Consider the following 112912-nt stretch of genomic DNA (forward strand, 5'->3'; position numbering starts at 1 on the left):
GTCCTGAATCAAGCAAACATAGATTCCTTCCATGCAAGTTAAACTAACATATCATTTAAGAGCATTTGACATTTTAACAACATTTTCGAAGAATTAAACTGGGAAACAATTTAACAGATCTTAGATACCTTCGTATTGCTGATTTCAAAACTGCAATCGTCTTCTCCCTCTGAGCAACAGTTTTTTTTACCATTTTTAAATAAAATTTCAAATCTATTTCTGTCGACATGTGTTTAGTTTAAAAACGCTTTATAAATAAGAAGGTCATACAAACATCGTGACAAACTTCTAGAGGAGTTAGGGCACATCATCAGGATTAAAATAGCATTGGAAACCATGCCTTAATATTTCGTCATACACTGCTAGGGGTGCTTCCCAATTTTGAACAATTTCATCGTGTTCTTCTAATCAGGTTATAATAAGAAGGTACCTTTAGCTGCATACCATGACATTTACGGGCATAGGTTCCTATGCCATTTTAATCCTGGTGAGGTAGATGAGGTCCTTTAGAAACTGGTCTCAGATAGTCTGGTTGGTAGGGCACAGGGCCCGTTCAAATGGTCGTGGGTTCGATCCCCGCCGGCCGAAGATTCCTCGTGTAGTAAATGGCGACTGATGCACGTTAAATCTGTCGAGTCATAAACTCCTCCATGTTCCCATAACAAATCATACCCCTGGGGGTATTGATATAAGAGTTTCCTTGTCTTCTGGATTAAGTTCAAAATTACAAGGCTGCGGAGTTGAACATTAGTTGTCGTAAACCCAAAATTGGGTAGGTTGTTTAATGACGGTTATAAAGTAAAATAAAATAGTCGTGTGACCCCTTATATATAACACGTTTTTACGCTTGTGCACTTCGATAAAAAAAATAGGCAATAAATGTCATTTTTAAAAAAGTATCTATAGCTTTAGAAGCAAAATTAATTTCATTTTTGAAATCCCTACTCCCGAATTAAGCAAGATCAATTATTTGTATAAATGCAACAAAAAAAATTGTTCCCCAGTGTTATTAATATTCAATTTGCTTTCATTAAATAAAAGTTGTAACATAAGGGACAAAGGTATAGCGTGCGCATGAGAAATCGTATAATTTTATCATTTTAGATTCAGTTCATTTAATTTTTTTCATAGAAGTTGCATTTATTCGTGATATGTGCGATTTAGGAGTTTTAAACGCTCGAATTAATATTCAACAACACTTGATAATTGATTTCATTTTACGGAACATTCGTTTATTTTTATTCAAACAATATGTGTGGAAAAAAAGCCCAGTGCTATATTCAAAATTCCATTATTTTTGAAAAGCTTAGGGATTATATAATTTGCATAATAAAATGGAAAATGTTCATTTCCTATTCAAATTTTATTCAATTAACGCGTTACGTGATGTTTTTCTTCAGTTTGTTTTACATTTTGTCTCACATAGCTAATGAGAAATAAAATAGTTACTCAAGATCGTATTATATGCAAATGGGTTTTTCCATTGTTTATTGTAAATTGATTGTATTTAGAAACAGTCTAAGAAACTATTTATGGGTTGTTCTTAAAGTATTTTAGTTTTTTTTAATGAAAATGAAAGGTAATTTTCTTAAACAGTTTTAGAATTTCCATGCTGAAATTACGGTAAAATAACCAGTAGCAGTCTGTTCATCCGATTTGCATAAAGTTTATGGTTAGGAACATTTTTCACCTTTACGATTTTTAAACCGTTTACAACAAGTACGGTAAGAAAAACTGTGAATAGAAAACTCTACTATTTTGTAACCTTTTATAACTGGCATAGTTTCTAAACCATAAAAATAAAACTTTAACGAACGCTTAAACGCGCTGTAGATGCTGCTTCATTTATGCGTGAATAATAGTTTCTTATTTAAATAGTCCAGGGTCACCGACTGAAGAGTGCAAGACACTGAAAACTTTTCATGTAATGAAGAAATTCAAAAATTTGTGTGTTGTCAACTCTGAGATTCGAACCCCTGCTCAACCAGTCATGAGATTGACCGATTAGCCTTCTCAGTATGTACCCAGCTACCAATAAACTAAATAGCTTCAAAAGGTGGGCCTAGCTGGCGCGAATAAAATTCTGATTGTTAAACCATATTAGGTAAAAACAATCAATAAAAGTTTTTTCTCACACTTGACAGTTTGAATATCATCTATTATATGGTTATTTGACTGTTTTGGTTGAAAATGGTAAAATAACAATTAAATAAACAGCTATTTAACCATTTTTAACGAAAAATTTCCTGCAGCGTAGTGAGTGAATAAATATTTTATTCAATAATATATTGCTCATTCTGATCCAATACCTTTTACCATCTTCATAATTCCACGCGCAAAAACTTTTTTTTTTTACTTTAACAGTATTTTTTCTTTTTACGATAGTAAAAAGTCAAACATGCCGAACAATTTTCATTTCATTTTCCATATTTGAAAGGGCACCAACCAAAATCTGGTACATAGAATGAATCGAACTTTTCACAAGCAAACCTTGCTATATAAACTGTCAAAATATGTAATGGTTATGCCACCTAAGTCTGAAGTTGGCTGTGAAAAAAACATAATTAAAAGTACTATTGAAGAAAAAAAATCGAAATTGCGTTAGGAGCAACTCAATAGTTTTAAAACCGCCTTTACTATTAATGTTTGAAAACTTCGGCCATTATTATTACTGCCATTAGATTTTCTATTATTACATCTACATTAGAATTTCTGTAATGATTTCTGGAATGCAAAACACGTAACGTTTTGTTACACTAAACGGTGAAAAGCGCTTCCGATTTCTTAAGGATAAACAGAGCAAGTGTTTAAGAGTACTTGATAGTGGAAAGTACAAGCGCTTTAAGTGCATTTAAAACGGTGAAAATAACAAACGCTTCGGAGTACTTATCATTGAGAAGAACAAGCGTTTCAGAGTCTTTAATAGTTTAAAAGAAAAAACGTTTCAGAGTTTTAACATACTAAAAGACGTTTATATAAAAAATAAGTTTTTTGTAGTACTTAATAGGGTAACGGATAAGCTATTTAGAATCCCCAACTTTGAAAATATGCAAAGTTTTTTTTTATTATGAATGGAGTACTTTAATTAGTGTTAACTCGTTTAAGAAGGTTTAGAATACGTTTACCAGTTAGATTTCCGGAAGTCATTTGACAATCGTGTGACAACACTTCGCCTTCTCGTAGATTCTTTTTCATCTTGACCTGTTTTACTGTTCAGTGCAAGGAAGTTTTTTTTTCCTTTTTTTTATAGAATCTGACCATCTGGTCCATTCCCAGTTGGTCAAGCCATAAAAATCCATCCGGTGACTGCATTAGATGACCAGCCCATTTCATCGTTCGAATTTTGATATAATTGGTTATGTCATGTTCGTTATAAGGACTTTAAAATTCATCGTTCGCTTGTACTTCCTTTCAAATTCTTCAAGCGTTCAAATAATTTTTGATGCTTTTTCATCTCATCTTCTTTAATAGTGATTCATCATTATTTGATAATGTTCCTTTTTTCCCCCAAATATTAATGGGCAATCCTTAATTTAAATATAGTTTTGACTTCTCATTTCTGACAAGCATTCATAAAAATATAGATTGAAGGTGATAATAGCAAAATGCCCTGTATAGTTTTCCTCTCAAATTTTTTTCCTTATTCTATAAAAAAGAAAAGACTGTCAAACATTTAAATCAAAGAAAAAAATTCTTGATTTCTTGAAAGTATTTATTATTTTATTCATGAGAGAATATTTCTAAGCATAAGTAAGCCGATGAATTTCACAGTATAGCTGACAGATTTCTTAACTTGTTTCATTCATGTCTAATGATACAAATATTTAAATTTTCAAATACACAAAGAAAATCAAAATAAGAGTTGTCTTTTTTTTTCATATCTTTGCTATACTGATTCTAAACTAAATGCCGTATTTTTGTAAAAAGAAATCCTATGTTGAAATTACTATTAACAAAAAAATATCATTTAAATTATGTATGATACAAAAAGAATAAGACAAAAATTTATTCCTAATTTCTTTTTTAAAAATTTGCTATTTACGTCATGTTTCTCTCGAAAAAAATATTCTAGCTGACTTTCAAAAGCCTTTTAAAGTCATTTGATTGATGATTGTTGACTAAGATTTGTATCTTGCGTCACTTCTGAAATCCTTCCTCCGGCTACTCTCTTTCTAAACATTTTTCGAAACATTTTTCTTTTACTTTTATCTTTTCGTGAAATATTTTTCTCAAACCCACATTCTCTCGACATACAATGTGAGAAAGGAATATTCTAATAGCTTTAGCTTTGGAATATAGGTAAAAAAAGGGTAAATCTAGTTGCTTCCACTAGTTGTCACAAAATGGCCTAATATTTGGAGAAAAAATATATTTTTATTAAAATTAAACACAGAGTTAAAAATTTTAAGTTTGCTGCATCTAAGTAAATTTTAATATTAATTTCAAACAACAGATAGCTCTGAGGATTGATAAAACTTTATAGCACTTTTCTCTATTTCATATTAAACCACTCCAACTATGTTTGGTCACATAATTTTGCGTATGTTTTATAGTTTTCTCAATAAGAAGTGCCACCAGTTGACAAACTTTGTAACTTATTTTGAAATTTGTTATGAATATTTCTAGTTTTCTAGCAAAAAGAAGCAAAGTGTAGATTTCTATCTCCATCAATGTTTCTTTAATTTTCAAATTGTCAATCAATTATGGTATAAACGCATTTCACAACAGCTTTTTTATCTGATGGCAATATCTATTTATTTATTTATTTATTTATTTACTTACTTATTTATTTATTTATTTATTTATTTATTTATTTATTTATTTGTTTGTTTATTAATTTATTTATTTTCATGTATCAAATAATATTTTGGTTAACTTGATCTGAAAGTATTAATGCAAGAATGTGAAGGAAAAAAATGATTCAGAAAACTTTTTATTTTACGGAAATATGATTGATGTTCAAAGAAATTGCTCAAAAGTAAAAGATTTAATTTATACACAAGGAATTGCTCGAAGAGAGGCTCAAAGAAATTGCTGAAAAGATCTTCCGCCAGCTGCAATGTAAACTTTATAACTACTGCGTAGGGAGTGATGTACATTTGTGAAAACAAGAAATTTAAATGTTTGTAAAGAAAAAAAATACTTTAAAAAAACTACATAAGGGTAAATTTGAAATCAAAATTTGCAATTATTTCCCGTAAAACTGCTTTTCTTCAATAGTGATCTACATGCAGATAAATTTTTAAAGATGAAGAACTTTTTCAGGAGAATTAGACATGAGTAATTTTTTAAGCTCAGTTTGAAATTTCGCCCTGTAAAAATGCTTCACCTCTATAGCGATGCACATGCGGAAAAGTTTTTAAAGATGAAAAACTCTTTCAAGAGAATTAGACATGAGTAATTTTGAAAGTTCAGTTTGAAATTTCGACCTGCAAAACTGCTTCACCTCAATAGCGATGCACCTGCGGAAAAGTTTTTAAAGATGAAAAACTCTTTCAAGAGAATTAGACATGAGTAATTTTAAAAGATCAGTTTGAAATTTCTCCCTGCAAAACTGCTTCACCTCAATAGCGATGCACATGCGGAAAAGTTTTTAAAGATGAAAAACTCTTTCAAGAGAATTAGACATGAGTAATTTTGAAAGCTCAGTTTGAAATTTCGACCTGTAAAACTGCTTCACCTCAATAGCGATGCACAAGCGGAAAAGTTTTTAAAGATGAAAAACTCTTTCAAGAGAATTAGACATGAGTAATTTTGAAAGCTCAGTTCGAAATTTCGCCCTGTAAAACTGCTTCACATCAATAGCGATGCACATGCGGAAAAGCTTTTAAAAATGAAAAACTCTTTTAAGAGAATTAGACTAGAGTAATTTTGAAAGCTCTGTAACCTACTCGATAGAGCTCTACATTTTTTCCGACTCTACAGACGAAACATATTATCTGATTAAACCCTATAACCTAATCGATAGAGCCCTTAATATTATACGATTCTGCAGTCCTAACATATTGTTAGATGGAAAAAAAAATTAATAAAAGAAATTAAAAANTAAAGACGGCATGTATCGAAGGCTTCATAACTCCCGATATGAGTTTCAACTAATAACTCTTAATAATGAATGACTCAGCAGCTGAAAAACTTAAATAATTTTTCATGCAAAGTGAAGAGTTAAAGAGCTTAATGGATGAATAAACTAAATCAAAATCTTCGAGTATTTTCAGACAGGAAAACGAGTTAGATGTAAATTTGGCGACAAACAGTCGACGACTCAAGAAAATCTGCCTTTCCGGCGCAAATAAAACGCCATGAGTGCAAACGCTATTATGTAATCAATTGAAATGATAACGAAGAATTTATAGATTTCACCAATTGGAAGTTTTCGCATTGAAAATAACGGCAGATAAATTCTCTATTTTCTATTGTTAATGTATGAACTTTAAAGTTAATTTACTCAGATTCACTGAAATGTCTCTTATGAAACTTCCATTCTATTAGAGCAAATTCAGCGAACTATGCGTCTGAAATTAAGGTCTTCTTGAACTTTAATTGTTTTATTTAAACTTTCTAGGTTTATACGCACGACGCCAGAAACCATGGTGACAGGGATTACACAATCGCAGTCAGTTTTCACTTTAATGCTTATAACCTCTTCAGTTTTATGGATCAAATGAAAATTAAGAAGGCTGTTTTAGTAGGTCATTGTATGGGTGGAATGACCGCCATCGCTGCTGCTGTAGAAATGGTATGTCTAAATCTTATGTTTGTGACCAAACAATGCTGCCAATTAGGGATAAACTGGGTACTCGGTTAAGATATTTCATACTAGGATCCTATTATGAGTTCTCATTACTCAATGCCAGGTAACACTCTTTTAATCTCGATGCAACCATATTGATTTATGATAAACTTAAAACTATTCATAAAAATAGTCTTTTGAACCATATCTCTTCTTCAATTTGTTTTGTTTCTTAATCTTATTCTTCTGTTTCTTGACCGTTTAAGTTTAGGTACAATTGTTTTTACATTTGTGCAAATTTTTAATAGTGATTAATTTAATTAATAGAAAGGAAAATGCAATAAAGAGCGTTGAAAATAAAATTAGTATCACCAACAGAAATTTATTGAAAACTAACTGAATACCCGTTCTTTGTACGGGGTGAATTAAAAAAAATAATTAAAAAATCATTTTTGAACAATGCTACGAAATCATGCACAAAACTGGAAGGCCAACCGACCCAATAAATGAAGCTAAAATAGTTTAAATTTTGTTTATTTATTATTATTTATTGTCCTTCCTAGTGGTATTAAGTTATTAGATTAACCAAAACACATTTTTTGTAATTCATTGAATCAGAATAGAGATTAACTGTATTCAACATCACTTGTCATCAACGCTCACTGGGCATCAACGCTCGCGGTCAATTCATGATAGTCAAAATGTATCACTATCAAATAATTTTCTCCGGTACAGATCCCTTTCTAAGGGTTATAAAACATTTCCACGGCTGTCGGGATAGCCTGGTTGGTAGGGCGTTGGGCTCATGTTCAAGTAGTCGTGAGTTTGATCCCCGCTGACCGAAGTAAATGGTGACTGTAGCAAATGGTGACTAGTGAACGTTAAACAAAGATCATAAAGTCCTCCATATTCCCCTTACAAATCAATACCTCTGGGAGTACTGAATTGGAAATTAATCGTTCTCCTGTTCAGGTTAAAATTACGATCAGAATATGAATAAATGGATGTATGAATAGGTATGGCTTATAAATGGGCTGTGACATGTGTGTGGCTGAAATCATATTCTTGGCCATAGATGGCACCACTGAAAAACAAGAAAAGCACCCTCTGCTTTAAATTCTGTTAGCTTCACCAAGCAGACTTGCTGGTATTTGACACTTGGCGTAAACAACATTTCCACAGTATCAGTATTAAAACTGCTCAGTACTAGTAATTACCAAATATATTAATATGATACTAAACATCTTTATTGGTTTATTTGGTACTTATTGCATAACAATTCAGCATTAGAGATTTACGCGAAATGCGTTTATTAGTGATAGCAAGCTAAAAACAAATCGAATTCTTATAAGACTTTGATAAGGACTTTGAAGCATGGTCATAGCTCTGTCTGTCCTTTAATATACTATTTATAACATTTATAAGTGGTGGTGAAAAAAGTTATTTTAGTTCTAATTCATTAAAATAGTAATATACTCCATCTTTGCTACTACTGAAAAAAATACCATCTCAAACTACGGAAAAATCTCTTTCTAGAATTCTTATTAAAACTTCATCAACTACAACTTTAGTCAACGTTCGTGAAGAGAGCGTTACTTATCTTCAAAGTTAGTGGTTTCCTTATTTTGATTTGAGGATAAGTACTGTATTAACCTTTTTAGCCATACAGAATAGAGGAAATATTTATAGTAGAAATGTGTGTTAGAAGATTACCTAGAGCCTTATCTGATTCATGAATCTGTGAGAGGAAGTCGTTAAAAATTTTCCTAAGGACGCGAATCTAGAAGATGTTACTGAAACCTCTATGCAAACATGGTATGAAAGATTATCTCAAAATACTATAAATTTTCAAACTTTCATGAATTGTTTTTAAGTGTTATATATTTTTCCATGCTTGGAAATCCCAAAAAATGGCCAACTATTTGGAAAACCGATACCGGAGATAAAGTGATAAAAATATGTGGTCTTGCTGCATTTTGTTTAGGAAACAACGTTGAGGCTCGAAGAGACTGAAATCTAGTGACAAAGTTTAACAACAGATAGCTTCGTTAACTAAGAAATACTATAAAATAAGGTTTAATTAAAACTACCATTTGTCTTATGTATGTCGCAGTCTAAGAACAAAATTAACGGACGTCTGTGTAATTATTTGAATTAGAATGAGTTTACATGCAGCAGAAAACTTTGTTTTATAGTTTTATAGTCAACAGCGCAATTTTTTGACACTAACTTCGTAACTAATTTATGAACTTAGTGAAAGAAAAACAGTTTCGTAAGCAGAATGCGGCAAACCTCGCGAAAAACGCTGAAAGTTACTTAATAAAATAAATGATGATTATTTTATTGAGATAGAAATAATATGATAGAAATAAATGATGATTATTTTCTAATATTTTTAGCTTTATTTTATTCCTTGAAATGTGTTCCATAGAGCCTAATTAGCAATTTTTTTATTTTAGAGGTAGAAAGCATTTTTAATTTTTAAAAAAAATCATTTCAAATTATCATAGCCAGTTTCGTAACTAGGTTCAATAAAACATAATTCAAAGAATGAAATAAATAAAAGAATATTCATTATAAGTTACTTTAATTAAAATTACTTTCGTATAATTCTCCATTAAGTTTAAGGAAACGCCCAATTTAGAAATTGGGGGAAATGCATCACTATATATTTTCGCCAAAAACAACTACAAACAAACAAAACCTAATCTTTTAAGCAAAAACTTATCTTGGTGTAGATTTATAGTACGGTAAAAAAAAATAATATTTCCTATTGATATTTGAAACGCAAGCGATAAATTTGCAATTTTTCATTGTTAAGCAAAACTTTCATTTAATTTTCTCGGGTTTATCTAAATAAATTCCTTTTAAAATTGTCATATGTTTAAAGAAAAAATCAAGCAATTTACATAATTTTCCGAGACATTTCCTATCAGTTTATATAAGAAAATTTCTGGAGTTTTTACTTTTCCATGTCCTCCTTAAAATACATGCCACCTGCATAGAAAAACTTTATTCACATCGAGAAATGCCGTCATGAAATCGAAGTTTGTGTATAAAAAGACATTCGATGGACAGAATGGCGTAAACTTCAGCGCAAAGAGAACATATTACGCTACTGTGTGCTTTAATTAGTTAAAAATAAATATATATTTTTAGAATCCTTATCAAAAATGAAATTAAAAAAAGTGTCTACTTTAAGAGTTGTATAATACTGATAGCATAAGTATTTTCTTAAAAATGACACATTAGTTATTCTAATGCTATTGCTAATTTAAATGTCATTGAAAATAATTGCAGGGGAAATAAAAGCCCATCTTTAAGCCAGAACAATTGGGTATAATATAGCCTACGTCACAGGTTGTGTTGTTCACAGTTTTTATTTAAGAAAATAAAGAAAAAGCGATTTATTTACGTATTTTCGTATGCCGTCAAGAATGGCTCTTTAAATTTGTAGATCGAAATTAGGTGTGATCGTATAAACACTCGAAAATTTAAAATAGAATTAAACTTACATGCTACTAATTTCTTTACAAATCAATAAACACAACATAAATCGAGAAAAACTCGACGAAAAACTCTAGTGGAAATATTTTATTACATTTTCAGTATATGTGGATTCATGGTTACATTGACAAGAAGCTTGCATGAATAAAAATGGCTTTCGGGAGTTTTGAACCATACCAATAAGCGAGTCTCATTACCTAAATAAATTAAATTTCCAACCAGTCAAATTAAAGTTCCTTTACCTTCGGGATAGCCCTGAGTGGTTCCAATAGGTTTTTTTCCTCCCTTCCATGTAACGCAAATACACGTTAGTTCCAGAGAAAAGTTTTTCGTAAAAGCACATTTGTTCATTGTTTTCTTGATCTAAGAGAGATACTTTATCTTTTGGTTGTTCAAAATTACCAAGATACAGTAATAGAATCGTAACATCAAAACTACATTTTCAATTCAACATTGGTTATAAGATTTGATGCTTAAAACTTAAACAATGATAATCAGAACATCTTACCTACAATGTGCCGTTATTTTATCAAATATTTTTAAAATATCCTGCACTTAACAGATCCTACATTTGTGAATGCTTTTGAAAATTTAAACAAATCAAATGAAAAATTAATTAGCTATGATGTCTCCCCGTCATCATTTCATAGCAAAGTTTTACGTTAATCCGAACTGTCTACATCCGAACTGCCATCCAAAACTTAACTTAGACACTTTTTTTTATATTTATTTTCCAATATATTCATTGTGTATTTTTATTTACTATGTAAGTGGACAATAAATTTCCTTAAGACTATCACTTGTAAAAATTTGTTCAATGAAAAATTATGCAATTCTTATAGCATTTCACATAAATTTTATAATATCGGGCAGTGCCTCCCAAGAATTTTGATAACATTGAAAATTCGAGATGCTATCGTAACACTTTAACGCCTACAAAAGTTAATGATAAATTTTATTATTCATCTATAATTGAGTAAAAACTTCACAGCATTTCTCTCAGTTACCTTTATTTTGACATAAATTAAAGAAATTTTAAGTAATTGACTTATATTTAATTCATAGCCTGTGGGTTGAATAGTTGGCTAAAGTAACTTTGATTTAAGTTTAGTTATGGGTCATTCTTACAAAAAGGTGATTTTTTAAGTCCCTGAGTAATAAATATTAGGAAATACAGCAGATTTCTTAATATTTTTCTTTATCATTTTTCGTGAAGCTCTTAACTAACAAATCATATGCATTTCTGCTAAATGTATTTAATATTTCATTCTTATTTTTTAATAAACATGACTTCAAAATCCCCTCCGTGGACGTCCCTACGTCTGTGGCACGAAATAATTTTTAATGCCTGTTAAACAATTTAAATGTTATTTTAATGATTTTTGTAGTTTTACCTAGTTAAATGTTTATGGTAACTTTTTATATTTAGTATTTAAAAAAAAAATTTATTTTTATAAAATAAATGACTAGTAAACTTTGTCCATCAAAAATTATGTCTCCCTCCGTGGACAATTAATATAGTTCTGTAAATATGCATTAAAGGGCAGCATATGCGAAATCCCTATAAGACAGCTGCTGGGAGGGGTAACCATTCCATTTTCTAATGTCAAATATCAGTTACTTTTGTTCTCTTTGGTGTCAGTTTTGGATTGTTGTGTTCAACTGGGGTTTGGCAAAGTTCTCACCGTATACTCCGTGGACATCATAAAGAAGGTAAGAGAAAATTATTTTATTTTTGATAGATGAATTTTAGATTGCAAAAATAGTACATTTAACAAAAAGAACTGCCCCATTTTTGTAACTTTAAAATTAAAAATCAGAAAAATTCAAGAACTAGTTTTTGTCTCCTCCGTGGTCCTCCCCTCCGTGGACATAACAAGTCCACGGAGATGAAGACACAGTCAATGTAAGAGACAATGTGTTAGATAACCATAATACAATTTTAATAATTAAAAAACTATTTTCTTTTAATTGATATTTTTTAAAATGGAACAGATGTGTTAATTTGCTTCTATTTTTAAAGAAAATCAATTAAGTTTACCTTTTTATATCGGAGAAGTAAATATTGGCAATTTTTCTAAATAATTTCTGTGATGTTTAACATTTTTTTTCTCTTCAAATTTTAGGAAAAAAATTGTAAAACCAAAATTTAAGAAAAGAAAGCAATCAAATGTTCAAATGCAAAGGAGAAAGGAACAGAAAAAACTCAGTATGAGGTAAGCTAGACAGAAATTAAAAGAAAACCCTATATTGTTTGAAGAAAGTGAAAAAAAAAAGAGCGAGAAACTTTAAAATTTGTATCAGAAATAGATTTAACAGAAAAATCGTTATTAAATGTACTTAAATTTCTAGAAATTGATGGAGATAGCCGTTTGTGCCCAGGGAAAAAAGAAACAATAACAAGAAGAAAAGAGAAAAAACAAAAACGTTATTTGGATGACAGTATGTTTAACTTGCATAAAATGGTCACAAAAGAGTACCCTCAACACTCAACTTTCATGTGGAGTCTTAATTTTTATTTCAATAGTCTTTACATTTTAATTTATTAATATTCAGTAAGAGTTACTTAAGAAATTGTACACCTAGGTTAAAAATGGATGTTTCCTTTCATAGCAGCATGATTAATCGGAAGTAGCTCTATCTCTAATAATGAAATATTTTATTATTTACTTATTAATGTTAAACTCATATCAGTTGTACCCAATAATTAAAAAATTAGTCTTCATTGACATTTTATATTTTATAACATAAAATGTCTCCTCCGTTGACTATTACATCTCCTCCGTGGACAAGGCAGAATTTAAAATATTTTAAATCTTGTAAAAAATAAAATAGAAAACTTGACCATTATTATAAGGACATATAACAAAAATAAATAAAGGCATTTATGTAATTTTTATCACTTTCTTAATTACTTTAATTTAAGAAATTTTTTTAGTCTATTTATACCTTTTCAGTGAGAATGACCCTTATCATGCTTTAAAAACGCTAAATATTTTAAGATTGGTATAAGATTAGTTTAAGATATAAGATTTTTTAATAAAAAAAATAATCAGCTGAAATTTGTAAGTTAAAAAGTCCTATTTTAATTTCTTAGCCGAGAATTATAAAAGAATAAAAGTAACAAAAAAAATGCAGAAGCCTTAAAAAAATTACATATATTTTGAATAGTAAACATACAATACAACTAAAGCGCAGCGCAACAATACAAACAGTGTTTCGTAAATACCTACATTCATATATAATTTCAGAATCTTAGTAAAAAAATTATAAAATCAAACCACTACTCATTAAGAGCCAACTAATATTTAAGAGAGAGGACACTACAGTTAGTTATCTCTGAGTTACCTTTATCCAGTTCAATTACAATAAATGTGGAATTAAAACCACAATATGCATGTATTTAAAAATATGTTCACATTTTTTTGTTATTTCTATTAATTCTACACACTACTTCATCGTAACATATGAATAATTTAGAAAAATGCATCATTAGTAAAATTATTTGTTTAAACTAATTTTTTTTAAAAATAAATTAAGCTTTTTACTTTCGGTAATAAAACTAATTTTATTAATTATCACATAGCATTGAAAAACGTTAACATGTTCCTTTCTAAACTAATACGAATCCTAAAGCAATGAAAGGATTTTTATTTGACTTGATGCATAATACATTTATTATCGGGAAAAAAAACTGTCTTGTTTTGAAATCTTCTTAAATCATTCCGAGAAATGTAGCAAATTTCGCACGAGTTTCCTGTTTATATTTTCTTTTTTAGATAAAAAAATTCATTCAGAAATACTTTTTTGATTTTATACTAAGAAAAATTAATAGTTTATATTAAGTTTAAAATGAATATCAATTCTTTAAAAATGAATATTAATTATTAAACTACATTTTTCCAGTAAAAAATTAATATAAACTCTGTTTCTGTCACATATTCTAATTAGATATTTTAGTTATTACGTGCTTGATATTCAGTAAAATATAACCATCGTCGATGTTAAAATCAAGAAACCTCCAATTAAGGCTCCTATACTCTAATTTAAGGTTCTACCTCCAATAGCATAATCAGCGTAGTGCATTTAAAATTATCTCCTGAATATTGAAACTTTGAATTCAAGTAAAAAGCTTATTTTAATTGATGCTTGCAAATGACATTTTTCCCGCTATAAAAATCAAATAGTTTCACTGTTTTCCATGAATCTGATTTTGAATTAGGATAAAGAAACTCTTTTTACTCCCTAATCTGCTGGGGAGATTCACATTTCATCTGACTGCTCTAGATGCATGATCGAATATTTAAGGATCGTTTACACTATATGCGATTTACGTACTCTCGTTTGCTATCTAGAAAAAAGAGGAGTTTGATTGGTGAGTTTCGGTGCTATCATATGCAGTGAGAGTAGCCCTTTAAATTTAGGGATCGAATTTAAATGTGATCGTATATACACTCGAAAATTTAAAATAGGATAAAATTTAAATGATGATGCTAATTTTTTTATGAATCCATAAATGGTCCTAACGAAAAAACATTTTTAGGTTCAGTAGTGCTTATTGATTCCTATTTACTAATAAATGTTAAGACAAACTGAACTGATGTCAACGTACGCCACGACTTCGAAATCGAAACATCAACAGGCGGATGTCAACAAAACCATGATTTAGATATTTTCATGTTGTCATTAAATAAAAAAGTATATAACATTTTTTCAAAAGTATATTTGATAAATTCCTATCTTTCTTAGTATAATTGCTATGTCATTTTTCCCCTTCATCAATTTAATTAAAAAAATCTCTTATTGTTTTTTATTTTTTCTGGAATAAATTATTTTACTTTCACAATTACTTCATGGTACCTTCCTAACAGAACATCATATTTCTTATTCTCAGCTGATCTGATTAATATGTTAATGAGATACATTTTTTAAAAATATTTCATTGTTAAATAGAAATTATGTTAGATTGTATTTTTGTTAATTTTTTCGCTTGCCCTTTTAACTGAATTTAATAAGCAAATTTTTGTTGCAGCGTTCAAACTAAAGTTTAATTTTGAACTGTCAAATTCGTTCAAAAATGGGAAACGTTGAAATGCATAAGCTGGAACCTGTAAGAGCTGATGAAAGAGAAGAATTAGACTTGAGCACTCCTGTTGATTACAAAACATTCTGCAAAGTATGATCGAACTTTCTAATAAAATTTATTCTTTATTTGTTGATTCATATTATATTTTACAATAAAATGTCTTTTAATGGAATAATCTGTACCATTTTATGCAAACAAGATTTTATTATCTCTATTTTTTATTTGATAAAGTTAATTATGTGAAACAATTTTATGTTTCTGGTTTTAAAATAAACGAACTGTTCCATGACATCTTTGTAAGTATTACCCTATTAAAGTTTATAGAATATTATAATGGTGTATCCTAAACCTTACTTTTCTTAATTTTTATTTTTAACTTTAAATTTTACTGCCCTTGAAATATGCAAATTGATTATACACATCAGATAACATTATCATAAAAATTGAAATAAGTAACAAATTGATTTTTATTAAGAGTGTAATCTGATCCTATAAAATTAATAAGTTCAAATTTTCATTAAAGAGAAATAATGCATAAGAAAAGTTTGACTTTCTTTGGTCAACTTAGAAGGGAAAAAAATCATGGGCATAGTTTGCAGGATAAATGTGAGTATATGTCCTGCTCAATAATTACAAATTTCTAATAATCCTCCTCTATATTACAGACAAATTTCAAAAAAATTCATGAATCATCATGAATTTAAATTCAAAGTAAAAAAGTGATAAAAATAATTAATCTTTTATATAGATTATGGAAGTTTCTTTTGTATATATGAAATTTGGAGAACTTATGTGACTGTGTAATTTAATTTTGTCCTTCTCAAAAATTAAGTCTGCAACATTCATGGAAAAAATATTCTGTGTTCCCCCAAAATGAAAAATATTAAAAAATATTTTTAAGAGAGAAAGTGTAATGGTATCAGCATACTTAGATCTAGATAATCCAAACTTGTCAACTATTTATAGCTATCATTATTATTTCAAATGAATTAATTTAGCAACAAAAAAAAATAGTGATCATTTGTTACATATTTATGATGTTTTAAAGAAAATATCTTACAAGTTTTTTTTTTCTTTTTTTTTTGTAAAATCTAAGTATATCCTAAAAGAACATGCCTAAACACTTATCCTTTTCAGCACATCAAGGGTGAATATTCACATAAGTGCCTGACTGAAATTCCGTCAGCTATAACAGACTCAATATCATTACATGAGAGAATAAACTTATCATTCAATTGCTTATCAACTTTGCCAGAAGAACTTCCTTTACGAATACCTCACATATCCTTTTTGGACCTTAGCTTTAATAAAATTACTACTTTACCAGATAGTATAGGTTTATTTTTTCATTTAAAAGAACTGCTTTTATCTCATAACCAACTAGAACAAATTCCATTTACTCTCTCCCGATTGGTAAAACTTCAGAAGATCGATTTGTCTCACAACAACCTGATCTCCTTGCCAGAAAATATTGGTGAAATGGAGTCACTCAAAAAACTCAATGTCAGCTGCAATAAACTGACTTGTCTTCCTAAATCTCTCGGTTACAGTGAAACTATTGAAGTTCTTCTTGCTGTGTCTAATGCTTGTGAATCACAACCGCCTCAACATATCTGTGATAGTGGATCTGTTCAAACTATTAGGTTTTTAAAACAACTTGCATCAGGGAAAATCCTATCAAAAGTGGAACGAGAAATTAATGTGTTTCCCAGAGTTAGAGGTAATGTCATTCAAACAGCAGCTGCTAATCCTGATTCTGCTAAAGCTCTATATGTTCAAATACAAACAGCAACTATGAACACTGCAAGTAGAATTAGAACACCTTTGCTTCCACCTTATGATGCTACTCAACTGCATCCTGATGAACTAAAAGATAGAATAATCGGTGAGCATAGCATCACATTTTCTTTTTTTTTTTTTCAATACATTCAAATCAATATTGTGCTGTATTTTAAATTTAATTTCACTTTATAATACTTTTTCATTTGTTTACTTATCAAACTATTATGTACTGTTTAGAACTTTGTAAATATATTCTATTGTCATTTAATTGTTCCCTATGTATATTTTCTAATTTACAACTTTGGGTGCTTGTAAAACAATTCATTTAGAAATGTATTAAAGCGCTGCAATACATTTTATGACTTTTGACAAAACTAAGTTGACTTTAGTTGTGCCTATTAGGATTTGAATTTGCGAGCATAATCCAGATATTCTTTGGAATACATTTCTGGCATTTCATTTCTTCACAAAGTTCCAGCTTGTTTTGCTGAGAAGTGATATAAGAAACAAATTGTAAGTGTAAGAGTGTTAGGGTGTTAACATTGATAAAGAGTTTGTATTTTTAAATTGTTTGTGTTTTTATTTTTTTCCTTGAAAAACTTCCACTTAATTTTTTTTCCCTTCAGCCATATGTAAAACAACAGTCATATATATCTATAGAGCAATGATTGTATTTTTGTACGAAATATTTTCCCCTCTGCCAATTATCAGTTTAAAAACATTTTTTCTCATGATAAATATTCTGAATAATTCATCCAATTTCATATTTTAAACAAATTAAGAAATGAATATTTCTTTAGGAATTTGCTTTGATAATTCCAACCAGATATTGTACAAATAAGGAATTAGATTTAAAAAAATTTTATTTTAACTTCTAATTACATGACTGAAATGTAACTTTGACAGGTTTGCTTTACGGTGCTGTGATTGGAGATGCCCTAGGAATTGCAACAGAATTTTTGTCTTTGGATGAATGCCATTTTTATTACAATGAAGAGACACTAACTTATAACGATATCATTCGAGATGAGCATAGAGTTCATTGGAGTAGAGGGGACTGGACGTCCAATTCTGATCAAATGGTTTGCTTTAGCTTTTATTATTTCTATTGCTTGTGAAATTATTTTCTAACTCTGAAATTAGGTAAATAATAGTTTAGAATTATAACTTTTAATGGGTAAACATTGAGAAAGTTTAGTTACTGGTGCAAAAGACTAGTAACTAATCAGTATGCTGAATAAAAATGCTATAATTTTGTCCAAAACTTTATAAAATGGCCATGTAAATATTGGACTAGTTAGTTGTAATTGAGAAATTTATACTTGTGACAATTTTGACAACAAAACAATTTTGCCCTGTTAACAATTAAAAAGAAAGAAATGTTTAAGTCTTATTAGATTTAAGCATACTGATCATCAGTTTGTTCTAAATTAGATATCTTTAGTTTTGCTTTCTCAAGCATAAAACTTTTCTCATTCAGTGAAATAAAATTTTAAAAATATGCCCTTTTATGTTCTTTTTTATTTTTCAAGAACTAATGAACAGAACTGATTTTTTTTTCCAAATTTTTGGTAGTTAAAATTTTGAAAGTTAAAAATGTGTGCTTTTTTTATTTAAATTCTTTTAAAATTATTGTTAAATTTAATAACAAAGAATAATTTTTCACATAAATTTTTTGTTGTGCAAATTAGTGTTATAAATGAGTGCAACAAGTTTTAGGATTACATTATTAGTTTCAAAGATATAACAGAAAAATATGTTAATATCATTAAGCAAACCACTCTCCATAGCTTTTCTTATTAAACTATTTAAACCATTTGGTTGATTATCATTTTGAAAATCAAAAAACTGAATTTCTCTAAAAAGCATATTTAACGAATATGTTTTTGCAACTTGAATTTCTTCAATGAAGTGATTTTAGTACAAATAAATTTCCCTTTTCTTAGTTCAAAAAAAACATTTACTATGAACAAATTACGCAGAGTAAATTTTATTTAAAGTTTTTACTGTTTTTACTTTCATAAAATATTAAAAGTAACCAACTGAGTGAAAATCATCAATTTCGAAGAAAATTTTCCTTGTCTGTATTTGAAATTTTGTTCTTTAGTTTTCTAAATCTTTTTAAATTGAGAATGAATGTTATGATTTCTAATTATTTAATTCGTATAAAATAAAATGTTTTAGTATTTGTTGGCAATTACATTCTAAACTTTTACTTAAATTAATTACTTTCATAAAATATTAAAAGTAACAAACTGAGTGACAATCAGCAATTTCGAAGAAAATTTTTATTGTCTATATTTGAAATTTGTTCTTTAGTTTTCTAAATCTTTTTAAATTGAGAATGAATGTTATGATTTCTAATTATTTAATTCGTATAAAATAAATTGTTTTAGTATTTGTTGGCAATTGCATTCTTTAAATGCATTTTTAGAAAAATGTTGGCTTTGAGACTATTTCGTTCTGTTAATACACATTATGAAAACAGTTTTGTATAAAATTCTTTTGTACGTAGATTTTGTTTAATACCTAAATATTTTTAATTAAAAGCTAAGGCTTAGGTGGGAATTAATTACTTTTATCATGCTTTAAGTAAGATTTTTTCGAATTTTTCTTTTTAAAAAAAAAAATCTATATTGAACCACGTATTTAGTGCTAATTCGTTGTATTTTTTAAAGATATTAGTTCTATACACAGGTAACAATGTTATTGAAGGAGAAAAATAATTGTTGTGATATTTATGTTTTACAATTTGTTGTAAAGTTATTAACGTAACATTAAAAAAATTGTTTCTTATTATCAAATTTGCCATTATTTTGAAAAATTATTATATGGAACTTTTAAATTTTACTTTTGATCTATCTACCTTGCTTACCAAAAATAAAATTTAATTAAGGTAGTTTTCAAAAGCAATTATGCCGGACGGTATCAACTTCCTTAAGACAACATTTAATTTTAAGTCACATGTATCACAGCAAACTTTTCCATTAAAATATTTTTTAGGGTTAATAAAAAAAATAATCATTATTTTTACAACAAAATCAACATCTGCCCTTACTCAGATGTCAGATGTTCCCTTTGACCCTAAGTATAGAAATCTGACCATTGGATCAAAAGTTATTCAGCATGCTTCTTTACAGAATGAATAGTAGGGAGTTTAACAGCCAACTATTAAATACAATTTCTATTACTTACAATTAGTTTAACATGCTAGGAATATTTTTTTTTTCTGATGCATCTTTGTAGACTTGTTTGAAAAAAAATGTCTTTCCTTAATTTGCTTTAAACTTCTTATATTTCACTACAATATTTAATGTTTACATTTCCTTAATTTGCTTTAAACTTCTTATATTTCACTACAATGTTTAATGTTTACATTTACTTAATTTCAGCTTCTTGTCCTTGATTCCTTGCTGCAATGGGCTGGTGTGGTTGATGAGTTAGAGTTTGCCAAACATCTTATTACCTGGAAGAAAAGTGGAATTCCAGAATTAGAGGGACGAGAAAGTTACATGCATTCAACTACAATCAATCTTGTAAGATAACTTGAATTTCAAAACTTTTGAATTTGATTATTACAAAATGTGGTTACTAAGTTGTAAATTGTTTATTACTATTATGATTTTCATCATTCACTGTTTGACTGCTTGAAGAAAATTGTGTGTGTATTCAAGTGCTTATTGTGGGAAAATTTAGGATCACAAATATTTTTATTTATTTTGAAATTTATTAGGTTTAAGTAATCATTGAAAATGAATTTTTCAGTTAATCAGGGGCAAGTAAATTTAATTATCACATTATCTTATTTTATTTACTTATTTTTAAATTTTTTGTGATGGCCATTTTATTTTGTGTTTAAAAAAATTTTTTGAATGTGGAAAAAAAAATTATCGAATTTACTTCAACCAGCAAATTGAAAAGTATTATGAAATGTTGTATTGAGTTTTAAAGATATCTATTTCTATAAGCTCTTAATAAGATAAGATATTAAAAATAGTTTTCTGGATTTTTGAAAGGTATGAGATTTTTTGTAAATATTAAAATTGAATTCATTTGTTGAGTGTAAAATATTACTTTAAAATTTTTTTTTTTTTTAAGTTCTATGCAAAATCTACCTTAATGGATTTTCATAAAATTGATTGCAACCAATTACATTTCTTGTGGGATAATTCAAATTCTAAAAAATTTAATTATTCTAGCTTTTTGTTTTATTTGTAAATTTATTTTTGTTATTATTCTCAATCTTCATTTTCGGAAATTGTTAAAAAAAAATATCTGTCTTAAAATGTTGCTTTGAGTCATAAAGTGTTTTTTTCCATCTGTCTCTCTCTAAACTTTAAGCAGGGTTTGTTATTATAATTTTTTTTCTTTTTCTGTTTCAAAACAGTTCAGTTATTGTATATTTACCTTTTATAATTATTTATTTTTTAAAAAAATTCTAGATTTTTGTTATAAACAAGATATAGAAAAAACTAGAAAGAATTATAATTGTTGAAAAATAAAGCACTTAGTAAAAGATTATTAATTTTATTCAACACTAGCTATATGTTTTTCCCACCATTAGTAGAATAAGACTACTTATTTTCTCTAACTATTTAAACGATGAATAGAAAAAGTTACAAAGAGTGTGTAGGGTTTTATTTATGCATTCTTACTTCATTGATAACTTCAGGTGTTGCAATCTCCCAAGTATGATGAAAATCCACATCAGGTTGCTGAAGATACTCATAAACATGATGGATTTAACCTTACAAACGGAAATAGTTCAAGTAGTCCCCAAAAATCATCCTTATTCGTTGATAGTGGTTCTCTCTCACGAGCATTAGTACTTGGTAAATATATTCTAACTCTTGTGTTAAAAAAATTTTAATGTAATTTTTAAGTTATATTGATTGTAAATTATATCAAATAAATTTTTTATTCCATTTGATTTCAAAAATTCCCTTGAAATATATTTATAGAATTTGAAAAAATCTTGAATCTTATTTTTAAATGCATCATTGTGGTTAAAACTATTAATGAATTGGTGGTATTATTTTAGTGTGTAAAAAAATTTTTCACAAACAAATTCTTATGTCTATTTTATTTTAATTTTTTAAGTAGTTTTCTTCAAAGAAATACAATCAAAGGCTAAGTCTTTGAAGTTTTAAAATTATTTTGCTGAATAAAAACTAATTTTTGCAGTTGGATAAATTTTTAAAAAGTTTTATTTAATGTTAACATTGATTAAGTTAATCATGCATGCTATAAAAGTTTACTCTTAAATAAAGAGAGAGAAAAATGGCCTTTTGTTACACATTTTTAGTTAACATTACTGAATTATTATTTTATCATTCATAATATTATAATCAATATTATTATTCACTGTCTTTCATCTTATTAATAGGTCAATAAACCGAAATGCAATGAAATAAAATGACAAAAAAACTCATTTTTATTTTATAAATTTTGATTGTGGTAAATATCAAAATTATGAAATTACTTTGTATTGGTTCTTACCATTTCTAACTTCACTAATTCTATATTAATTCAACATTGATACCTTTCTTTTTGTGGTAGAAAATTTTATGTTTGAAAATATCTTTATTATGATAATAATTACTTGTTATTGCTTGTTCATCTGTTACTTGTTATGATGATAAATATTTAATTATTTATTCATATTTTTGAATAATATTCAGAAAAATGTTGAAATAAAGTGAAGATTGTGAAAGTGATGCAACTTATTATTTTAATTAATGTAAAACGTTTAGTTTTATAATTATCTCAAATTAATGCTTCTTTTTATTTTCAGGTATACCTCGTTTTCATGACTTGAGTGAAGTTATTTCAAATTCTGTCAGAATATGTTTAGCTACACACTTTGATGAAAGATGTGTCATGACATGTGTAACTTTAAGTGTGGCAGTTGCTTTAATGTTGCAAGTAAGCGATTTTTAAATGACCTGTTGATGTGAATTCTATGCTTAAGTTTGGCATGTTTCACTTTTTTTAATAAAAGAAATTTCCTTTACATAGTTTTTGAAGAAAAAAAATTACATTTATATTAAATTTATAAAATTTTGTTATCTTAAAATTGTTGAACATTTCTTAATTTCTTATTTAAGTGTATAGGCTTCAATCTATGATATGTTTTAAAAAGAAAAAGCTTTCCTATTTTATTATTTAAAATTGACGATTTTACAAAAAAATTAATTTACATTTTTTCAAAAAAAAATCTTAAGGACAACTTAAAATTTAGTTTCGGACCAATTAAAATTTACATAACAAATACTGTAAAAAAGTCTTTGGCAAAAGTTCCAAAAATATGCTTTTAAAATCATTATTATAGTTTTATCTAGATGTTGTAGGTAAATTTTTATTTATCTGGTTTGTTTTTATAAAGAAGTAGTATGCTATTTTTTTAATTGATAATTTTATGAAAAAATACTTAACCATTTTTCAATAATCGAATTATATATATAATAATAATCTTATGGGTAATTTTTAGAACCAGTTAGCAGAAAAAATACTGTTCATTATTATTATTTTGACAAAAGTTCAGAAAAAAAGCTTGTTATTTTAAAATCACACTTTTATTTAAATGCTATAGATAAATTATTATACATTTTTTAATAGAATTTGACCATTTTAAAAGTATGTTTATAAAGAATATCTTTGCTAGAAAGATATGATATAAATTTTGTAAGGATTTTAGGAAATAATTTTGAGCTTTGTTATTTTAAATTAAAGATTTTATAGAGAAAAAGGATATATTTCTGTCAGGAATAATTTTAGACTAGTATAAATATATTGTATATTTTTTCAAATATTTCTCTGTAATTTTTAACTAAGTACGTTTAAAAAAATTTTTATTAAATGTATTCTATGTATGAAGCTAAGAATCATTCTTACTAAAATCTAAATCGGAAATTTACTTCATTACTATGTAAAGTAAACAAAAGCATTTTTGCTAAAATCAAAATGGTTTATATCTTTTTATCAATTTTACATATTTTATTCCCTTGGATTTATATTTAGTTTTTGTACTGTTTGTACTACATATATAAAACATTTGTATAATAACTTAATATCTATTATCTTAAATTCTTGAATCTTTTCCCCACACTTTTCAATAAATTAAAAATGTTAGAAATTACGCTAAATAAACTCTTTGCTTAAATGTGATAATAAATGAAATTTGAAAATCTACTTTTTTAAAAAAAATTAGATTTTTATGATATCTTTGGCTTAAAACTTAACCAGCCTAAAACTGTACTGATGAAAATTACCTGACACAATTCTTAAAGTGCTTTCAAAGAATTGTTCATTCCGTTTTATATTATAATGTTGTTTATCAAAAAAATTTAATGCATCTTAAACCTAGTGAAAAAGCAACAATTGTTTTTTAAAAAAAAAATTTAAAAAAAACTGTTTTCCCACATTTGTCAACCAAATGTAAGATTATATTTTGAAAACTTTCTACTCTGGAATTTTTCAAACTAACCTCTATTCATAAGAAACATCATGGTAAAAACCAAAGGAACTTATAATAATTAGTAAAATAAAATAACTCAGTAGTTAGAGTTTAAATTTATTTTCTCAGTTCTGTAAGATTAGTTTTAAAATATTTTAATTAATTTATAAATCTTTCAGGGCAAATATTCTTTGGAAGAAGACTCTTCAATGGAAGAGTTGTTAAAGAGGGCAACTCAATATGGTTTAAACTATAGCAAAGATGAAGCTATACAAAAAGAATTCAACTATTATTGTTGTTGTAGTGATTATAAAAAGTGAGTAGTCCTTTTGTTTGTTTCATAATTTGAAAATATGGATATATTTCTGTAATATTACCACCTGTTCACACCAACTATCATCAAAGAATATACATAGGAGAAGAAGGCTGGCTTCCATAGGCATAATGTAAACCAGTCCCCGAAGGTTTAGTACAGGTGTATAAAGGAAAAAAACAATAAAGGGCATACAGTAAAAGTTCTTGAAACAGATTTCTACCCTCCTCTTCACCCAGTCACTACTGGGGTTGGGGAGAAGAAGAAAAGTTTCTCTTTTTATTTATTATTGTTTTGTTCTGCGTTTTTACACTATTTGTTAAATGGTACTGTACTGTTAATAAATCTATTCCTTTGAAAATACATTTATCATCCACGTTGATTACATTTGCTAACTCATTTTGACAAAGAAAGAAAGAATAAAGTGGCAGCGCGAGTGGTAGCATACCCAACGATACATGTAGAGTTGCCCAACAACCGGTTCACAGGTTCCGTACCTTCTGAAAGTCACTTTGCTTTTTATGTGCATGCTCTGGATCTTATTGTATATGATGCTCTGTTAATTCTGCTTATATTGCTCGCTTTATAAGTTGTTTTTCTGCTATAGCATACTGAACTGAGCTCTGTGAAAAAAAAGTTTGTGCCATTTCTAGAAATTCATTAAACTTAAAGATGGGTATTTCAGTGCTAAATGTGTGCCTCAGTGTTGTTTAGTAAACATACGTATACAGTTCTGTGGTAACACAATAGCACACATACATTCTACTTTATTATTGCAATCTGCTCTCGTTTTTAGCAAATTTAAAAATTTTGAAGAATTAAAAGTTTTTATAAACCTAACACTAGGCTTGTAGCGCAACTACCACTACAAATCGCTCATGGACTGCAATAGAGGCACAACTTTAAAAAACACGCGTTTTGGACTGAAAACAGGTGTAAATATGAAAACACATTCTTTTCAGCAACAAAACTAGCACCACTCATAATTCAACTTGAAGGTAATCTTCGTTTAAGAACACTAAAGCATTTCTTATGCATTTTCCTTAGCAATGAATACTTTAAACTCACTTATCTCAAAACATGATTTTTTGTGTTGTGTCACTATTGCAGCCCATGAGCGAAATATTAATTACCAAATCCCTAGTATATAAGACATGTTAACTTGATTCTATCAAAGGTACCTTTTGATGGATGAAGGTTGACATGGTCAATTAATTCCACACATTATGATCTGCGGACGTGATATGAACCTGTCAACATTGATGGATGGTCCACATTCAATAATTGATTTGCTTCTAACTCAAACACTGCTCAAAGAAAAGAAATCCGGTGAAGTAAATAACGTCTCCCAGTCAATAAACAATATTGAAGGGAAAAAAAGTAATGAGCAAAATGCTATAAACAAAACAAAATAAGAAAATATAATATCCAAATTAATACAATAAACAAATAAACAGCATAAATCGACTAGTGATATCCGTTCATCAAATTCTATCACAGATAAAATGTGGTGTAACTACCACTACAAATATTAAGTACCAAATCACTAGTATATAAGACATGTTAACTTGATTCTATCATGAGGTACCTATTGATAGATGAAGGTTGACATAATAGATAAACTCTCCCCTTCAAGCTGTCTAAAATATATTTGTGTTGTACTTAAAGAAAAAATTTCATCACGTGAATCAAATTGCAATTTTTAAGCATTAGTTAGTCTTAGTAGCAACTACGCATTATGTTACTTAAAAATCTTTTTACACTAGAAGGTACTTACATGCCACTATTTATATTTAATTTTTATCTGCGTTTGTCCTTGCAAATTTGCTTAATTTAATTACCATTTGCAGAAGTCATGATTGAGAGTCAGTCCTCATAAGAAAATTTCATATTTATTTACTATAAGTTTTTTATTTGTAGTTTTTTTTTAATATTTTATTCCCCTAAAAGGTATGAACGGTACACAGTAAAATTTTGTACCAGTGTAAATTGATTTACCTGTTAATGTAAACTGGATGCTCAGATTTTATTTTCCTTTTTTTCTTAGTATTGGAATTTCTGAAGTTGGAAAAGCATGTCATCCTTTTAAAGCATGCGCAGCTGCTTTTACAGGTCTTCGGTCTGGGGCAGATTTTAAGTATGTTGAATTAAAATCCTTTTCTATTTTGTTAATTTAATTTTTGTTCAAATGTTTGATAACATTTTAGTTTTCTTACTTTATTATCAAAGTGTTTTGAGAATCTTAAATTTAAAGTGATAAGAGTATATTAATATAATTAAATGAAACTGTATTTTTCCCTATTTTGTATTTTTATAGCATCTGAATTTTACATTGTAAAACTGTACAAATTATTAGTAAGCTGAAAGTTTAGGAACTTTGTTTCTTTTACTCACCTAATGGTCTGAAATATTATGGATGCAATCTTATCAAAAAAAAGTGTCAAACCTTCCGAAAAGAGCTTGATTTACGAAAAAATACTTTGACTAACTTTTGAGATTTATAAATTTTCAGATTATTGTATTGTTAGGGCCTGTTGTGTTGTTTGATTGTTATTTAGAATTATTTGCATTAATTCTAAATAACAATTAAAATAATTTTGACTCAAATAAGTTTTCATCAAAACTATTTACAAAATAAATAAAAAAATATCTTAAATCATTTAGTTTATGCTAAAAGCAGTATTTCTCAAGTGAAGAATGTACTTATTAAAGATATCTAAGAATATCCTCGGCTTGGCTACTATGCACAGTGAAATTCTAAAAACATAATTGTTGTGCATCGATAATGTCTATCCATAATATGTAATTTTATATTTTTTTATGGTATAAATATTGGATTTAAAGTGTATGAATTATGGTTTCATTAAAATTATTTTTATTTGTATTTTAATAAAATTACTTTCTTTATAGGAAACGGGAATTGAAAAGAAAAATTCTTAATGTCTTTTAATTTAAAACCATTAGTTTTAGAAATTATGGTAAGAGGAGAAAGATGTGTATAAAACATACAACACTTTTTCACTTTGAAATCAATTTTATTTAATGATCTGTAAGAAAAAAAATTAAATACTAGATATATTGCTGAAAAAATTTTAAACTCAAAATTTGACATTTTTAAAAAGTCTCTTCATAACTTTTTTCATTACTTAATCATTATTTTATATTATTCATTATATTATATTATTCATTAGTAATAATGTATTATTCATTATTAATAATATATTATTCATTATTTTATATTTATTCATTATTTTATGTCAGTCAAGTTGAAACTGTTAAATAGACTATTTCCAAATTATTTTTTTATTATTTATTTAATGTTTTTTTTACTTATTTTCTTTTTATTATTATTATTTTTTTGTCTATGTGGTAAAAGTAGATTGATACTGATATAAGGGGTTAAAGAAATGGTGATATTGCTCGCTTTTCAATTTGAAACAAAAATAAACCTCTGGTAAAATTTGAAACAATAAAAGCATTTAAGTTGCAAAAAGTTCAAACTAGTTTAAGTTCAAACTAGTTCCAACCACCCCCTTCATATTATATAATTTATAAAGAAAACATATAATATTATATAATTTGTATTTTATTATATTTGTTTATTATTTCAATTGTTTTCTTTTTAACTTTCACAGAAGTGCTCTGAGCAGTTTGTTGATGCTTGGGGGTTACAGTAGCATGACTGGCTGCATTAGTGGTTCATTACTTGGCTGCAAATATGGCTATTCTCGACTTCCAAAACTCTGGATTGATGGTTTGAAGCCTAAAAATAAAGAATATTTAAATTCTAAAATCAATTCTCTGCTAGATATGATGGGCCTGCCTTAATCTTTAGTCATTGTGTTACTTTTTGTATTATAAAATTACATATTTTTTAAATTAGTGCTATACTATATTGCAATCTTGACAGCTATATTATTATTTTTTCTTTAAAAATATATGTTATTATTGTTACAGAGTCATTTTAGTTCATATGTCTTGTCTGATATTTTGGAAATTGTGATTTGAAAAAAAAATATGTATATTATTTTTTAAAATTTGCTTTTAGTTGTTTTGTTATAGAACATTTTATTTTATACCTTAATCAATTGATATTTTAAAAGCAGTGTTCATTAGCTGTGTGACATGTTTCTAACTATTCTAAAAAAGATCTTATTTATTACATGTTTCCCTTTAAAGCTGAAATATAACAATATTGATATTCAAAAATTTTAGGTAGCTTGAACTTTAACATTAGATAACTAAGTTAATTTTGTTTCCAGTAAAAGTTACTAAAAGGCTAGCAAAATTTCAATTTTCCAAGACCATAAATTGAGTAATTAAAAATATAATAATTTTAGTCATAATTTTTTTAAAAAAACATTATTAAAATAAAATTTCTTTTTAAGTAAGCGACATGAATATATTTTAACAATTATTAATAAAATAAAAAGTTTTGACGTCTTGTGAAATGGTATGCTGTCATCTTATAAATATTTCAAATTTTTTTATTTGTAATTTGAATACCGTAAGCATGAAAAAAAATCAAATTGATCCTCTAACTAACAAAAGGATTTAGGATTGTTTTTTTTTTCATTTCTCATATTCAGACTTATCATCAGACTAATTTCCAATATATATATATATATATATAAAGCATGAAGGTTGGAAGAGATTTCAGGATGCCTAGCAATCTGTATAATCTAGAAAGCTCAAAAAAATTCCTCGTTCCTAGAAATTTTAATGATCAAAAATATTTTGTCAAAGGTCCCTGAAATTTGCAATATATCAAAGAAACAGGGATTAAAAAAATTTCTGTGATATCAACAAAAAAATTTTTATTTAAGTTTAACTGTATGTGATTAATAAAAAAAAAATTCGGTATTATACATGTTATCAAGTGTATGTGATAAAGATCAGAAAGTAATTAATAGAAAAATTGTTTAAACAAATGAAATAAAATAGTCTACAACATGCTTTTTTTCATTTTTAAAATTTTTCATTATTAATTCATGATAGATATATCATACTTAATTGCATATATGTAAATGTTATGTAAGTGTATGTTATGTTTCTAACGTGAGTTTATATTATAAATTTATTTTAGCCTAATAAAAAAAAGTCTAATATTTTAAAGAAAAATTTTATATTTTTTTAACATATGCTCTTATAGTTTAGTTTAAACTCCTGGGATTAATTTTATTTAATTTAATGTTTTACTAAATATATGTAAGAAAATATTAATAGTGTGATTTTGAAAAATGTATTTTCAAAGTCTAGAAAACCTGGAATGGTTAAATAAATTTCATTTAGTGCTTTGATAGGCATTCTGATAGTTTTCTTTGTGCTAAGTTGTTGCTAATATCAAAAACCTTAATTTAAATTTTATATATTTTAAGAACTTTGCTTTTCTAAAATACCTATTATTTGTTGAAAAATGATCTTTAATAGCTGAAATCATCAAAATTTTTAAATGTGTCTTCCTCAAATATAACACTGCAATGTGGATGTACTATGTTCCTTATCAAATAACAACTTATTGAATTATATTAATTCACAAAACAATATTGTTCTTTATAACTACTTTTTGTACTTTTACTTGCTGTTTGAGATTATAATGTTTATGATAATGCTTGATTTAGTTTTTTATGTGTACAGTGCAATGATAAAATTGCTTTATTTATATCTTAAGCGTACAGTGATAAAATATGCTTAATATTGTAATAATTTTTTTTAAACTTACAATTGTAAAATTTTTCCTGTGCAGTTGTATTTCACAAATTGTGTTTGCCTTTTGTATCAATTTATTTGAGTGTATTTATATTTAATTTATTTCAAAGAGATTTAATACTATATGTACTCAAAACATTTTTTTATTCTGAAAATAATCCTATATGTTTGTTTGACATTTAAGGCAGCTTAAAATAAGGATCAACCAAGGTTTTAAGATATTTGGCTATCTTAAATATTCCTTGTTTTGGTATGTTTTTGAAAAATCAAACGATTTCATTGTATATTTGTAAGTCTGTGTAGTGAAATTTTTTATTTTTTATACTATTTAAAATTTATTTATTTAATTATGCATTCATAAAAAATGATTTGTTAATTTAAAAGTCATTGAGCGAGCTATAATATTTTATTGAATGAAGTTGAGCCATGTAGTTTTAACCGATTAAGTCACTTACCATGTTTGTAACTTTTGAATCTCTCTACTATGTGATTTTTTTTCTTTTGAATTGTGGGCCAATCTATGAAGACAGGGAAAATTTGGAATTCTCAGAGATTTGAAATTTACTTAAAACTGGATTTCTGATGAAATTAAAATACAATGCAATACTCTCGGAGAAAATGACAATAAACTCAAAACATTTTCGTAGCATTATAATGGTCACGCATAACCTAACTACCAATATGTTTCAATCTATTGTCAGGCCTTAAGAATATTTTGGATAACCAACCATCTCGTTAAAAGTTATCCATTATTACAACAGAGTGTTTAAGATTGATGAGATACTGAAACAAAAATCTCTCTCTTAGTGGTTCTGTTAATTAACTGTTCTTTTTTAAAACTAATTCCCATTTAACAATTTTGGATTCGTTTATGATATTATATTTTTGAAATTAGGTTTGAAATCATCGAATTTGAAAGTCACAAAACTTTTCATGACTGGCAAACACCGTGTACAATAATTTATTTTTCTTTTCATTAGTGTTATTTAAAAAAAAATAATAATAGTTTTGATTAGATAATTTGTTATGTTCACTTTCTATTTAACAAATATTTATTTTATTTAAATTAAATTTCTTAAAATATTAAGGTTATAATAATTTATAAAAATAAATAAGAAATTTATCAAAAACCTTTTACCATACAAATTAATAGAAAAATCTCATAATATATAAATTTACAAAAGTTGGTTTTAATAAAATAATAAATTTTTACGAAAGTTGGTTTTCATAAAGTAACAAATTTTGATAATGCATATTTTTTGTTTCTCAGGAATTTTTAGACAAAATTATGAACAAATAAAATAATGAGTAAATTTTAAATTTAAAGAAAAAAAAATTATTTTAAAATTTTTTCATTTTTTAAATAAAAAATTCAAGTCAAAATACTTAATTAAAAAATTTATTTGTAATTTATGTTTAATTTCTACATAACATTTTTAATTACTATTAAAAAATATCTTTCATTTAAATTGTAAAAGTCTGCAAAGTTTTACTCTGGAAATCTTAGAGAATTTTGGAAAGCTTTCACCCTGAAGTTTTTGTTTTTCTTTCTTTTGAATGAGCCTGTTATTTAGCCCATTTCATTATTGTTTTTGTTTACTTAATTTTTCTCTATGTTAGTTTGATACCTTTCTTTATTCTTGACATTTGTGATTGAAAAAAAAATTGTAGTGGATCCCTTTCTTCATTCTTAAAATTTGTGATTGAAAAAAATTTTTTAGCGTTTACATGCTTAAACATAAATTTAAAAAGAATTTAAGTCATACTTAACATTCATTACCTTGTCAGAGACAGTATTGAAGTGAATATTTTATTTTTGAGTTTTATAACCAGTTACCCATTTTTATAATCATGTACTGTTTTTGCCAATTGAAAAGGAATCATTACAATTAATTTGCAATTATGTTTTACATTTTCTCAAATTTTTTTGTTTTCTATTATTTTATTGAAAAAGAAGTTATTTAAGTTTAAATAAATGAACACTTCACCTTGAGGTTTATATCTTTTCTTAGCCTTATTATTGAATAGATTTTTCAAGCTACTGATAATACAAATGAGAAAGCTTCAAGTGCAAAGATTTCAGATTTTAAACAAATTTTAAAAAGTTTTGCTATTGAACTCTCTTGGGTTAAAAGTTAATTATATTAAATATGTTAGTTGATAATAGGACATGACAAAAGCAGATTACATGATTGAAAATGCACATTATGGATGTACTCGGTTATTTACCATGCTATTTTAATTGCTGGAGTATAATGTAAATTTTTTCATAATTATATAGTAGAATAAGAAATAATGGTGCTCACGAAGTAGTATTTATTGCTTAAAAATTTAATTTTGATATAAACTATAGTAATTATTTGACTTCGCTTTTTGTAATTGTTATATATGTATACAAATGTTATTGTTGATATTAATAAATTGTTGCATTGATCTATAACTGTTTCTTTTTGTAAATTCATTTAGAAAAAAAATTATTGAAGCTTTAAAATGACTACTTCATCATTGAAAACACATAAGTTTTATTTTAAAATTTATGTATAAGTTATAACATTTTACAATAGCGTTTATTTGATAAATTGCCTTTACCTTTTGGAATTTGGTTTAAGGTGGCTATTTTTAAAGTTGTGTTATCCTCCCAATAGATATCCCCCTTTATTCCCAATAGATATCTCCCTTTATTCCAAATAGATATCTCCCTCTATTCCAAATAGATATCCCCCTTTATTCCCAATAGATATCTCCCTTTATTCCCAATGGATATCTCCCTTTATTCCCAAGCATATGTAATTGAATGGGGTGTATCACAGCAATGCATTTTTAAGATGTCAACATAAGTACTTACAGATATATGATTTTTTATTTTATTCGGTTGTTTGAGAGGAGCTATGCATGTCTTACAAAAACTGCAGTCTAGTTTTGAGTTACAAATTCTATAATAAACTTCAAGATATTACCATAATGAATATTATTAAGTTATTATCAACAATGGATCTTTAATTGTATTTCGAAGCATATGTATGTAATTAAATTTGGAATATTGCAGCAATACATTTTTAAGATGTCAACTAAAATTATACAGTGAAAGGAACCTGAAGATTCGAAAATACCAGTAGCATTTCGAGATATATGATTTGTTTTTATTGTGATGTTTAAGAGGAGCTACACATGTTTTACAAAAACTGCACAATCTAGTTTTTTATGTCTATAACAAACTTCAAGATATTATCAACTTCCTTCATACTCATAAACACTATGTTATAATTAATATTAGTAAAAATTTATCACTTTATTTATTTTAAATTTCCTTGCCCATTTATAAGGAGTAAAAGTTATAGAATAATGAATGGAAAGTGAATTAAACTATTAATAAAAAGAATTTAAAGGTTTAAATAAATTTTATGTTTTCGGAAAATATTTTTTGAAGGGTGCTTTTATATTTTCATGAAACTAGAACTGCAATATTGGAACTCTATAGCGGAAGGTTTTTATGCTGAATTTGTTGTTATTTGTAGGTGCCTGGTATAAGGATCTGTAAAGTATCCGAAATTTGAAAAAATTCAACATTGTTGAACCGTAGTTTCAAAGACATATTTCATGAATATTCCACGAAAATATCTTGTGTGATTAACTAAGGACTACAATTAAAGAATCCATTCTTTAAGGAAGTTGTTCTCGACGGATACTATTTATAAACAATGAACCGCTTCTCTAAAACAAAAATTTTTTGCTTAGCCTGTCTAAACCATATCGCCAATTAGCTTGAATTTAAAAATATATATATATGTGAGTCTTATGTTATACAATTTTTTGTTACGTAGAAAATATTTAGTTGATTCAGAACAACGTACCGTCGCCAATAGCCCATTGTGCAGCTCTAGTGCGACGTAAAGTAACAACAACAACAGAACAACGTACAATTTTTAAAAAAAGTCAATCGCTTTTATTTAAACAATTAATTGCTTGAGTATAAATACAATCCATACTATTTTATACTTGAATGTTTCTTAAATCGTATGAGTACAAATTCAAAGATAAAATAGTTTTTTTTTTTCGTTCTCAGTATTTACTATTTTTTTTTCACAATTATATATCTATCTATTTAAAAATCTACCGAAGCTTCCCTTTTTTCCTTTTTTTTCTAGTTATTAAATTTTTATTTTAAAATAGAATTTTTAATTTTATGATTTTACTGTAATGAAAATGTTTAGATAGTACAGTTACTTTTGTACAGGATTTTTAAAGAGATTTAGAATTCCGTTAGATTTTATGCAAACAAGTAATCATAGCCTGAAAATTAGTTGATGCTTTATATTTAAATGATATGTGTAAAAAATCTCTTTCTTTTTTACTAAATTTTCATCGCTATTTAATTTCTTCTTCAAACTGTCCACCTATCGTTAAAAGAATCTACCCAAGAATCTATGTTTTCGAGCTTTTTTTTTCTTTCCTCTTTTAATTGTAATCTTGCTTTGAAATAAAATCGTATCTAGATCCATGTGAATTTTTTTTTAATTGTTTAATCGAGGTAATTTGCAGGAAAAAAAATCGAAATTCCTCGAAATTTTTCTTTTTGAATAAAATAATCTGCAGAAAGTCTTAAAGAATTCCAAAGTTAGTTAGTTTATTACATTTTCCTGAATTTTTTTTTCTGCTGAAAATTTGGAGCATAGTTTTTGTAGATTTTCTGCAGAAAATTTTAAAGATTGACTCCAAATACCTAAAGATTTTTCTGCAGATTTTTTTCTTTCGATGTCGATGGGTTGGAATCAAATTGTTTCAACTACCATCATGCACAAGTCTGAAAAATATAATTAATAAAACTAAAATATTTCCACTTTTTTTTCTTGTTATTATTTATAGCCATTCCTGATGGGATAATGCAAGATTAAGCAAAGCGCTTTAATAGAAGTTCATCCCAAAAATTAATAAATGAAGACTAACTGTAATCAGTATCATTTGGCATGATGCTATTCCTCGAAGCCAACTCGTGATAGTCTAAATTTACTACAATCAAACAATTTTCTTCAGTTCTTATCCCCTACCCTACTCTGGACTGTAGAAGAACTATTACTACAGCATTTACAGCCGTACCTATTTTAGTATATTTGACACCTATTAAAAACAGCTCCTCACCAATTGCCATAATACCAGTAATAGTAATTAACAAAATAAATTAAAGATCATTGACTTCAGTGTGTTTTTTACGGTTTTCCAAAACGATTTCAGTACATTTTCTCAATTAACTTAGCGTTTTACTTCATAACTTATATTTCTTTATTTAATTATCGTTGATTTTAAATTATTTAATTCATACATGGCTGTCACATGAGTCTAATTTTAAAGGAGGATGAAATTAAAATATGCAGTTAAACTATTTTTCTAATATATACAAAAAAAAAATTATATCTGTTAATTTTGTATAAAATTATTAATTATTTTTATCTCCTTTTTGTTTTTAAACTTTGAATTTAATTCGATAGTGATTCATGAAAATTTTATTTTACTGTTGGAAATACTCAGGGGGACTTTCATTGATTTTTAATCGTTGGAGGTGGGATGGGTATATATACTCACCTTCGTTAAGTACACCCATGGTTTCATAGAAACACGTTTTAAAAGCAAAACGGTTTCAAATGACTGTAAATAAATATTAATTTGATGACATATCCCTTAGAGATATCCACTCTGAACTTGTAAGAAATAGTTAAAGAACGTGCGATAAACTTTTTTTTTTTAAATAGAGCTGTAAGGTAGTAAATGCTAACGCTGTTAGTATTATTTTAGTAGTTAAATTTTTTATTTTTGTTGAAAGAAAATTAGAGTTAATAAGTATTTTTTTCGGGGGGAAGGGAGGAAGTTGACTAAAGTTTAATTTTTTACAATGGTTAATACTAAACCAATATGGAAAAATTAATTTTCCATATGGTCCCATCTCTCCCAAACGTACTAATTCAATATTTTTAAACTTTTTTTTTAAATTGGGGACTCAAAATGTACTTTCTGATCGCTGCTCACATTTCAGAATTAAAACAATTTTTTCAGAAAAAGAAACAAAAAACTGCAAGCATATATATGTTTCAGTTTATGTTTTCATGATTAATTTAAATTATTGAAACTAACTTTTTTTTTCAATGTATTATGCTTTTAAACAAGACAAAAACTCAAATACAAATGAGTCAAAATTGGATGGGAAGGTTCCTTTTTTAAAATCTTTCTACAATATAAAAACTGTAAGAAAAATAAATGTAAGGTGGAAGAAATCGGTGAAATCGATCATGTTTCGCTAATTGAGATAATTTAATAATAGTTAATTTAATTTTTTTTTTTTTTTTTTTGATTTTGCGTGGATTTTAGATCTCAAGTCCCACCTGGGTATCTTAAAGGGCGTTTTGCTTGGGAGGGGGGAGAAATAAAAATAAGAAATTAGGGACAATTGCATTATGTATTCGGTTAAAAAAAAGTTTGGTCTCGAAATAATCAAGTCAAGCTTAAAAAGAATCCTTCCTTTTCTTTTCTTCGAATTATTTAAAAAAATTATCTAGACCTATTGCAGTGCAAACTTTAAAGAATGTAATTCCATGTTATTTAGAATGAGACAAATGTATTTTTTCTTGTTAAAATTTGTCATAAATTTTGTGTTTTAAAATTCTGAGAAAAAATTTCTAAGATAAGATACCTTATTAATGTGTATTAGAATACAGAATATTTATTCAGTTGACCATGCCCGTGCGCTCCGTCCCTTCTATTTATTTTTCCTCTTATTCTCACTAGTACGAAAAGATGCCACTGTATTCATAGCTAATGTATCATTCAGTTGTGAATTCTAAAAAAAATAAAAGCCCCTTAAGTTATAAAAAATATATTGACTTGTGGCGCCATCTTTTGATTAAAACTATAATATAATACTGTTCTTTTTACATAACATTCTAGAAAAACATCTTTTCTGCCAATCATATAAAATTAATGTTATTAAACTAAGCTTTAAAAACTGTTGGACATTACTTTACTTAAAAGCAATAATCTAATATTACAATATTTTTTTCTTTTAATCATTTATCCCATAGTTATGAAAAATTTACTTACAAATATGTTTTGGTAATATGCAATAAAACCTCAATTTTAAGGGAATTTTTTAATTTTTAGTCAAGAAAGCCGCTAGTTAATTTTTTATTTCATTGATACAGCATAGCAACATGTGTATTTATTTGTTTCTAAAGCACATATAAAGGATTTATTTCATTTCGAGTCATGTGCAGATAAAAATAAATTTCTTCTTTTATTCATTTAAGAGAAAATTGGGATTAAAGCGAAATTTTTATTATAAATTTTTGAACAAAAAAAAAATTATCTGTTCCATGCTAACGTCTGCTCCTTTTTACAAGCGGTTTGGTCAATAATGAAGAGAAGGGTAAAAGCTCTAAGCAGCCAATCAGCGTACGAGACTTCCTCTGACATAACTGACAAGTGAAATTAAAATGGCCGCTGCTTCAAGCCCAACAACATCAGGGATAAAACAAAATCAGACCAAAAATTATCAAGATGACAAATCTCGGCCTCCAACTGTTGAAGAGGTATTGTAGAATTCTTACTTATATTGTTGATAACAATGTTTAACTCCTTTAATCCATGATAGGATCAAAACAAGATCCTAATATTTCACGGTCGTAAACAGCGCCCGTATATAACTGTTTATGCTTAAATGCGGAAGAATTCAACATCGCCGGTTAATTTATTAATAAAATTTTTCTTTAGAACAAGGGGAATAATATTTAAATTGTATGCGTAATCCTAATTTGAGTTGATTCATTATTTTTAAAAATTATGTATAGGTACCCATCATTGTCATTAAATGACCTCATATTCATAATAAAAGTTGCTTACATGATATTTTTTACAGCTATTGTATGCACAATATTTATTTTATATTGTTGCGTTGTCGCTGTTAGTCTTGATTAGAAAACTATTTCTATAGGCTTTCAATCTCTTGAATAGTTTAAAATTTCATTTCGCTGTCTAAAACGTAATGAGTTTTACGATCTTAAATCGATATTTTTTAATTACATATGGATTATGAGGATTATGCTTGTGATCGTTATACACATTGTGCAACTGATCGTAATTCGCAACATACTTAATTAATAAAGTTGTTTATTAAAATTATGTTGTTTTTATTTATTTTTCTCTGTGAGATTTATAATTTGTTAAATGAAGTAATTATTTTTAAAAAAGACAAGCAATTTTAGGACTTGAATAAATCTATTGTTTTTTTTTATTGTGTGTGTTTTAAATAAAACTCTACATTATATTATTGTTTATAGGTATTTTGAGTGTATTGCAAATAGTATTATGCTATTAACCATTGATTTAATGCATTAAATTTTAATTTTATGAGTGTGTAGATGTTTTTATTAAATAGTGTTCTAGTAAATTTAAGGTTTTAATAGGAATTAATGCAATTTCTGTACTTTTTATTATAAAATAAAAACAAAATTTTGTTTAGAACAAAATATATATCAAAATAAGTTTTTAATATTTTCTCTATGAAAAAGTTCCAATAGAGTGAGCACTCCATCCAATTTTATTTTAATCTGGGGTTTAAAGTATAATTAAAATGTAAATTTTAGCTATGGGATATTTCTGTATCGTGATCTGTCCTACCTACTACGATTGCCAAGGCGCTAAATAGATTTTACAGAATTTTTTAAAAAAACATGTGGAACTTTGACCGAAGGTGGTTAGGAGTTATACCCTTCAAGTTGGTCCCTTTTGGTGATGTTTTTTTTTAAATTTCTCATGGGCAGTTGTCCGAAAGTCACGAAGACTTGGCAATTATTGTGCCACAAGTCATAATGCGGAAATCTTCCACATTAATATCCGAGATTGTTGCAGAATATCATTGTATCAGTTAGTCAAAGAAAAAAATTTAAAAAAAAAAAACATCGATGGCAATAAATTTATTTTAGAAAATATATTAAGCTGGTAGAGATACTCTCACAAACAGAGTGACAAATGAGTAACGAAAAGGAAGAATGTAAAATAATTGGATTCAACAGAAGCTTAAATACTCTTTAAACGGATAATGAATGACGTCATGATCCATGCGAGAATGACCAACAGCAAATGAAAAGAAATTGACCTATCCCTGCAGACCATGACGTTACCGACGTAAGTTGAATGCTTGAGATCATCATCTGAAACGACTGACGAAGATCGAACGTATACCTCTTATTTTTATGTTATTTAATCAAAATGGAACAAACTCTTTTAGCATTTATTTATCTAACACCTTTAGCTAGAGGTGGGAAACCAGCGACCCGTGAGAGCTGCTGAACAATGCAAAAAAAATTTTTTTTTTTTTTGAGAATAAAAAAAAAATTTTAAGATGTATAATAGCCAAATTGAGTTGATGCACCCAATCTACACAGATTTATTGTAAATCTATGATGTTTCTCAATCGCTTTTTCGTTTATTGCTATGAAATTCCGTACAGTTTTAAAAAACCCAATATTTTTAATACAATATTACTATAAGCGAGTTTCGAATTTGATTCATAATTTTTTTACTCTCATTTTTGTCGATTTTATTTTAAATTCAAGTGATGTTTCTAGTGTTTTTTTGGAATTTTATAACTACCAATTTACTTGCGGTTTTTAAAATCCTGATACATTTATTACAATATTACGAATTGTGAGTTATAAATTGCACATTTAATTTATCACTTTTAGGCGTGTATCAGTTTTGCCAATTTCATCATAAGTCGATTTGTTATTTTAATTCTGATGTTATTACGAAACGAGAGTTTCTAATTGCGCATTTAAATAATCACTTTTTGATACTATTTATTTTTGCATATTTCATGTTTAATATAAGTTATGACATCGTTTTCAGCCGTTAACGCCATGTATTTGTACATGGTACAGAGATGCCAACTGCTCCGGACACGCCAAAATGATTAAAAAAACAGTAAATAACTGCAAAGTAAATTTTGCAAATATTTGACTATTTTTGCTAGCTTTTTAAGAGGTACAGCATGACATAAGTACTATAAAGTGGTGAATTATATAAGCAGGGGTCTGTCCAGACATTTTGTGAAAGGTCCGTTTTTCGTGAAATTGTGAAAAAATTACATTCTTTTAACCAGGGTCCGCTTTTATGAATTTGTGCAAATAGGGTCCGTTATTGCAAACAAAACTTTTTCAAGGAGTTTTTAAATTGTAATGGTACAAGATTATGCTCAACACTGTAAAATTATAATTAAAAAAATTAAATTTTAAAAAATAAACTACAATTGCTGCTCCTAAATTAGAGATGCAACATACAAATATTTGGTATTTAGCCTATACCTGCTGCTGAATGCAGAATATTCATTTCCGACGAATAATGGAATAATCGTCTGCCGAAGTCAAAACTTAATTCGTTTACATCCATCTTTTTTGTTTTCTGCCCTGGAAAGGGTTTATTCGATTAACAAAATAATAATGAAAATAAACAAATTTGTGAAGGGTCCGATTAAAAGAAAAATCATTTTGTGAAGGGTCCGTTTTTAAGTTAAAATATTTTGTGAAGGGTCCGTTTTTATGAAAAGATATTTTGTGAAGGGTCCATTAACGGACCCAAATTTCTTCTAAACAGACCCCTGATAAGCCTACGAATTATTTAGAAATAGCGGATAAAAATCTACTAAATTGAATTTATTAAACCAAGAATCACAATTGATAAACTACCACTTTAAAATATATATTTGCTGTCCTGAGCAAGTTGGCATCTCTGATGGTATTTAGTATTCTGATAATATTATGTTATTGCAATGTAAAAGAAAAGTGGAGGAAAACGCGAATTTTTTAGCTTCTCGCTGTTTGTAATTTTGTTTTAAATTTCTTGTAGCTTATATGATTTATATGGAAAAAAACCTTTTCTATTTGAAATTCACAAAACATCTAATTATTCACGAAATAGCAATAATGTAGAATAATACCAAATAAATAATGAATCTTAATATGTGTTTAGTTTTGTCTTAAATTTTGGGTATTTGCCGAAACCCTATAAATTTTTTTTGATTAAAATATTTAGTTCAAATTTATATTACTCATTAAAATAAGTATATAATTTTTTCACCTTTATTCTGTGAGCATTATAGTTTTTTTTTCTGATTGAGTATAGTATCTCTTTTCCCCATATATATATATTAATAAATCAATTATTTATAAGAAGGCAACAAAACAAAAAAATGTTATCAGGGTTTTTTTTATTTTTGTATAAGTTCTAATAATTAAAAGTATTTAATTTTCTGAAAATATGTTACCAAGTTTAATGAGAAAATTATTTAGTGTTTAACAATTTTAAGATAAAAATTATCATATTTGCCACCAACATGAATAAATATACATGCAGCTCTTCGTTAGTCAACCAGCTTAGAAAGTGGCCCATCTCTGAAAAAGATTGTGCACCCCTACATTTAGCTAGCCGAGAATAATCAATGTTAATTGTTCTACTCAATAATTGTCAGTATCTAATTTTGTTCTATTTGTTCATACAAATTTATTTCATACATGTAATTTTTCAAATAATTAAATTATTGCCTTAGTTTTATAACCAAAGGATTTTGACAAATTTTTACTACTATATTTTAGAGAAAATATATATTAATTTTTGTGTCTGTATGCAATTAATAGTGAATTTCCAAACTGAGAATTTTGTTTAAATCAGTGAATGGTATGCAGAAAAAGTTTTTATATTATATATTAATAAAATATAAAGAAAAAAATAAGAGAAAAATCTTGCTTTCAATTTGCTCTGTATTAGTAATAGGGTTAATGAAAATCCAGATTTTTGTTTTAAAAAAAATCAAAAAATTTAATTTATTTTTAATTTTAATTGGATTTTTTTAATTATTATTTAAATTAAATTTTTTGATTTCGATTACATTTGCCATCCAAAACATCTTATAGAATGTATTAATAATACCTAATATTTTCTGAAAATAAGTATATATTTAAAATTTCTTATTAAAATGGTTAAAAATTGTTATTTAGTTATTAAAAACTAATCATTTAGTAGATAAAATACGGTTATGTTTTTGAAGCTTTACTTGCTAATGATTGTTAAAAACTACTTTTCAATTAAAAAATTTAATGAAAAGTTAATTAATAATAATAATAAATTAATTTAGATCAGAAAACATAACTGGAAAAAATTATTTTAAGTTACTCTGGGTAGAATAAATTTTGATGCACCCAAAATACCTTTTTAACAAGTTTTTAAATAAGCATGAAACTAAACCTGAGTTGGCAAGGGTTTAGGACAGGATTAATCAATCCATGGTTTAAACCATCCTGTCCAAAGCCCTTTTAATTCAAATTATGTCACATTTAAAAAAAAATAAAAGGTTAATTTTAATCTTGCATTATTTATCATTTTGCAAATTAAAGTTATGAATTATTATAATTAAAATTCTTCATGGCACTCTAATCCACATTTAGTTTCCTTTTTTTTTTTAAAGTCTATTTTGAAATATAATAATTTATATGCATATCCTTTGCATCATATCTAGTATGAAATGTTCAATATCAATGAAATAACGACTTAAATAAAAAATCCCCCTCAAAATAATGTATTTTTTAATTATATTGTATGAAAAATATTTTATATTTAAATTCATATTTTAAAAAAAAAAGTATGTTATGTTTTATTAATTTTTTTTGTAATGATAGCAATTAGCAAGTAAATATAATAATTTACATGCATATCTCTTTCATTATTTATTAATGTTAATTATATTGAACAAAAAAATATTTTATATTTAAATTAATTTTTTTTTAAAAAAAATCAGGTGATTTCAATCTCAATTTTAATCATGATTTAAATCATGCCAATCCTGATACGGAGGTTTAACTGCTAGTTCATTAGAGTATCAGATAGTAACCATTTGGTTTTGCAAACAGTTTACATTGTGGTTGAAGAAATTTCCTTTAGGGTGCCTGTAACTGGCATATCTGTCCTAGTAAATGATAAAAAATTACATTATTGTTTCATAAGTTACAGAGCTTGTCATGTTTAAAGAACGTTTTATGCAATATTTTCATCTGCATTTTGAAACAACCAAAGTAATGTAACTTATAATATAATGTAACTTATAAAGTAATGTAACAAATAATGTAATGTGACTTATTTATTTCATAGCAATTTTCAAATTAACTGAAATATTTATTAACTATTGAAACGTTTTTAGTTATAAAATTCAGCACTAATACACACAAACATTTAAATTTAATGTTTGTTTTTTTATTCATCACTTTAATTCCTGTAACAGTTTCATCACATAGGTAAAAAAAAATAATGAATATTTTGCGAACAAATTTTTCTCAACAAGTATCTTTAAAAAATTAACAAATAAGCATTGAATAATTCTGTCATTTTCCTTTATCTTTAAAGTAAAAAAATAATAGCCTTTTGGTTTATTGGCAAATTAGTTTAACCTCACTCTCACTAAAAAATTGCCAAAGGTGTATATACTTAATGCATTTTTGTATTTAAAAATTTACCTTGTATTTGAATTAATTTATTGAAGTTAATAAATTCAATGCAATTCTCAATGCTTTTTAATTATATCTTATCATTCAAATTCGCACATAAATTATCAAAATTTAAAATATATGAAATATTTCTTGATTTGAAAACTACGAAGCTATTACTTATTTACCAACATTTTAATGCTCATTTGATTGAGAATTTCTTATTTTTGTTAAAAATGTAGTTTTTGTGCCTTTTCAATATCAAGTTATTCCATCAAAGATTATGTAAATTGCTCAAAAAGATAATTATTAATTAGTTATATAGCAGGTGCCAAATAATACATTTCTAAATTTATAGCATTAGTAATTTTCAGTTTTTGTTCAGTCTGTAATTTCCAAGTATTAAGTAAAAAAGAAGTAAATAAGAACTAAATTTCATATTTAGTAAATATCTTTTATTTATTTCTTTTTAAATTTATTTAAAAGCATGGAAGATTACCTTTATTTTTTAATTCTTTCTCTCTTATGTTTGGAATAAATTATTTATTAAGAAAAAATGAACCGCAATTAAAATCGTAATTACTCTGTTTATAATTAATTATTTAATATAAAGGTAGTTTTTTTTTTAAATCAATTTTAAATGATTTTTCTGACTGAATTTTTAAAAAAATTCTCTTCAAAAATATCAAGTTTAATTATAAAAGTCACTTTCACAATAGAAATATTGTCTTTTTATTTAACTTTAAGAATACATATTTATTTATTTATTCAATTTGATGTCTGACACATTTTTATTCACTTTTGTTTGTTCCCATTTTATTTCATTATGTTACATAATAAATTATTTACGAACATAAGAAAGAAAAATGTAAAGGTATTTATATAAAAAAAAATATAAGCATTTATGTTACATAAGATATGGCACTAAATAATGATTGTGTTAAGCATATGATATAAAATTAAATTTAAGAACTTGAAAAACTTCAGTTGAAATATTTAAATTAAATCTCATTTTACTTTAAAAGAAGATATAAGAGATATATGCTGTCTATTTAAGTACCAAATGGAGTACACGTTATGGAGGTTATTTAAATTAAATCGTTATTTACTTCACACAAAAAAAAAAATTTCAAGAAAAATATACTATTGTCTTTTAAGGACAGTCATACGATTACAGCTTATTTCATATATTTTATTATAAGTAATGGGGAAGAAAGCGATAAAATTATTTACTAGTGAATAGTCACACTACTTGCCTTAAAGGGAGATTAAATACGGTAAGATTAAATGGTTATTTTTTTCCTTCGCTTTGAGGAAAAGAAAAAAAGAAATCCATCGCTTTTTCGCAAGTTTGAGCATTTGAATATAATTTTTTTAAAGCATTTTTCTGTGTATTAACTCTTTGCGGTCGTATGTTTGTACATGGGTGTCCTGCTGGTCGGAATTAATTCACTTAAACACAATTAATAAAATATTACTTCGAATTCTACGTATCTACGAAGCTTGTCAACTTTATTTAATACTAGCCACCTAAGGCGGCCAGCTGTCCGCCACTCTGAAGGTTTTCACAAATAAAGTTTTTTAAAACATAGCAGGAAATCTGAAGATTAGTGGACAATTAAAGTGTTCCTGTCCAGCAATTTTGTCTTCATATCCAGTTCTGCTGCAGATGTGTTATAGCTCTTGAGGATGTTTGAAATTATATAGCTACAACGCTTAAGAAAAAAAAAACTAAAATGCTAAATACATGAAAAGAACACGAAAACGAATAAATTTTTTATGGTATCAATTTCTATTTCTATATAATTTTTTATGGTATCAAATTCTATTTCTATATCTGTTACGTCAAGCACTCAGGTATTATAATTTGATCTAGTTGTGCTTGTATAATTTTGATCTAGTTGCGCTTTCTACGTCATTTTGTTAACATCGTTTGGTTTGTTATTTAACATCGTTTGGTTTGTTATTTCTAAGTTAACTTTCAAAAAATTGGCTGGCATCAGCATTTTTATTCTTTAAGTTGTTTATTTTTTCTTTTGGAATTCGTTCCTTTTTAGCGAAATGTTTTTCAACCTAATCGAATTCTTTGCCGACTGTTCTCTGTATATATAAAGAAAATAAAGTAAATATTTTTAAAGTGTTGTGAAAAGAATTTTTAGTTGTACAAAGTACTACAATATCGCTATAAAAATTATCGTCTTCGCTTAAGAAAAAAAAAATAGAGCGTGGAAAGAAGAAGAAAAACTTATTATAACAATTATGAACAGCGACAAATATATCAAAGCGAAGCGTTCTATTTACGTATCGAATATGTTGCCACATTTTTAATACAAAAGTTAAACTTTTCTCCACTTTAATAAATGTAAACTAATGCGAACTTTACAATTAAATTATTAATTCCTTCGTATATTATTGGTTTAAGTTGTCGAAAATTAATATTTCAATTGTGAGGTTCGCATTAGCATACATTTATAAGAGTGGGGAAAAGTATATGCATTTTTTAATAGTTTTTTGAATATGGCTCTTTGAAGACGAAAAAGCAGACGAAAAGCATAGACTTACAAAATGACTGATAACTAAATAACTAATCAAAATTTTTGAAAAAGAAAAAAAATACTTCTTCATTATGTCAAAACACAATTATGGGCCGAGTTTCGTGCCCGGGCGAGGCTTCTGGGGCGATATATTGTGATTACAGACACACACACAGCCTCGTTTATTATTATGTATAGATAAAAAGCAGTATGGTTCTTTGCTGTGGCGGCTGAAAGCAGACATACGACTGGAACTGTAAAAAAGCGTTGGTGGCTGATTGTAGACATACGATCGCAAAGGGTTAAGCGATGATGTTGTATCTATACTTTAGTTATTAAATAGAAATGTAAGTATTTGAGTACAAAGGGTGCGCCCAAAATATTGCAATACTCTTAAATGTGTACTATTAAAAGATGTAATTTGGTACATGATTGTAACTTTAGTGTTGGTCATTTTTTTTTTTAAAAAACCCCTATGGCAGAATTTTTTCGAGCTTTCTGCGACGTACCTTTCTAATACTAATATCTTTCTGCAAGATACTTTTAAACATAAATATACGTATTACTAATTCAAAGTAACAGAAGCGTAAAAATAAAAAAAATTGGATCAATTAAAAGTTTTTTTTAAAAAATATTTAATATTTTTTAATTCTAATATTATGGGCGATATTCTCGCAATATTGCAGTGGGAAAACACACTGATTATTCATTCCCTTTTTCGTATTTGTAAATCATCATACGATTAAAAAAATCATTAAAAAATCGTGAAATCCGTAGCAGTACCTACCGAAAAAAAAGATCGACAACGAAATCGCGCGAATCCGGGTGATGAAAAGGGTTATTAAATGCGTGTTTCCATTTCGAGATTCGGTTATTTTATTTTATTTTATAACCGTCGTTGAACAGCCGACCCAAGTTCATGGGTTTACGACTACTAACGTTCAACTCCGTAGCCTTGTAATTTTGAACCAATCCAGAAGACAAGGAAACTCCTGGATCAGTACCCCCAGAGGTATTGATTTGTTGTGGGAACATGGAGGACTTTGAGACTCGACCGATTTAACGTGCATCAGTCACCATTTACTACACGGGGAGTCTTCGGCCGGCGAGGATCGAACCCACGACCTCTTGGATATGGGCCCAGCGCCCTACCGACCAGGCTATCCCGGCCTGAGATTCGGTTATTGTAATAAATAATATCGTATAAAAAATATCGCATTTTAAAAACTCGGTTATTGTAATAAATAATATCGTATAAATAATATATATCGCATTTTAAAAACTATGTGGAAATCAATAGTACTTATACAATAATACAATGAACGAAACGAAAACGAACGAAACGAAATTTTTTGCAGAAAAAAACAAACAAATTTTTTACTTTATTGTTCTTTATTTTTCTTAATCGCCGTGTCGCCACGATTCTGCAAGGGGCTTTTTAACAATGCAAAATTATTCTCTCAAACTAGTAGTCTCAAAATAAATAGCCATAACACTTTTAGTTATTCAAAGATCAATATGTTTCTTTTTTTTTACCCTCGACAGTGTTAATGTAAAATATTTGTTGACCTTTTTGAAACCTAAATGTCTTGCAAAAAAAAGTGTATTGTGTCGTAATTTTAAGGGGGATATCGGGACAATTTGTTGTAAACTAAGAGGTCAAAACCTCTCTTCACTTCGCCGGTTGGTGAAACCTGCATGATTTGCTTAGTAAATATTTTTTCTTTACATCAAAAAATAATTAATTAAAGCATCCTTACGTTTTTTGTTGTATTATCGGAGATTCTGCAAATGTAATTCTTGATTTTTATTGAATAAAATTTAAGCCTAGTCATTGAGCGGTAACCATTCCACTAACTTTCTTTTTAATTCTTAATAAATTTTTGGGCTCTGTAAAAACTCGGTGTATGTTTATTGCCCAAAAGCGAAAATTAAGTTCCTAGTTTTTCTCTTCAATTTTACATACTTTTTATAATAATTTTTTTTTATTGCGTGCGTTACAAAATCTACTCGAAAATCAATAAACTAATATCAATACCAAATTTCAAGGTCTTTCAATGAATTCCACTCAAGACAGAATTTATGATTAATGGGTGATTTCCCTCAACAAAAACCACTCTGATCATTTTGCTAGATGACTCAAGCTAATTGCTTAAAAAAACGTGTGGAACTTTGACCAAAGGTAGTTAGAAGTTACACCCTTCATGTTGGTCCCTTTTGGTAATGTTTTTTTTTATTTTTTTATGGGCAGCTGCACGTCAGTCGCCGAGACGTGGCATATGCTGCCTCAAGTCATAATACGGAAATCTTCCCTTTTAACATCCGAGATTGTCGCAAAATATCATTGTATCTTTCAACAAAACAAATTTTAAAAAATGAAGTTTCTATGGCAATAAATTTATTTTAAAAACATTAAACTGGTACATACAACAAATGGTAACAGTCTTTCAACAACAAAAAAATGCATGTAAAATTTTTACGTTAATTAATTTAGTCATTCGCTTATTTATTATTTTTAACAAATACAATAACAAATATTCTAGGGTGGACTTGCGTAATTTCACAATTATTGATTTGTATCTTTCATCTGATATAAATAAAGGATCGTTTTCAGTCAACAAACATTATAGTTATCTTAAAATTTTGAAATGGTGAATTGAAGGATATTTCACTAAATTTTGTTCAGAAATGTTTAGCAGCGTGTTGACTACGTTTTCGTTTGGAGATAATTGAGAAACACTTCTTAAAAGTTATTTGATTAAAAGAAGTCTTGAATTGGATAGCAAATTTTAAAAAATATTGGTAAGGGGGAATGTTAACTAATTAATGTAAATGTTTTTTTAATGTAACAATGCAATAAAAAATTTCCATCTGTTGTATTTTTTTTTCTATTATTTATTTATTTATTTATTTTTTTTTTTTGGAAAGTAGAATTAGCCAATTTTTTATTTTTTGAGTCTTTTAAAGATTAGTGTTCAATGAATTTAAAAACATTGGCAAAGGTTAATGAATTTAGGTTATGTTTTTAACATGATAATTTTATGAAACATCAAAATGCGTCGAAGATTATTAAGATCGCAAAAATAAATAAATGAACTGCGTTTTAGCTCCAAATAAACTTATTCCAATTATAAAAGTTATGCTGAGTTATAAAACTAAAAAAGTTATGCTGTTAAAAAGATATGTTAATAAAAATTTTAATTAAAAATAGTTTTTTTATTATTATTATTGTGCAAGATAAATTTCCTTTAGTGTACTTACAGTTGATAAAATTGTACGTTTTATTTATTTATTTATTTTTCAGTTTTTCGCGTGTCATTTTTAAAGTTATCTTCACAGTTGCCAACTCTACTGGATTTAGCCAGTTTCTTCTAGTCTACCGGTTTAATAAAATTTCTCCTGATTTTTGTACATTTTGGAAATTAAAAAATTTAGTCAATTTCCTAAAAAAAATCCCTACNTAACTTTTATTATAGACTGATGTTTTATGTTATAAACCTCTTTAATTATGCTTCAAGGTTCTTTGAGGAAATCTATTGCATAGGCAATATTCATATCACTTTCTTTTTTTTTTTTTTTTTAGTTTTAGTATATTTATATTCAGAACTTAAATTAATTAAATGCTCTATTACTATTCAAAATTATGAGTAATCATAAATGGAAAAACATTGCAGACCATTTATAGTTTATTAGTGTAACATAGTTATTGTATTTTAATGATTTTAAAGAAGTTCCTGAAATTCCCTGTATAGATTATTTGGAATATTATGCTAAAGTTAATATCAAATTTATATTATGAATTTCGTAAGATCTATTGGATTTTTTCCTATCCATGTTGCCAGTTATGAGTCTGGTATATGTATACTGTCGTACAAGACCTGGGGACAAGTGAAATAAGCGGAGGAATTGATCTGAAATTAATTGCGGTGCGGTTCTGAGGATTTGTGAGTGCCTAGCCTCTGATATGATTTAAATAAAATGAGCATTATCTTTTGGGATATTTTATGTCATTTAAATTTTGAATTAGTTTTGTAATAATTACATCACGAAGTTGCGTTTTCTGACGAATATCAATTCTTTCCAATTTCCATTCTATCAGTAATAAGCTGTCCCAAGTCACCCCAAAACTTTAAAAAAGAAACGGGTAGCAAAATTTCTAACCAGATATTTGAAATTTCACTGTTTTACCTTTCCAATTATTTAATATATATATATATNATATATATATTTCTGTTATAGAAAATTCTGTGCTAGGGGTTTCTGTTCTTAGTATATTAAATTGGAAAAGGGTAAAACAGTGAGTTTTCAAGTATTCGTGTAGAAAGGATCTTATGGAAATTAATTCTCTGTCAAATTGGCTGAAAATTTAATATGTAGTAGTTCGAAAACATTCTGAGCAAAAGTTCTCATTGTCAGAAAGTCCAAAAAGAATAGTTGCCGAGTTATGGAGCTTCAGACGTAAGAGATATCGGGAACGGTTTCTGTGGTGAACAGAGCAGGAAGCTCGTATCATTGGCTTGCTCGGGAGAATGTGAAGAAGTTATGCTTGCTACTTATTTAGCGTTGGACGTTCTAGCGTGCCACTATCTGTTTTATTATTTAATCAAAATTTCTCTGCTTAATTAAAAATTCTCTATTAACTTTTTTTTCCAATTTCCTCAGTTAATGCTGATGACGTGACGGATTTAAAGAATTGAAAATTACTATTTAAGGTTTCGTATCTCAGAATCTTCCAATTTTTGGTCTTTGTGTCAATGAGAACTTTTGATCAGGATGCTTAGAACTACAACATGATAAATTTTGAGCCAATTTGACAGAGAGTTATTTTCCCTTTGAATTGCGCAAAATCTTTTTATTCCTTTTTTTTTTTAAGAGAAAAAAATTGGAGGACATTGATTAGTTTTATTAGTAATCCGTTCCTCTGCAGTTTGGACCGGTGTATGGAGTAAGTGAAACAATCTGAATGAACTAAACACGCAATTCCAAGGTTTGATGGGCTATAATGAGCAGGGAGCGTTGCCATTAATATAATTGAAATAAATTATAAAATGTATCGAAACTGGAAGTTAAACAAGACTGAAGCGAAAAGAATGGGCTAACTAAGCGATCTAAAATCAATTACGTCAGTAGTTTCAATGATTAGCGAACGATAGCGAGCTGGGGTTGTAGCCTCTATTATTTTTTAAAAAAGTAGATAAAAATAACAATACCAAAAGAACTTTTGCAAGTTCGATGGCATTGTTTTTGTGCAATTTTTATTCGTGAAAATCATCTTCTTACATCTTAGATGACAATAGTTTAAAACTGCTGTTACGTCATATTTTTTGTTCTTTATAAAAACTTCTGGCTCAATATTAAACTCACAATACTGGAAACCTAAATATGTTAGTTTTATACACGTTTAAGTGTTGCCTTATTTTTTATTCATTATGTATTGTTTTATGTCTAATAAACTATTTTTTATATTTCTGTTGATCTAGAGTATAAAACATTTAAAATTAGAATATTTTTTTAAAGAGAAAAATTTTCTCCTCAAATTTTGATAAACACATAGACTATAAAATGTCGGAATTCTCTTGAAATATTTCCTTATTGCTAATAAGCAAAAAGAGAAGTTTTAATAAATTTATTTGATCTTTGTAATTTTAGTTATAGAAAAACAAAATTAAAATGTTTTATAATGTAAATTCTGCATCGATCTTACCACATGAAAACTTGTTTTGTTCCCATAGTTACGCATTATCATCATAGGAAATTTGATTGATCAAAAAAAATCTAAACGTCAACTTTCTCGCTATATTTATTTATTATATCATAATTATATTGATCTCAAAATAATTTTACATGTTCAGTTTCCTAATTTCGGTTTTATTGTCGGAAAATATTTTTAAATCCCGGGCGACTTATAGATTTATTTTATTTATTATTTCTTTTTAACCTGTCAACTGACCTTAAAAATGTTTGCGGAACGATACAAATGGTATAACACTTACAAGTATAAATCTAACACGTTAATCATTACCTAAGAAGAGACAGTTGAACAATCGAGATTTGTAAGAAAAATTTGCAAATTACTAAAAAGTTACGGAACCGGCATTGTACAAACCGTGCATTGAGGGGGAAAAAAGTTCCTTTGTGCGCCTGACATGACTGTTCTGTAAATGTGTTTTTACTGCTTGAGAACTCGCTTGACAGCAAAAGTACTTTTACAATTCCAAATTGAGTCTATTGTTACATTATATGAGTTTTGTGGGTTGGGTTAGATCCAAAATGCCTGGTCTATTATTTTATGTAATAAGTGAAGCTTATGAGAAGAAGGGGGAAAATTAAAAGCAAAAAGCTTTTTTACTGAATGAGAGGCAAAAACTTTTTATACTTAAGAGCACTTTATACCGCTGGAGAAATCCTTCGTGGCGAATTCTCTTTCGACTACATTTTAGTAATTTAAAATTAAGATAAACCTGCGTGAGTCAGCCAATCGGGCTTTACGCACACGCGTGATGTCGCTTGCAGGTATCCAATTAAATCTGATCAGAAAATTAATTTAGTGTTCTCCGTAAGTATTTTTTGAAAGGCGGTCCGCCCTATTTGCTCTCTGATCCCAATAAATGCGACCTCTTTGCCTTTTTTGTAAAAATAATTCGCATCCTTTAAAAACACTGGTTTTTTGTTAGTTTACTTTCCCTGGAAAAAAATTCACACAGAATGCATTTTAACATGCCTTTCATTATTTTTATGAACTTCCTATTTCCCTGTTTTGAAATATACACATAAAATGCTGTAAGTGTGTAATTTAAAAATTGTTCAGCATAAAATTCAGTTATTTCAAAGTATTAACCATTTTGACAAACTTTTACACTGTTCAGTGAGTGCCCTTCCAAACCTCAAAGTGTCCTTTTCCAAAGAGAAAGCGCCCTGCCCTTTTTTATTCCTTGGGAGAACTCTGTAAACCAGCGTTTCCCAAAGTGTGGTACGCGTAGCCCCAGAAGTATGGAAAACGTTTAGCAGGGGTACGCGTTCTTATGCATAATATCTTGCAACAAACGAAAATTTCAAAAAACAAAGCTTGCCATATAATTTACGATTACATATTTTTCTATTGGCTATTTTTTGCCGAGTTATCAGTTAATAATTAGTGGTGTCTACAGCCAGTTGTTTTTAACTTTTGTGCAATTTTTTTAAGGAAAAAAATTATTTCAAATTTTTATTAGTGGTACACAGCTTTACGAAAAATTTATAAAGGGTACACAAAAGTCATAAGTTTGGGAAACACTGCTGTAGACCATAGTATTAAAGATGTTACGTTAACACGCCGTGCACAACCACGTGATTAGATACAACCATGTGATTNTAAAAAATGCTTTCAATTTTTTATTAGTGGTACACGGTTTTACGAAAAATTTAGAAATAGTACACAGAAGTCATAAGTTGGGGAAACACTGCTGTAAACCATAGTATTAACGATGTTACGTTAACACGCCGTGCACAACCACGTGATTAGATACAACCATGTGATTAGCTGCAAATACCCAGACTAAAGATTTTTTTTTTCTTCCAAAGTATCGTATTGCAAAAAAATTATGTCTGTGTTACTTCATGTCACCGTAACAACAACTGATCCTACCATAATTTATAATTTGGTTTTAAAGCAAAAATAAATCACCATTTGAAACTCTTTGCTCTTGACTTCTTAGATTTCATTTTTCCTATAATTTGAATTGTACCGGTTAACAGAAACCCATCAACCCGGCAGCTGCTGATATTCAAAGCACGTGCTAATTTTTGCCTTTAAAAAAAATACGATTTTACTTCTATATTATTACTAGTTAGTTCATCCTTCTTATATTTTTTTCCACTTCTTTTTTATGATTTATACTTTCTCTTCTTTAAAAGAGGTGTTTATTTTTAATCACTGTCCTCCTTATCTCTAGACTTCTTTCTTATCAAACTTATAACGCTGAAGGACTTGGACTAAAAGTTTAAAGGAAATGTTTGATTACTGATTTTTATAGTATAGAAATTTATTTTATTTTTTTAAGCTTCATTTTATAAAATTTAAGGTTAATTTAAGCAGCATAGTTTTTGCATGCCTTATATTTGATAAATTTTGTTTCATACATATGATAAATTAACTGACTTACATTAATGATCTCTGCCTGACTACCTTGGTTTCAAAGACAAATTTCATGCTTATAATAAAACTACAGATTTACACCGTAAATTTTGCTACTAGGCTAATGCAATCGCTAAAGCCGTGGTGGCTACGGGGATAGAGCGTTCGCCTCCCAATGAGGTGAACCGGGTTCGAATCCCAACGATAGCTGGTTGATACGAATTCCTCACCCAGCTCGCACCGACCACAGTGCTGACGTAAAATATCATCAGTGGTTGACGGATCATGGGGTAAGTCCCTTTGCCCTCAGGCTAATCGTAGGAGGTTTTCCTCGCCATTTAACGCAAATGTGGGTTAGTTCCATCAAGAAGTCTTCCGCGAAGACAAACTTCTCCCAATACTTGATCCAGGAATTTCTTTGTCTTCTGGATTGAGTTCAAAATTACAAGGCTACGGAGTTTAACATTAGTAGTCGTAAACCCAAAATTGGGTTGATTGTTCAACGACGTTTATAAGATAAAATAATGTAATTGATAGAGAATTAGCCCTGAAGGTTTTCTCACGCGGTATAGCTTCCTCTTAGAGAAATTTTTTTTTCTCTCTTCGTATTTTCTAGTGGTTTTTACTCCCGGGAATGAGATTCCAATATTAAGTTTTGAGAATTTAAGAAAAATAGTGTATGGTTATTCATTTCTAAATTTTCCAATGAATTTTTTTTTTTTTTTTTAAATTAAATTCACAAAGTTCCAGGGGAGGGGAATAAATACGTCTTCATCATCCCGTAGTTAATGCACTCGTTGAAAAAACGAAAACCCATTGTTTGGTTCAGAATTTTAGTTGACTGATTATTTGACTAGAATTTTAAAATTAAATTAGCATTTCCTAAAATTTTCCATTTATAGAACATTATTCCACAATTAGTTCAAAGAATGTGTTCTTTTTCTCGTTTCAAAAAATTTTTTAATATTATAAAAAAAAATTTGGGGGGGGGGATAGCCTGGTCGGTAAGGCGCTGGGCCCATATCCAAGAGGTCGTGGGTTCGATCCTCGCCGGCCGAAGACTCCCCGTGTAGTAAATGGTGACTGATGCACGTTAAATCTGTCGAGTCTCAAAGTCCTCCATGTTCCCACAACAAATCAATACCTCTGGGGGTACTGATCCAGGAGTTTCCTTGTCTTCTGGATTGGTTCAAAATTACAAGGCTACGGAGTTGAACGTAAGTAGTCGTAAACCCATGAAATTGGGTCGGTTGTTCAACGACGGTTATAAAATAAAATAAAATATAAAATCTATCAAAATGTTTTTTTAAATATGTTTTATTTATTTATTTGTAAATAGCTATTGCGCAACGTTAAGTTTGTTAGTGGCATAAAATTTCAAAACTCATTTTTATTTATTACTCGTATGGAAAATGTAAGAATAGTCAACTTTGTGAAATAGGCAAATTGTTTCTTGATACAAATATTAAAGAATGACTCGTTAAATGACTCAACAGCGTTATGCTTTCATTGTATGCCCTTTTATGGAACAGTAAGACTTGTGTGTAAATACGAAGACGAACAGACAAAACACTGTCAATGCCATCCACGTCTTAAATTAAAAACAAAGGAAGTAATTGTATATAATTATCGCTGTTTGTTTCAGCGTTCAGATTGTTTCTAACTAATCAGATTATTTTTAACTAATGAATTCTTTTAAAAAAATGTACCTCAAAAATCAATTTGAGAACAAGAATACACTAGTTAATATTTTTATTTATTTCTTATTATTTTTTTATCTAAATTTTCTGGTTTTCTCTCAAAATGACCAATTTTAAATCAGTTTCAATGAAATGAATACATTCCATTGGAAAAATGTATGTCTACTAATAGCATTGCAACATTGGTTTCTGTAGTGTTTTATGACTTGTTTTATTTTGATACTTTAATATTACTTGGAGAACTTCGATTACATTTTGTATAATTTGTTCATAGTAGACGGTTTCATTATGCTGTATTTTTTTCTAAATAAATCGCTTAATATGGGAACAGTAATGTTACATTATTGGGGCGAAATTTTAAAATTAAATTATTTATAAAAATTTTAATGGGTTCGTTTGTTCTATGTTGTACATTCAAACCATTTACATAGCTGCCAACTCTACTGGATTTTCCAGTAGACTACTGGATTTTGCCAGTTTCTCCTGGTCTACTGGTTTATTTGAAATTCTCCTGGTTTTTGTACAATTTAGAAAATTCCAAAAATTGAGTAAGTTTCCTTAAAAAATCCCTTTTAAAATTAATTTTTTGTGCAGATTATTGCTTGAATAATTAAAAAGTATTACTAATACATAATGAAGTGAACTTCATTTATAGAAATCAGTCGAAAACTTTTTTTGTTCTAAAATGTTCAGTTTATTTTTACTCACAGTAATCTTTTTAAATTACTTTTAAAAAATCTTTGAACTATGTTTGGTGAATTAAATGCCTATTAATGTTCAAAATTATGAGTAAACGCAATACATAACATTTCAAGTATGTTTAATGCCAATCATAACTATAGAATATTGCAGTTTTTCTACTTTGATGACTAAGAAAATCCCTAGAATTTCCTACTTCTGAAATATTTAGTACATTATGCAACAATTATCGTGAAATTTATATTATTTCGTAAAATCTACTGGATTTTTTTCTCTCTATGTTGGAAGCTATGCATTTAAATTTAAAGAAAGTTAATGTATTCATACATCAAAAGTTCAACTATTATTCCCTCATAATAAACTTTTGCTGATGTTCACAAACAAGTTCATATTGTCTTTAAATTAAAATTTAATGTGATTTTAATTTTTTTAGAAAATTTTAATTATGATGGTACAATTTTAGGAGAAATTTGTTTTTTGAAGTAGACTTTTTTACTGAAAAAAAGTAATCAGTTTGAGTTTTCTTAATAGGCGAACTCTTTTTAGACTTGTAAGGTTTTTTTAAAAACTACTCCGGAGAAACGAAATGATTTCCTGTGTATGCCATTTTTTAATTTGAAATTTTGTCTGAAGCTTGCGCATCTGGCATTTATTTTTCCTTTTTTCTTTTACTCAATGGGTTCTTCGAGTAGTTTGAGGTAGATGTGCGGTTACCATGGCAATATTCCTTCCCTTGAAAATCTGCAGCCTTTTCCCCTGCGCAGATGCAGCAGTCGCTGTGAAACATGATAGTACCAAGATGAAGGGAGATGAAGAACGAGGATAATGAAAAAAATAAAAAATGAAAAGCAGTCTCCATTTTCTTAACTTATCCGTCTGCTGACTATCATTAATTTCAACTAGCTTTTGTTCTAAGCTAAGGTTTTAACAAAATATAAAATTACGTGACTTAGTAAAATTCAGGTTATCGTCTTAAATTTCTTAATTCTTTTAAAAATTCGATTATCGTCTGAATTTTTTTTTATTAATTCTTTTTCAAAAGATATTAAAAGAACTTTTTTTTTACTTTACTATTTTAGTTTATTAAAATTATTAAGTTAATTAAGATTAAAAATATATTTTAAAGAAAAAATAGCTTAAAGATTTAAAACATAGCGAGCACGTGCTTGAAATCCAAGTAACGTAATTTTTTTTTAAAAAAATCTTTTGGTGTTGTTTCATGATATTTGACTCTTTCACTTGCGCTCCCGCGGGGCGAAATAATACTCCGCTACAAAGAACAATATCGCATCCCGACTAAAGAGATAAAAGAAGAAAAAAAATAAATAAGACAGGAAAAGTTCTGGGGAAACCCTCCGTATGGAGAAGAGAAATCTCAGAAATTTTTTTTTTCTCTCCTTTTTCCGAATGGTTAGGAGAGCGCCAAAGCAAGGCGGAAAGAGAACGAAAGGCGCAGGGGAAGAAAGCGCTAAGGCGCGCCCCTCTTCTCCATTTCGATGTCTAGGAGATGAAGAGAGCTAGGAGAGAAGAGAACAGGGATGGTCGGAGGCAAAAGAGATAGATAACCTTAAACATTGCTTCCCTTATGGAGGTGGGGAAGACAGCATCCACGTGCATCTTTTGGTCACGTGTCTGTCTTTTCAAGGGCGGCATCCTGTCCTTTTCCTCCCTCCACGAATTTCCTATTACCTGATCGTTCTATCTTGGTACCAGTTGCTCACTTTCAAAGCTCTCCTCTCCCTTTCTCTATTCCGGACAGCTGTGTTTATAAACAATCCCTCTCTCCATCACCTCAACCCCTGACAGTGGAGAGCAGCCGGCTAGACGTCGTTGCAACTTGCTTGAATCATTAGTTGGATTTTCGTGGATGTATTGGTGGCATCACCGCCGTGTCAATGCTTTCTCTCCCTCTCTCCCTGGAGATGGAAACGATAACAATGAAAGAGCCCATCCTTAGTTTTCAACTCTTTTTTCTTGTGTTTAACTCTCCTTTATAGCATGGCTGACATATATATGTTTAATCTTGCTGACTCTATTGCGTTAATAAAGCACGTGACTTTTGTTTACATTATATTCACGGGCTTTTTTGAATTCGTAATGGCANGATTACAAGTAATTGATTACTGTAATCAAAAAATGTAATCGATTACATTTTTGGCCAACTCTGGTAATGGCAGACCATTTATTTCTATTACTTGAAAAGCTGACAAACTGAGCAAAAAAGTATGTCAATAACGTCGCAGCATTATTTACTAATTTTTTCATTATTTTTTTTTTCCTACCTCATTTGCTTATGGGTGTTTTCCAGATTTTTCGCCTTGTATAATAAAAATAAAAATCGCAATATATCTATGAGCCCAAACATTGCAGTTATGGAGCAACTTTCAAATATTAAAAAACTTTGATCGCAATTAATTACAAATTAGGATTATTAATTACATTTTCAAGAATCTAGTTTTTCTACCTATTGATGATTTGTGCCCTTCTTATAATCAGCATTGAGGACACTGGCTAAAAAAGAAACCAACTTAAGAGTTATGAATAACCTTAACGAATTCCAACTGTTATAAAAATGGCATATTAGTATTTAATTTTTTTTTTAAAAAAAAAAGTCCGTCACGTTATATGAAGAAAAAAAAATGCTTTAGAAAAACAATCTTATCTATTTATCAAAATTGGCACTCTAAATAACTCTTAAGATCGTCATAAGTCAAACACCGCAAGCATAAAATATTTGTAATCGAATATTTTTATTCAATATTTTGCTGGCTATTTTTTTTTTTTTTTATACATTTCCCAGAATCCCGCACTGTTTTTTCTTCTAACCCTTCAATTACAAGATCAATCCTTAGAAGAGTGGATTCTTTAGTTTTCAAACTCGGAAATAGAAAATGTATGCTTGCATTTTTTTAAGACCTTTCCCCAACTGCTAGTAAACGAATAAAATTTTTAAAAAAAAATCTACTCCGATAGAAAGAAAGCTTTGATTTGAAGGCTAGTTTAAACACGATGTTAGTTTATTCGTAAAAAAAAGCTTATGTAGGAGAAAAAATATTTTAATTTCTTAATTAACGCATCAAATAAATAAACTAATAACATTTAGTAAAAATGCGTATTTTATCAACACAACCTAAAACAATGCACATTAAAAGTAAGCTATTGCCATTTTAAGTAAATTTATTAACTATTTAAAATTTTCTTTGCGTAATAAGTTAATAATGATCTTTTGCGTGCATTTAGTTTAAGGATCGAGTTCAATATCAGGTAGCAGTTGAAGCAAACCAGCTTCAGATCGACGGATGCAAGGTTGTTTGGGAAATTAAGCGCGGCCGCTGCCCAAATCAGACCATATTTTAGACTTGTAGAACCTTAACCTCTGTGAGCCCCTTGGCCGAAAATTGTCTAAAGTGGTTAATGAAATTCTTTACTTTTATCAACAGTAGGTCATCAAATTAATAGTTATGGCTGGCCGGCCATAATATTTCTTTGCTTTCCTTGGCCATTTTGCCCCCATTGCAAGAAAATTTAACATCTAATCTAACCCGCGTTTTAATATTTTAAAGGCAATCGCATACTGCTCAAACATTAGAAAACACAAAACTGGTTAAAAGATAGAAAAGTATTTATCACTCACTCCAAATGCTTAGATGACACTGACATCTCATCCTCACTCATTACTCAGTGAATACTCAAGTGACCACTGTTCTCTACTATAGTTGTCCACTTATGGGGTTGAATTATAGTCGAACTGTTATCTCAGAAGACTTATTACCCAAATAAAAGAATTCTTTTTTATTTCTAACTGGAAGAATATTTTATCTGTTCCAATAATTAGTTGTAACTTTTAGTTTGCAATATAATATTAAACTTGAAAGAAAATCGTTTTCTATTTTTAAGACCAGCGGTTGCTATAGCTACCGATAACATATTTTAAATTGTTTGCATCCTTCAAAAATTGTCATGATTTTGTGAACCGTTTTTTTTTTTTTTTTTTTTTTTTTTTTTTTTTTTTTTTTTTTTTTTTNTTTTTTTTTTTTTTTTTTTTTTTTTTTTTTTTTTTTTTTTTTTTTTTTAGTAGTAGTAGATTTAAAAAAGAATTCGCTTAACTGTGCTTTTTTTTTTATAACTATTATTTAAGCTTAAGACAAGAAAAAACGAAATGGAAAAAAATCAATATTTTGTTGTAAATCTGACAGTAGAGTTTTCCCATACTTTAATATTTATTTCAATCTACAGAAAAATTATACTTTATAAGACTATTTAGATGTAAATCGTGTACATTCCATCGCAATCTAAAAAAATATTATAGTTTCCAAGCTATAAATCATTTTTAATTTAAGTGTAAACTAAAAAGTAACAATTAGAAAGAAAAATAAATTTAATGGATTTCTAAAATTAAAATAGTTGTAATTTTTCTATATTTTACGTAGAGAGTGCAGTTAAATCTTACTTTTTCTAAAGAACTGTTAAAATATTATAATCAAAATTTATTAATGCTAAATTAACAAATCACATACTAAACATATTAGCTATCTCAAGTCACAAAAGGGATCTACAATTAATTCAATTTTTTTAGTCAAATACTTTAAAGTCTGAACTGAATAATCGTAAAAGTAATATATATAAATTTAAAACTCTGTATAAAATTAAAATGAATAATATGAAAACTTTTAACTTTGTAATACTATATAAAATTTAATATGTTTTTATTTAAGCTTATTTTAAATAATTATTGCCAAACAATTGTATTGGTCATTTTTAGTTTCTTATTCAGTTCCTTCCAGTTTTTTCCCCACTGTCCAGGATGAAATACCAACCCTCTCTTAAAACAATTTAAGAGATTTTGTAACGAAATTGTACATTTTTGTATTCCTCCTAAACATTACGTTGACATGAATTAACTCAATATTTATTTACTTTACTTGTATTGTTAATGGTAAATATTTTTAATTGGTTAAATATTTTATATGTAAACTATGAAAGTAACAAGAGTTTATATGTTACTTATAATTATTTTAAAAATAAATTAATTCCTTTGAATCATATTTGTAGTTCAACCGATTTATTTCTTGTGAACTAACCTTGAATTATCTGATTGATGAAACTTATAAAATCGACCCAATTTAGATCGATTTACGTAACGTCCCATTGAGTTCGAGTAAGTGAATTTTTTGATAACGACCGAATCGTTTGCTTCTCTTTTTCTTTCGAGTTAGAGTCTTGAAGATCGTTTGAAACCATTTAACTTGTAGCTTCATTTCCATTGTTTTCTAGGTATTAGGCCTAGTCCCCTTGGCTTCTCCTGAAAGAAGCTTGTCATCTTTTATTTAGCTCTTAAAAATGTCTTCCCCGCTTTGGTTTATTGGTTCGTTTGAAGCTCCGCCTTCTACGCCGCATGCCTCTACCTTTTACAGCAGTGCTATCGATTTTTTTGTGAATAGAGCGCGAACCTCGTTTTATTTCGCCGAGTTTTAGTCATCGGATTATAAAGCAGCAAATACATAACGGGAGTGGGTGTACGGGGGTGATGCTCCGGGGTGAATTTTATCCGGGATTTTCATTTCCTGATAGTTTGCTTCTCCCATTCTCTCCCGGTTCTTACTTCCTTTCTGCTTATTTGTTCAAAATTCTCTCAAATTCCTTCATTTTTCTCCTGTTGGAGAAAGACTCATTGAACGGAGGGAAAAACGTTAATAAATACGACAATCATTAAATAACTAAAAGGATAGTACTCCTTTTATGTGATAAATCATAATTAAATTATTAATAATTTTCAAAAAAAAAATTTCCCCTTATTAATATTTGGCAAATTTTTTTTAATGTATAAAAATTCAACTTTCTGATCATATTTTTAAAAACGTAAGCTTCTTCTTCTCCATATAAATTATTTTATTTATAAGATTATTATAAAATTACCATTTATTTATAAATTTTAAATAATTTCGAATTGTATTTTGGTGCAAATTGTTATAATTAAAACAAGCCTTAGCACTTAAAGGGGGGAAAATCACTTTGTTCAAAATTAAAATGTTTTTTTTTTTCTGAACAAAAGAAAACCTTTAAATACCTTTTTTACTTGTTCCTTTTTAACCATTTGATGCTCCTCTAATACTTCAGCATTGAATTTAGAAATGGAACACTTGAATAACTTTTGATCTAACGTCAGATCTTGACGTTACTTAACTGGAATCTTAAAAGTTTTAGGTGCAAGTGCTGTGCAGACAATTCAAGTTGTGAAATCAGACTTAAAAAACGTACTTTCTGTGAATAAAACCTTTTTTTCCTTGGATTCGAATTTTTAACCCTTTAAATGCTCATAGTTGTTCTGATTTTCCTGATACAAAATATGCTGTAATTATTTGTCCTGATTTTTATCTTTTGTTATAATTTTTTTTAAAATCTCAATTAATAATGTTAGTAAACATCTTTAATTCAATTGTTCAAAATATTAATCTTGTTTCAAACTTTTAGTCATCTTAAGAAAATAAAACTTTTTTAGCGACATTTTTGTAATCGTATTTTTTTTTTCATTCTGTCTGATTATTAATTAGAAAGTTGCGTTAATGATAAAGTGATTAATATTTTTGAGTAAAAAAATTTTTTTCCCCTTGTCTGTCAAATTATAGTGAAAACATCGTTTTCCAATTTCTCATCTTCTCATTTTATTTATTGCTAAATCGAAAAATACTTATAAATGGTCATTTACTTTAAATAAAAGTTTAATTTTTTAGTTTTTATATACAGTAAAACCTCCGTTAAGCGGACATTCTTGGGACCGGAAAAATTGTCCGTTTATGAGAGTTGTCCACTTATGGGAAGGGTACTCTAATAACGAAGTTTAGCACTGTTAATTGTTTTTAGAATATTTTCAAAGATGTAGAAATAATTAAATAATTTACAGTAACTATCTGCAAGGATATTTATTTAAACTTTAAGAAAGATAAAAAAGAATACATAATTCTAGATGTAGCTACAGATAAATGAATATAATTTTCCTATTAGCATAGTTACTCAAGTCTGACATATGATACCGAATAGGAGCTTTCAATCCTCAGTAGGTTTCAATTATTAGGTTTACATCCCCTTAGATCTACCTATCATTTGATAGGGAACATGGTTAATACCTTCTTGAAAGCTAACCTCCCACGATTCACAGCTAAGTCATGAGGACCTATGGAGTTTATTATTCACAATTGATCATCTATCAAGTGTCTGAATAAGTGTTTCATTTATATGAACACATCAAAGATTATATTTCTGTTAAATACAGTCTTCAAATTGATAAGAAAATGTAAGAAATTTTCAATGGGGAAGAAGCATTGAGAACTTTCAAGATGTCATTTCAACTTGAGGGGTCTCATAATCTGTGTAGTTCAGAGGAAAAGATCAAAAGATGCCACTTAATTTCAGGAGACGAATTATTTCAGGAGAGCAGTATAATTTTCTCTCCTCCTTTCTTTACAAGGATAAGGCAAGGTGAAAGGAGAAAGATCGATTATTCAGTAGAGAAATAGCTTAACCATATTTTTAGTTATGGATAAGGCAAAAAATTTACAAGTTTTAAAAATGGCGAAAAGTTGCATTTTTTCCCCTTGCAATTTAAAGCAGAAATATTTTTTCTTTTTTCAAATTTAGATAAAGAAGTGTCCTGTTTGAAGAGATAGAAAATACCTTTTCAGGGCCAAAATGACTGTCTGTGTCCGGTTACAGGAATGTCCACTTTGTGGAGAATGTACATAATGGTTTATTCATAAAAGATTCCCATGGGAACTAAAAATATGACCGTATTGAGAGACGTCCATTTTGTAGGAGTGTCCTAACAGAAGGATTCACTGTGTATATATATATATATATATATTGATGATCTCGATGCATTACGTTTTCTTATCATTTGTTTATTTTTATTCATTTATTTAGTATGTAGAATATATACGAATTAGTTTTTAAATAATTTATTACTGCATTAAAATATCTATAACTAAGAATAATACTTAATTCTGGAGTTCTTAATTAATTTCTGGAGGTAAGGAATTTCTGAATCCGAGATATCTCACTGTAAGCATGCAAACTCCAAATCCCACCGTTTTTTAAATTCATTTCTGATCAACTTATTTCTATCTTAATTTTTTATTTAAAAACATTGACTTTTTTTTTTCTTTCCCCAAAGTACCATGTTACAATTTTGTTTAGTTCTTACTTCTTCATTTCCCTTTTTAAAAAGTAATCTGGTATGTGTATATTGTACCAAAAATAGGGTCCTTATTTTGCCTTAATTTTTTTGCAAAATGTTTCCCTGATTTTTATTTTGAATCACTGCAAAGACTGGCAGTCGCAATCTGGAAAATATGATCCCAAGAATTCAATAGTTGAAACTTTTACGTCACTCAAAGTTTTATTTTGAGTGATTCGTCATATCTTTGAAATTAATTTTTCGAATCAAAGAATTTTTGCTCTTAATTATAGAACGAGTTCATCCTAAGATGAATGTGAAAAATTATTTATTATTTTATTCATTTTAATATGTTCTAAAAAATTTTAATCTGTATAACTTGTACAAATTTTTACTTAATTTTAAACTATTTATTTTTAAATAACAAAATCGAAAATTTGAACAAAACCTTTTTAAAAGCAAAAATATTTTTTTTAATTAAAATTCATTAAAGCATTCTGTGTTATTTTGCACTCTGTACCAGGGCTCGAAAAAACTCAGAAATTTTACCCGTCCCCGAGGACGGCTTGTCCAACAATGTACCCGTCCTCCTTTGAAACTAACCCTTAGCTTCTAAATAAATAAATATATAATTTTCTCTTATTTATTATTAACATTTATATAAATTGCACAATGAATTAGTAGTTGCTAGGATTGCATTATACAGTAATAAAAGAAATACTAGGTTACTAATAGTAAAACCTAGTATTTCTTTTATAAAATAATTTAAATGACAAAGATCAAGTTATCTGGAANGTAAGTTCATTGCTGAAAAGCCTCTTTCAACCGGTGCAGTACTACCAGAGAAAACATCGATTCCATCATGCGCAGTATGTTGCTGTATTTCTAGATTAGAGGGTCATTTTAGAAGTGAGGTGCTAGACTCTAGTAAGGTAACAAAAATTGAAAATGTATCACGAACATTAACGGTAAAATAGCTGTCTGCGCGGACGGCGGATTCGAGAAATTTGTTGTCCGGGGGAATTTTTGACCGCCGAGGACGGGCGGTTTTTCGAGCCCTGCTCTGTACATTTGAATTATGCTTCCACAACACTATTGTTTATAATAATTTAAATGTGTTTATCAAACTAAATATTTGTCTAATATTTAGTGATAATGAGCTCAATTTTTCTAAAAATTCACATTTTGTTTTCTTTTGCAGCTTTTAATTCAAATAGAAAATCACCTGTACAATTCTATTGAGCATAGAGCATCTTTATTGATAGCAGCATGGACATGTCTTGGTGGACAGATAGGTTATTTTCGGTGCATAGAAAAAGTGTTCAATATGATGTACAGGTAAGTTATTTTATTTTGTTTTAAGATTTCTTCAAAAATTGACTTTTGTGTAATTAAATTCAATTCCCAATATATTTACAGGGTGCGTAACGTTTTTAAAAAGTGCTTAAAGGTGCTTTTTTCATTGAATGTTTTTAAAAAGTGCTTAATTTCCCCTTTTTCAAAATGAGATTTTTCCTTTACTATGCTGATTTTCGCTTCGAATTATGCAAAAGACACCGTTCACATTGTTCTATCACATTCACCGTTCACATTGTTCTAACGTTTTCACAATTAATTCAACAACATTTGACAATTGTCATAAACAATACCGAAAGAGTTTTTTTTTTTTTTTTTNTTTTTTTTGGACAAAATGTTAAAACAAGATAAAACCGTTAATTGTCAAAAACTTTCAAACCCTGCCTAATTATGATAATTTTTTAAAGTGCTTAAAAATATTTTTGAGTGCTTAAAAGGTGCTTATCTTTTTTTGAATAATTTGGCTATGCACCATGATTTAATTTTTAATTTGGTGTTATCGATATCATTTTCAACACTAGGGAGTACTGTAGGCTCACATTTCCGGTTTACTGTATCCAGTGTATTTTGAGGCCATTTGGTTTAGAGTTTGCTATTCTGACTATGCCCTAACACTAACATATGCACGGTGCACTGCAAACCATAATATATCAGTATGCATTGCCTGAGCATGTTTTAGCTTCAAAACTTCAAGAATGGCAAGAGTATTGTACAAATTGCTTGTAGTTTATTGTAAACAAAATAAAAATTCTCCTTCTTGCTATAACAATTAATACATTATAATATTCCTTTAACCTATTTATTTATTTCTAGGGAAAGTGCTTTGATGATTTTCAGTCGACATTGGCCAAAAGTAGATATTCTATTCAAGAGAGGTCTCTCTCGGTCTTTGATACAGTATTCTCATACTATGGGCAGTTATGTGAAAGGCTCAGAAGGCCTTTGTTCAGCTCTAGTCATGGCAACGTACGACCCATGGGGAGATTCTGTCATGCGCCAATTACTTAATAAGCAAGATGTTGACTTTAACAGAGGTAAAATATTTCTATACATACTGCTGTCTCATAATTAGGAATGCACTGAATGAATAATAATTGACTGAAGCTAAAATAATTCAGTTTATAATAGTAATCTTGTTGTTTGAGAAATTTTTTTCTTTTAAATTAGTAAGAACTAATCCTGATATTGTAATTAAATCAAGCTTATGAATAATCAGAACTTGACATAATTTAATTAATAATTTATCTAAACATGAGATTATTTAAGTAAAATAAATGTATTTAATATAGATATAACTAATATATGCTATATTTTTTATGGAAAATTCTTTTTTCTTCTGTTTTCTTGCTACTATCATTGCACGTTGTAAGAAAAAATTTAAAAAAAAGAAAGAAGAAAAAAGAGATTTATTAATGATAATAAAAAAAAAAACATTATACAGTCAAACCCCAATATAGTTAAAATTTCAAGGGACCGAAATTAAGGTTCACGTAACCGGGAGTTCATTATATCCGTTCCGTAAACAATTTTAACTAATGGGTCCAAACCCCTCCCTTTTATTACACATCATTTAAATAAATGACCAATAGAAAGAAATACAAAAATGACTGAAAAATAATATGTAGTAAAAAAAAAGTGTGTTGACTTATTTTTAATTTTTATTACACTTTGTCTTGCGTACAAAAAAAATTTAGAAATCTTTAGCTGATGAGAAGCTGATTCAAGGAAAAATTTGTCCATACTTCTGTCGAAGGACCAAAATGTTTCCATCACTTTCGGCACTATATTTTGCGTGCACAAGAATTTGTTTAGTACTTTAATTGCTGTTTTGGCTGGCGTCCATCATGGTGGGAAAAAATGCTTATCGCTACATTCCACTCTATAGATGATTTTAAAAATCGGCATATGTATTTATTTTGAAGTAGAAATTTCAAAATTATTACAAAAAAATGAAGAAAATAATCAGCCGAAGACAGAAAAAAGTTCCTAATATCCTACTTCCTCACTTTTTTGGTTCACTATATCCACAAAAAATAACTTTATGCATGTGTAGAATGACACGGGAATTTTATTCACAAACATTTTATTCACTATATCCGGGAGTTCACTATATTCAGGGGTCTGTCCAGGCCGAATTTACTACCGTTTAGCGGTACCTTCACAAATTCAGTTTTAGTTAAAACGGTAGTTTCACAAATTCAACTTTAGGAAAAACGGTAGTTTCACAAAAAACTTTTTCTTAAAATTTTGTTTTTGTATCCCTTAAGAAACATTAAATCTATATTTTTACCATGTTTTTGTGTTGATTTTTTAATATAATTTTTAATTTTTCACAAATTATGTCTAAATTTTCACAAAATAGGTACCTTTCAGAAAAACCTAGACAGACCCCTGATATTATATTAAATTTTGACTGTATTATATTAAATTTTGATAGTCTTGTATAAAATATTCTGCAGTTGTTGACTAACTCATGTCATGCTGTACAAATTATTTGGTAACTAAATAGATAAGAAAAAGATTATTTGGCAAGCAAAATATTCAGTGCAACTATACTCAGAATGAGAATGACATATTTTTTAATAGCTTTATTTTGAAATCCTGTTCTTTTTGCTTACAGTTAAAGATTTTGTAAAATCTGAGCCATATGAACTACTACTTATTAGAGTCGAATGTCTAGTCAATTCTCGTTGTGAAGAAGCTGCCATAAGACTTTGTCGCAGTTGTTTACATTGTTATGAGACTTTAAATAATGAAACCTACTTAGAATGTGATAGAGAAAACTGGAAACTATCCTTCATGGAATGGCTGCTTCGTTTATTGTTTAGAAAAAGAAGATTAAATGATTTAGTTCAAGAAGTAAGATTTTTTTAGAATGTTATCTCTATAAATGCATAATTTTTATTCACTAATTGTTTAAGTTTAAAAATTAATAAATTTTTGATACTTATTTAAAACTTATTATGATGATGATCTATTATTATTATTATCAAATAGGGCCTTATAATCTGTCCTCAGAAAAAAAATTAAAGGTTCCATAAATTTCCTACAAAGTTGTTAGTTTTTTTGTTTTGTTTTTCAATTATTATCTCAATACAATTATTATTATAATGTGTGAATATATATTTTGTTTTGTTTTTCAATTATAATCTTTTTTATCACCATATGTATATTTCAAAAATTTTAGTGGTTACTAAAATTTATTTGAAAAATTTGCTAAGAGAATAATTATATTGTTACTTTGATTTTCTGAAAAATTCTTAATTAATTTTTTTCTCTAAGTACATATAAAAACAATTGTATTGATATTTTTTATATACTAAGTTATACTGAGATTGAAAAAAAAAAAAAAATTAAGATGGTATAAAACATCACTGTATAGAACCAGGAATGAAAGTTGTTTTCTAGCTTTTATATTTCAATGCTAAGTTTTAAATAAAGTTTATGATGTTGAATTTGATTTTGATTGATTTAATTCAATAATTTTTGAGAAGGAAAATTTTTTATCACAAAAGGGAAGGGAATTGCTATACAGATATGAAAACCTATGTGTAATCATATCAATATTATTGCAAGACTTTATTAATTTATTACTCAAATTAGGGACATGTGTCTCTTTGTTTATACTGAATTATCTTCTGCTATTTTGTAATATAACAGTATCTTGATATAGCCAATATAAATCAGCTAATAAGTTTTTGAAGAAAAGAAATATGTCAATGGAAATGGAATATAATATGAAATTACTGCAAATATGTGTTTCTTAATTTGAATAAAAAACTATAGTAGATATTTTATTTTATTATTAATTCTATTAATTAATATTTTTAAGTTATAACTGTGCACATCCAATTAAGAATATATTTTATAGGCTATAAATTTTCAACAAAATGCAGTTAGTAGCATTGCATTCGTAGTGTCTTAAATAGTACGGAACTATTTACTTTTTAAATTTTTTATTTGTTTATTTTCTGTTGACTATGATGCTAAAAAGGGCCTCTAAAATCACATAAAAACTAATATTCTGACTATGGAACAGAAAACTGTGTGTAAGTTACAAAAGATTCAAGATTAATATTTTTATATCTTTGCATTTTTGAAACTAAAAGCTACTTATAGCAACACGAAAATATAATATTATTATTCACTTTCTGTAATTTTATTCCAACGTTGATTATATTAGTTGGAAAGACGCTTTTTTCAGGATCTATCCTGAAATACTTATCATTGCACAAATTTTTAAGCTTATAAAATCTTACTCTAAATGTACTGAAAGCTGTTGATATTGTTTCAATTTTTCATGAGTTCTTTTCTTTTAGATATCATCTTGCAATTGTCATGAGGGAGTAAGGATTATTTATCGCACCCTCAATTCTAACAGTGAAGATTCTGAGGCGCTGACTGAAAGTTTGATAAATTTGTTCCTTGTTCGTGATCTTCTTTTCCAATCAAATTATTGCTGCACTAGTGTGAGTTCTTTTTCAATACCTCCGTTTTTTTAATCAAAAATGAATACATTTTATTTGTTATTAATTTTTTTTCCTTAAGTCTTTTTTTTTCTTTTCTGTATAACATACCAAGATTTAGATTCATATGAAGTCATTGATTACAAGGTGCGGCAAAAAAAATTCGAATAAGGTTATTACATCATAGAATAGAAGTTAACTAATTTCTTTTGTGTGTTCATTCTTTTTTGTCTACTACTTTAATTATAAAATATTAATCTCTTAGTCTACATATGGTTTTGGTTTTTTACCGAGTCAAACAAAAAAATATGCTATTTTAATGTTGTTTAAGCCAGGAAAACAATGGTGTCAAATTGTTCATTTCCTCTGTACGCAGTCATTGTACAATGCGCCGAAAAAGGTCCACTCTGAATAACTTTTGATCTAATGATCGAATCTTCATGTTCTAGGATTCAATCTTAATGGTTTGAGGAGGTGACCTCAAATATGCTAAAAATTACGTACAGGCAACATTCTAAGTTAGAAAAATCAGACTCAAAAGCGTACATTCTCTGATTAAACATGCCATTTTTTCGACGGATTCAGATTTCTGACCCCAAAAATATACAGGTTAGCAACAATCTGCGAAATATGGTCCCTATAGTTTGATCTGGGGGGGGGGGCGATTCAAAGTTGGAACCCCTTAATGTTAATTTCATTTCACCATATCTTTGCATATTTTGCCATACTTCGAGATTTTTTTTAAGTGAATCGATAAAATTTTTTATAAAATTTGAAGTACTATTATAAAAAAATTTTATATGAACATAATTCCATGCAAAAAGTAAATTTTAGTAAGTATTTATTAATTTTTAAATATTTTATTTAATAACAGGCAAAAACTTTTTGAATTGTAAGGTATTAAATTTTTTATGTCATTTTAAAATATGTAGTTTTACATGGCAAATTATAAAATTTGTGCGAAATTGTACAAATAGTTCCTGAGAAATTGAATTTTAAATATTTGAATTCTTTCAAATTCGATTTCTCAATAATTATTCAACTGATATTGCTAAAATTCTGTAATTCTGTATATTCTGCCATGCAAAATTATATGCTTTAGAAATATGTAAAAAATTGTATACCCTATAATTAAAAATTTTTTGACTAATATTAATTAAAGTGCTAAATATTTACTAAAATTTATTTTTTCATGGAGTTATCTTTGGATAAATGAATTTTATAATTGTGTGCACTAATTTTTCAATTCGCTTAAAAAGCTCTCGATATATGGGGGACACATAAAGTTAAACTAACAAAACATTAAGGGGTCCAAACTTCAGATCGCTCTCCTAACCAAACTATGGAGACCATATTTCCCAGATTTGGATTCTCCCCTATAATTTGGAAGTCAAAAATCCAAATCCGCTAAAAAAGAGGTATACAGAGAAAGTAAGTTTTTGTGTCTGATTTCATAACTTAAAATATCGTCTGCACTAGTTAATTAGCATATTTGAGGTCACCCCCTCGAACCACTGAGATTGAGTCTCAGAACATGAAGATCTGGTTATTAGATCAAAAGTTGTTCCAGGTGGCTCTTTTTTGGTGCACTGTACACTCAAATTTGGACTCTCTAAAACAATCACTTTAGCAAGATTGAGAAAGATTAAAAGTGTAAAACTTTCAGCCTATTGCTGAAAATTTGAAATCACGTTTGTGCATCTGCATTTCTGCAAAATACTGCCACTTCGAGTATTATTTATTAGTAAAAATCTACTCTTGATATTATATTTTTTTAATTTATTTATTTTTAATAAAGTTGTATTAAAAATTGCGGGTATGATTTTTTGCTGCACTCTACTCTACATTTGCTTAAAGCATCTTTGTTTTAAATAAATTATTTTTAAATTAACAATTATCTATTTTAACTAAATGAAATTTAAGACATTTTCAATACCACTTTCTTTTAATCTAATAAAATCAGCACATTTGCTTTTTTTATGAATTTTTTTCCTTTAAAATTATTTTTCACTTAGGTTAAAATACATGGATATCATGGATTCCTACTAATGATTAATTACTTAAAAATATTTGTTTCAAATAACTTTCTTTTAAATTAACAATTATCTGTCAAATCCTTTTAGAGCTAATCAAAAAATCTTTGCCACTTATTTTCAATATTTAAAAAGAGAAAAAAATTAGGCACATTTGATTTATTAATCCCATTTTTTCTTTTAAAATTATTTTTCCCTTTTGTATAAAATAGTAATATTTAGGTTCTTATAAATTCAATGATTATTTACTTAAATCTTTGTTTTAAATAAACAATTATCTTTTTTAACTTAATTAAATAATTTCATAGGTCTTGTGGATCAAACATGTTTTATACATTATTGAGATAAATAAGTAAAAATAGAAAAAGATCTAACTTCTTTCAGAATTAGTGTTTTAAAAATGTAGGAAAGCAAAGTTCATTCTAATTCGCAAAACAAATTTGGTACAGACAAAGCATAAAATTAAACAGTCATCTTTTTTTTTAACTTGCAAAAATTTTTTAGATTTTGTGGGTCAAACATGTTTTATGCGTTATTGTACTAAATAAATAAAATTTAACAAAAGATCCAACTTCTTTCAGAATTAGTGTTTCAAAAAAGTAGGAAAGCAAAGTTCAAATTCACAAAACAAATTTTGCTCTGACAAAGCACAAAATTAGTATTTTAATAAAATTAGATGAACAATTATTGTCGATAAATTGCTTTAATACAGTGAAACCCCTATTTTACTTTTTCTGTCGGACTAGCTATAAAAAACGCTCAAAGCGGAATAATGTTAAATCGGGGTTAAGAAAAATTTATGCATATTTTTAAAAATTGACACCTACCAGTTAAATTAATGGAAAAAATGAGTAATCTTTACTTGATTTTCATCTCTAGCTACAATTTCGTATACAGCTAGTTCAATATTAACAATTTTTTGCAAATTTGCTTCTTGATTTACATTTGCAAGTAAAATTTGTTTTAGAGTTTTTATGCTTTGTATCGCTTGATCAGCTAGCTGTTGGCACGTCTTCTGCTATTTCATAGTCATCAGCACTATCGCCGGGCATTAAATCACTTATGAAAGGGATTTCTGCCTGACTGTGACACAGATATCATTACTCCAAAGTAAAGATATCTGTGTCACAGTCGATGTATGCATCATCGACTTCCGGAAGGTCCTCAACTTCAGACACACTACCTTCTTCTTCTTCCAAAACAACAGCGCTCTCCTCCTCCGATATTAAAAATCCTGCTTTATTGAATCCAGTAATGATGCACTTTCGGTCGACACTGTCCCAAGCTGAAGATATCAAATTAAGAGCCTCAAGAACATTAATTTTTGCCTTAGAAGCATCCTGAAAGTCACCAGAATCAAGAAACATTGGAGATTTTCTAACCAGTTGCTTCCGGCAACTCTTTTTAAATGATCGTATAATTCCTAAATCCAGTGGTTGAAGTTTGCTCATACAGTTAGCTGGAAAAAACTCTATTCGCACGTTTTTCAATTTAAGGTTTAAATGAGCAGTGCATTGGTCTAGGAATAAAATTATGTTGCGCTTTTGAAAATTCATTTTCTTATCCAGTTTTCGAAGAAAATTTTTAAATAATGCTTGCTTCATCCATGCTTTTTTGTTTGAAGTGTAATCGGTAGGAAAACTTTTGATATTTTTGAAACACCGTGGTTTCTCTGCTCTACCGATCACAAGAGGCGTTAACTTTTGGCTTCCATCGGCATTTGCACAGAGCAAAACAGTAAAGCCCATTTTTGAAAGCTTTCCTCCATGGCAATTTTCACCTTTAATTGTCAATGTCTTGTTTGGCAATAGGTTGAAAATCAATCCCGTTTCGTCCGCATTAAATATGTCACTTGGATTATAGCCCTTTAATAAATTTGGCAGAGTTTCTTCTTTCCACTGTTACACAATTGTCATATCCACACTATCGGATTCGCAACAGATAGATTTGAAGCATAAATTGTTCCTTTTTTTTTAATCGATCGATCCAGCCATTTGATGCACTGAAGCCTTGGAGTTTAAGCCTTTCAGCAATTTCAAGCGCCTTTTCTCTCAGGATGGATCCATTTATAGGAATCTTTGCTGCTCTGGCTTCCTTGAACCAGTTCATTAAAATGTTTTCTAACTCATCATACGGAGATGTTTTAAGGGTTTTTCTCTTCTTGGCATATTTTCTGAGTTTTTCAGAGTTTAGTTTTACTGAAGCTTCTGCTTTAAAATCATTTGCAAAGTTGAATAAGCAATACCCAAAGATTTAGCAAGATCAAATTTAGTGCCATGAAATTCTTTAGCTTTTTCGATGATTTCAGCCTTTCCGGCCAGAGAAAAGCATTTTCGTTTCGACATCTTTTTTCGAGAAAAGAACATGATGACTGAGGTTTCGAAAATGAGAAAAAATGCTATAGCTTTCAAACTCAAACAAAACCGACTGAAAATCTCATTTGGTATGCTAGCACAGAAAAATGAGTAAAACCATTTCGAATAGAATTTTTAAAAAAATTTTGATCTGTTTGTAGAAAAACGCATCAAGCGGGATTTTTATAAAAGGGGTAATGCAAAATCCGGAATTTTTTAACATTATCGGTATAGGCTATTATCACGGATCAGCAGAAAATTACGTAAGAAGCGGGATAACATACGAAACGGACAACGTAAAATCGGGGTTCCACTGTATTACTCAGAGCCTCATTTTACTGAAAATGCTAATCCATACTCCAAAAGAATTATTTGGAATTCAGGGTTCCCTTTCCTATTTGTTGACTGTATTAATTATTGATCTTAAAATGTGTATCAAATTACATTATTGCTTTTCCTTGATGCAGATCTGTCTTAAATTAAAAGCCATCTTGTTCAAATATGCTTGTTGAAAATTCTTTGTTTTGTTTATCAATCGATAGAATAATTATGCATATTAATAGATGGAAAAAGAAGTTGAAAATTCATTTTTTAAATAGGGCCCCACTTTTAGTTAAAAAAGACCCGGAAATGTGGAAGTTCTGGGTCCTAAGTTAATTGTCAATGTCAGTTCCTACAGCAAAAAGTGTTCAATACTGTGACATACTTCACAGAACAATTTACATTCACTTCCCTGCAGAACAATTCATGTCCAAGTAGCTGTAAAAATTTTATATATGATTGATTGTTTTTGTTTCATTATGTAGCATTTTTATAAAAATGATTTATTTAACTAATAATGATTCCTTTTTTGAAAAAAAAAAAATTTCTCCATAAAACAAAATTATTTATCTTTTTTTTTTTAACTGTTGAGAATTGTTTAGTTTTGACCATGCCTACTAAACATTTGTAATTTTCTAAAGCCATGTTGCAGAACATAAATAAAATTCTGCTCCTATGTTGTCTGCTAATTCTATTTTGTTTATATATTTGCTTATTTAAATAATTTATAACTAGCATGTCGTAAATAAAGTACCTAATTACCAACTAGTTAATAATTTATTGCTTTTTTGCAGGAATTGATGAATTTGTGGTGTGAGTTACAAGCTAAGAAACAAAAGCCTTTGTTAGAAATTCAAGAAGCTGCACGCAAGCTTTTGGTTGGTCATGCATCATCTAGTGCACAGTTTTATCTATTTGTCGACATTCTTTGGTCAAAGGTATTATTTATGTGTATATTTGGCAGCTAAACAGATATTTATTTTGTTTTAAATGATTCACAAGCAAAATCTATAAACAGCAACTGAAAAAAAAAAAAAAATTAAGCCTACTGTAAATGACTTTATATCTCCTGAACTCTATATCTTTAGCAATGCACAATGCAAAGGTATTTGTAAAGCTTTCAAACACTATATGAAAACTGTGTAATGTTTTTAATTTTTATTTTCTCATTGTAGTGGAAAATGTTGTTTTAATTAAAACAAATTCAACTTACTAAATAGTCCTTAATGTTGATCATAACTATATAAGGTATTTGTAAAGCTTTTAAACACTATATGAAAACTGTGTAATGTTTTTAATTTTTATTTTCTCATTGTAGTGGAAAATGTTGTTTTAATTAAAATAAATTCAACTTACTAAATAGTCCTAATCATAACTATCAAATCAAAATTTATACTATCATCTTTCTTAGAAATATGTTTCTTTACTATAAAAGACAGTTTATTTTCGAATCAAGCAAACTTTGATCACTGACATTTTTTATTTTGATGAAATTTTTGATATGCCGATCTTATTGCTTTAAACATTTTATCATATCAGTGTTATTAATTAAGTGACATTTCTTTTATTTTAGCTTGTTTGTTTTAATTAGTTTAATCTTTTTTTTTTGTCTGATTTATTGCTTATTGCTCAACAAACCCTAACTTAAACAATCAATTTATGACTTGTACAAAACTTGTTTTTACTTTTATATTAGTACCTTTTAAAAAGTTGTTCAAAATTTTTAGAAAATTAGATACCATAAAATACTAAATATCGCCCCCTGAAATTTTGACAAAAAACATGCATTTTTGTCAGCAAGTGGTTAAATGGTACCGATTGTAAAGTACAGACTCTACTCTGTAAAATGTATGTATGATATGATGTATGTCAAAAATATTAGGAAACTTAATAATACAAAGTGTAAACAATGTATAAAACAAAATAATTAAATATCTATAAATGTAACTACAACAATTGTTTTCTAAAATACATTTTACTTCTACTTTTAATAACCACATATTTTATCTATTTGTTTCAAGAAAAATGCCGGCATGATCGTAACTTGTACAATCTATGAGTAATAATAAATTAAAATAGACGAAAATTTAGTATCAAACACCCCAAATTGATTACAAATTCACTACAAAATTTAATTGGAATGAATGTAAAAAATAATGTCTTAAACACTGATCAACAAGATCGTCGGTTTTCTGGTTTGTGCCATTTTTGTCACAAGCCGGGAGTTTAAGAAGTTATCTTCGCTTTCCCTAAAACGGAAGTAAAACTATGAAACTTTACGATAAACCAGTTTTTTCTCATCTCCTTGAATAATTCTGGAAAAGCAAACAAGTCCTTTCTACTGTTTCTTCGCCTATCCTTTTATTTCCTGTCCTTGTCTCTTGTGTAATTAACCTGGAATAAAAGTCATCTTTGTTTGTTTTTTTTAAAAGTACACACCTTCTTGTTAAACTAGTTAATAATAAACTTAAATAATTCTTCGAAAGCAAAGCTCTTACTCTATTTTCTACTATTTATTCTCCCAAAATCTTTTTCCTTCCCTATTTCACCCTTTCTGTTTAGATGTTATTATCTTGTGAGGCAATTTTTAAATTTCATCTTAACAGAGTTGTGATAAAAATAAAGAAATTCTGATCGCAAAAAGGAGGAGTGGAGATGACGTATATTTTTTATTGGACACTTGCCCAAATGTGTAAAAAAATGTGTGGGCCACTTACTCATTATAATTAGGTAATCAAGTTTAGTTTTTTGCGTGTTGAAAATTAAAATTTAATCTTTTCCCAAATCAAATGATTTCACAATTATAGCTTTCAATATACGGTGAAACCCCGAATTTGCATTTTCCGTCAGACTAGTGTTGAATAACGCACAAAGTGGGATGATGTTAAAATAAATGTGTGAATATATATATGCATGCATGCATATATATATTTGAAAAATTCACCCTCACGAAATTTACATTCATTCTGACAAGATGGATCCGGGAGAATTTAATATTATCGATATAAGCGATTTTCACAGGCCAGCGGAAAATGATGTAGGAAGCGGAATAACGTACGAAATGGACTACTCAAAACCGAGATTCCACTGTATTAAATTAAAGTTCCATTCTCGACATTGTCACCATACAAAATTAAATAATTAAATCACCCTTTTGTTTCAGCAGTACGGTCGATATATTGGTTGCTCATATTAAGTTCTGTTTATCCAGAATTTTTATTCGTATGGTTTTTATTATTATTTTTAAGAAATAAACTATTAAATTCAAAGATTTTGACAGAGAATACTTAAAGAAATATGACTCTTTTAAAAAGCTGATAATTCATTTTTAGAAATAAAGCAAAATGTTTGTTTTGAAACATTTCTTATTTTTTATTCTTAAATCTTACTTATTTTTTCCCTACATATTTCATTGTTTATAAGTATTATCATTTCTTACAGTTTGGAATATCTCTACTACCATTATATCTTGAGCTGTACGTGAGAGGTTTGACATCAGATTTGAATTTTCTGGAAGCAGCTCGGCAGACTGATAAAAAGGAATATGTGATGGATCTTGAGAAACACATGGCAACTGTGTATTTTAAACTATCCTCCCTATTCAATTCCATCAACAAGGAGGTGTCACTTGAATGTCTTCTTAGTTCTTTTTCTCTTAATCCAAGTCCTGAGGTTTTAAATTGCATTAAGAAAACTACCTTACAAGTTACCAAAGAAAGAGCTATAAGAAGTTCCAGGAATCCAGCTGACATCAAACATACCCATAGTCGAAATTGTGCATTTCCTCCTCCCACAAAACGAAAGGCTGTAGAGACGTGTGATCAAGCTATACAAGTTGGAGATGATTTCTTTGTGGAATGTGATAATGCTCTGAAAGTAGCGAATAATCCAACCCAGAATGATCCTATTGTTCTTGAAAACATTAGGCACGAAAGAAAAAAGTTAGCCACTGAAATCACAGTTTTAAGTCCTAGTATAAAGAACAAAAATTCAGAAGAGGTACTGGCAAGCCAGTCACAGTTACCAAATAATAGTACAGAGCCTAACTCAGCACTAGAAAATTCCTCATCTGTGACCAAAGAAAAAACACCAATAAAAATTTTTGAAAACAAAAAACAGACCCTTAAATCTTCTAGAAAGTCCAAAATTTGTAATATCCAGAATGAAGTAACTAGTAAAGAAAATTCTAATAAAGATGGGACTACATTAAATAAAGAGGTGTTGCCAAATTCTAATGAAAATATCTCAGGTAGTGCAAATGCTCCTACAAACTGTAATGAAATGACTTCTGAAACAACTGCGAAGTGTGAGATCGAAAGTGATTGTCGCAAAGTGGCTGAAAATCAAGATGTAATCTCCTCTGTCCAACCTCTCTCATTGGTTAATCATTCAACAAATGAACATCTCACTAATGGCTTGAGTAACGAAAGTGATGTAATAAATTGCAAAGAAGAGGTTGAATGCTCTTCTCCGGATAAAGAAGAAATTAAAAATAGTTCACCGAAGGACATTGTGGTTGTGGAAAATAAAGTGCAGCTAAAAACAAATATTAATATTCAACAGGAAAATGAAAAACCTAATTCTCACCAGGAAAAAATTTCTAATGATACACATTGTACAAATGGTTTTAATGAGGCTGAAACTCCTTCCATAAACAATGATGCAAAAATAACTAATTGTAAAGAATTAAATTTAATCAATGATACAGTAAATCAAGAACCAGATCAAAATTTAATTCCTAATAAATCAGACTGTGCTGATGGGTTAAATACTCCTTATAATTCTCAAATAGCAGTTATTAATAATTTAGTTCAGAAAACTGCCAATAATTGTATTAATGAAAACAGAGTAACTAGAAGGTCAGAATTATTAAAAAGTCAAAGCTCTGTTCGTTCTTTCTCTCATGTAATACTAGATTGTGATGTGCCCGGCTTATCCTCTGATCTGTTATCAGATTTTGTTACTGTCCTCGAAAGTTTGAGAAATAAGCAGTTGAAGAGTTCCAGCAAATGGAGTCAAATTAAGCATTTATGTGAAGATTACATGGAAACTGTTAATGAGCAGAGGTGTATGATGTTTAATTTTCACGCCAATGGCAGTGTTGATAGTGAAGCGGATTCTACCTCAGAATTAACGGCAAATGGTTTTGATTTCGAACATTATCAAAGCAGCGACAGTGTCAAAGAAGATCGTGTTGTAGATAAAAGTCATGTTTTCAGACGTTTCTTCAACTCTGACAAAATGGCGGAAATGGCAACATATGTAACTTTATCTGACATACATTTTCCTCAAATACCTCTTGAAAAACTTTTTTACACTGAATATTCTTCATCTCATGTAGGACATAAAAAAAGACACAAGAAACATCGGAACCATGACAAAAATCCCAAAAAGCAAGTTCTCCACAAACTTCGACATGGAAGCAGAACTGAACATGATCTTGTAAAGCGAAAGAAAAGAAAGAAACGTAAAGCAAAGAGAGGTAAGGGACATGTGAAAAAACATCATTCTACCCACGGAAAGGTTAACAAAATACATTCTAAGAATAAGAGGAAGAAGCATAAGCTGAAGAAAAAGAAAGAAGGTAATTCTGGTTTCATATCTGGAGATTACTGTAGTGACTTTAGCTCTGAAGAACTTATGAGAATAGTTAAAGAACATTCCAACAGTTATTCAAAAATTCCAGCATCTACCTCAAAACATCCTCATATAGTTGAAACTGCTAGTTCCTCAGAGTCGGAGCCTGTTAGGAAGAAACGAAAAGTTAGCTTTGATAAAAAGAGGGGTAAGGTTGAGAAGTATAGAGAAAAACATAAACATGAAAAATCCAACAAACATAAAAAGAAAATAACTCTGGAAAGTTGCAAAACTAGTGTGACAAATGTCATCCATGATAATCCAATACCGAACAATATGGAGGGTGTAAAAGAATATCCTCATTTCGTTCAAATTTCTAGAGTAAAGAAAATGGAGTCTGTACAAATTCAGCAGAGATCTGTGTCAGTAGTTGATGATTCTACTAACGACACTTCTCCAATAACCACATGTGATACAAATCCTCGTATTAAACAGTACGTTCAACAAAAATTCGAAAACTGTTCTCCAGAAGAATTAATGAAAATGCAAATACTAATGGCAAGGCAACAGGCAGAAGTTACTGCTGGCAACAGTACTATGTCAACCAATCAGGCATTACGGAAATATGTATGTTCTAAAATGACTTCTCAGCTTCTTTCTGTTTCTCAGTCATCAAAATGTATTGTAGGTTCAGATTCCGATACCAGCAAATCTCCAACACCTCACTTTGTTGACAACAATTCTAAAGCAGGACCTTCTCAATCTCGAGACCATCCGCAAAAAATATCTGCTAACATTAAGCATTTTGTGATTGAAACAAATAAAACACCATACAAGTTTCCAAATTCTAATGTTTCAACAACAGTCAGTAGTAGTATTATACCTATAAATATTTCAGGAAATTCTTATTCTGATGCTCAAAATTTAATTGGATCCATGCTTAATTCTAATATCAGATGTCCAACCTCGCAAATATCCCCACAAGTAACAGCTCTCAGTATTCCAGTTTCTCATAATCATCCTTCTGGCAGTAAACTAGTTACTAGTAAAATCATAATACCTCTACCCTCTAGTGGTCAGTTGCATAGTGGAACTGTCTCATCTAATCTGAGTGTTATTCAACCTGACACTTCATTTGCCACAACATCAGGAACATCATCACATTCTAGTTTTATAGTTATTAAAAATGGTAACCAAACACAAATCATTCCAAATCCTCAAAATCAATATAACATTATTCCTCATATTGCAAAAGCTAATGCATCATTGACTACTACAACTAAAATCAGCCCAACTGTATGCCAAACAAATCTAAAAATGATTAAACCAGCAGTACCAAAAAAATCATTTCAATCGGTAGCTAAAAGACAACTTATCAAAAATCCTGCACCAATAAAACCACTCACTGCACCCAAAGTTTCAAGTGTAGCTAAACCCATCCCTAAAGTAATTGCTTTGACCGCTCCTTCCTCCCCAGTTCTTACAACAAAGGTATCTGATGCTGTTATTAGTTCTGTTTCTTTACCTGAGGCTGAAATGCAAAATTCTCTAAAAGTGCCCTTACCTTTACCCTTGCCGACACTTTCTACAAAAGCAATTGAAGAAAAGCCTGAAATGGAAATACCTCCACACTCAGAAAGTAATAAAACAGACTGTGGAATCTTAAAACTTGACATTCATGTTCCAGCATCCTCTGATGCAGCCAGTTCAAGCAAACCAAATGAAGTTGCATTGATTGCCGAAACTAACAACTCAATTGTGTCTGAACCAGTTGAGAAAACTAAACAAATAATTTCTGAAGAGAAGCAAATGACTGAAAATAATACTGGTTTAGATTTGCTCTCAGTTGCAGAGGAACCTTCCATTACAAATAGTTTTCCACCTGATGTTCAAAAACTAAGTTCAATTGAAGACGCTGAAAAAGATTCAGTGCCTCCTCAAGTAAAATCTGTAACTGATAAGTCGGATGAAGCATTAAAAGAAGAAAGATTTATTGATAAAGACGTAAAGATTTCATCAAAAGCAGATACTAAAACTGAAGAACTTTCCGTAAAATCTGATGATATTGATGTTTCCAAGTCTATACCGTTACATACAGAAGCTGCCACAGTTGCTGTAGATAATAATGCAGAAATTAAACCATCTGATTCTACTGCTGAATGTTCTCTTGTAAGAGACTTTAAATCTAGCGAGAACAAATCAACTCCAGTTGCTGAGCCAATAAGTCCCAAACCTTCTCCAATCACAGTAGATCAAGAAGCATTGGTAGAACATTCTCCTGACTCTAAAGAAAGTAACTCTTCTTCAAAATCTGTCCTAAATCAAAACAACCAACAAAAACAGCTGCAGCCTATCAATTCTGTTAGCATCATGGCTAGCATGAAGACACCTGGAAAAGCTCATTCCCAGTGCAAAGCTGAGGGTATGGTTGTCTCAGAAGTGCAAACAAGATCTTTTACATCAATCAGTGATGCTGTGCGATTCAGTTTAATGGATATGGACGATGCAACAGATTCAGTTGAAAACCAGGTACTGTATTGATTTTATATTCTTTCAGTAAAACTTCACTCTTTTTATATCTAGTCATGTGTATTTTCTAATTACAATCAGAATCAAAACTGAAAAAGAAACTCTATGATTTTGATATTTAACCACATAAAGTAAAATAAAAATGTTAAAATAATAATTAAAGCTTTAAAATAGTTATATGCTGCTCTGTTAATGGTACATATCTTAGAATTACCAATTCTGACGAATTTATTTAAATTGGTACTCAAATTTATAATAGTACACATTTTGCAATATATAATCAATATGAATTTTTAAATTTTGCTGTAACAAACAACTCTAAAAAAACTTTTAAGTGTAATTGAAAGAAATAGGTACGAAGAATATTAGTTAACATGCTAAACCTTTGTCACAGAATTTTTATTAAACATATTTTTCATGCATTTTTCACTATTTTGTATTAATTTAGGACAAAATAAAGGGGAAATATATTTAGCATTCTAATAGTTTATGGTTATGAATTAGAGCATGAGTGAGACCACTGGTGCCTTTTTCTGCATAAAAGTTTAAATCTTCCAAACACGGCTCACTTCCAAACAATAATTTTTCTAATTTGCAGTTATTTATATCTAAGAAAAACTGTTACTCATCATTGAAATTTCTTTGCTTTACAAAATCAATAATTATATTAATTGATCTTATTGATGTATAATATAATTGATTGATTATATTAATTATATTAATCTATTAATTGATAAATTTTTGATTATGAATGATGAAAAAAAAATTTCCAAACTAGGTACTTTTTTATATTTATATATACAGTCAAACCCCACTATAGTGAACGAAATTTTCGGTCCCGTGCCTTGCTATACACGTACAATGTTATTTTTTGTGGATATAGTGAACCAAAAAAGTGAGGAAGTTGGATATAATGAACATTTTTATGTTTTCGACTGATTTTTTTTCTTCATTTTTTTGTAATAATTTTCAAATTTCTACTTCAAAATAAATACATATACCGATTTTTAAAACCATCTATAGAGGGGAATTGAGCGATAAGCATTTTTTCTTGTTTGCTTCTTTTATCTCACTCACCTATCCCTAAACAAACCTAGCAGATGTTTCCAACCCAGGCAAATGATGCACCTGTAAGGTGTCAGTGGGATTAATATGCACTTTTTGTCAGAGGGAATGAGTAATTATTCATTATTGGTCAAAGGGTTGGACACTAATATGTGTTGTTAAGGCCCTCATTTCAACTCCTTTTTGCTTTCAGTTCAGACAAAAAATCTCCTGCAAACAAGTGTCTCAAATTTAACTATGGCTAGCAGTAAACGTAAAACGTTCTCGATTGATGATAAAATGGGCAGAATCAGAAAAAATGAATGCAATCAAGCTGATATTTGCAGGGAATATAAACTATACAAATCTGCAGTTTGTAACATGTGGAAAAATAGGCTATTAATAATTTCTGCTCATGAAAAAATTTAGATGGCAGAAAAAAAGTTCAGAAAAGCAGATCACAAGAATGTTGAAGAAACATTACTGAAGTGGTTCACCATTCGAAGAAGCAGCAACCTTCCAATATCTGGACAAATGCCGATGAATTTGCTAAGCGATTTTATGAGAATACTTTTATGTTCTCGAATAGCAAGTTAGGCAGGTTTAAAAAGCGGAATAACAGAAATTCAGGAAAAATTATTTGAGAATTGGGAAGTGTTCACAAGACGAAGAGTAATGAAAAATAAATGTTTTGCTACTACATAATATTTTTCAGTAATTTATTTGAATAGTGTATAATAAAAGGAGGAGATTGGGAACCATTAGTTAAATTGCCTACGTAACGGATATAGTAAACTCCCAGTTATAGTGAACCAAAATTTCGGTCCCTTGAAGGTTCACTATAGCGGGGTTTGACTGTATATATTTTAGTACAAATATAATTCCAATAATCTAACAGATTTTTTTAGTAACTATTAGATTCTTTTTATTATTAAAAAAAGCAAAATATATTATTACTTGTAATTAGAGCGCCAGAAAAATTTATAAAAGAGACAGAGAAGTCCAATCTGCATCAAAGTGTTAAAATTGATATAGGTAATTTATGTCTTAACAAAACTTTTGGTAGATTTTAAGATTATGGTATGTTCCTTACTGGAGAAAAAGGTTAGTCATATTTTAAAATTATTATGATTTTAGTGCAAATTATTAATTTTATTCTTACTAAAATTTGTATTGTAATTTCATTTTGTCTTTCGGCAGTTTTCTGTGTTTGTATTCTCTAACTAATATTATTTTACAGAATAAAATATTGTTTTACTTTTTAACACCTTTTCTTCTTCTGTCTTCCGAAAACTAACTATTAATGAGTCAAATATGATATAGGTTACTGTCAAATTTGCATGCATTCAGATGAATTTTAATATATTTTCCCATGGTTCAAGCATCATAAATGCAATTTCACAGTTGTGAAAAATTCAAATCTCTTAGTCTCTTCATTCTTTTGCTCTTTTGATTTATTGATAATATTGGCAGCATGGGTCATGTTTCACAATATCTTAGTTTCTCAATTTCAACATTTCTGTCATTTTAAGATTCAACTCCTTTTCTATGAAGGGTTTATCTCCAATTCAAGTATATCTTTGTTCATCCTGCATTGTTCTTTCTTCTGAAATAAGAAGCAAAATTTATTTGAAAAAAAATAATTTTCTTAATAAAGATATTTCCAGCCACACTTGTTATTTTTATAAGTAATGAGCTTTTTGCTTTCCTTTTGGATAGCAATTCGTAACTTATAGTTGAATAATAGTTTAATTTTTATTTTATAAATTTTTAATTTAGACTAATGCAAAAAGAGGAAAGAAAAAAGCAACTTATGCAGTTACAAGACGCCGCTTTTCCCAATTGTAAGTTAAGATTTAATTTTTGGAGTTAAGAATTATTACCTGATAACCTGTCAAGATTCTCAAATCAAGCTTTCTTCTCACTACTTCTCACCACCTATAACTATTCTGTGAAAAGGTAGAGCAGTTTCAAATTCTTCTTTCAAGCTACTGGTGCTGTCATGTGATTATAACCATGACTTACATATCTCAATGGACAGCTAGTCAAATTTTCATTTTGTAACCTAGTTAAGTATTAAATGAGCTTAAACCAAAGCTTAAATATTTTCCTCATAACGATCTTATCTTTTGCTCTATATACAAAAACTGGTTTTGAAGTGTTCAGAGATGCTTTCCCTTCATACACAAAGTAGAACTTGTTACGTATTCCGGTTGAATATCTTTACTGCTTCGGAAATCATCTTACTTATGAGTCAAACATTAAAATTCGAACGGTTAAGAGGCTCCACCCCATTCTCGTTGTGTATTAAAAATAAGCTATTTTATTTAAAAATAATCCATTGAAAAATATGTGATAATTTAATAATTGGGGTTAATAAATTTTTCACTAATGAAAGATTCTCAAAACGGCCTCTTTTTTTCACAACATGTCATCTTTAACTATTTTATGAAAAGATAGAACAGTTTTCAAGTTCTTTCATGAAGCTGTATGAGTCTCTCCTGTAAATATAATTACAGTAATGTTTTGCGTCATTAATTAGAAATTTTGTTTGAAAATAATTTTAAAAAATTATTATTTAATTTTGAAATTAACAAATTTTCTGCAAATAATCTGTTTAGATTCTCAAATTTAGCTTTCTTATCACTACATCTAAACTTCTTTAACTTATTCCATGAAAAGATAAAATAGTTTCAAATTCTTTCTTCAAATCACAAAAACTGCCTTATGGCTATAGCCATGACTGTATATAAATTTTTTACTTTGTCAATTAAACATTTTGTTTAAAATGCACCCTTTCAAAAATGCTTTATAAATGAAATTTTCTATTGTAAAAAAATTCAGCCATTCAATTTAACATACTTATAAATAATAATATTCTTGTACTTGTTTTAATAACTGGAAACAATCACAGCTATTCCTTTTAGGAATAATCTTATGTTTTCCATAGACCTTAAAATTTTTTTAGTTTTAAAACATATCTATTTTATTTGCTTTTGTGTATATCAATGTTCTTCCCTGTGTTAGAATTTTTCAGGCTTTCTGCATCAAAACTCTCTCTGCAAAATAACTTTTAATAATAACAAATATATATGTAATGAATTTTAAAGTAACAAAAGTGCTATGCTTACAAAAAGAAAAAAAAAACTATATATTTTTTATATATACAGTTTTTATTAAATTATATTTATAAATAGTACTATAAGAAACTTTTATTTTATATATAGTTAGTAATATATTAAACTATATATATTGTAATATTTTTTATTTAAATATTATGGGCGACATTCTCGCATTTTGATGGGGGGAGAAAGCACTAATTATTTATTTTTTCGTATTTTGTAAATCATCGTACAAATTCTTAGCAGTAACTACCAAAAAGAGATGGAGGACTAAATCTCGCTAAACACAATTAAATTGTTTAAAATATCTCATATTTGTCTATGAAGCAAACTTTTAAATATTACCTCCTCAGCTCTGTTTATTTGTAATTAGTGAAAAAATTATGAGCATGTACAAAAAAAAAAAGTATAGTGGGTGTTGGGCATTGTAATTAACAATTTGATAAAATTAATATCTGTTAATTTTCTGTTGTAAAAAAGAAATTATGCTTTTATGTTTAATTTTTCTTTCATTGATACTGTTCAAACTTGTTGATCACTGTAACTTCAAATTACCAAGATTTTTAATGTATGGTGTCACTTTTTACTTTACACTGCATTTAACAATTTGGTTTCCAAAACCAGAAATGAAATATCTATTCATCTGTAAAAATCTAGAAGTTGAAAGATTTTTCAGAATATTAAACAAATCTATTTGTATTTTTCTGATCTAACATACATTTCTTAAAACTCTATTTTAAACAATTTTCATCCTATCTTTATTTTGCAACCTCTTTCATTATGATTATATTATTTGTTACCTATGAATCTAATGCAACAATCTGTATGTCAAATCAGAATACTTTTATTTTATTTTTTTTTGAAAANAGCGAGACCTCATCTCAAAAAAAAAAAATAATAATATTAATAGTTTTTTTTTTTTTTAATTTATCAATTAGCCCTACCCAATCCCAGGGGCTGAGATTGGGAGGTCGAGTTTACCATTGAGTGCATCTTTTTTAAATATTTTAAGCACGTTTTTAGATTTTTTATCTCATCTGTACTTCTCAAGATTTTTGACACATTAACCATTTTGGATGCCTAGTATGTTTCTATTAGTCATCCATGAATGTCTCAACCCTCTAAAAGTTAATAGATTTTCTTTTTGAAAATTTTGTTCAGTAGTAATAATAGGAATCTATAAATGGGAAACTAGCTTTAAATGTCTCCAATAATGGCCGTAGAAATTTACATTGCACTAGAAAAGATTATTTCTAGTTTAGTTAGTAACTTTAAACTATGAAAATTGTTTCTAGAATTTTCTTTTTTACTTTTAGGTCCTTCAGGCCTTCCAAGTAACTCATGAGACATCACAAAGTTCCCCTCCTAGATATGAAAATAGTTCTACTAATGATGGCAATGAACAACCATCTTCACCTTCTGCTGTAATTTTGACTACCCCTCAATCATCTACTACAACTGACTTAAATGTAAGCCAAGTATCACAGAGATTTGAAGCTTCTGTACATAGCTCACAGACAGAAAAGTTTGTAGATTGTCAGAGTGCAGTATCTCGAACCACATCTTGGATTCTTGAGGACTCGGCTATTAATGATACTTCACAAAATATTAATCTTCAGAAATCACCTGATATTGATTCATCCTGTGAAGGTAAGGAGGAAGAAAAACCTAAAAAGAAGAAGAAAAGGAAAGACAGGTGTGATCCTGAAGCTGCTCATAAGTTTTGGTGTGAAATATGTCATAAGGGCTTCTTTTCTGCTTATAACTTGAGGCGCCATTGTAGAAATGTTCATAAAATGGCTTTACCTAAAGGTACCTCTGATCTTCCATTTGGTCCAAATTCACATGCTCATCAGCATATGCAGCAAGGAGAAAGCTCATCTTCTGAGATTGCTTCTCCACCAAGGCTGCCATATGGATCATCTCAGTCCTCTTGTGTTAGTCCAAAAGGTCCAGATTATATGTTACAGTCGCCTACTCGTGATACCAAGACTCATGAATTTGCAGCTAAAGTAGTAGCAACTAGCCAACATTCATCTCCCATGCAGACTGATTTTCAACTACAAACTGCTGCTCGTATTACAGGGCAGTCTACTTCATCTCATATTTCTCCAACAGCAGCAGCAAAATCAGTTCAATCTGATTTTCAGCTCCCAACACCTACAACAGTATCTAGTTCTCATATTACTTCAAATAAGATGCCAAGTGCAACCAAGACTGCTGGTGCACCAAAATTTCAACGATTGCCGACTTCGTGTTCAACTGCTGCTGTTTCTCAGATATCTGTCTGTGGACAACAATCAACATTACAGCAACAAAGACAGCTTAGTCAAATCCAGTCATCTGGATTAATTCAGCCTGTGCCAAGTGTTGCTTGTCAAGCACAGCAGTTACAAGCAGCACAATGCCCTCATTTTCAGCCAAAGCAAATTGCTCAGCAAAGAATTGGGCAACTTCAGTTAATGCATCATGCAACTCAAATTCCAGCATTACAGCACACTGCACATGGAATTCAGAAACAAACACAGGTTCAACAATATAAAAAGTGTGGAGCCTCTCTTCAGTCATCTAAATTGACAGAGACTGAACAAATTCAACAAAATGCTCAGCTTGCACAAACTCAACAAATTCTTGCTAATCAACAAATGCAAAAGATAATGCAAATTAGACAAAATGCGATTGCTGCAAGTGGTGTGGCAACTCAATTATCTCTTGGAACTGGTGTTCCCGGTGCTCAGTCTTCTAATGTGAAAGCAGCTGCTGCTGCTCAATGTTTTCAATCTCAATTAGCTGTAGCTCGTCAAGCCGCTGCTGTTGCGCAACTTTCAGTTACTCAGCGTGGCCAGGCAGCAAGTTTTGCATTAGCTTCACATGATTCTACAGGTCATCAGTTTTTTACTCCTTCAATACAACCTTCCCCTGAACAAAGTAGCTGCACTCATGCCTCTTTTACTGCCCAAAATCTTGTAGAATATAGTGCTAATGCTCCATCATATCCTACAATTCGCTTATCATCTGAGGCTAATGATGGCTTAGAAGATCTGGAGCAATTTTTAATGGAAAATATGCCTTGGAGTAGTGATCAGTCAGCTTCCCATGGCATGTCTCAACAATCTGGAAATCGTCCATCTAGTGCTGATTCTCTTACCTTATCAATACCCACTCCTGTCAGTTCTCAGGGGAAAAGTAAGACACCAATATCTAGACCTAAACCTCGTAAACCTGTTGTTGCTTCATGTTCAAAAAACTTGTTAGGAAATCTAAGCCGTGGTGTTAAGAAAAAATCCACTCCTAAAAAGGCTCAGAAACATGTTGAAATCAACTGTCCTACTTCAAAGGCAGCAATTTTTACTCAAAATTGTGTTAAAAACCAACAATCCCATGGCTTAGATTTAATTCAAATGCACTGTGATAAGGGAACTTCTAGTGATGTAAAGCAGGTATGTAAAACTACCAATATAAATGAAACTGATAGTTCTGATAGTGTTCAGTGTATAAATGTGGGTCATCATGCTCCTTCAAAAAATGTGTCTGTAGGTATTAACTTCAATACTTTTGTTCCAACATCATCTGGCATTATTACTGATAAAAGTATTACTCCTTCATATAGTGTTGATCTAGCTAATTCAAGATTATTTGGTGTACAGAGTAAGACTCCTTTTTTAGAGCATGGCAATTTAGTGAATAAAAACTCTCCAAACTTATGTCAAAATAAAAGTGTAATTAACCCTTGTGAAATAAATCCTTCTAATTCAGGATATTCCCATGTTGAAAAAGGTTCATCTTTTAATCCTGCTGCAAATTTTTGTCCCAGTGTATGTACATCTATAGTTACCAAACGAGCTGAAACTGGTCAAGATATTTTTTTAGGACAGCGAAATAGTGAAATAGGAGAATCGTCAAGTTGTGCAGAAAAACAAAACTCTGTTTCTAGTGAAATAAATGTTATTAATCCTCATTGCTTTGAGAAAACTGAAAATAATTTAGTGAAAGACCAAAATCATTCAACTGTTGTCCAAGCTGATCCTTTTTTAGGTGGACGAACTGGTGACACAAAACATTCAGTTAACAAAAATGATGATAATGCTGATTGTGTCACTACTTTTAAACAAACTTCAACAGATGATGTTACTGATTTTGCCAGTAATTTCAAACAAAATTCAGATAATTTAAAAGACAAAGCAGAAAAAAATGATAATACCGAAGTAATTTCTGAAATAAAAGATAATGTATCTCAAATTCCTGATAACAATTTAGATCCTTATGAAAATGCAGAAGATAAAAGTCAGGAAAACTTCAGCATAACTCATGAAAACAGGAATATAGACACTGGTAAAGAAAATAAATCTAAACTATTATCATATGAAAATTTAATTACTACAACACCTGAAACATCTATCATAAATTCGACAATAAATACAGAGCAAATGCAAGAATTGGGTTTAAAAGAAGCCATTGGTCTAAACAATAAACCCATATTAAAAGAAAAAATTTACCCTTTGGAATGTGGGGAATTTAATGTGTCAAAAAATTTAAATTCTGCTAAACAAAGTTTTAATGGCTTTAGTGTTAGCAGAATTTTAGACAATGAGTCTAGTCCAGATCTGGTAAGTAATGTTTGTGCAAAAAAAATTGATAACAAAGAAAATTTGTCTTTGTCCTTACCTACAGCTGCCTTAGATCACACTAAGGCTGTTTATAAAAATTGTGATAAAAGTATCTTGCTGCCAAAGTTTGAAGATAGTGAAAAGGACTCTAGTCAAGAAAAAATTTCTGTTAAAGGTGAAAAGTTCCCATCTGAAATACATAATGTAAATGTTGAAAGTATTGACAAATCTGCTAAACAAAATGGAAAAACAAATAGCAAATTACAAGATAGTATAGATTCTGAAGAAAGTGAATCTACTAAACAAAATAAAGCAGAAAATGTAATTATCAAAAGCAAAAAAACTAAAGATTTGTTGAAGAAAAATACTCCAGATGAAAATTTAACTATCTCTGTAGATGAAGATGACCAAAATGAGAATTGTGATCTTAAACTAGATATTAATTCTAATATAGAAAAGGTACTTATTAAAGATAAAAATTTAAATGGGACAATTTGCACAGCTGGTGATTTTTATCAAAAAGAAGATAAAATTATTCAAAAGGATACTCAAAATGAAGACTCCAACTCTAGTGATACAAAACATGATGATGCTACAATTTCATCCAGTAGATTACGGCTTCGTGATACACCCAAAACTTCGGTTAAACGAGTTTGCCCTTGCTGTGTGGACTCGCGGGTACCTAAAAAGTGTCGTGTGCCTAAAGTGCATATTAATACTATTAAAAATAAAAGCAGCTTGAAAACAAGAAACTCCTCCAGCATCCAAAACTCAAAAGTGAATACTCGGTCTTCACAACGTCTCAGGTCACGACATAACGCCGTCAGTTAGCCCTATAATTTTTGAAAACAAATTTTATTTTACTCCACTTTAAGATTGAAACTAGTCTGAACTGTGTAGAATAAAATAAAAGAAACTCCTGTAAATATATAATGTATATTTAATATTAATGAAAAAATGGATCTTTTTATAATCATGTACAGATTTTTATCCCAAATGTAAAGAAATGAGGAAAACAAAAAGTGTCAACTGATAAGATGTATTTCAATTTTGAATTTGGAAAATTCTATCAAATATTTAAAAGCTTCTTTTATTTGAATGTATTATATTTTTATGTTAAATCAAGACAGGTTTGCAGCTGCTCTTGAATTGTAGTTTTACCATTCTTTCTTGAAGTGAGAAAAATAAATATTTACTTACTTTAATGTTGCATTTACTTAACGAAACAAAAAAAAATTGAGGACCCATTTAACAGTACTATTTTTTGTATTGTGGATTAGTGATGAGATTGGTTCACTTTCTGATGGAAGTTTTCAGACTCTTAGTAAATATTTCATATACTTTTTTTACTAACTTCAAACTAATTAAATACTTTAAAATGTTATTTTAACACCCATTCATTGAAAAAAAAATACAAAGCTAGCAGCCATTATTGGTGGATATCTATAAAAATATCTGGCATTAAATGCTTAAATTTATTAATTATTGCTCAGTACAAAAGGTGCTTGTTTTAAGGTATTTTACCTTTAAAATTAAAATTCTATTTATTAAATTTCCATTTGTAGAAAGTTAATTTAACAGAACAGTTACACAGTGTAATTCTATAGTTTAAAACCAAAGTACGATGGTTTAAAGATTATTTTTTGGGAAGAAAATGAACAAGTGGCACACTCCTAAAAATAATAAATCCTAATCTAATTGGCACACTTACCAAAAAGTATTTGCCATCTCTGCTCAATGTAAAGAAATATTTTTTTTTAAAAAATCCATTAACATGCAGTTGAAGTGTGCCTAGAAATAAATTAAGTGGATGAAGGTTCTGAACAACATAGAGTTCTCACTCTGAGTGTTTTAAGTCATGGATTTCGGTATTGAATAAAATTTGTCATGATTTTAACTATTTTTTTTAAAAAATCATGAAAAGTCATGGATTTAGGTTGCCGAAAAATCTAATTTTTAAAATGGAATTTATCCCCTCCCTCCTATTTCATGATGTTCCAAATATCTGAATTTGTAACAAAATCCCCACTCACAGTCATATTTGATTAAAATATAAAATGTTTTTATCATGTTCTTTAAAAATTATGGTGTTCTTTCAAAAAATGAAAGAAAAAACAATTTCTAGAGCAAATTACCTTTTAAACTTCTGTGATTTCTGTATTGTTTTTTTTTTTTATTATTATTATCAATTTAAAATTCTAGCAGAAGCAAGCCAGTCATTGGCAAATTTTTTTATTCCGAAACGAGAACAGACAAATATGGAGTATTTCTTTATTTCCTGATGAACAAGAAAAGTATCTTCAGAATGTAATTCTGCAGAAAAAATATTTGCTTTTGTATTTTTTTCAGCTATTTTATTGCTTAACTCTTCCTTGCTCTGTTTAAATTTAAAATCTATAATTATGAAGATGCAGAGTATAACAGTTATGGTTATACCTATCATTTCAACTAGTAACTTCGTTAAGTCATGAATTTGAAAATCTAAATTGTAGCAGATACCTTGCAAATAACTTCCAGCACTCCAAAACTGTCAATTACCTTCATTAACTGAGATCTTCGAAATATAGTGACTTGGCTAAATAAATCACTGGCATATTTAAATATGACAAATAGTTAACATCTTTTGCCACAAATTTTTTTTACCTTCAAAAATATTTTTTTGAATCGCCTTTCACTAAGCTCTCAGATGATTTTTAGCAACTGTATGCATTTATGAACAATAGGAATTATAAGAATATGAATTACAAAGAAACAAAAAAACTTTATTTATTTAGTTTTTGCACCCTTACAAAGATAATGACTCAAACACATTTCTTCTCATTTTGATCAACATGGAATGAATTTAAGTAAGGATAAAGAAGCAACCAAATGAAAATGTTCATGTGAGGCATTTGTTTACAATGTACACAAGATGGCATTCATCTTCTCAATAGTTTCTTCTTTCTTTTTAATGATAGCAGCATCAGAATCGAGGTACTGCTGTTTGCTGACTTTGTTAGCAACTAATTTTTCTACCAATACAGATTGTTGCTGAAGCTGGTCTTTGAAAGCTTTGTCACAGCGTTGGAGCTCACCAATCTAAAAAATATATAGTTATCATTTTTTATTTTCAATTATAACATAGTCATAAACAGGTACTTTTGTATTCTTAGAATTCTCATAAAACTCAATATAATTTTAAAAAAATATTTGTTCAGAACCATATTTTTTTTACAGCAACAAATGTATAAATAAAAAAGTTGTTGCCCAGAGATGGGATAAAGGTCATTCGTAAATTACATTTATTAAAGCTTAACCCTCTTGGTGGCGCTTACTTAAAATAGTTTTTCTCTTAGAAGGTAGAGCATATTTAACAGAGTTGTCCGTGAAACGGCAAGGGTCAGACAAAAGGAATGCCTCCCCCCTTTTTTTCCGTTCGCTGTTAAGGNTTTGAAAAATTAATCAAAATTTGGAAAGCATTATTCAAGCACTAGACTTCTAAATTTGAAAGTACGAGGGTTGCTATTTAAATTTCGGGCCTTGGCAACAGTAAGTGTTGCTAGGCGACCGCAGAAGATTTTAATCGAAAGTGTGATATTTATAAACATGAATTCAGCAGACGATTTACCATTACAGCTTCATTTGTGTTGTTGACAGTAAATTGAAAAGTTCTTCTCTTTCAAAAAATGGAATTGAATCGTGAACATTTTCGTGCCAATATTTTACATAACTTTCGACGTGGATTGTCAAGACAAGAGTGCTTCGATTAACTTAATTCTTTATTCAGCGATAAAGCGCCTTCCTTACAGCACTGTAAAAAATTGGTATAACGAACTTAATCGTGGTCGATGTTCGATCCAGGACGAATCCTGTGCAGGTCGTCCAAAATCTGTTGTTGTGCCAGAAAAGATCCATGCTCTGCGTGAACTGATAAAGCAAGATCGTCATGTGACATACCGTGAGATAGAGGCGTCTTTGGACATTAGTATGACTAGCATCAATAAAATATTGCATGAACATTTGAGCGTAAAAAAAAATTTTCGCATAGGATCCCGCATAATCTGACAAATGCTCAAAAAAAGGCTCGTGTCGATTGGTGCAAGGAAATGTTGGAAAAATACGTTCAAGGTACATCAAAGGCTGTGTATAACATCTACACAGGTGACGAATCATGGATCTATGCATATGAGCCGGAAACAAAACAGCAATCAACTGTATGGGTCTTCCAAGACGAGGCAAAACCAACAAAAGTTGTTCGAGGAAGAAGCACATCGAAACAAATGATTGCCTGTTTCTTCGGCATTAACGGTCATGTGGCAACAGTGGCGTTAGAGCAACGCAGGACGGTCAATTCTGAATGGTACACGACCATTTGTTTGCCAGAAGTCATCGGAGAAATTCGAAAAAAGCAGAAGAACAGGCGAATCATTCTTCATCATGACAATGCGAGCTCTCACACATCGACTCAAACAAAGGCATTTCTGACGGAGCGAAAGATCGAACTGATGGGTCATCCGCCGTACAGCCCTGATTTGGCACCCAATGACTTCTTCTTATTCCCACACATCAAAAATAAATTACGTGGACAACGATTTTCGACCCCCGAAGAAGCGGTTGATGCATTCAAAACGCATGTTTTGGAGTTACCTCAATCGTACTGGAAAAAGTGCTTTGAAAATTGGTTCAAACGCATGCAAAAGTGTATTGATCGTCATGGAGAATATTTTGAAAAACAATAAAACCAATTTCGATCCTACATGTTTGTTTTTTCATTATTAGGCCAGAAATATAAATAGCAACCTAGTAACAGTTCTTTACATAAAAATTTACATTTTAGTTCATATCTCACTTTTTCTTAAAAGAGCGATACTTTTCTTTTCAAGTTAACAAATCAATTAAACAAGCTAGAATACTGAACACAGATAAAAATATACTATTGCATAAAATTACAGCATTCAACTTTCATGTTGAAAAATTCTTAGTATATTGAAGTCAAAATGAATCGAGATTTCAAATGGAAGTGTTATACAATTTTAAACGACGCATCAGAATGTTTAAACGAATTACATATAAAATATTTAAATCTTTTTTGTGGGAGGGAAATATTGCAACCAAAATTTTAACTGCTTTCCAACTGACTAAAATGTTCAGATTTAAACTGAAGTTCTGTACCAAATGACAATATAAGTCACAATCACTTGCTGACTCCTACAAGAAAAATTTTAATACAGGGTTCCCACGGTCCTTAAAAACTGCTTAATTTTTATTTTGGAAAATAAGGGCCCTTAAAAGTACTTAATTTTGGTTCAAGGTTTTTAAAAGTCCTTAATTTTTTAGCATCACTACGGTTGATAGGAACAATTTTTTAAAATAAAATGGAGTTCTCTTATCACTTAGAATTAGACCAAGCATGGAAGGTAAAGCATTTTAGAGAGACAAAAATTAATGTGTGTAAAGGGGGGGGGGGCAACAGTCAAGGAGAAGAAAACATGCCCTTTCATTAATATATTCTGTCCTTTGCCTAGAATAATACTTTATGAGGAGAGTGAAGCATTCTAAAAGAGAAGAAAATAGTGTGAACAAGGGGAATACTGCACATAAAAGAGATAGTACTCTTCTTTTTTTTTTTTTTTTTTTTCAAGGTACCTAAGCAGAAAACCCACACTAACCTTCAAAGTTGACAGAATTCAAGAAATTAAGCTCTACTGGTAATGCATCTGCTTTTAGGGATTAACAGGGCTGATTGTGCTCCGGATTTTTCGCTAACCGTGATCCGGAAGTTTCCGGAGATCGAAGGTTAAGACGTTTAAAAAAATCATTGATCACAAAGGTGTCCGAAAGTCAAATTTTCAAAGGTGGAACTTAAAATCTCAGTTTATTTTATTTGTTTGTAAGGGAGAGCCAGATACTTTATAAGCTTATATTCAAGATTAATGTTAATTTTTTTTATCTGTAAATAGTTATTATAATCATAAACTCAACAAAGAAAGACATATTTGTAAATTTCAATTACTTTTCCAAGTCATTATTGGTATGTGTAAATGGTATAGGTATATGCAAAATTTTAAAATATATTTTAAGTAAACTAAGAAGTATTGAGAAAAAGAAAAAAACCTTGTTTAAATTTTTTTTCAGTTTAAAAAAAATTTTTTTTTTTTATTTCGTGAGAAATTTTCCGGAATTTTGACTTGGGCTCACAATCACCCTTGGATTAAGTAAAACGCTAAGAAAAGAAGTATCAGAGAAAAAAAACATTTTGAACCAGAATCCATAATGAAAACTATTTCCTAAAATCTCAAATTAAATAAATTTGTATAATATTTCAATGTGTAATAAGTAAATGTGTAATTTATAGAAAGCATAACATTTTTTAAAATTCATGATTGTAGTAAAAATTAAACAGATTTGTGAGAAACAGTGTTTGAAAAATCCCAGCCCACCTAGATTTTTCATTAAGAACCTGGGGTTTATTGGTAAAAACCAAGTGTTTTTTAAAAAATACTTAATTTTTTTTTTCCTGGCTGCTAAATAAGAAAGCATGATTTGCTTCTAACAAAAAAGTTAAATATTAGGTAACTATTTATAATTTGTTTTCTTGCATTGTAAATTTTTTTTAAAGTTCTAGATTGTTACACTATTATTTTTATTTCTTAAGGATAAGCAAATTTGCCTGGTGATTCTTTGGCGAGCCTGTTAATTAATGCAGTTATATCAGAGCTTACATTATAATAAAATTGTTTTAGTTTTTTTTATTGATTGCTTTTTTTAGGAAGGTAAATAATTTGCACTGTCACTAGTGCCATATGTATATTCAATGATAAACAATCACACAATTTTTTAAAGTCCTTCATTTCTTCAAAAAAAAAGTCCTTAAAAGTGCTTACTTTTTGCTCTGTTGAAAAAGTGGGAACCCTGTATAACTGAATTGCGAATTATCACTTATAGAATCCTCAACTACTTCTTAATATTAACCAACAGACAAAAAAAAATTCAAATCAAGAAAATAGTAGAATAAAAGTTTTAATAGTTATATTTTTTTAAGCAGACTAGAAAAGAGAAAGGGAATTAAAATTTTTGTTACATCCAACAAATTGAAAAACCTGCAAGCACATCACCTTTGAAAAAATCTTCCGATCACTGCCGAATCCATGCCCTTTGTTTTAGATGCAATGTCTCAAAAATTTAAATTTGATCCCACTTTGGAAAAACTGATTTTAAAAATGTTTAACTTAAAATGCAACTAAATGCTGACAGTTGCTGTATTTGAAGAAAAAAAATTACCTTATCTGTGACATCAGATCCTTCCTGCTTAAGTCTTGTGTTAAGGTCATTAATGCCCTGAGTCTCTGTTTTATGGTCATTGTTCAACTTTTTAACAACATTCTGGTAGTTGTTAAGATCTTTACTGTGTTTGAATTTAGAGAGTGCCTCATCAAACTTGCTATAAATTTTCATTCTATTGTCACAGTGGTGATGAACAGCTTCAATAAAGCCCGACACTCGCAGTTTGCTTTCCTTTAATGGATCCTATTTTTTTTAAAAATAATAAATGTGAAAGAAACGAAGTTCTGATAATAAAAAAACTATTTCAAATACACTGGCCAAGTAATAAATTTGGTAAAAAAAAATATGCTAATATATTAAAAAATTATTGCTTAATTTTATAAGTAAATAGTTACAGATAATAAACAAAGCCATAACAAACATAAAGCAAACAAAATTAAAAATCATTTAAGTACTTAAAAGAGGAAAGAAATTTAATGTATACCTTGGTGTAAAAGTCAACCCACTGTATAAGTTGAACTCTTATTTTTGATTACGAGAAACTAATTTCTGTTAAGTAGGAAATATAAACCGACTGCTGTTGGTTAGTTAATAATTATTTCTATATACATTATGCATCAAATAATACTAGACGCGTGGCAAAATCTGGATTCAAATGCTTTTGTAAAATATTTTAAATAAGGAATTTTGAATTTATTTGATGGGGGTAAAGCCTATCGAGTCGCACAACAACGCTGCAAATGTTAATGAATCCAAAACAAATGATATTCTAGAATCTTTAAATTTGTAATTTTATAGTATGATTTTAAAAGTTTTCATTGTGTTAGATTTTTTAAATGCTCTTGAATACATAATTTTTAAAGTAACTTAAATACTGTTTTTTTTAAAAAAAAACTTTATTTATAAAGAAAATAGTAATAATATGAGAAAAATACAAAATAAATTACGTATAACAAATTAAATATAGTTTCAGTTTAACTCTATCAATTCAAATTATAAACTATATATAACAAATTAAATATAGTTTATAATTTGAATTGATAGAGTTATTCATATCTCACTGCTTATAATACATTACTATTTATTATATTAAGGAACTTAAGGAAAGAAAAAACTTTATGGCTTAAAGGAAAAAAACTTAACTTTTGTTATGAATAAAAAGAAAATAAAACTTTAATGAAATAAAAATAGAATGATTTAATGAATAAATACTGACCAAATAATAAATTAGAAATAAAAATGTACAGTAAAATTAAGTGTTTTACTGCTTGAAAAGAAAAACTTAAAAAAAAAAACTTATCATTAAATTTAAACTGTTATCATGCTAGGTAAGTGAATAAGTTCAAAAGAAAAATATTGGAATGTATGCAGAAGATAAAAAATAAAAAAAAACTTTATATACTAGAGCAAAATAATTCAGAATAAAATATACTAAAAAGAAAGTAGTACTTAAATAAACAAAGGAGGAAACAAAAGCAAAACAATTTATAATATTCAAAAGTAGGATCTGCGTTCAGTTCAACAAATTAGAAAATAGATATCACAAGACACAGTACCTGCATCTTTTAACTGATAATGGTAATTGCATATAGAACTGTAATAGATACCTGTCTTTCTAAATTGTTTATTTGGGCTTATTACAATATTTGTTTCAATATTTCTTAAATTTAATAAGCTGACAAAATAGTAGAATAGACAGGAAAAGAAGCAGAAAATAAAATGCTTGACAACTTTAAGAAAGAAAATAATTAATATTAAGTGTGAACCATTTGTAAAATAGAAAATCCAAAATAAAATAAAATTATATAAGACTTCTTACCCTTGTGATGCTGAAATCCAATCTGACATAGATAATGACAACAATAAACAACAAATACAAAGCACTAACGACTAAAAATGGCTCTTGAAGCATCAAAATTTTCTGATATTCATAATGAACCTACATAAAAATAAGTTAGCATGATGATACATCATACTGATAGCAAAAAATGCATACACAATTTTAAAAACTTCAACAAAATAATTTTTAAAAAATATTAAATCAAAAATACACTTTTTTACATTGCTATTTTTCTGTCAGTAATTATAAAATGTTGCTAACACTAAGATATATAATCAATATATTCAAGTCTATTTTGACGGCTTCTTTAATAGAAACGTGTTAAATCTTTAAAAACAAATCCATTTGTTTAGAAAAGAAAAATGGTAATTAGTCAGTAGTGGACAGAGAGACAGAATTACAAACTTCATTTAGTAAAATTTGCAGAAAAGTAGTAGGGAATAATGAAGATAGGCAGATTTTAAAAATATTGTCTTATCATAGTATTCCATAAAATGAATCTCATATTACCAATGAAACTCTTCAATAAAATTTAGAATAGGGAAAATATTCAGAAGTCCATAGTAGTTTCTTAAAAAATATTTTAGGAACAAGAGCTTAATTAAAAATTGATGCTTTAAAATAATTTGGGACCTTAAATAAAAAATTTTAGAATAATAAAACTTACTCTTACAAGGGAAACTAGGGAAGTGTGATTTCTCCAATTTTGAAATAAACTAGTGGGATGCATGCCTTATGAGGAATAATTTTAGGGGGCANCTTTAAAATAATTTGGGACCTTAAATAAAAAATTTCAGAATAATAAAACTTACTCTTACAAGGGAAACTAGGGAAGTGTGATTTCTCCAATTTTGAAATAAACTAGTGGGATGCATGCCTTATGAGGAATAATTTTATGGGGCAACATTCGTTTCGGCCCATAGAAGGTCCTGTGAGAGATAAAAAATAATTCAAAAAATAGGAAATCGGTGTTTTATTACTACAATGCAGACTATTAGTTATTGTAATTATCTCATACTCCAATTAATTTTGTGGTACTTTCACGTACATGCATATTTATTGCATATTTATTGACAAAATTGATTTCGAAAATTTTATATATCTGTAGTTTTTCAGAAAAACCTGTTAGGTAAATTTTAAAAAAAATTGACATCAAATTTTTTAAATTTTTTTTTCAAAAAATTTTCCAAATTATTGGAGTATGTAATCGTAAATCAACTAATTAATTAATAAATAAATAAATAATAATTAACTAATAATTAATTAATTAATTTGCTAATTACTTTATTAATTAGAAAATTAATTATTTAACCAATTAGTTACAAATTAATTGGAGTATGAAACAATTACAATAACTAATAGTCTGCATTGAAGTAATAAAATACCGATTTTTCTATACATCAAATTATTTTTTATCTCTCACAGGACCTTCTATGGGCCGAAACGAATGATGCCGCCTAAAATTATTCTTCATAAGGCATACATCCTACGAGTTAATTTCAAAATTAGCGAGTCAAACTTCCCTAGTTTTCCTTGTTAGTAAACCTGGAATATAATTCAAGAAAAGTGAAAAAAAATTTCCGATTTTTTTTTATATTCCTTATATAAAACATGTAAATGACTAAACATTTTAAATAAAATTTAAAATCATGACTGCAAGAGCCAATAAAAAAAATTTATTCTTGCTAACTTAGTGATAAATTATTTGAAGTGTGTCTGCAATGTTCTGAGTGAAATATTTGTCAAATGATATTGAGAACAATGAAATTTGCTCTTACATTAAAACCTAAGATCTTGGAAATTTGGAGACAAAAAAATTTAGAACAATGAAATTTGCTCTTACATTAAAACCTAAGATCTTGGAAATTTGGAGACAAAAAAATTAAGAACAATATTTTTCTTATGTATATGTATTTCTTTTTAAACATAGAAAAATAATAAAGCATGAAGGGAAAAAATGGTATATTGACTATGCTTACGAACCAATTAAACCTTCATAAATAAAATATGAATTTTGTCAACATTTTAATCAAAATTTTTAAATAATTGATGTAAAAACTTGCAGCATTATTTCTTGAATAACTATATATTCTACACCTTATCATAATCATTATTAAATATTTTGCTAATCGCAGAAGCAGTAATCAAGACGCATGGAAACATTTGATTCGGCTATGTCATAGACACAACAAAACAAAAAAATTTATTTTTTGAGAAAAAAAATTATTATTTAAAAAATTATTTTATTAATTATCAAATTAAATATTGAACATAGAAACTGAAAATAATAACGAAAAGTTAATGTTAAAAGGAAAATTAAAAACTAAAATTGAAGAATAAAATAAGCTACTAATAGATTATTAAACTTTTTTTTTTTTTTAAATAAAAGAAAAACATCAATATCTGACCAGATATCTAGTCATTTTAATACGAATTTTAAGTAAAGAATATTGATATATATATCAAGACTTTAATCAATCAACCCTAGTGATACAAAGGAAATAAATTTAATCATAAAATAAAAAATATATTCAGTTCTTACTTCAAAGTCTTGAATGTGATGTTCAACTAAATTATCTTTTTGCAACACAATTACTGGTCTCCCTACAGTGTCTAAATAGGTGAAATGTAATTCATCTGATAGACGTTTCACATTATAAGGCATCTTTAGCTGAATATTTCTACAAATAAAATAAATGCACTAAATTATTTTTAGACAGCAACCAACATCATTTCAAGTAAAATTCTAAGATTAGGACATCAGAATCATTGATTTTTAAAAATACAGTTGTGAGATAATTCCATTAAGATACAAACTATGACTAATGTATAAAGAAAAATGTTTTTCTAAGTAGTGTTAATTGCTTAAATTCTATCTCTAATTTAAAAAATAAAATATAATCTTAAGATGTTGCGTTTAAGAAAAAAGAATAAAAAAAAATCAAAAATTAGTTACAGTACAATTGTTGCATCGCGCTTTTGCTACAAATTTTATTCAAAAACTTGCATTAAAATTATCGGTCATGAGCCAAATAAATTGATTCAAAAAAAATACTTTAAAAAAAAATATTGGAATGATAATAATAAGTTATAGTTAAACTTTTCTGCAGTTATTTAGCAATTTTTCATACTTTCAGTAGTAATTTAATATGTAATATGAAACAATTGATATTCTCCACAACTTCCCCAAGTTACAATTTCATTCAAAATTATAAATTTAGTTTTTAATTGTATTAAGATTACAAAACAAAATTTACAAAAATATCAGGAAGATTAATTTCAATTTATATGTCAGGTAAAAAAATTAAAACACTTGCACTTGAAAAAAATATGGGTTAAATATGGATTAAAAGATATTATAAATAAAGGGGAAATTCATAAAATAATATATATCAGCAAATAAGTGAACTAAAAAAACAATAAATTGAGCTTTTTATTTTAAGCTTTTTACAATTCCACACTCAAAACTAAAACCCTTAGTAGTTAGTTAATATTGGAATGCAACAATGATAAATTGCAATTATGATATTTCTATTTAGAAAGTTGTTCTTTATTTCAAAATTCTTTTAATTTGATGAATTATAATATATCTCAAAATTTTGATTTATCTAATAAAATATTTTAAAAAGATATTTAAATTGTGCACGTGAATATATATTTATTAAATCATTTTCAGTGTTAAGTGTAGTAATTCAATGTGAGGCGCATTAAACATTAGGCACATTTTCTGCAATTTAAAATGAAACATAGATTGTCAAATTTTAGAAACAAAGAAGCTCAATTAAAGACACTTAAGATAGGAAAGAAAACTATAATCCTAAATGAGTACTGGTTTTATTACCTTTAGTCACTTTATAAATATCACTTTTCATGGGATTTTGAAAATAGCATTTGGATGAATGAAACTAAAACTTACAGCTTAATATACTTAATAAGCTTTTCACTAACCTTAAATAGAATCAAGAGTTAGCCCTTAAATATTTTAACTCAAAACTTTTTGGAGACTTTTCCATTACTTTTATTGTTATTAAATAAAAATTAGCTCTTTCATCAAAAAGAAGAATGTCATCTTATTGAGAAAACTATTGTTCTTTATCAAAAAATTTTACTCTAGTTAAAAAATTAAATAAGTTTGACCTATTAGCTTTATTTACTTGTCAGAGATGACTAAACTAAATAATAATTCTAACAATTCTATTAGTTAATAACATTAACATGATCATGTGTTAATGATCAAGTTAATTCAGAATTGCTCGAAATGTGAAAAATAGTTTCTGAGACACATTTATTCTACTTTACTGGTACCAACTTTAAGAATGATAGATTCGGAGTCAAAGTGAGAAAAAAAATAGTGTTTTTTTTTATTTATTTTACACGATATGATGGAACTTTAATTTATCTTGCATTGGATATCACAAAACCCTTCACTGTTCCAAAGCAAATATAAAAGTAAAATGTCAAAAGGTATTTCTAAACTACTATTGGTACAGAAATGATTTTCAGCAAATTTACAAGCACATTTTATGAAGCCTGGTAAAATTTATCAGAGAGCTAACTACAAAAATCTCGTAAGATTAGTTCATGGGAAAACATTTTTGAAACCTCCCAACATTAGTTCCAGCTTTATCTAAACTTCAAACTGATTGCTTCAATGAAATAAAAACCAGTTTTTTCTTACGTTAAGTACCAAGAAAGTTTCTGCTGTCATAACACTTTTCTTTTTTAGCATCTCTAAAAGCCAAATAACACTTTTATTTGAAAACAATCATGTTTTCAAATAAAGCAATAAGTGCCTTTTAATTGAATTCTATATCCTTACCTCAAAATTATAATTATTAATTTTAAAAAAACGACTTATAAGCATTATTTCAAAGCTCATTCAATAAATAAATTTCAACTAGTCTTAAACTGTATTTTAAGAAAAGTATTAAAAGAGACTTAAAATTTCTAAACCAACTTACTTGCTTCCTTCAGGTAAAATCACACGAACAGTAGATTTATCTACTATACTGTCATCAAACACATGATCAACAAAACGCAGCTTCAAAACATACTGATCACCTAAAGAAAAAATTATTAAGATCAAAATAGGAGTGATATATACTTAAATAGTCTTAATATAATCCAATAATTATTCTAAGCTAAAACCATATTCATAAAACTATATTCAATCAACATCACTGAATAAACAGTTGGTAAAATTACAATTCTAGTATATATATTTTTATATAACTTTAAACATTTGTTTTAATTTAAATAGAAAATCTCAAGTAAGGTATAAGTAATATAATCAAAATAAATTATATTAATTAATAAAAATTTTAACAATAATTTCAAAATTAAATTAGGTGAAAGCAATTATATCTTCATACAATTTAATTTGTAGTTGCTGAAAAATAAAAGTACAGTACAGAACCCGTTATCCGGAAATCAGAAAACCGGAAAACCAAAAAACCGGATCGAAATTCGATAAATTAATTTTAAAAAAAATTTTTTTTTAAAAAAANTTAAATCGAAGTACAGTGTGGTAAAAAACAATGGACCACCCAGAATAACTTCTGATATAAACGTTGGATCTTTACGTTCTAGGACTCAATGACTCAAGGGGGTTATCTCAAATATGCTAACTAATAAGTGCAGACTATATTTTAAGTCACAAAATCAGACACAAAAATATACTTTCTCTGAATAAACATACCTTTTTTCAACGGATTCGAATTTCTGACTAACAAAATATAAGGGATAGCCGCAATCTGGGAAATATGATCCCAATAGTTTGGTCAGGAGAGTGCTCCAAAAATTGCACCCCTTAATGTTAATTTTACTTTTGCGTATTTCGCCATATTTCGAGAACTTTTTAAGCAAATTGAAACATTTTTGGACACAATAATAAAATTAGTTCAGCCAAAGATAATTTCATGCAAAAATAACTTTCAATAAATGCTTATTATTTTATTTAATAATGGTCGAATTTTAAGGTATACAAATTTTTATACCATTTAAAAGAATATAATTTTACAAGGCAAAATTCTATTCTTTAAAATGATGCAAAAAATTTTATACCTTACAATTCAAAAAAAATTTTGTCCACTATTAAATAAAATAAATATTTACTAAAAGTTAATTTTTGCATGGAATTATATTTTGATAAACAAATTTTATAATTGTGTGTAAAAAATGCTCAATTCGCTTAAAAAGTTCTCGAGATATAGCGAACCACGTAAAAAGTAAAATTAACATTAAGAAGCTTAATTTTTGGAGCGCTCTCCTAAGCAAACTATTGGGACCATATTTCCCAGATCGCGGCTGTACCCTATATTTTGGAGGTCAGAATTCCAAATCCGTCAAAAATAAGGTTCACAGAAAGTACGTTTTTGTGCCTGATTTCGCAACTTAAAATAATATCTACACTTATTAATTAACATATTTGAGATCACCCCTTTAAGCCATTGAGTCCTAGAACGTGAAGATCTGACCATTATATAAAGAGTTATTCTGGGTGGTCCGTGTTTTTGGCGCATTGTGCATGACAAAATTAAAATTTCTAAACTATATCTCAGAATGTTGAGAATAAATTTTGACATCAATTTTTTTAACTTCATAAATTTGATACTACAGACAAAAATCTAGTAATGCATGATTTTGCTTTTATTTCAAAAAGAAAGAAAGTCCTCCTGTAGTTTCACACAAATACTGATTGCCAATCAGAACCAAAAAAACGCCCCTTTCCAATTTAAAAGTTCTTATTACAAGAAATTCTTTATGAATTTGCTTCTAAAAAATAGTTATCTTGATGTTTAAGATAGAGGATTAATTTTATACCATAAAAGAGCAATGAGTGGGGGGAAGGAAGAGGATTAATCAATCACAGTAACCGAATTGAAGATTGCTGACAAAAGTGCAGATGTTTGTAAAGTCCAGAGCAAAGAGAGGGGTATAATTATAGTATAATTATATCACTCTTACAGTCTGACTTTCGGTCTACATGTTGATTTAACAACAGTAGCTCTAACAGTTATTAATGGGACAAGAATGGCAGATATGACCTTGAACTTATGTATGCACATCAAAGCTTGATTTTCTAATTTTTAAAGTTATTTGTTTATATTCATATAACACCATTGCAAAACTTCACTTTCAGAGTTAAAAAGCAGATTTTCTAGTTTATATTTTTGTCTTTGTCTCTCTAGCAAACAATTTTTAGGAGTATATTGCAAATTCTCAATAGTAATTTAATACATTCTTCATACTCTTAGAATTAACTGGTCCATTACGCAATAAAATACCTAATAACCAGCAAGAATGACAAAGCACACATAAGCCATTTGATTGCCAAGTACTAAATAAAAATCACATAGAAATCTGCACTTAAATTTTTGACATGCTTGTAACTATGATCCCCATTCAAAAGTCTTGAAAATTTCTAGTAAAATTTTAATATCATAGTGCTGTGCTTTGTAAACACATACAACATATTCTATTAATAAAAACACGTGCAGTCTGTTTTGTTTCTTTATCATTCAAAATTATTGACATTTCATCAAAGACAATGTATAGTATAATTTAAAAACTCAGTGTCAATTATTAAGTAAAATTTAAAACAAAAAAATTAAAAAGTAAAAGAACACCTGAAACAAAATTTCCTTTCCATTCATAGATATATTTTCTGAAAAGAAATATTTAGATTTTTAAACATACCTAGGAGAAAACTTGGAAAAACAAATAGGTCCTTTAACTAGATGATAACTACATTAGCACAGCAATTTTCAGATAAAAAGGTATAAGTAATATAAATCACATTGACTTAAGTACGGACATGTGAAAGTACATAGCTCTTCATTATAAAATTACTTAAGTTTTAAAAAAATTGCTTTAAGCCCAGTTAGGCTTTTTCTAAAGTGTTCAATTAATAAAAAATAAGATATTTAACAATGCTCTATAACAAAATTACTGAACTTAATCAAAAAAAAAATAACTGGAAAACAGATTTTAAAAAAATTATGAAAAAAAATCAGCACTAATCTAAAATCAAAAGAAATTATTACAAGAAAGAAGCTTAAAAAATATTTACAAATCTGGATACATGAACAATATTTACTATTGAGAAAGAGGAATGCATCAGCATAACGTTTTTGAAATTTACACTTCTTTTAAAAACAAAAAATATATGATTTGTTTAACTTACAAATAGAACTGATAGTTAATATCCTAAGTTTTTTAACATACTATTTTATTTTTTAATGACAATTTACCATGTTCAAAAGTCCACAAAGCAGGGTGAAGTTTCTATTAGTTTTTATTGCTATTATTATTTAGTTTACTCTTTGCCCCCTTATTATAATCCCAACCATAGAGGACTCTTTGCTCCCCCCCCCCATAACCACCACCCCTTTTGAAGAATCCAACAAAAAGAAAACCCTCCCTTCCCTATTTACATCTTATCGACACTGATAAAAAAAAGGAAACAAAAGTTGCTCTATTGCTCTTATGTTATATATTTATATTTGGAGAAAAAGATAAAATTCCAAAAATGAATTATCTGGATATTAACTGTTTAAATATCATAAATTTCCAGAAACTCCAAGATCATTGATTGCAGATTGAGAAAAAAAAATTATTACAAACTTTTTCTGAGGCGCAATCACCTCTGATAAACTAAGAAAAAACAAAAAAATGAAAAAGGTTTTTTTTTTTTTTTTCTATTTCTACAGATTTTATTCAAGAAATATTTCCTTTTTTTTTCCCAACTGAAATGAACAAAAATCAAATTTACAACAGAACCATGTTCTTATGACAGTTATTATAAAACAATTATAAGTATTTCAACATTATAGAAGTAACAAAAACATTTATCTTTATTGAAATGCTGGGATAAGAGATTTTTGTCATTTAGTGTCTAGGTTTTGAAACCAAACTCATTTATTCATTCTTTCTTTTTATTCAAAATATTCAACAAAATTTTACAATCACTAAAAATATAAATATATACATATAGGTTTTTTCTTGTGTGTGTGTGTGCATCTCCAAACTATAATACATTAATTTTTGTTAAAGAAACTTGTGTGATCATTAATAAAGTTTCAATATTAAATATGTAGAATTAATGATTCTATTAAATATTTTATTATATAAACAACATTCGTATTTTGTAAATAACATAAATGCTTTAAAACTCATGTTTCCAAAAATAAATCAAAACAGGGACAAAGATTTAGAAGAATTGAAAAATTTTCAAATGAACTGAAAACAGATTTTTTCTAACTGAAAACAGATTTTTTATAAATAAATATATATATATATAAATTTAATCCAAAATTCATATGGTATAAGACATTTACGAAATACTTTCTACGACAGTATTTTGTACAGACACTCACCACTATTAAATAAATATTCATAAGTAGGTACATAGTAGCCTAGAACATAATGAGTTTTCCAGCCACCAAACAATGGAAATCGTGGACGTAATTCCACTTCAGTTGAATCTTCTAAGACTTTAAGATGACTAGTAGAAATGTTTCCAATCTCATCACGATAATAGACATCACTAGCAGATGCTGGCAGAACAGTCTGTAAACAGAACAATGAAATTCACAAATCGTAAAATGAAAACAAATAAAGAACTGCAAAGACGGGGGGGGGGGGGGGGGNGGGGGGGGGGGGGGGGTGCAAGCAAAATAGGCAAAAAATAAGAATTTTTTTATGAAAAAAATTTTAATTAGATTTTTTTTAAATTTAAATCAGAACCATTTACATAGTTTAATTTTTTTTTTGATTAACCAATCAAAGCTTTGATAAAATTTATTAATTGTGCTCAATTTAAAAACAATATTACAACTAAAATATTTAGAAATTTTAACTAAAATTGTTATAATTTTCAGCATATTTATAATTATTACGAACTAGTTAATCACTATATTAGATCGCAGGATTTTCATTGCTATATTAGAATGCATGTCCTAGCCACCTTATTTGCAAAACCTTGATCATTTTTATTATGTAAGGTTCTTTGTATTTCGATTGTAATTGAGGGTTGTAAAGAATTCTCCAGGTTCCGTTTTCTCTTACTGCACCAAAAAGTTTCCTTAATATTTTTCTCTCGAAAGTCCTCAGTTTCTCTTTGTTTGCTTTGTTGATTGTCCAGCATTCTCTGCCGTATAAAACTATTGGTCTCACTAGTGTCTTGTACAACTGTAAATTCGCTTCACAACTTATGTATTTAGATTTGAACTAGTTATTCAATCCATAATAACATTTGTTTGCCATGTTGATTTTATTCCTGATTTCAATTTTTATGTCATTATTACTTACTACTGAGCCTAAATATTTAAATTAAGCTACTTCCTCAAACTCATACTTTGGAATTTTCAGTGGTTGCAAATTTGTGATTCTGTTCATTATTGCCATGAATTAAATTTTTTTATTATTGACTGACAATCCTATGCTTTTAGCTGCAACCTCCAGTACACAGAAAGCCTCTACTATAGCTGCTCTACTTCTTCCCATGATATCAATATCCTCTGCAAATGCTAGCAGTTGTACAGATTTAACAAAAATTATGTTCTGTGTTTGTATACCAGAGTCTTTAACTGCCTTCTCTAGAGCTATATTTATATTAAACAAATGACATGACAAGTACAGTTATAAGTTTTTTTTAGATAAGTACACATATAATTCTGATAACCTAAGAGATTGTTTTTAATAACTGTTTGAGTGTTTTTAAATAATTAAAAAAATACCATAGCATATTTCTGTTTGTAATTAGTGCACCAGAAAAAATTTTAGATAAAAGCAGGGCCCATGCTAAGCATTCGCCACCTCGACAAATGCAATAAAATCGTAAATTTATCAAATAAAATTTTGCTTCGGCGAATGATTTTTTACGCTGTGGAAAGAAAAATATGTATTTAACTATTCTCAAAATGAATTTTTCTAAGCAAATCAGTATTTTTTATTCGATTACAGTAATTTTCGGTAGATGTGCCGCACACCTAATTAGAATTGGATTAAAATAATATAATCCTGAAACAAAATTTGCATTTGGCGAGGACTTTTGAAAAATGGTGAATACTTTTGATATTTGG

General features: G+C 28.4%; 3 protein-coding genes across 3 annotated transcripts; 2 read left to right on the forward strand and 1 right to left on the reverse strand.

Annotated features, from left to right (window-relative positions):
• Nucleotides 1-14807: 14807 nt before the first annotated feature.
• Nucleotides 14808-33026, forward strand: LOC107444179 (uncharacterized). The gene is made up of 10 exons (XM_016058261.3): nucleotides 14808-14938; nucleotides 15273-15416; nucleotides 16464-17211; nucleotides 18015-18190; nucleotides 20501-20644; nucleotides 21781-21940; nucleotides 22903-23033; nucleotides 24744-24880; nucleotides 26925-27014; nucleotides 28513-33026. The coding sequence occupies exons 2-10, from the start codon at nucleotides 15318-15320 to the stop codon at nucleotides 28703-28705; spliced, it is 1878 nt and encodes a 625-aa protein (XP_015913747.2). The 5' UTR covers nucleotides 14808-14938; nucleotides 15273-15317; the 3' UTR covers nucleotides 28706-33026.
• A 4937-nt stretch (nucleotides 33027-37963) lies between these two features.
• LOC107444178 (uncharacterized) lies at nucleotides 37964-93930 on the forward strand. Its single transcript, XM_016058260.3, has 8 exons — nucleotides 37964-38160; nucleotides 66518-66654; nucleotides 67486-67706; nucleotides 69293-69531; nucleotides 70992-71141; nucleotides 76641-76784; nucleotides 79288-83952; nucleotides 89435-93930. The coding sequence occupies exons 1-8, from the start codon at nucleotides 38065-38067 to the stop codon at nucleotides 93554-93556; spliced, it is 9774 nt and encodes a 3257-aa protein (XP_015913746.2). The 5' UTR covers nucleotides 37964-38064; the 3' UTR covers nucleotides 93557-93930.
• Nucleotides 93931-95466: 1536 nt separating this feature from the next.
• LOC107444181 (dolichyl-diphosphooligosaccharide--protein glycosyltransferase subunit 1) lies at nucleotides 95467-111398 on the reverse strand (the record flags this gene model as incomplete). The annotated part of the gene is given in 6 exon segments (XM_071181251.1): nucleotides 95467-95803; nucleotides 99986-100231; nucleotides 101808-101927; nucleotides 104371-104509; nucleotides 106790-106889; nucleotides 111206-111398. Coding segments are annotated over 6 exon segments (981 nt in total), but the record flags the coding sequence as incomplete, so codon positions are not given.
• Nucleotides 111399-112912: the final 1514 nt, after the last annotated feature.

This window comes from Parasteatoda tepidariorum, chromosome 5 (assembly GCF_043381705.1).
Source record: "Parasteatoda tepidariorum isolate YZ-2023 chromosome 5, CAS_Ptep_4.0, whole genome shotgun sequence".
In the NCBI taxonomy this organism is placed as follows: domain Eukaryota; kingdom Metazoa; phylum Arthropoda; class Arachnida; order Araneae; family Theridiidae; genus Parasteatoda; species Parasteatoda tepidariorum.

Bases quoted from the DNA above. Each gene is read 5' to 3' on its own strand.
- LOC107444178 (XM_016058260.3), top strand. From the start codon at position 38,065: ATGGCCGCTGCTTCAAGCCCAACAACATCAGGGATAAAACAAAATCAG. The intron at 38,161-66,517 runs GTATTGTAGAAT...TTTCTTTTGCAG, and splicing joins GGCCTCCAACTGTTGAAGAG to CTTTTAATTCAAATAGAAAA. The intron at 69,532-70,991 runs GTAAGATTTTTT...CTTTTCTTTTAG, and splicing joins TAAATGATTTAGTTCAAGAA to ATATCATCTTGCAATTGTCA.
- LOC107444179 (XM_016058261.3), top strand. From the start codon at position 15,318: ATGGGAAACGTTGAAATGCATAAGCTGGAACCTGTAAGAGCTGATGAA. The intron at 18,191-20,500 runs GTTTGCTTTAGC...ACTTAATTTCAG, and splicing joins CGTCCAATTCTGATCAAATG to CTTCTTGTCCTTGATTCCTT. The intron at 23,034-24,743 runs GTAAGCGATTTT...TAAATCTTTCAG, and splicing joins CAGTTGCTTTAATGTTGCAA to GGCAAATATTCTTTGGAAGA.